General features: G+C 43.5%; 5 protein-coding genes and 1 long non-coding RNA gene across 10 annotated transcripts in view; all 6 read left to right on the top strand.

Annotated features, from left to right (window-relative positions):
• The first annotated feature begins 2,103 nt into the window (after positions 1-2,103).
• On the top strand, positions 2,104-26,193 carry ZNF124 (zinc finger protein 124). 4 transcript variants are annotated; one of them, XR_010140031.1, is made up of 5 exons: positions 2,136-2,315; positions 14,624-14,750; positions 15,372-15,432; positions 17,019-18,017; positions 26,114-26,193. XR_010140031.1 is itself a non-coding variant. In XM_002809215.5 (4 exons), the coding sequence occupies exons 1-4, from the start codon at positions 2,286-2,288 to the stop codon at positions 17,854-17,856; spliced, it is 1,056 nt and encodes a 351-aa protein (XP_002809261.2). In that variant the 5' UTR covers positions 2,104-2,285; the 3' UTR covers positions 17,857-23,604. The 4 variants fall into 4 exon arrangements, 3 of the variants coding, with proteins under 3 accessions (XP_002809261.2, XP_024105245.1, XP_054405830.1); XM_002809215.5 differs by lacking the exon at positions 26,114-26,193 and having other exon boundaries at positions 2,104-2,315; positions 17,019-23,604; XM_024249477.3 differs by lacking the exon at positions 26,114-26,193 and having other exon boundaries at positions 2,104-2,315; positions 17,205-23,604.
• A 10-nt stretch (positions 26,194-26,203) lies between these two features.
• Positions 26,204-44,972, top strand: LOC134761432 (uncharacterized). Its single transcript, XR_010140032.1, has 2 exons — positions 26,204-43,475; positions 43,780-44,972. It is a non-coding gene; the product is annotated as an uncharacterized LOC134761432 (long non-coding RNA).
• Positions 44,973-66,160: 21,188 nt separating this feature from the next.
• On the top strand, positions 66,161-73,730 carry LINC02897 (long intergenic non-protein coding RNA 2897). The gene is given in 6 exon segments (XM_054549871.2): positions 66,161-66,391; positions 66,393-66,663; positions 66,666-66,778; positions 66,781-66,930; positions 66,932-67,028; positions 67,031-73,730. Coding segments are annotated over 6 exon segments (720 nt in total). The 5' UTR covers positions 66,161-66,364; the 3' UTR covers positions 67,093-73,730.
• Positions 73,731-74,103: 373 nt separating this feature from the next.
• On the top strand, positions 74,104-81,136 carry ZNF669 (zinc finger protein 669). 2 transcript variants are annotated; one of them, XM_024249510.3, is made up of 4 exons: positions 74,104-74,482; positions 76,532-76,658; positions 76,854-76,914; positions 77,320-81,136. In XM_024249510.3, exons 1-4 carry the CDS (start codon positions 74,480-74,482, stop codon positions 78,263-78,265), a joined length of 1,137 nt encoding a protein of 378 aa, XP_024105278.2. In that variant the 5' UTR covers positions 74,104-74,479; the 3' UTR covers positions 78,266-81,136. The 2 variants fall into 2 exon arrangements, with proteins under 2 accessions (XP_024105278.2, XP_054405823.1); XM_054549848.2 differs by lacking the exon at positions 76,854-76,914 and having other exon boundaries at positions 74,284-74,482.
• A 15,832-nt stretch (positions 81,137-96,968) lies between these two features.
• Positions 96,969-144,179, top strand: part of ZNF670 (zinc finger protein 670) — a 73,077-nt gene continuing 25,866 nt past the window's right edge. The window contains exon 1 of the mRNA XM_024249520.3: positions 96,969-97,184. Within this exon, the coding sequence (XP_024105288.2) occupies positions 97,182-97,184 (3 nt within the window). The 5' untranslated portion in view covers positions 96,969-97,181. The remainder of the gene's footprint in view (positions 97,185-144,179) is intronic.
• LOC129058137 (V-type proton ATPase subunit G 1-like) lies at positions 116,158-117,753 on the top strand. The gene has a single exon (XM_054549880.2). It carries the CDS (start codon positions 116,358-116,360, stop codon positions 116,838-116,840), a length of 483 nt encoding a protein of 160 aa, XP_054405855.1. The 5' UTR covers positions 116,158-116,357; the 3' UTR covers positions 116,841-117,753.

Genomic DNA, 144,179 nt, shown 5'->3' on the forward strand with positions numbered 1-144,179 from the left:
TGGTTTCCTAAATTAGGAAATCAACCATTTCCTCAAGTTATTCCAAGTTCTTCCAAGATGCTTCAGAAGCATTCTCTGGAGGCAATTGTTCCAAATGGTGAAGAGTACTAGATGGATCAGAATCTCACAGGATTCTTGCTTCTATTGCAGAAGAGTTACTTTCCAGGACTTCAAAGGTTTAAAGAAGCTGCTTGATTCATGTGGCTTGCAGAGGTGCACGGGCTTTGGAGTCACGAAAAGTTAATCCTGAGTCCCAGCCCAGCCTCTTAGTAGCTGTGAGGCTTTGGACAACTTCCTTGTCTTGGAAAGTTATATAAACCTCATCTTCAAGAAAAGGCATGATACTGATTGCAAAAATGGCAGCAATTCTTCATCCCTTCCTGTATTTATGCCCTTTGTGATGTGCTTTTATAGCTGCTTTCATTGAGAGGCAGAATCTGTTTCCCAAACCTTGAATCTCACTGGCCTTATTTGCTCCGGCAGTAGAAAGCTGTGAATATGACCGTGTGCCAGTTTGGGGCCAAGGCACAAAAGCTCTTGAATGCTTCTGCTCTTTATTTCACAACCCTGTCATCTCCATAATAACAAGTCCATGTTAGCCTGCTAGAGGATGAGATACCATAGGGAGGAAAACCAAAGTGCCATAGTTGACAGGCAGCTCACCCTCAGAAGCAGCATTGCCTAGTCAACCAGCAGCTGACCACACATGCCTGAAAGGGCCCAGCTGAGACCAAAAGAATGGTTCACCTGAGCCCAGCCTAGAAGGTGGACCAGCTCAATCTAATACGTTTTGGGGAATTTTACTGTGAAGCAATAGGTAATACGTACACCTAGCGCAGACAGGATGCCAGGATTCAATGACATGTTGATTGCAAGTTACCGGGCAAACACAAGGCACCCTGTATGCACTGATTTCCTTTTCCCTTTATGTAAAGTTGGATCTCTGGTTAGACGGTGTTGAGCCATATAGAAGTGCCTGTAGACATGTATGCAGTGATTGGTGCTTAAACTCACACACTTAAATTCCACACCACAGAAGGAAACAGAAAACCACAGCCTGACCATTAGGGCCAAAGCCAAATTGCAAAATGAGAAGTTTGTCTTTAATGTATTCCCACTACATCTAAAGTCCTGAGGTTAAGGCTGTGGACAGATCTGAAGATATGGGTTTTCTTCTCCTGGGGCCCCTCATCTTTTTTTCACTGTCTTATCTATAGAAGAGGCTGGGCCCCTGGCAAGAGCAGGTGGGAAATAGTAGACTCCCTCTAGATACTTCTTTATTGCAGCCCACTTCTCTCTCTGGGCACTGTCTCTGCCACCCTTGGGCCCGAGGAGAGATGTTAGCAGAAAGAGGGCGTTCCGTCATCTCTAGCAGAAAAGAGGGGTTCAGGCCCTTCACTCCCGGAGGTCAGGGGAACCAGAGCCCTCAAAACTGCACTTCAGTGTGACAGTCATTGCCCACAGGGGTTTACTTAGCACCTAGAATGTGGCTGGTCTGAATTGGTAGATGCTGGAAGTTTAAAACGCAGAGTGACTTTGAAAGATTTAGTACCAAAAAACAAAGAACAAAAAAAAATCCTTCATTAATATTATATTTATCATATATTTAAATTATAATATTTTGTATATATTGAGTTAAATAAAGTATTGCAATCAATTTTACCTGTTTATTCCTCTTTTCTGTTGCTACTAGAAATTTTAAAATGACACCTGTGGTTCGCATGTGATTTCTATGGAAATTGCTGCCTTGGAGGATTGCTTCCCTTTTCAAAACTCGGGCTCCTCGGACGGCTTCCTTAGAAGACCAGAGGCCGAGAAGGTTAATAAGCCTGAAATTTTAAAAGAATTATTATTATATTGTTTCCTATTTTAAATATTATATATATTATTCACAAATGAATGTAACATTGTTTACAAGGTTAAATGTGTATAAATGAATGTCCCCTAGGCAAGGTTGGGACAGCCCTCCCGGAGAAGAGCTGTAGCCAGAACGCTGCCTCATTCAGACACGCGTGGGAGCTGTCACCTGTCACTAAGAGCCTGAGGGGGCGGGGCCTGAGGCCCTACCCAATCAGGGGCACCGGGGCGGGGACTGCCTAATCAGGCGCTCCGCTAGAAAACCCGAGGCGGCTTCCGGGTCTGCCCGGCCTTTGTCTCTCGTGTCCGCACGTGCGTGGCTCGGCCAGTAGCCGCTGCGCTTCTCCTTCGCTCTCGGCGGTTCAGGAGGCTCTGCTGCAGCCGGGGTCCTCCTGTGACCTGCATGTACTGGGGGATTCGCAGGGAGGATGTCGGGACACCCCGGAAGCTGGGAAATGGTGAGTTGCGCCGCCGGGGGTCTGGAGAAGGGAAGGGGCTGTGGCGGCCCCGGGCGCCGGGCTCCCAGCGGTCGGCTCCCGAGAGCGGACCCGAGTCCCTGCTGGCGCGGCGCGGCCGTCGGTCCTTTCTGGCGCCCGGCAGGGCTGGGCGGGCAGCGGCACCCCGGGCTCCCGTCCCGTCTCTGCACGGCGACTTCCGTCCTGCCCGAATCCGCTTCCCTCCCCGGCCCCGCGCCCGCGGCCCCGCGGCTCCCCGGGATCCTGCAGTGAGACCCCAGGCGCCTCAGGGGAGAGGCCCAGCGCGGTGTGCGGGCTCGCGCCTGCGAGGAGCTGTGGCCGCTGGCGTTTCTAATCCCTCCTCAATCCTGTTAAAAATTAAACTGAGGTTTCATTAAAGCGTTACAGAGTTTGAGCAAACAGCGATTCATGAGTAGGGGAGCACCCAGCCACGGTTTTTGGTTTGTGGGCCAACGGACGGTCTTGATGGAAAGGCTTTTATAAAATGTGTAAGGAAGTAAACCAAATTTATTTATTTATTTTTTCTTTTAATGATTGGGTTGGGGGGAGGTCTCCCTATGTTGCCCAGGCTGGTCTTGAACTCCTGGTCTCAGCCTCCCAAAGTGCTGGGATTACCGCGCCCAGCCCAAAGCAACCCCAATTTAATAATTGATTGGTTATAATTATGTAGTTCTGTTATTCGGATTATTTAGGTGGATGGTTCCTGGTTATGTAATCAGAGGTAAATTGCTGATTTGGGGTTGGTTAAGTTTTGTTTCCCTTCAAGTTAATTACTTTACAAGAAAGGCATGAAGTACCTTTAGGTTTTCTTGGTGAGGAATTCAGGGCACCATCATCACTTTAAGGGAGGAGGCCACCCCTCATATTGTCTTATGCCCAATTTCTGCCTCCAAAGAAAGAAGAAGCAAAAACTAAAAGGCAGAAATGAAATCCACAGGCAGACAGCCTGGCGCTGGGCCCTGGGCCTGGTTAAAGATCGACCCCTGACCTAAGCGGTTGTGTTATCTATAGATTCCAGACATTGTATGGAAAAGCACTGTGAAAATCCCTGTCCTGTTCTGTTCCATTTTGCAGCCCCCAGCACGTACCCCCTGCTTGCCCAATCAATCACGACCCTCTCACGTGGACCCCCTTAGAGCTGTAAGCCCTTAAAAGGGACAGGAATTGCTCACTTGGGGAGCTCGGTTTTTGGAGACGTGAGTCTTGCCAAAGCTCCCGGCCGAATAAAGGCCTTCCTTCTTTAACTCGGTGTCTGAGGGGTTTTGTCTGCAGCTTGTCCTGCTACAACTTCAGTCTAATTTCTTCCTATTTAATTATTTCCACAAGGGTACTGGTTTCCCCTGCATTTTCCAAATGTAAGGCAAGCAGGGTCTCAAATCCATGACCGTATTCCCCAGCCTAACTCTTCTAGAACTTGCAGTAAAATTCTAAATTTCCAGTTTCTTCCTCAGACTCCCAAACTCCAACTTCCCCTCTCCAATTTACAACTTTATTATTTGTTCTTTATTACACATTTGAACCAGATGCAGTATTTTAATTGTTTATCATGTTTTCACTGAGCAGTGAGGAGCTGTTTCTGAACGTTTCTCGTGAAAACAGAGAATAGTCACCTGATCTAGTCCACTATAAAAAATTCTTTGTATCTTCATTTTGTCTTCCCTAGGCACACTCACAAACGTCTTTGGATGGAGGTTTCCCTTTGGAACCTTCACGTGGTGATGTGTCCTCAGCCACCCTCCTGTCTTTTCTGGGTCCTGGGTTCAAAACTGTTTGAGGATGACCTAATGTGCCCACACTGGCCATGTCTCTTGGAGTGTCATAAATAGTGAATGTCAGCTGTTGGGTCCTCTTCTTCCTAAAGACAAGGTGAGGTTTAGGGGTGGAGCCTCTCAGAGGAGCAGCTGGATGGCATGAATCCCCTGGGAGCGAGAGGAGTCTCCTGGGATACTCTTCCTCTAAAAAGCTAATCCACTGGGACTTAGATTTTTTTTTTCTCTTACCCCTGTTATCACTCCTTAGAGACAAAATGCTGGTCAGGCAGTCGGATACTGGTATTGAGGGAAGAAAGAATTTCTGCCCTCTGGATTGTCTCATACTTGGGAAGGGAGAACAGCATTCCAAAGTACAAGGAAACCCCGCCCCACAGTGAGGCAAGAACCTGAAAAGCAAAATGCATTTGGGGCAGAGTGGGGACACAGTGCAGTTTTTGGGGGGACGGTGGGCATTGAGTACTTCCCTGAGCAGGATGGGGTGGGAGGGTACAGTGGGGACACGGCGCAGGTTTTTGGGGGGACGGTGGGCACTGAGTACTTCCCTCAGCAGGATGGGGTGGGAGGGTAGAGTGGGGACATGGTGCAGGTTTTTGGGGTACGGTGGGCATTGAGTACTTCCCTCAGCAGGATGGGGTGGGAGGGTACAGTGGGGACACGGTGCAGGTTTTGGGGGGACGGTGGGCATTGAGTACTTCCCTCAGCAGGATGGGGTGGGAGGGTACAGTGGGGACACTGGGAGAGACATTGGTGTCATCCAATCCAATGTTGGTATTTTGAGGGAAAGACAGAAATGATTCCTGCCCTCTGGATTCTTTCACACTTGTGAAGGGAGAAAAACAACCTTAAAGAACAAGAAAATTTCTTCCAGGAAGATGACACAAAAACCTGCCAAGCAAACTGCACCTTAGGCACACAACGGGCCACAGTGCAGTGCACTGGGAAGGTGGTCCTTGAGTACCTAGTCTCCAATGAGGACAGCGGGGACCAGGGAATCTCCTGTTTGAGAGATGGTCTTACTTGACATGTGAGTCAAACATACCTGTGTTCCAGTTAGCGCTGCTCTTCCCTGGGCTGCCCTCTTGCAAAGCTTTGTTCATTTATTGGTGCCTTAGGTAAACATAAAATGTATTTCATCAATAGAGCTTTAAAGATAAAATATTTACAAAGAGGCAAAGAAAGAAGTGGATATTTTAAATATATGTAGATATTTTAAATCCACTTCATATATATATATTTAGTGTTTTTAATTAAAAAATTTTTTTAATGTTATATCAATAAATTTGGGGTAGCAGGTGGTTTTTGGTTACAAGGATAAGGTCTCTAGTGGTGGTTTCTGAGATTTTGGTCCTGTCACCTGATCAGTGTACGCTGTACCCAATATGCAGTCTTTTGTCTCTCACCCCCTCCCACCCTTGCCCCCAAATCACCAAGGTCCATTATATCATTCTTATGCCTTTGTATCCTCATAGCTTAGCTCCCACTTATAAGTGAGAACATAGAATATTTGGTTTTCCATTCCTGAGTTAACTTCACTTAGAATAATGCCTCCAACTCCGTCCAAGTTGCTGCAAAGCCCATTATTTCATTCCTTTTTATGGCTGAGTAGTATTCCACCACATTTTCTTTATCCACTCATTGGTTGATGGGCATTTTAGGTTTGTTCCGTATTTTTGCAGTGGCAAATTGTGTTGCTGTAAACATGTGTGTGCAAGTGTTTTTTTGTTTGTTTGTTTGTTTTAATTGAGACAGAGTCTCACTCTGTTACCCAGGCTGTAGTGCAGTGGCACGATCTTGGCTCACTACAACCTTCCGTCGCCTGGGTTCAAGCGATTCTCATGCCTTAGCCTCCCAAGTAGCTGGGACTACAGGCATGCACCATCACGCCCAGCTATTTTTTTTTTTTTTTTGTATTTTTAGTAGAGACGGGGTTTTGCCATGTTGTCCAGGCTGGTATCGAACTCCTGACCTCAGGTTATCCACCTGCCTCAGCCTCTCAAAGTGCTGGGATTACAGGCATGAGCCACCACGCCCAGCCGTGTTTTTTTCATATAATGACTTCTTTTCCTTTGGGTACATACCCAGTAGTGGGATTGCTGGATTGAATGGTAGTTCTACTTTTAGTTCTTTAAGGAATCTTCATACTGTTTTCCATAGCGGTTGTACTAGTTTACACTCCCATAAGCAGTGTAGAAGATTTTCCTTTTCACCACATCCACACCAGCATCCCATCATCTATTGTTTTTTATTTTATGATTATGGCCATTCTTACAGGAGTAAGGTGGTATCTCATTATGGTTTTAATTTGCATTTCCCTGATAGTGATGTTGAGCATTTTTTCATATTTATTGGCTATTTGTATATCTTCTTTTGAGAACTATTCATGTCCTTTGCCTACTTTTTTGATGGAATTTTTTCTTGCTGATTTGAGTTTTTTGTGAATTCTGGATATTAGTCCTTTGTAGGATGCATAGTTTGTGAAGATTTTCTCCCACTCTGTGGGTTGTCTGTTTACTCTGCTGATTATTTCTTTTGCTGTGCAGAAGCTTTTTAATTTAATTAGGTGCCATTTGTTTATTTTTGTTTTTGTGCATTTGCTTTTGGGTTCTTGGTCATAAGTTCTTTGCCCAAGCCAATGTTTAGAAGAGTTTTTTTGATATATTTTATTTTCATTCCCCTGAGTGTATGTGGTAACTTTTTGAGGTCTCTTCTCTTTTGGGTAATTTCAAATGAAATTCTAGGGATTTTAATCAGGAATGCTACCAGGGAAGAGAAATAGGAAAAATCTCTCTTCCTTTATGGTTACAGAAAGTGAATACATTTCCACACACAAAAGTGTGGTACATAAATTGGTGAATTACAAAAATTAACCAAAACATCAGTTTGTTTCTTGCAGGATGAAGAATTTGTTAGAGTGGGTAAGTCTGTGCTGTTTTCTGTTGCCTGCATTTGGCACATTAATGCTAAATCTGTACAACAACCTTGCCCAATCACTGTGGCCAGGATTTCCAATACTGTGTTGAATGGGAGTGATAAAAGCAGAGGTTCTCTACCGCTCTTTACTGATCTTGGGAGAAAAGGGTTTTTTTGCTTGTTTGTTTTGGTATTTCAGCATTGATGGTGATGTTAGTGCTGGTTTTTCGTACTGTAGTTTCCTTTTAGTCCTAGTTTATTGTATGTTTTTATCATGAGTGGGTCTTAATAATTTGCCAAATACTTTTCCTGCATCAGTTGCAATAGCTACGATATTTCAGTCATTTTGCTAATGTCATACATTACACTGATTGATTTTTCATATATTGAACCATTTTATTTTAGGGATAAATCTCACTTGGTTTTGGTGTATAATCCTTTTACTGTGCTGCTAAATATGGCTTGTTAGTACTTAAGTGAGGATTTCTGGGTTAAGTACTTAAGTGAGGATTTCTGCGTTAGTATGCTGCTAAATATGGTTTGTTAGTATTTAAGTGAGGATTTCTGCATTAATAGTTATAAAGAACATTTGTAGCTTGTAGTGTCTGTCCAATTTAGGAGTTCTGATTACTGCATCAGTGTCATATAACTGTGAGTCTGTTTAGATTTTCTAATTCTTCATGATTCATTCCTGGTACACTGTGTGTTTCTAGACATTCATTCACCTCATCAATGTTATCCAACTTGCTGGTGTGCCCTTAGAGACTTTTTACATAAGATTTAAGACACAGATTTCTTTTATATGTGTTTTACTCTTATTGTATATGTATATGTATTCTGCTTGTTTTGTAAATATTTATTTTAGGTTCAGGGGTACATGTACACAATAGCAAATACACGGAATCAACCTAAATGCCCATCAACAGTAGACTGGACAAGGAAAATGTGGTATATACACATTTGTGAATAATGCTGCAGTGAACCTATGCGTGCATATTTCTTTATGGTAGAATGATTTCTATTTCTTTGGATATATACTCAATAAATGGGATTGCTAGGTTGAATGGGAGTTCTGTTTTAATTTCTTTGAGAAATCACCACACTGCTTTCCAAAATGAGTGAATTGAATTCCCACCAGCAGTGTATAAGCATTCCCTTTTCTCCACAACCTTACCAGCATCTGGTTTTGTTTTGTTTTGTTTTGACTTTATTACTTTTTTGAGGCAGTGTCTTGCTCTGTCACCCAGGCTGGAGTGCAGTGGCACGATTTTGGCTTACTGCAGCCTCTGCCTCCTGGGCTCAAGCAGTCATCCCACCTCAGCCTGACGAGTAGCTGGGACTATGGGCATGTGCTAACAGGCCCGGCTAAGTTTTTTATTCTTTCGTAGAGATAATGTCTCACTATATTGTCCAAGCTGGTCTCGAACTCCTGGACTGAAATAATCCTCCTGCCTCAGCCTCCTGAACTGCTGGGATTACAGGCATGAACCACCATGCCCAGGCTATTTTTTGAGTTTTTAGTAACAGCATTATGACTGGTATGAGATGGTATCTCATCGTGGTTTTAATTTGCATTTCTTTAGTGATTAGTGATAATGTTCATTTTTCTCATGTTTGTTGGCTGTTTGTATATCTTTTGAAAAGTGTTCATGTCCTTTGCCCACTTTTTAATGTTTCATTTTTATTTCCTTTTTGCTTGTTAATTAAGTTTCTTACAGATTCTGGATATTAGACCCTTGTTAGATGCATAGTTTGCAGATATTTTCTCTCACTTTGTAGGTTGTCTGTTTAATCCTGTTAGTTTGTTTTGCTGTGCAGAAGTTCTTTAGTTTAATTATGTCCCATTTGTCAATTTTTTCTTTTGTGGCAATCGCTTTGGGCATCTTCATCATGAAGTACTTGCCAGGTCCTATGTCCAGAATGGTATTTCCTAGGTTATCTTCCAGGGTTTTTATATCTTTAAATTTTTACATTTAAGTCTTTAATCCATCTAAAGTTTATATTTGTATATGGTGTAAGGAAGGGGTCCAGTTTCAATCTTCTACATGTGGCTAGCCAGTTATCCTAGCACCATTTATCGGATAGGAAGTCCTTTCCTCATTGTTTGTTTTTGTTGATTTTGTCAAAAATCAGATGGTTGGCCGGGCGCAGTGGCTCACGCCTGTAATCCCAGCACTTTGGGAGGCCGAGGCGGGCAGATCATGAGGTCAGGAGATCGAGACCATCCTGGCTAACACGGTGAAACCCCGTCTCTACTAAAAATACAAAAAATTAGCCAGGTGGGGTGGCGGGCGCCTGTAGTCATAGCTACTCGGGAGGCTGAGGCAGGAGAATGGCGTGAACCGAGGCGGCGGAGCTTGCAGTGAGCCGAGATTGCGCCACTGCACTCCAGCCTGGGTGACAGAGCAAGACTCCGTCTCAAGAAAAAAAAAAAAAAATCAGATGGTTGTACGTGTGCGGCATTATTTCCGGGCTTTCCATTCTGCTCCATCAGTCTGTGTCTGTTTTTATACCATTACCATAATGTTTTGGTTACAGTAGCTTTGTAGTATAGTTTGAAGTTGGTTAATATGATGCCTCCAAACTTTGTTCTTCTTGCTTGGCTAAGTGGGATCTTTATTGGTTCCACATGAATTTTAAAATAGTTTTATCTAATTTGGGTGAACAATGTCATTGGTAGTTTGATAGGAATAGCATTGAATCTAAATTGCTTTGGGTAGTTGGACCATTTTAGCAATATTAATTCTTCCTATCAATGAGCATGGAATGTTTTTCCGTTCATTTGTATCATCTCTGGTTTTTTTGTTTTTTTTTTCAGCAGCATCTTGTAACTCGTAGAGATCTTTCATCTCCTGGTTAGCTATATTCCTAGATATTTTATTCTTTTTGTGGCTATTGTGAATGGGATTGCCTTCCTGATTTGGCTCTCTGCATGGATATTATTGGTGTATAGAAATGCTACTAATTTTTGTGTATTTATTTTCTGTCCTGAAACTGTGCCAAAGTTGTTTATCTGGAGCTTTTCAACAGAGACTGTGGGGTTTTGGGGGGTATAGGATCATATCATTTGCAAACAGAGAAGTTTGATTTCCTGTCTTCCTATTTGGATGCCTTTTATTTCCTTCTCTTCCCTGATTGCTTTGGCTAAGACTTTCAGTAGTATGTTAATAGAAGTGGTAAAAGAGGGCATCCTTGTCTTGTTCCAGTTCTCAAGAGGAATGTTTCCAGCTGTTGCCTATTCACTATGATGTTGGCTGTGGGTTTTTCATAGATAGCTCTTATTATTTTGAAGTATGTTTCTCCAATGCCTAGTTTGTTGAGGGTTTTTAACATGAAGGGATGTTGAAATTTATTTAAAGCTTTTTTTGCATCTATTGAGATGATCATGTGTTTTTTTTGTTTTTAGTTTTGTTTATGTTGTGAATCACATTTATTGACTTGTGTATATTGAACTGTTACAGCCAAGGGATAATGCCTACTTAATCAAGGTGGTGGAACAGGTTTTTGGTGTGTGCTGGATTCGGTTTGCTAGTATTTTACATCTGTGGATTTTTGCATCTATGTTCATCAAGAATATTGGCCTGAAGTTTTCTTTTTCGTTGTTGTATGCCTGCCAGGATGACGCTGGCTGTCATAGAATGAGTTAAGGAGCTTCTCCTCTTTAGTTTCTTAGAATAGTTTCAGAAGGAATGGTACCAGCTCTTCTTAATACATCTGGTAGAATTTAGCTGTGAAACCATCTGGTCCTGGCTTTTCTGTTTGATAGGTTTAATATTACTGATTAAATTTCAGAGCTCATTTTTCTGTCCAGGGATTCCATTTCTTCCTGGTTCAATCTTGGGAGGTTTTTTGTTTCCAGGAATGTATTCATTTTTCTAGGTTTTCTAGCCTGTATGCATAGAGATGTTTGTAATAATAGTCTCTGAGGGATTTTTTTTTTTTTTTTTTAGTTTCTGTGAGTCTGGTGGTAATACCCTTTTTGTCACTTCTGATAGTGTTTATATGGATCTTCTCTCTTTTTCTTTCCTTTATTAGTCTAGCTAGCAATCTATCTTATTTCAGAAAATTGACTCCTGAAGTTGTTGATCTTTTGCTTTTTTTTTTTTTCTCTTCAATTCATCTCTGATTTTTTTTTTTTTTTGTCTTCTGCTAGCTTTGGGGTTGGTCTGCTCTTGTTTCTTTAGTTCCTCTAAGTGTAATGTTAGGTTGCTAATTTGAGATCTTTTCAAAGTTTTTGATGTGGGCATTTAGTGCTATAAAATTTCCTCTTAACACTGCCTTAGCAGTGTTCCAGAGATTCTTGTATGTTTGTTCTTATTAGTTTCAAATAATTTCTTGGTTTCTACCTTAATTTCATTTTTTTCTTTGGATTTGTTGAGGATTGTTTTATGGCTGAATGTGTGGTTGATTTTAGAGTATGTGCCATGTGCAGCTGAGAAGAATGTATATTCTGTTGTTTTTTAGTGAAGAGTTCTGTAGGTGTCTTAGGTCCATTTGGTGAAGTGTTGAGTTCAGATCTCAAATATCTTTGTTAGTTTTCTGCCTTTATGATCTAATACCATCAGTAGGGCATTGAAGCCTCCCACTGTTAACTGTGTGGTTAAGTCTCTTTGTAGGTGTGTAAGAATTTGCCGTATGAATCTGAGTGCTCTTCTGTTGGGTGCATACATATTTAGGATAGTTAGGTCTGCTTGTTGGATTGAACCTTTTACCATTATGTAATACCCTTGTCTTTTTTTTTATTGTGTTTGGTTTAAAGTCTGTTTTATCTGAAATTTGACTAGTAATCCCTGCTTTTTTTTTTTTTTTTTGCCAAGAGTTAATATATTTTATATGTAAGTAAAGATATACAGTCGTACATTGCTTAATGTGTTGTTAGGCAGTTTTATAGTGAGAACATAATAGTGTGTACTTATGCAAACCTAGATGGCATAATATACCACACACCTAGGCTATATGGTATGGCCTATTGCTCCTAGATTTACTTTTTTCTGTTTTCCATTTGTGTTGTAGATTTTTCTCTATCTCTTTACTTTGAATGTGTGGGCGTCATTGCATGTGAGATGGGTCTCTTGAAGACGGCATACGATTGGGTTTTGTTTCTCTATCCAGCTTGTCATTTTGCCTTTTAATTGGGGCATTTAGCCCATTTACATTCAAGGTTACTATTTATATGTGTAGATTTGATCTTGTTATTGTGTCATTAGCTAGTTATTATGCAGACTTGTTTGTATGGTTGCTTTATAGTGTCACTGGTCTATGTACTTAAGTGTGTTTTTGTGGTGGCTGTTAATGGTCTTTCCATATTTAGCACTCCCTTTAGGACGTCTTACAAGGCAGATCTAGTGGGAACAAATTCTCTTAGTAGTTGCTTGTCTGAAAATGATTACGAAGCTTCTTTTGGCTGGTTGGGAAATTCATGGTTGGAATTTCTTTTCCTTAATGCTGAATATAAACTCTGATAATGCACAATAAATTTTCTGGATATTGGAGAAAAATTACTGGGCTGTAGATTGTGGTAAAGTTCAAATTACTGGAAATAGCAATGGAGTATATCCACTGCCTTGGCCTTCATTTCTGCATATTTATTTGGTGTGGTAATCACCACTTGAGATTCTCTAATTTTTGTTCTTCTAAAGAATGTGAACTATTATTTACTATTATTATTATAATAATATGCCATATTATTTGGCTATTTTATTACCAAGAAAATGGATTTCTTTCCATAAATGGTCTTTTTTCTTGTTATGTATCTTTTGCTTTTTTTTTCCATTTTTAAATCATGTTTTCATTCATTTTTACTGTGCACACTAATTTCTTTTATATTGCATATATTGCAGATTTTTATTTTACTGTTTTTTGTCTTTTAATTCTCCTAATTTTAATATATTTGAATTTGTCAGTCTCTATTGTTTGCTCCTTTTCTCCTATTCATATGTCAAAAAAACCTTGTCTGTGACTTCTGCAAGTGGTCTATTTGTACTTTTTACGTTTGAATATATGACAAATTGATTATTGTCCAACTAATAGAGGTCAATGCAATTCATTTTTTTCCCAATTAAATACCAGTTAGCTTTGTCCATGTTTAAAGTGCTTGATACTTCCTTCACTATCCTACAGTGCCTCCTCTGTTATTAGTCAGCTTTCCATATCAGTTCCAGCTCATTAAAGACTATATGCCTTTCTCTTGGCCTAGTTCTTTATCTCTCTGCTTATACTACACTGCCCTGAATATTATATTTGGAAATCATTGATGTGTATTAGGCAAACCATCACACTGTTATTCAGAAGACTTTGACAGTTGTTAGGCAGTTGTTATTTCTGTAGGTTTTGAAAAGTAGTTTCTGCTGAACTGCTAGAAAGTCTGTTTCAGGCATCTATGAAATTTTACATGAATATCATTTGTAAGAGGTGACATCTAGTTGACATTGAGTTTTTTTCTTTGAACGCATGCCTTTTCACTTATTCTATTCTGCTTTGACATTTTTCAATAGAAATTGTAAAATAATTATTTTTGGATTATTGAATATTGATTATTAGTGTTAATTACCTCTTGATTAAATTTGGACTTGAGTGAACCACTTATAAGCTTCTACACGTTTTCTCTTTGTGTAACCATGTGGATTGGGCTCAATTTCCCAATTAAAAAGTTGTGGCATCATATATGAAATATTGTCTACCAGAGAAGCTCATCAGATACCCAGTGCTCAGAGTGTGTTTTTGTTTGTTTATTGAGGCTGATCCCCTAGGCACCACTGCTACAATAAAACAAAATAATAGACTTTTGGAAGGAAAACGGGTTCAGCAAATACCAGATTGTTTAGATAAACTATTTAGCAACAGTGAGCTACTTTTATCACTTAGGTTGTTGGGATGCCTCTGAAAATGTAAGTTCCCTCATACCAGCAAAGGTTGAACTTTGTAGCAGGTATTTCTAAGGGTAAGTAGTCTTGTGACTGCTCATATTAACTCTCTTATGCACACCAGATAGTAAGACTTTGTTATGATATGTACTGCAGGTATATGCTATAAAGAAAAATCATAACAGCAAATATTACTCCCTGGACTCACCAACAAGAAGGGTGTTCCTTCTCTGCTGCTGCCTTGCTGAACAGTTCAACTTTAGCATAAGAACTGCTGGCTGAGCGTGGTGGCTCACGCCTGTAATCCCAGCACTTTGGGAGGCCGAGACAGGCGGATCACGAGGTCAAGAGATCGAGGCCATCCTGGCCAACATGGTGAAACCCTGTCTCTACTAAAAATACAAAAATTAGCTAGGCATGGTGACATGTGCCTGTAGTCCCAGCTACTTGAGAGGCAGAGGCAGGAGAATCACTTGAGCCTGGGAGGTGAAGATTGCAGTGAGCTGAGATCATGCCACTGCACTCCAGCCTGGCAACAGAGTGAGACTCCGTCTCAAAAAAAAAAAAAAAAAAAAAAAGGAACTGCTATGTGGAAGAAAGTAAGTGTAGACAGAGTCATAGTTCTAGTGACCAAATAGTGGAATAAATGTTCACCACAGAATCAGGTGAACATCTTATAAACTGACTATAGATTTCCAGTGCTTTCAGTCTCATCCATCCTCTACAAAAATGTGGAATGTTTTAGAACTCGGTTGCCTTTGAGGATGTGGCTGTGAACTTCACCCAGGAGGAGTGGGCTTTGTTGGATCCTTCCCAGAAGAATCTCTATAGAGACGTGATGCAGGAAACCTTCAGGAATCTGGCTTCCATAGGTAAGAATCCCAATATTTCTTTACTTAGTCAATCAGAAAGTAAGTGTTTCATGGTTTTCAATGTCATTCCATGATCTGGAATGTACAAAGGGAACACTTTGATGAGTAAATGAGGCATGGACCCAGTGTGCAATGACTCTTGTTTCTTAGTCTGTTTTCTAATTGTGATAACAGAATACCTGATCCTGGGTAATTTACAAAAATAGTTTTATATTGGTTTATGATTCTAGGGCTAGAAAGTCCAAGGTTGAATCTGGTAAGGACCTGATGCTACTTCAGCTCAGGGCATGAAGCAGAAGCGAGTGGGCACGTGCAAAGGGATCACACAGCGAGAAAATAAGAGTAATTCTTGGGAGCTAAACTTGCTTTTGTAACAACCTGCCCTCTGGCAACTAATTCAGTCTTGCAAAAGTAAGAGAAAACATGCATTCCCAAGCAAGGACATTAATCTACTAATAAGGAATCTGTACCCATAACACAAACAATGTTGCCATATTGGTGACCAAATTACAGCATTCATTTTGGTGGGTACAAACCATATCCCCAACATAGCACCTAGAGTCTAGTAATTTTTCTGTAATTTCAAATAATTTGTAATATATTTCTGGGTCTACATTTTAGGAAACAAAGGGGAAGACCAGAGCATTGAAGATCAGTACAAAAATTCTTCAAGAAATCTAAGGTAATTTGCACTCACAAGAGGAAGCAGTCCCCCTTGGGGTCAATTGTAGTATGTAATCATATGTTTAAAGCAAACAAGGCCAGGCATGGTGGCTCACACCTGTAATCCCAGCACTTTGGGATGCTGAGGTGGGCGGATCACCTGAGGTCAGGAGTTTGAGACCAGCCTGACCAACATGGCAAAAACCCATCTCTACTAAAAATACAAAATTAGCCTGGTGTGATGGTGCACGCCTGTAATCCCTGCTGTTTGAGAGGCTGAGGCAGGAGAATTGCTTGAACCTGGGAGGCAGAGGTTGCAATGAGCCAAGGTTGTGCCATTGCACTCCAGCCAGGGAAACAAGAGCAAAACACCATCTCAGAGGGAAAAAAAACCAAGCAAACAAAATAAATTAAGACAACATCAATTTATTCTCAGAGTTTTTACCAAAAATATATACTTCAATGTAACATGGATGTTAAGTGTTTGCAAAATAGTTCACTTGAAAACAGTATTGTTTTAGTCTACTTGCATTGCTATAAAGGAATATCTAGGCTGAGTAATTTATAAGGAAGAGTTATTTGGCTAATGGTTCTGCAGGCTTTATCAGAAGCATAAAGCCAGCATCTGCTTCTGATGAGGACCTCAGAGATGGCAGAAGGGGAAGGGGAGCTGACGTGTCACACAGGGAGAGAAGGAACAAGAGAGAGAGAAAGGAGGTGCCAAAGTTTTTGGGTTTTTTTTGTTTTGTTTTGTTTTGTTTTGAGATGGAGTCTCTCTCTGGTATCCAGACTGGAGTGCAATGGTGCAATCTTGGCTCACTGCAACCTCCGCCTCCTGGGTTCAAGTGATTCTCTGGACTCAGTCTCCCAAGTAGCTGGTATTACAGGAACACGCCACCACACCCAGCTAATTTTTGTATTTTTAGTAGAGACAGCATTTCACCATGTTGGCCAGGCTGGTCTTGAACTCCTGACCTCAAGTGATCTGCCCACCTTAGCCTCCCAAAGTGCTGGGATTACAGGCGTGAGCCACCATGCCCGGCCATTTTTTTTTTTTTAAACAATCGGATCTTTCAGGAACTAATAGAGCGAGAAGTCACTTATTACCACAACAGTGCCACTTATGTGGAATCTGCTCCTATGACCCAAGCACCTCACACCAGGTCACACCTCCAACATGAGGATCAAATTTCAGCATGAAATTTGAAGGGAGTAAATACCCAAACTGTATTCAATACTAAGAAACTGCATATGAGAATATTACTGTATTGTTAATAGCTATAGGGGAGGGAGCCATGTTGTAGACTAATCAATCCATTTATGTTCAATTTGTTTATGTTAGAAAACCTGCAGTTTCTCTGATATTGGTAGCAGTGTAAGTTCAGACTTAGTAATAAAAGAAAATAACTAATAAACCATTAATGATGGGGTTGTCATTTTTTGTAGAAGTCATATGATAGACATACTGTGTAAAATTAAATAAGTCAGTGTAGAAAAACCTCCAGATGCCAAATTTTAATCTGAACAAAAAAATTCCTGCTAGAGTAAAACCACGTGAATGCATTGTGTGTGAAAAATTCTTCATACGTCATTCATCCCTTATAGGCACATCATATCTCACTCTGGAAACAACCCATATGGGTGTGAGGAATGCGGAAAGAAGCCATGTACATGTAAACAATGTCAGAAAACTTTCCTTTCTGTCACAAGGGTTCACAGAGACACAGTAATGCACACTGGAAATGGACATTATAGTTGTACAATATGTGAGAAAGTTTTTAATATTCCCAGTTCATTTCAGATACATCAGAGAAATCACACTGGAGAGAAACCCTATGAATGTATGGTATGTGGGAAAGCCTTAGGTTTTTCCCGTTCTCTTAATAGACATAAAAGGATTCACACTGGAGAAAAACGCTATGAATGTAAGCAGTGTGGGAAAGCCTTCAGTCGTTCCAGTCACCTTCGTGACCATGAAAGAACTCATACTGGAGAGAAACCCTATGAATGTAAGCACTGTGGGAAAGCCTTCCGTTACTCCAATTGCCTTCACTACCATGAAAGAACTCACACTGGAGAGAAACCTTATGTGTGCATGGAATGTGGCAAAGCATTCAGTTGTCTCAGTTCCTTGCAAGGACATATAAAGGCTCATACTGGTGAAGAACCCTATCCATGTAAGCAATGTGGGAAAGCCTTCAGATACGCCAGTTCCCTTCAGAAACACGAGAAAACTCATATTGCACAGAAACCCTATGTATGTAACAATTGTGGTAAAGGCTTCAGATGTTCCAGTTCCCTTCGTGACCATGAAAGGACTCATACTGGAGAGAAACCCTATGAATGTCAGAAATGTGGCAAAGCCTTTAGTCGTGCTAGTACCCTTTGGAAGCATAAAAAAACTCATACTGGAGAAAAGCCCTATAAATGTAAAAAAATGTAAAGGCTTTAATCACTACAGTTTTTGTCAAAAACATGAACAGTCACATACTTGAGAGAAACTGTGAATGTAAGGTGTAGGAAAGTACTTAATTTTCCCAGATTTCCTCAAATACATGAAAAGAATCAAACTGGAGATAAACCCTTACAACTATAATCAATAAGGTAAAGCATTCAATTTTTCCATTTCTTTTTGAAAACTTGAAAGGACTCACTGAAGAAAATCCATATGAATGTATAAAATGTAGTAAGGCCTGCAGTTGTTCCAGTGGTATTTGATGGTATAACATAACTCATTCTAGAGAAAAATTTTATGAATGTATCGAATGTGAGAATGCCTTCATTTATCCTATAACTCACTCAAGAGACATATGGTAACACATACTCCAGATTGACCTTATAAATAAAAGAATGCCCACCAGATTGAAACCCTAGAAATACAGAAAATTCTGAATTTTAACAATTACTTTAAAAGTCATGTGAAAACTCCCACTGGAAATAAATCCTGTAAATGTAAATATTATGGAAAACCTTATGGAAAATAATTATAGTACAATTCTCAAGAAAATTCACTATGTGAATGAGATGTTTTAGGAGCTATAAATAAATTGAATATATCAGTTGCTCATTTTTGAAGAGAGTCTCTAGAATATAGATTTTCACTTCTTTTAAAAAAAAAAAAAAAAACATTGCGGCGAGACTTTTTTTTTTTTTTTTTTTTTTTTTTTTTTTTGAGACGGAGTCTCACTCTGTCTCCCAGACTGGAGTGCAGTGGCACAATCTCGGCTCACTGCAAGCTCTGCCTCCCAGGTTCACACCATTCTCTTGCCTCAGCCTCCTGAGTAGCTGGGACTACAGGTGCCTGCCAAGACGCCCAGCTAATTTTTTGTATTTTTAGTAGAGATGGGGTTTCACTGTGTTAGCCAGGATGGTCTCAATCTCCTGACCTCGTGATCTGCCCGCTTCTGCCTCCCAAAGTGCTGGGATTACAGGCATGAGCCACCACACCCGGCCGAGGCGAGACTTCTGTAAGTATTCTTCGAGCAGTAGTACAAGAGTTAAATATGTATTCTTCCTTTTTAAGCTGGTAAATAAATTTCCTTTTTCTACCCATTTTAAACTGTGTTGGTTATATGGGTAAATTGAAATGTATTTCTTTTCCTTTTTTCTTGCATAGCCATTTTTTAAAATATTTTTTAAATATTTAAAATATAAAATATTTTTAAAATATTTTTTAAAAATTTTGTGGGTTACACAGTAGATGTGTGAAATGTATTTGTAACATATATGTAGGTTTAACTTCTGTGTAGTTGTTCAATTATTTTGTTATTAATTGGCCATTGATAAATGAGTCTATTTTCTTTGCTAATAGAGTTGCTGTCAATTTGTAAGTACGTAAAGTTTATTATAGAGTATATTCTCGTGTGAATTATTATTTTCATCTGTTGTTCTTTACATTGTCATTATTTTTGGCTATTTGCATAGGCCACATTGGTTTAAGGAGAGAGACCTGTGATCGAACAGTGTCTTGTGTCTAATCTGAGAAAGAAAGCATCCAGTCTTACCATCATGTATGATGTTAGCTGAGGGTTTTTAAAATAAATTCCTTAAAGCAGGTTGAGAAAGTTTCCTGCTGTTCATTATTATTGAATATCTCATTGTCAAGTGTTGTTGAAGTTTTTCTCATGGTTTTTGTGCATCTATTGGAATGATCTTGTGGTTTTTCAAATTTATTCTGTTAACATGGTATATCATATTAATTGACTTTCTAAAATAAGAAATTGGGTCTAACTTTGTTACCCAGGCTGGTCTCAAACTCCTGGGCTCAAGTGATTCTCCTGCCTTGCCCTGTCAAATTGTTGGGATTACAGATGTGAGCCACTGTGCCCAGCCAAATTGACTTTTAGATGCAAAAACAACATTGCTTTTTTGGGGGGTTAAATCTCTCTTGGTAATGAAGTATAAGTCTTTTTATATATTGGTAAATTCAGTTTTGTATCTTTTGAGACTTTTTGCATCTATACTGAAAGAAATTTGAGTACCCTTGCATAGTTTATAGTGCTATATACTATATAGTATTATTTCATATATATGTAGTTTATTAGTTCATTCTTGCACTGCTATGAAGAAATTCCTGAGACTGGGCAATTTACAAAGGGAAGAGATTTAATTGGCTCACAGTTCAGCATGGTAGGGAGGCCTCAGGAAACTTACAGTCCTGGCAGAAGGTGAAGGGGAAGCAAGGCATCTTCACAAATTCACAAGGTAGCAGGAAGGAGAAGTACAAGCAGGGAAAATGCCAGATTCTTATAAAACCATCAGATCTCATGAGACTCACTCATTATCATGAGAACAGCACGGGGGAAACCGTCCCCATGATTCAGTCACCTCCACCTGGTCTTGCCCTTGACACATGGGGATTATTACAAGTCAAGGTGAGATTTGGGTGGGGACACGGAGCCAACTTATATCTGTGTGTGTGTGTCACACATGTGCATGTACAAGGAGACATCCACTCTGGGGAGAATTAGGTATCTCAGACAGTTGCCTGACAAGTGATTGTTGTGTAGGAAAGCATAGTGACCTTGTGTTTTCTGTGCTGCTTTTTCTCTTGCTGCTGTTATGTGCACTCTTCTGATGAGGTGCATATCCATAGATCCTCATGATTTAGGTGCAGATGAGCAAAGAGAAGGGAAATAATCACTTTATATTATCCTCTCCCAGTACCCCTCCCAGTACTGAACTCCTAGCCAAAGGGGGCTTTCCTTAGCATGGCTGCTCACCAGCATTCTAAAGATATAATCCTGTGTCCACAAGGCTTGATGAACTTAGACAAAATGACCTTCTTATGGACGCGAACTTCAGCAAGATTTAGTAGCCCTCACTGGAGGCTTAGGTGGTTTTCTCCACTGTGGGTTGCTGGGCTTCTGAACTCTTTCCCTTAATCACACAGATGGTCTACACAGTTACCAGGTAGAGATAGTACCTGAAACCTGTAACTTTACACGAGTAGAAATCCAAAATGTTGTAAGGCAATTGTTACAGCAAGAAAGGAAAAGACTAGTTATGTGATGTGCTCACATCCAGAAATCTAATAGCAGATGACTCACCAATCATAATAGAGCATGTCAGTTAAAGGCACTCCGTGACTTCAGTCCAGACAGGATCAAGTCCCCACTCTACTCCTGTCCAGTGTCTGAATTTAGACAAATCACTTACCCTCTCGATGTTTAAGTTCTCATCCTGATAATGGCAGCACCTACCTCATAGATTTGTGAAGAATAGAAAGTTACTATATGGCTGCTTATCATAACAGTGATGAATACATTGCAGGGACACTTTAACTGGTGTACCTTTACATGTTGGAAACCTTTTAATAATTGAAAAAAATCAAGTAACATTTCTAAGGGTGAAACTAATGGTCAGTGCAGAGTATTGGATTTTATTTGACTTTTTTTTTTTTTTTGAGATGGAGTCTCGCTCTGTTGCCCAGGCTGGAGTGCAGTGGTGCAATCTCAGCTTACTGCAACCTCTGCCTCCCAGGTTCAAGCGATGCTCCTGCCTCAGCCTCCCGAGTAGCTGGAACTACAGGCGCCCGCCACCACACCCAGCTAATTTTTTGTATTTTTAGTAGAGCTGGAGTTTCACCGTGTTAGCCAGGATGGTCTTGATCTCCTGACTTCGTGATCCGCCCACCTTGGCCTTCCAAAGCTAGATAAGTAATTTTAAAATCCCTTAATCTTCTCAGAAGTACACGGGTTGTATATGTTTGTTCAGTGCTCATCTGTTTATTCACTCATCTCCATAGAACTGTAAACATAATTACAAAATAATAACATTACAAGAAACTGACAGTATGTACTCACATACATAAATATATTATCTAGACATAAAGATGTGATTGTTTTTCTGTGTGTGACACCCAGATTATGCTTATCTATCAAGGAGTAATCCTGAAATTTGCACATTAAGAATGTAAAAGCAATAGTAATTACAATGATTTACCATAAAGTCTATTATATTAATATATCACTGTACTAGGTAATTTGTGGTTAATTTATCTTTATCCAACTGCATACAATCAAGTAATATTTGTCTTTAATAGGAATAATTAGTCTATTTTGTTGAATATTATAATGGATATATTTGGGACTGGGTTTATTGCATTGCTGTGTTCACAATACCTGCTCTGTTTTCTTTTTATCTTCTTTTGTACTAAATTTTAATATAATTCTACTTTTTCCCTCATATATATATAATTATATAATTATTTATTATATTTATTTATATTTTGTTTTATTTTTGTTTTTAACCTAGAAATTGTAGCTTACTTTTAAACACTGTCACAGTGTCAAGCAACTTAATACCTGTGCCCTGTGGACAGCAATACTCTATTTAGCATCCTTCAACTTAAAACAAAATTCTTACATGTATTTAAAATATTTAAAGATACATGCACATGTCCTAAATGGATAGCACCATATAATTTTAAATATTGGGGACAATTTTGTCTGAGGCTTTTTAGATCTAAAAAAAAAAAAAAGTGGCGGGGGGTGGGGAACAACATTTTTAGCCCAAAGATACCACCAGATACCACCTTGTGATCCCAGTCACTTATTCTCAGGGATGGACACTATATTGATCTCTAACAGCACAGGTCACTTTCCTCTTTTATACTTTATATAAACATCATGCAGCAGGAGCCCTTTTGTACATGGCTTTTAAAATCCAGTAGGTTGTTTTGAGTTTTTCTGTAATTCTGCATGTTGTTTTGGATTTTTTTTTAGCATTGAATTCTGTTGTGTGAATATCAGACAATCACTCCGTGCTGATGCACATATGCATGTGTTTTAGTTGAGGGTATTAGGAACAGGGCTGCTATGTAAATTCCAGAAAATGTATTGGTATTGGTGAAACATGTACAAATTTCTGTTGGGAACATATGTAATAATCACATTGTTGTGTTGTATGTTTACATCTCTTCAGCTGTAGGTGATATTACCAGTTTTCCAAAATTGTACCACTTTTTACTTGTAACACTTTTCATGCCAACAAGTAACGTGTGAATTTCCTAGAGTACCCACATCCTTGCCAACACATGGTATTTTTTTTTTTTTTTTTTTTTTTTTGAGACGGGGTCTCTTTCTGTCCCCCAGGCTGGAGTGCAGTGGCGCGATCTCGGCTCACTGCAAGCTCCACCTCCCGGGTTCAGGCCATTCTTCTGCCTCAGCCTCCTGAGTAGCTGGGACTACAGGCGCCTGCCACCACGCCCGGCTAATTTTTTGTATTTTTAATAGAGATGGGGTTTCACCATGTTGGCCAGGATGGTCTCGATCTCCTGACCTCATGATCCGCCCGCCTCGACCTCCCAAAGTGCTGGGATTACAGGCATGAGCCACCGCGCCTGGCCCAACACGTGGTATTTTCCGTCATTTTCATTTAGTCTTCTGGTTGCTGTGTGATGGTCTCAGGCTTTATTTACATTTCTCCAATTACTAACAGACTTGAACATTTCAGCACACTTTTTAGTTATTGAATAACCTCTATTTTGAAGACTTACTTTGCTCATCTCCCACTATTTTAGGGGACTTTTTCTTCTTGATTTATGGTGGTTCTTTACATGAAGCTGGATAAGATTCCTTTCTTTGGTATCCCTCTCACTCAGTCTCTCTCTTTCTGTATTTTGATAAGCTCTTAATTTTAATAAAATTTTGTTATTTTTCCCAGTATATTAAATATTTTTTGTTTTATTTAAGAAATATTTCTCTTATTCTAAGGCCACAGAGATTTTGTTTTTTAAATGAGGATGTATATTTAAAATTTTATTTTGCAATTCATTCAGAATTGAGTGTTTTTGTGGCTAGGAATTCCATTTTTTCCAGTAAGCTAACAAAATATAATGAATTCTTTTTCATTTGCTGTCACCTGTCATTGTCTCACCCAAGTTAATATCATCTCACTCTCAGAGCTGACTTTTCTGTGAAGACTGTATAATTCTGTTCCTTTCTTCATCTTTCAGTTTTCAGCAGCCCCACAGCACCAAAGAGTCAATGGTAGTTTTGGTCAGAAATCTTCAGTGGGCCTTTTTTGCTCAATGGATAAGTTATTTTCATATTTTATTTATTTGTATGTTTAATTTTAAAATATTAGTTGACAGATAATATTGGATATATTCAATATATCTCCAAATACACATTGTGTGGTAATTGTTACAAAATCAATATCTGCCGTGACTTAAAAGTTTGTCCTCCACCTAAATTCATGTTGAAACTTTAAACTCTAAAACAATAGTATTAAGAGGTGGGGGCCTTTAGGAGGTGGTGAGGTCATAAAGGCTGTGCCCTCATCATTGAGATTAATGACTTCATAAAAGGACTTGAGGGAGTGAGTTCTGCCCTTTCTGCCCTTCTGCTGTCTGTGAACATAACATTCAGGATGTCATCTTGAAAGCAGAGACCAAGGTCTTCACCAGAGACAATCTGCCAATGGCTTGATTTTGCATTTCCCAGCCTATATAACTGTAAGCAATGAGTTTATGTCATGTATAAACTACCTAGTCAGGTATTTTGTTAAAGCAGCAGGAAGGGACTGAGACAACATCTACTGCCACCCGTGCTGTACATTAGATTGCCAGAACTTATTCATCTTATAACTGAAAGTTTGTACCTTTTGAGCAATGTCTCCCCATTTCCCCTACCTTCCGGCCCCTGGAAACCACTATGTAGTCTGTTTCTACGAGTTCAATGTTTTTAAGCTCCATCTATAAGTAAGATCATATAACATTTGTCTTTCTGTGTCTGACTTATTTTACTTAATATTCTCCAGCTTCATATTTTCACAAATGACAAGACTTTTTTATGGCTGAATAATATTTCATTGCATGTGTGTGTGTATCACAATTTCTTTATCCATTCATCTATTAATGGGCATTTAGGTTGTTTCCATGTCTGGCTATTGTGGAAGGTGCTGCAATAAATCTGGGATTGCAGAAGTCTCTCTGAGATACTGATTTTATTCCTTTGGATATAATCCCAGAAGTGGGCTTGCTGGATAATATGGTAGTTCTAGTTTAATACTGTGATGAGCCACCTTACAGTTTTTTATAATGGCTGTATCAATATTCTCATATATGTAAGGGAATATTGCTCCCTTTTGGAAGACAATTCTTCATGGATCTCTCACTTCATTTTCCCACATCTTGTATAAGCGTTTCTTCTGGGTGTCTTTTTCAGGATTTTTTTAAATGAAAGAAACAGACTTGAAGGATGTGTCTCTTCAGGTCAAAGGCCAAATAAATAACTGGACAATTTAATAAAGATTATGCCTTTCTCTGAGGCCGTGGTCGGACGGTTTTCTTTGAAACACATGTTAAAGCACTGGGATTTCTTAACCTTGAGATTCCTCAGCTGTGATCAAAATCTGCTGAGCAGAAAGCATCCAGTTGGGTCTCTTTGATCATCCCTGTCACTTGGAGTGGACGTGGGGAACAAATGCAGATATGGAGCTCTTGCTTTCGTTTGTGTGATGAATCGTCAAATATTTTTCATCAGGCCCAGGAATCTCATGCCTTCCTCTAATATCCATGAAGTTGACAGTCTTAATTTTTTGGCTTGCAAATAGAAAAAAATCCAAGAATGTTCACATTTTTGACAGCTTGGGTGATGATGGGATTGATTCTGAGAAATCTGTAACCTTATAACCTTGTATAAGAGGAAAGTAGAAAGATTCTTCACAGACCTGGCCGGGGCTTATGAGAAGGTTTCCTGGAACAAGTAGCAAATTCTCTCACCCAAATGAGAGTTGAGCAAGAGTAAGATCCCTCCACTCTCCAACCTGTTAGCCAGGCTGTCATGCGACAGGGAGAATTGAAAGGAGCAGTCTAAATGTGCCTCATATGTTCATTCTCCTAGCCAAAGTAGGAAAGAATGAGGAGTCCCCAAAGCTGATAGAGCACTTTGGATAAATAGAAAATATTGTAAGTTCTTGTGGTTTTGCTGAAAGCAGTCAACAGGCTGCTAGAAACTAAAAGGAAATGTGGGTGTTGGTGCCTTGCTTATAAGCAGAGAGTCTCTCTCTCTGTGTACTCGCTGATACCAAAACTCCACTGACAGGGCTTGGGCAGGGTTCACTATGAGGGCAGAAATGTCACAGAACAATGGAGGTGGGGCCTTTGGGGATAACTCAATGTTCTCTTGTGTTTCTACACCAAAATTTACAGCTAGAATTGTGTTACATGTGTTTGTGCTTCCCTGTCTCCTAAGTGCCAAAGGGGATTACTCCAGTCTGGGTGAGAGACAGAAGAGTGTGAGAGAGTCAGACTTCTCCATTTGCCACGGAGGGCAGGTCAGTCTTTATCATGAGAACCTTTACACTCTGATGTCCAAAATGTTCACCCTGCATGAGCTGTTAGCTGCAAAGACAGAGGTGTCTGTCTCAGTGCTCCTGTCTAGAATGGTAATATCTCTCTGCTAGTAGATGTAGCTGATAATTGAAACTGTGCTTCAAAAAGTTAAAGAAGCAGCCAGGTGCAGTGGCTCACGCCTGTAATCTCAGCACTTTGGGAGGCCAAGCCGTGTGGATCACGAGGTCAGGAGTTCGAGACCAGCCTGGCCAACATGGTGAAACCCCATCTCTAATAAAAATACAAAAATTAGCCAGGCATGGTGGCACATGCCTGTAATCCCAGCTACTCTGGAGGCTGAGGCAGGAGAATGGCTTGAACCCAGGAGGCAGAGGTTGCAGTGGGCCGAGATCGTGCCACTGGACTCCATCCAGCCTGGGCGACAGAGCAAGACTCTGACTCAAAAAAAAAAAAAAGGTTAAGCCAATGAGTAACAGAAATCCTTGAGTTTACAGGATGGCAAATTAAAAAAAAAAAAAAAAACTTGCTAAAACACTGAAATTCTCTCCACTTAAGAGATAAAGTAACTGGCTGAAATTGGTTTGAACAACTAGAACCATGGGACTCTGCACAGAATGAGCTTGCTGACATTATAGCCTGAATTTCCACCACGTTTCCTACTAACTCCCCCAAAATTTGCACATATGACCCATGAGGAAGCATGAAGAGATGACTAGGCATGCCCATGGACGTCCCAGACCTCCCATTATCGTCCGCTAGTCACCTCCTAACCTCAGAAGCTACCCCCTAACCTCCTAACCTCCTAACCTCAGAAGCTACCCCCTAACCTCCTAACCTCCTAACCTCAGAAGCTACCCCCGTACCTGTTCTAGTAGAAATTCTGCCTTGATGCCAGCAGAGGGAGACAGATTCGAGCTTGGGACTCCTGTCTCTTTGGGAGTGAACTTTCAATATAAAGCTTTTCTCAAAAACAAAAATCCAGTGACAACTCAGTGTATTGGCTCTTAGCATACTGGATAGTAAGCACTGTTTTCTCATTAACAAGAAGACCTGAAAAAAACCCAGAGTTCCGCTTGCCAAATAAGGTTTAGTGAAGCTAAGTGGACATACTTTCATTGCTCGATTCTTCCAGCAGTCAAGAAAAACTTGATCACTTTGCCATTTGGAGCCTTTGACAAAAAGAGCCTGCACGTAAAGATATTCTTTGGGGTGTTTGACTCATAGCCATCCTGACACCACTGCAGGTTACACTAATGTGAAAGTCAGTTATAAGCTTGCTACAGAACTCCAGTCAAACTGAATCCAAACTCAAGGAGGGCTGGGGGCTGCCTAGCTTTATATTCCAATTTTGAGGTGGGTCATTTTGAACTCTTATGAAAGACCTCAAAAGACTACTTGTTAAATATAAATAATATATTCTAGAAGGAAACTGGACTGGCACAGAGATAGTTCTAAAGGGAAAATCGGAATCTATCTTTGGTGGAAATTTTATGCCCTGCTGCACTATATGAAGCAAAGCTTCTGGCTCTATGGGGCCCCCACTTCACTAAGTATTCCCCAAATTTCTGTCCCTGTTTCACCAATAGGTCGGGGAAACTGATACCTCATGGTGTTCACTGAGCTACTGTCTACAGTGGCTTCTGAACTTCAGTGTCAGCCATGCGGAACCTGAGTGGGGTGGTCACACCACTCAATGGTCAGAACTCAGGGTCATTGCTCACATTCTAGCTGTTCGGTCTTTTGCATTAAAAACTATAGACTGTCTGAAAAAAGGAAACCTTTCAGGCTGCAAACTGGAAATAACCTCAGCAGCTGATTTACTGCTGTATACAGTCACTCATTTACAAGTCTGGCCCGGCGCAGTGGCTCACGCCTGTAATCCCAGCACTTTCGGAGGCTGAGGCTGGTGGATCACCTGAGGTCAGGAGTTTGAGTTGGCCAACATGGTGAAACCCTGTCTCTTCTAAAAATACAAAAATTAGCCAAGCATGGTGACAGGCGCCTATAATCCCAGCCACTCGGGAGGCTGAAGCAGGAGAATCGCTTGAACCCAGGAGGCAGAGGTTGCACTGTGCTGAGAATGCACCACTGCATCCAGCCTGGGCGACAAGAGTGAAACTCCGTCAAAAAAATTTTTTTGTTTTTAATAAGAGCCTGTTCTCTGAAGAGACTGACTATAACCAGGCTGTGGATTGAGTCTGAATCCATGTCTAACGCTGAGGGCAGCACTGCAGCCAGACTTGTGGTTCTTGGTGAAAGGTGATCTTTTTGTCTCACAATGTGGGAGGCCCCCGACCGTTCTCAACAGAATGACTTCACCGACCTTTTGACTCGCTTTGGAAGGTATTGTTAATACCTCGTCACTGCTCACACCATCAGCATAAAAACTGACTCCAGACACACCATGTGTCCCTTGAAACTAATCTCTGTCACCTTTTCAAATTTCAAAACCATTTGCACTCTGACAACGTTGTGTCTTTTATCATCAAATCTACTAAAAATTGGCTGATTTTACCATCTTTTCCTTCTCCTGATCCATATGTTGCAATTTGTTGATTGAATGTAATTCTTTCTAGAAAGGAATAATCTCTTTTTGACTGCCTCCAGGATAAGAATGAAATGGTTGAGAGCTGTAGAGATCTATTTCCCAAATCTGAGATTCCACACTGACTACCTGAAAAGATACATCTTACTGGCCAGGCGCTGTGGCCCACGCCTGTAATCGCAGTACTTTGGGAGGCCGAGGCGGGTGGATCACAAGGTCAGGAGTTCGAGACCAGCCTGGCCAATATGGTGAAACCCCAGTTCTACTAAAAATACAAAAATTAGCCAGGCATGGTGGCGAACGCCTGTAGTCCCAGCTACTCAGGAGGCTGAGGCAGGAGAATTACTTGAACCTGGGAGGCGGAGGTTGCATTGAGCCGAGATCGGGCCCTTGCACTCCAGCCTGGGAGACAGAGCAAGACTCTGTCTCAAAAAAAAAAAAAAAAAAGAAAGAAAAGATAATCTTCCTTTCCGCTAAATGCAACCCTAGTTTAGTTTGTACTAGACTAGGGTTTAGAGCTAGTCTTTTGCGGCCTTTCATAGAGTTCAAATTGACCCACCTCAAAAGTGGAATATAAAGCCACACAGCCCTCAGTCCTCCTTGGGTTAGGATTCAGCTTGACAGGGGCTCTGTAGCAAGCTTTTAGCTGACTTTCACATCAGCTCTAAACCCTAGCTTTCCCCTAACTGCCCCAAGCCTAGTTTGTAGTAGGCTGAGTGGCAACCTAGCCCAAAGTGGGATTATGATACTCCAACTTAGTTGTGGTTGAGTTTTATGTAAACATTTTTGTCCCTATTTTATCTGGCTTTTCTAGATAAAATGTCTAGGAGAAAGTAGGGAGTGACCAGAATAAAGGTGAAATTCTTGGTGCTGAATGACATACACTAATTTTGTGGATGTAATTGGGGAGGGATAGCTACCCGAAACCTGCAGAGTAAACAACTGAGACCTCAGGAGATACAGAGAATGGAGGGGCATTAATAACTTTTTGTCTTTCTGAATCACCCTTAGTGAGGGCCAAAGAAAAATCTGGAAATCATGTTGGGAAAGGACAGGGTTAGTACTGGAGCAGATGGTAGGGCAGGTGCTGTGGGTTCATATCCTTTTGGTCTCTCCACATCACCCTTCATGGTCCTTTGGGATTGTTCTATCTCTCTGTGATGTGGATGTGGAGTTTTATTGAGCATGCATGCTTACTGCCTAGTTGTCTGAGGCTACAGGTGTAAATGATGGAGAACTGTTACTTTTTTTTCTGAGAGACTTAGTATCTCATGGCTGAGCTTAAGCTGGATCTATGGAGCATTGATCTCATTGTCTACTTCTGTGAGCTAGAGCTCCTCCATCTAGTTCCTACCATCTAGAGACGAATCTTGTCAATACTTGGGTAAACCAAAGACATAAGTCAGGTAAGGGAACCCTAGACATAGCCCGACTCTTGCCTTGTTCCTCTTCTCACTTTAAATCTTGTTGGCTCAGAGAGATACCCTCAGATGGAGTCTCTCAGGAGTGATTAGAACATTGTACTTCTAGAGAAGCTGGTGGAACAGGGCAGGGTTCCCAGTTCAAAGCTTCTGTCAAAGCTCCAGTCTGTGTGTAGTAAATAAATCTAGAAACGATCCTAGAGCTCTGGATGGATCATTAAGAGAGAGCAGGATTTCTGTAGATCAGAATACCAGGACACATGTTCATCCGTCACCTTCCGGGGTCAAATTCTCGGTTAAGCCTGTGTGATAGGGCTGTAGAGCAGTGTATGCCTGGGAAAGCCTCTGATCACACATTTCCTCAGGGATTTTTTAGGCCTGATGTCCCTTTGAATTTACTTTAACAATCCTTTTGTAATTTTATTTTTTACATCAATTGTAACTTACAAATTAGTATTATTATACATATATAGGCATTTGGGTGTGTTTTGAAGGCATGTCCTGGTTTCAAACTGATTTGTGGTATATTATTGAATTAGGCCCATTTACTGGAATTATAAACTGCTATCCAACTACACAAAGAGCTGAGGATTCTGGGGAGGTCAGGATGGAGATGAAATAGAAGTGAGGAGAAAATAGCTCTCTATCTCACATGCAGATTCTTTATGGATAAAATGCATAATTACCTAAAATTTAAAATACTCAAAAAATTATCTAATCAGTATGTAATGGAAATTATAGAGCAAAGAACAAAACAAACACCAAAATAATTTTCTTTTTTCTACATAAAAATTAAATAATTTACATAATGAAATACTGCATGATCCCAGTGTAAAATGCCAATAGAATATATGTAAAAAAAAAAAAAAAAAAAAGACATTTAAAATCTTCTACAATACATAAGATGAACTGAAATTTTTAGAGTAGAAGAAAGTTTAAAATTAGGCAAATGATATGAGCCAGGTGAAGAATAGGATCAATAAGCATTTAATAGACCTTGTCTTAGATTCTATGTAAGAAAATGAAAAGTAAATAACAATGGCATGGTGATTTCATCAAACTGAAAAAATAGAAGCATTTCTCCAGAGAGAATGCTATTAAAGGTTGGTGAATATCAGTCTTCTGAGGACTCGGCCTGGGAGAGTGAAGAGCTACAGCCTTTTCTGAGTTCAAGTGGGGAGGATATAAATATATATTCATTTTGCTACTCTTTTTAATATACAAACATATATGAATGGTTACACTCTAATAATATTTTCTGATTTACAGAAATGCATGACTGTCATAAGACAGCCAAAAGACATCAGATGTCTTATATGAAATACAAAATTTGTCAGTCATCAGCCTTAAAGAAAACTGGGTTTACTATTTTCAGTATATTGTTCAAATTCCTTTTCTACAACCACCACAGGTTCTGTTATTAACATTGTGTGTCTAAAGTTGTCACTGCTGGTCATCCGGAAGAATCTGAGAAGGAGCAAGTCTTTGTTTTCACTCCCAGACCTGTTTTCTTTGCTGAATAGGGTCAGGAGACCCCCAGGTCAAGCTTCATCTCATCTATAGATAGGCTGAGTTACCTTTGGTCCAAAAAAGGGCTGGGCCTATCTTTCTCCCAGAAGGAGCTCTGGACTTCTCCAGCCAGGGCTGGACCCTGGGACAAGTCAGGGTGGCTGAGATTCCCAGCCCTCAGCAGGGAACATAGGCCACCTGGGAGTCCATAGTGTAGAAGTTCCGCACTGCAGCACAGAGGCCCCCAGAGCTGGCAGACTAAGAGAGCTGCTCCCAGGTCAGCAGAGAATGGACCTACTGTGCTTGTGTCTGAACTAGGTCTTGATAAATGGCCTCAGACTTAGCATAGAGGTCACCAGGCTTTTCAGAACTGGCAGCAGGTGGTCTCCTGGGGACTGAGATATGGGCTGCTTGCTGCACCCAATGCGGACCCTTGGGGATCCCCTATGGCAGGCATCACAGGTCTTCTCAGTTTTGCTGCTGTAGGCCCCCCAGCTCATGAACACAGAACAGTCACCTCTCCCATGGCTGAGCATACCCACCAGTAGTGGCCCAGAGTTTCCCCATGGAGAGGCTCCCAGAGGCATATGACAGCCCCTCTGCCATTGCCACAGTAATAGTTCTATCCCTGCTGCCTTTGGTCTCGGGAAGAAACAAAGAACCTGAGAGCTACACCCAAGCTTACAGCACACCACCACAGCCACCATACCGAGAGGAGACTAGTCTTTTCTCCCTGTGAGCCTTCATCCCATTGCTCCCCAACAAGCGGAACCCCAAGCTTATGCCAGCAGTGCAGGTGCCCCACCCACCAGCTGAACACCCCCAGTAACTGTGGTTCTGCATTTCTTGGAGGTGGAGCCCCCAGGAGCAAACAAAAGCCTTTCTACCACTGTCTGCAGTGGAACTGCCCTTGCTATCCTCAGACAAATGAACGAACAAATACCATAAGTGCCTTATCCACACCTACAACAAACTGCAGTTGACCCAAGGAGAGAAGACCAGTTCATCTCCCACAGGTTCCACTCACTCCCCCTGCTTGTCACCAGATAGGAAACCCTGGGCTTGGTCCCACAGCACAGACCCTCCGTCCTGGGCTGATTGCACTTAGCAATTGCTAACCGGCACCTCTTGGGTGGAGCCCCCCAGGAGACAAGCAAAAGACCTTTGGCCACAACCACTATTAAGGTCCCTTCCTCTGCTGCCTCCAAGCCAGGGGAGGAACATAAGCCCTGAGAGTGCCCCAGAGCTGTGGTGGGCAGCCCAAGAGTGCCAAGCCACAATTTATAGCCAGCATTCAAGTGGGAGAGAAGCCCACACTTTCAGAACATTGAGAGGGAGCATGACTGCAACTGTCAGAAAATATAGGGTAGCCACATGACCAAGCAAGAGCCTACCAACTAACCAGTATGCCTAAGCACCACCTACTGGATCACATCCCAAAGTTCCAGCACCAAAAACACCTTGCTAGCATTCCCCTCTGTGAGACCAAAGACAAGTCAGCTACAAATGAAGACCCTGCACAAAGCCTCGGCTCTGTGAAAACATCCAGAAAAAAAGTGTACTGAGTGTACTCAATCTACACTGCAGTTACAGGAACACCCACGTGCAGACATGAGAAAGAACCAATGAAAGAACTCCAGTAACTCAAATGGCCAGAGTGTTGTATGTCCTCCAGATGACCACACCAGTTTTTCAACAAGGGTTCTTACTCAGGCTGAGCTGGCTGGAATGACAGAAATGAAATTTAGAATATGGATAGGAATTAAGATCATCAAGATTCAGGAGAATGCGAAACCCAATCCAAAAAAGCTAAGAATCACTGGAGCAGAAAGACAAGATAACTGATATAAAAAAGAGCCTGATGGTTCTGACAGAGCAGAAAAATACACTACAAGAATTTCATAATGCAGTCACAAGTATTAACAGCAGAATAGACCAAGTGGAGCAAAGACTCTCAGAACATGAAGACTGGCTCTCTGAAATAAGACAGTCAGACAAAAATTTAAAAGAATAAAAAATAACAAAACTTCTGAGCAATATGGTATTTTGTAAAGTGGCCAAATCGATGAATTATTGGCATCCCTGAAAGGGATGGGAAGAAAGCAAACAAGTTGGAAAACATTTTAGGATATGATCCACGAAAACTTCCCCAACCTTGGTAGAGAGGCCAACAGTCACATTCAGGGAAACCAGAGAACCCCTGTAAGATTCTACACAATAAAATCATCTCCAAGACACATAATAATCAGATTTTCCATGGTCAAAATGAAAGAAAGACTGTTAAAGGCAGCTATACAGGGCAGGTCATCTACAAAGGTCACCCCATCAGGCTAACAGCAGACCTCTCAGTTGAAACCCTATAAGCCAGAAAAGACTGAGGGCCTATATTCAACATTCTTAAAGAAAAAAATCTTCAACCAAGAATTTCATTCCCAGCCAAACTAAGCTTCCTAAGTGAAAGGGAAATAAGATCCTTTTCAGACAAGCAAATGCTGAGGGAGTTCATTACCACCAGACCTGCCTTATGAGAGATCTTGAAAGGAGCACTAAATATAGAAAGAAAAGTCTGCTACCAGCCAATACAAAAACACACTTAAATACACAGATCAGTGACACTATAAAGCAACCACACAAACAAGCCAGCATAATAACCAGCTAACAACACAACAGGATCAAATCCACACATATCAATACTAATCTTGAATGTAAACAGGCTAAATGCCCCACTTAAAAGGCACACAATGGCAAGCTGCATAAGAAAGCAAGACCTGATGGTATGTTGTCTTCAAGAGACCCATGCAGTGACCTAGGATCAAAATAAAGAGATGGAGAAAAATCTGCCAAGCAAATGGAAAACAGAAAAGCAGGGGTTACAATCCTAGTTTCTGACAAAACAGATTTAAACCAATAAAGATTTAAAACGTCAAGGGTATTACATAGTGGTGTGAACCGTGAAAATTTGAGATGGGTCTCAGTAATTTAGAAAGTTTATTTTGCTAAGGTTGAGGACACACATCCATGACACAGCCCCAGGAGGTCCTGACAACATGTGCCCAAGGTGGTCGGAGCACAGCTTGGTTTTATACATTTTAGGGAGACATGAGACATCAATTAACATATGTAAGATGAACATTGGTTCAGTCCAGAAAGGCAGGACAACTCAAAGCAAAAGCAGGACAACTTGAAGTGCGGAGGGAGCTTTCAGGTCATCGGTAGATAAGAGACAAGTGGTTGCATTCTTTTGAGTTTCTGACAAGCCTCTCCAAAATGAGGCAGTCAGATATGCATTGATCTCAGTGAGCAGAGGGGTAACTTTGAGTAGAACAGAAGGCAGGTTTGCCCTAAGCAGTTCCCAGCTTGACACTTCCAGTTATTTGTTACCGTCAATCATGTTCACACTCAGCTTTAAACAATTTGCCAATTACACTTTCAATTTTCCTGCAGATGTACTGGTTCATGAAGATGTTGTGCTTATGGGTTTCTACTCTAGTAAGTTTTGGGTCTATGTGTGTACCTTTCTTTCTCTGCACTCTTGGGGCAAGGATTTGCCATGTGATTGATCGGAGAATTGTTCATTTTAAATTAGTCCGGAATTTTTATGTTTTCTTTTATTTCTTCTAAAACAAACAAAAATGGGATACATGTGTAGAACATATGAGTTTGTTACATGGGTATACATGTGCCATGGTGGTTTGCTGCACCTATTGACCTGTCCTCTAAGTTCCCTCCCCTCACCCCCCAACCCCCAACAGCCCCTGGTGTCTGTTGTTCCCCCTGTTTCCATGTGTTCTCAATGTTCAGCTCTCACTTATGAGTGAGAACATGCGGTGTTTAGTTTTCTGTTCCTGTGTTTGCTGAGGATGATGACTTCCAGCTTCATCCATGTCCCTGTGAAGCACATGATCTCATTCCTTTTTATGTCTACATAGTGTTCTATGGTATATATTGGTATATATATATATATCTATCTCACATTTTCTTTATCCAGTCTATCATTGATGGGCATTTGGGTTGGTTCCATGTCTTTGCTGCTGTAAATAATGTTGCAATAAACATACGTGTGCATGTGTCTTTATAGTAGAATGATTTATATTCCTTTGGGTATATACCCAGTAATGGGATTGCTGGGTCAAATGGTATTTCTGGTTCTAGATCCTTGAAGAATCTCCACACTGTCTTCCACAATGGTTGAACTAATTTACATTCCCACCAACAGTGTAAAAGCGTTCCTATTTCCCCACAGCCTCACCAACATCTATTGTTTCCTGACTTTTTAATAATCGCCATTCTGACTGGCATGAGATGGTATCTCATTGTTTTGATTTGCATTTCTCTGATGATTAGTGATGTTGAGCTTTTGTTCATGTGTTTGTTAGATGCATAAATGTCTTCTTTTGAGAAGTGTCTATTCATATCCCTTGCCCACTTTTTAATGAGTTGTTTTTTCTTGTAAATATATTTAAGTTCCTTGTAAATTCTGGATATTAGACCTTTGTCAGATGGATAGATTCCAGAAATTTTCTCCCATTCTGTAGGTTGCCTGTTCACTCTGAGGAGAGTTTCTTTTGCTGTGCATAAGCTCTTTAGTTTAATTAGATCCCATTTGTCAGCTTTTGCTTTTGTTGCAATTGCTGTCGGCATTTTTGCCATGAAGTTGCCCACGCCTGTGTCCTGAGTGATATTCCCTAGGTTTTCTTTCTTTTTTTTTTTTTGTATTTTTAGTAGAGACAGGGTTTCACTGTGTTGGCCAGGCTGATCTCGAATGCCTAACCTCGTGATCCACCCACCTTGGCCTCCCAAACTGCTGGGATTACAGGCACGAGCCACTGCACCCGGCCTCCCTAGGTTTTCTCCTAGGGATTTTATGGTTTTGGATTTTACATTTAAATCTTCAACCCATCTTGAGTTAATTTTGGTATAAGGTATAAGGAAGGGGTCCAGTTTCCATTTTCTGCATATGGCTGGCTAGTTTTCCTAGCACCACTTACTGAATCAGAGATCCTTTCTTCATTGCTTGTTTTTGTCAGGTTTGTCAAGGATCAGATGGTTTTAGATGTGTGGTGGTATTTCTGAGGTCTCTGTTCTGCTCCGTTGGTCTATATATCTGTTTTGGTACCAGTAGCATGCTATTTTGGCTGCTGTAGCCTTGTAGTATAGTTTGAAGTCAGGTGGCATGATGCCTCCAGCTTTGTTCTTTTTGCTTAGGATTGTCTTGGGTATATGGGGTCTTCTTTGATTCCATATAACTTTTTTTTTTTTTTTAAAGATGGGTCTGACTCTGTTGCCCAGGCTAGAGTGCGGTGGCATGATCTCGGCTCACTGCAACTTCCACCTCCTGGGATCAAGTGATTCTCTTGCCTCAGCCTCCCCATTAGCAAGGATTACAGGTGCACGCCACCATGCCTGGCTAATTTTTTGTATTTTTATTAGAGATGGGATTTCACCATGTTGGCCAGGCTGGTCTCAAGCTCCTGACCTCAAGTGATATACCTGCCTTGGCCTCCTAAAGTGCTGGGATTACAAGCATGAGCCACTGTGCCCGGCCAATTTCACATGAAATTTTAAATAGTTTTTGCTAATTCTGTGAAGAATGTCAATGGTAGTTTGATGGGAATAGCACTGAATCTGTAAATTACTTTGGGCAGTGTGGCCATTTTCGTGATACTGATTATTCCTATCCATGAAGATGGAATTTTTTCCATTTGTTTGTGTCCTCTCTTACTTCCTTGAGCAGTGGTTTGTAGTTCTCCTTGAAGAGGTCCTTTACATCCCTTGTTAACTGTATTCCTAGGTATTTTATTCTCTTTGTAGTGATTGTGAATGGGAGTTCATTCATGATTTGACTCTCTGCTTGCCTACTGTTGGTGTAACAGAATGCTTGTGATTTTTGCACAGGGATTTTGTATCCTGAGACTTTGCTGAAGTTGCTTATCAGTTCAAAACGTTTTTGGGCTCACATAATGGGGTTTTTCAAATATAAAATTATGTCATCTACAAACAGACTTACTCTCTTCCTATTTTAATACTCTTTATTTATTTCTCTTGCCTGATTGTCCTGGCCAGAACTTAGGAGTGGTGAGAGAGGTCATCCTTGTCTTATACCAGTTTCCAAAGGGAATACTTCCAGCTTTTGACTATTCAGTATGATATTGGCTGTGGGGTTGTCATAAATAGCTCTTATTATTTTGAGATACGTTCCATCAATACCTCGTTGATTGAGAGTTTTTAACATGAGGGGATGCTGAATTTTATCGAAGGCCTTTACTTCATCTATTGAGAGAATCATGTGGTGTTTGTCTTTGGTTCTCTTTGTCTGATGGATTATGTTTATTGATTTGCATGTTAAACCAGCCATGCATCCCAGTAATGAAGCTAACTTGATCGTGATGAATAAGTTTTTTGATGTACTGCTCGATTCAGTTTGCCAGTATTTTCTTGAGGATTTTTGCATTGATGTTCATCAGGGTTATTGGCCTGAAGTTTTCTTTTTTTGTTGTGTCTCTGCCAGGTTTTGGTATCAGGATGATGCTAGCCTTATAAAATGAGTTAGGGAGGAGTCCTTCCTTTTCAATTGTTTGGAATAGTTTCAGAAGGAATGGTATCCGCTCCTCTTTGTATTTCTGGTAAAATTCTGCTGTGAATCCATCTGGTCCTGGGCTTTTTTTGATTGGTAGGCTATTAATTACTGCCTCAATTTCAGAGCTTGTTATTGGTCTACTTAGGGATTTGACGTCTTCCTGGGTTAGTCTTGGTAGGAGTCCAAGAATTTATCCATTTCTTCTAGATTTTCGACTTTATTTGCATTGAGTGTTTATAGTATTCTCTGATGGTAGTTTTTATTTCTGTGGGGTCAGTGGTGATAACTCCCTTTATCATTTTTTATTGTATCTTTTGGTTATTCTCTGTCTTATTAGTCTAGCTAGTGGTCTATTTTGTTAATTATTTCAAATAACCAGCTCCTGGGTTTGTTGATTTTTTTTTTTTTTTTTTTGGAGGGTTTTTTGTGTCTCTGTCTTCTTCAGTTCTTATCTTAGTTCTTTCTTGTCTTCTGCTAGCTTTTGGAATAGTTTGCTCTTGCTTCTAGCTTTCTGATGTAGGCATTTAGTACTATAATTTTTCCTCTTAACATTGTTTTAGCTGTGTCCCAGAGATTCCGGTACATTGTCTCTTTGTTCTCATTGGTTTCAAAGAACTTCTTGATTTCTGCTTTAATTTTATTATTTACCTAGCAGTCATTCAGGAGCAGGTTTTTTGATTTCCATGAAATTGTGTGGTTTGGAGTGAGTTTCTTAATCCTGAGTTCTAACTTGATTGCACTGTGGTCCGAGAGACTATTATGATTTCAGTTCATTTGCATTTGCTAAGAAGTGTCTTACTTCCAATTATGTGGTTGATTTGAGAATAAGTGCCATGTGGCACTGAGAAGAATGTATATTCTGTTGACTTGTGGTAGAGAGTTCTTTAGACATCTACTAGGTCACTTGATCCAGAGCTGAGTTCAAGTCCTGGATAGCCTTGCTAATTTTCTGTCTCATTGATCTAATACTGACAGTGGGGTGTTAAAATCTCATACTATTATTACACAGGAGTGTAATTCCTTTTGTAGGTCTGTAAGAACTTGTTTTATGAATCTGGGTGCTCCTGTATTGGGTGCATATATATTTAGAATAGTTAGCTCTTCCTGTTGAATAGTTCCCTTTAACATTATGCAGTGCCCTTTTTTGTCTTTTTTGATCTTTGTTGGTTTCAAGTCTGTTTTGTCAGAGACTAGGATTGCAATCCCTGCCTTTTTCTTTTTTTTTCTTTACATTTGCTTGGTAAATATTCCTTCATCCCTTTATATTGAACCTATGTGTGTCTTTGCACATAAGATAGGTCTCCTGAATACAGCACACTGATGGGTCTTGACTCATTATCCAATTTGCCAGTCCAAGTCTTTTAATTGGGGCTTTTAGCCCATTTACATTTAAGGTTATTATTATTATGTGTGAATTTGATCCTGTTGTCATGATGCTATTTTGTTATTTTGCCCGTTAGTTGATGCAGTTTCTTCATGGTGTCATTGGTCTTTATATTTTGGTGTGTTTTTGCAGTGGCTGGTACCAGTTTTTTCTTTCCGTATTTAGTGCTTCTTTCAGGAGCTCTTGCAGCACAGGCCTGGTAGTAACGAAATCCTTCAGCATTTGTCTGGAAAAGATTTTATTTCTCCTTCACTTATGAAACTTAGTTTGGCTGAATATGAAATGCTGAGTTGAAAATTCTTTCCTTTAAGAATGTTGAGGCTGGGCGCGGTGGCTCATGCCTATAATCCCAGCACTTTAGGAGGCCAAGGTGGGTGGGTCACCTGAGGTCAGGAGTTTGAGAACAGCCTGACTAACATGACGAAACCCCGTCTCTACTAAATACAAAAAATTTGCTGGGTGTGGTGGTGCATGCCTGTAATCCCTGCTACTCGGGAGGCTGAGGCAGGAGAATCGCTTGAACCTGGGAGGTGGAGGTTGCAGTGAGCTGAGATCGCACCACTGCACTCCAGCCTGGGTAACAGAGTGAGACTCCATCTGAAAAAAAAAAAAAAAAAAATATTGAATATTGGCTCCCTGTCTCTTCTGGCTTGTAGTTTCTGCTGAGATGTCTACCATTAGTCTGATGGGCTTCCCTTTATAGGTGACCTGGCCATTCTATCTGGCTGCCCTTAACAGTATTTCCTTCATTTTGACCTTGGAGAATTTGATGATTATGTGTCTTGGGGTTGTTCTTCTTGAGGAGTATCTTAATGGTCTTCTCTGTATTTCCTGAATTTGCATGTTGGCCTGTCTTGCTGGGTTGGGGAAGTTCTCCTGGCTAATATCCTGAAGTGTGTTTTCCAGCTTGTTTCCATTCTCCCTATCTCCTCCTGGTACTCCAGTCAATCATAAGTTCAGTCTTTTTATGAAGTCCCATATTCCTTGGAGGCTTTGTTAATTCTTTTTCATTCTTTTTTCTCTCTTCTTGTCTGCATGTCTTATTTCAGTAAGGCGGTCTTCATCTTGTCTGAATGTCTTATTTCAGTAAGGTGGTCTTCACACTCTGATATCCTTTCTTCCACTTGGTCAGTTCAGCTGTTGATACTTGTGTGTGCTTCATGAAGTTCTCATGCTGTGTTTTTCAGCTCCACCAGGTCATTTGTGTTCTTCTCTAAGCTGGTTATTCTAATTAGCAATTCCTTTTGTAGCAGGAGGAGCCACAGACAAAACTCCTCAGACACCGGGTTAAAGAGGGAAGGAGCTTTATTCAGCTGGGAACTTCAGCAGACTTGCGTCTCAAAAGCCAAGCTCCCTGAGTGAGCAATTCCTGTCCCTTTTAAGGGCTCACAACTTTAAGGGGGTCCGCGTGAGAAGGTCGTGATCGATTGAGCAAGCAGGGGGTATGTGACTGGGGGCTGCATGCACTGGTAATCAGAACGGAACAGAACAGGACAGGGATTTTCACAGTGCTTTTCCATACAATGTCTGGAATCTATAGATAACAACCGATTAGGTCAGGGGTCGATCTTTAACTACCAGGCCCACGGTGTGGCACCGGGCTGTCTGCCTGTGGATTTCATTTCTGCCTTTTAGTTTTTACTCTTTCTTTGGAGGCAGAAATTGGGCATAAGACAATATGAGGGGTGGTCTCCTCCCTTAATTTAACCTTTTATCAAGGTTCTTAGCTTCTTTGCGTTGGGTTAGAACATGTTCCTTTAGCTCATTGTAGTTTTTTATTACCCATCTTCTGAAGCCTACTTCTGTCAGTTCGTCCAACTGATCCTCCATCCAGTTCTGTGGCCTTGATGGAGAGATGTTGTGATAATTTGGAGAAGAGGTACTCTGGCCTTTTGGGTTTTCAGCATTTTTTCATTGATTCTTTCTCATCTTTGTGAGTTTGTCTAGCTTCGGTTTTGAGGCTGCTGACTCTTACGTGGGTTTTTTGTGAGGGCCTTTGTTGTTGTTGTTGTTGTTGTTGACACTGTTGTCAGTTTCTGCTTGCTTGTTTTTCTTTAAGTAGTCATGTCCCTCTTCTGTAGGGCTGCCTCAGTTTGCTGGGGGTTCACTTCAGGCGTATTCATCTGATTCATTCCCATGCCTGGAGATGTCACTCAAGGAGGCTAGAGAAGAGCAAAGATGGGTGCCTGCTCCTCCTTCTGGGACTTCTTACCTCAAGGGACACCAACAGGATGCCAGTAGGATCGCTCCTGAATAGGGTGTGTGACAACCCCTGTTGGAGGGTCTCACCCAGTTGGGTGGCACAGGGAAAAGGACCCATTTAACGAAACACTTTGTCCCTTGGTGGAGAGGGTGTGCTTCACTGGGGGGAAACCCACTCACCTGGGCTGCCAAGATTCCTCAGAACTACCAGGAGGAGAGGCTAAGTCTGCCGGTCCGCAGAGACTGCGGCCACCCCTCCCCCTAGGGGCTCAGGCCTAGGGAGATCCAAATTCTGTCCCTGAGCGTCTGGCTGGAGTTACTGGAGACCCTCCAGGGAAGCCCCACCCAATGAGGAAGGATGGGTCAGGGTTAGGCCTGAAGAGGCACTCTGGCTGCAAGTGTATTGGGCTGTAGGGACAGGTCTTGGGACCAAGCTGTACAGCCTCCCTGGCTAAAGCAGGGAAAAAGTGCAGCCTGGAGCTATAGATATGGGTGCCAACCTTCTCTTGTCCAGGGAGCTTAGCACGTTAGGCAGTTGGAGTCCCAGTACTGGCTGCTGCCCCTCCCCGAGGAGCTCGAATGGCTTAGACAGGAGGCAGCCACGGCCAGTGCTGGTTGCCCCTCCCCCTGGGAGTTGGGTAGGCTTAAGTAGATTCCAGCTGAAAGGCTGTAACAATCCAGGCGTTCCAGGGTTGGGACGCCAGGCCTCGGTGGCGTGGGTTTGCGAGTGGGATCTTCCGATCCCATGGGTTGCACAGCTCCATGGAAATAGCACAGTTTCCCCGGCTGGGTAGCGCACTCACTCACCGCCTCCCTGAGCTGGGGGAGGAGGATCCCCTTCCCCACCTGGCTTTCAGGTGGGACACAGCACCACACTGCTCTTCCTTCTCTCCGTGGGTCACACCATCCTTCTAGTCCAATTTTGATGAGAGAACCTGGTTGCTGGTGAAGGATTCACATGCTTATTATGAGTTTTTTAGTTTGCTTGTTTTGTTTTGATTGTCACCCAGGTTGGGGTGCAATGGCATAATCTCAGCTCACTGCAACCTCCACCTTCTGGGTTCAAGCGATTCTCCTGCCTCAGCCTCCCGAGTAGCTGGGATTACAGGCATACGCCACCACGCCCAGCTAATTTTTCGTATCTTTAGTAGAGATAGGTTTCACCATGTTGGTCAGGCTGGTCTTGAACTCCTGACCTCATGATCCGCCCACCTCGGCCTCCCAAAGTGCTGGGATTACAGGCTTGAGCCACCGCGCCTGGCCCCCACTTTGTTTTAAATGAAAAAATACTCAGTGTTTGAAGAGTCCAGCAAAATCACTCAAACTCAGCTTTTATGTATGTTGGAGGGAATAAAATTGTAAGGCACTTACATTTCATACCTCAACAGGAAAAGCAGAAGTATTCCTTTCATACAATAAACAAGTCATGTAATTATTTCCATGATAACAAATTATTTCATAAAGAAATTATTTCGATGTTAACACATCTAAAAATGCCAAGTCCCCACCCACAGATTTACCATTAAACTTGGACATCCAGGTAACAGGAAACAGAGTCATCCACTGTCACAGAATCTCCACTCGGCACAAAGGTGGAACTGATGCTTTAGTGAGCTTCTGTTAGTGAGTATACTTCCTTGTGAAAACGTATTTTTCTGCAGCCATAATGGAAGACAGTGTCCCTATTTTTCCCTGGTAGCATTCCCAAAGCTAAGCCCTGGAATTCGGGTTGAAACCACCCCCAGAAAAGAACAAACCTGTGAAACTTACTACACTCCCTCTGGGGAAGAAAAAAGCCATTTAAGAATTTTTAACAAATGAAATATATGACTAGATATCTAATATTTTTCTGATATACACCTCTTTATTGGCCTTTTGAAAATATTTTCTTATCTTTTAAGCTGTACTGATAAAATGTATTTTTCAGTCAGTGAAAAACTGAAGTTAAAATAAGTGAACAAGTATTTTCAAGGTGACAAACGAGTAGCAGTACTGATGAGCACGGACATGGCTGACTCAAGGGTCAAGTCAGACCATCTTATCTCCTGAATTCTCCCACCCCATCCTGCTCAGGGAAGTACTCAATGCCCACCCTCCCCCCAAAACCTGCGCTGTGTCCCCACTCTGCCCCAAATTCATTTTGCTTTTCAGGTTCTTGCCTCACTGCGGGGAGGGGTTTCCTTGTACTTTGGAATAGCTGTTCTCCCTTCACAAGTATGAGACAATCCAGAGGGCAAAAATTCTTTCTTCCCTCAATACCAGTATCTGACTGCCTAACCAGCATTTTGTCTCTAAGGAGTGATAACAGGGGTGAGAGAAAAATAAAATCTAAGTCCCAATGGATTAGCTTTTTAGAGGAAGAATTTAGAAGAGTATCCCAGGAGACTCCTCTCGGTCCCAGGGGATTCATGCCATCCAGCTGCTCCTCTGAGAGGCTCCACCCCTAAACCTCACCTTGTCTTCTGGAAGAAGTGGACCCAACAGCTGACATTCACTATTTATGACACTCCAAGAGACATGGCCAGTGTGAGCACATTAGGTCATCCTCAAACAGTTTTGAACCCAGGACCCAGAAAAGACAGGAGGGTGGCTGAGGACACATCACCACGTGAAGGTTCCAAAGGGAAACCTCCATCCAAAGACGTTTGTGAGTGTGCCTAGGGAAGACAAAATGAAGATACAAAGAATTTTTTATAGTGGACTAGATCAGGTGATTATTCTCTGTTTTCACGAGAAACGTTCAGAAACAGCTCCTCACTGCTCAGTGAAAACATGATAAACAATTAAAACACTGCATCTGGTTCAAATGCACAATAAAGAACAAATAATAAAGTTGTAAATTGGAGAGGGGAAGTTGGAGTTTGGGAGTCTGAGGAAGAAACTGGAAATTTAGAATTTTACTGCAAGTTCTAGAAGAGTTAGGCTGGGGAATACGGTCATGGATTTGAGACCCTGCTTGCCTTACATTTGGAAAATGCAGGGGAAACCAGTATCCTTGTGGAAATAATTAAATAGGAAGAAATTAGACTGAAGTTGTAGCAGGACAAGCTGCAGACAAAACCCCTCAGACACCGAGTTAAAGAAGGAAGGCCTTTATTCGGCCGGGAGCTTTGGCAAGACTCACGTCTCCAAAAACCGAGCTCCCCAAGTGAGCAATTCCTGTCCCTTTTAAGGGCTTACAGCTCTAAGGGGGTCCACGTGAGAGGGTCGTGATTGATTGGGCAAGCAGGGGGTACGTGACTGGGGGCCGCAAAATGGAACAGAACAGGACAGGGATTTTCACAGTGCTTTTCCATACAATGTCTGGAATCTATAGATAACACAACCGCTTAGGTCAGGGGTCGATCTTTAACCAGGCCCAGGGCCCAGCGCCAGGCTGTCTGCCTGTGGATTTCATTTCTGCCTTTTAGTTTTTGCTTCTTCTTTCTTTGGAGGCAGAAATTGGGCATAAGACAATATGAGGGGTGGCCTCCTCCCTTAAAGTGATGATGGTGCCCTGAGTTCCTCACCAAGAAAACCTAAAGGTACTTCATGCCTTTCTTGTAAAGTAATTAACTTGAAGGGAAACAAAACTTAACCAACCCCAAATCAGCAATTTACCTCTGATTACATAACCAGGAACCATCCACCTAAATAATCCGAATAACAGAACTACATAATTATAACCAATCAATTATTAAATTGGGGTTGCTTTGGGCTGGGCGCGGTAATCCCAGCACTTTGGGAGGCTGAGACCAGGAGTTCAAGACCAGCCTGGGCAACATAGGGAGACCTCCCCCCAACCCAATCATTAAAAGAAAAAATAAATAAATAAATTTGGTTTACTTCCTTACACATTTTATAAAAGCCTTTCCATCAAGACCGTCCGTTGGCCCACAAACCAAAAACCGTGGCTGGGTGCTCCCCTACTCATGAATCGCTGTTTGCTCAAACTCTGTAACGCTTTAATGAAACCTCAGTTTAATTTTTAACAGGATTGAGGAGGGATTAGAAACGCCAGCGGCCACAGCTCCTCGCAGGCGCGAGCCCGCACACCGCGCTGGGCCTCTCCCCTGAGGCGCCTGGGGTCTCACTGCAGGATCCCGGGGAGCCGCGGGGCCGCGGGCGCGGGGCCGGGGAGGGAAGCGGATTCGGGCAGGACGGAAGTCGCCGTGCAGAGACGGGACGGGAGCCCGGGGTGCCGCTGCCCGCCCAGCCCTGCCGGGCGCCAGAAAGGACCGACGGCCGCGCCGCGCCAGCAGGGACTCGGGTCCGCTCTCGGGAGCCGACCGCTGGGAGCCCGGCGCCCGGGGCCGCCACAGCCCCTTCCTTTCTCCAGACCCCCGGCGGCGCAACTCACCATTTCCCAGCTTCCGGGGTGTCCCGACATCCTCCCTGCGAGTCCCCCAGTACATGCAGGTCACAGGAGGACCCCGGCTGCAGCAGAGCCTCCTGAACCGCCGAGAGCGAAGGAGAAGCGCAGCGGCTACTGGCCGAGCCACGCACGTGCGGACACGAGAGACAAAGGCCGGGCAGACCCGGAAGCCGCCTCGGGTTTTCTAGCGGAGCGCCTGATTAGGCAGTCCCCGCCCCGGTGCCCCTGATTGGGTAGGGCCTCAGGCCCCGCCCCCTCAGGCTCTTAGTGACAGGTGACAGCTCCCACGCGTGTCTGAATGAGGCAGCGTTCTGGCTACAGCTCTTCTCCGGGAGGGTTTCCTCTCTGGGTTGGGACCCAGCCTTGCCTAGGGGACATTCATTTATATACACTTAACCTTGTATACAATGTTACATTCATTTGTAAATAATATATATGATATTTAAAATAGGGTACAATATAATAATAATTCTTGTATCTTTAGTAGAGATGGGTTTCACCATGTTGGTCAGGCTGGTCTCGAACTCCTGAGCTCATGATCCGCCCACCTCAGCCTCCCAAAGTGCTGGAATTATAGGCGTGAACCACTGTGCCTGGACTATTTTGCATTTTCTAGAATTTTATATGAATACAGTTGTACAATATTTACTTTTTTTTCCCCAGCTAAAATAGCTTTTATTCAAATGTCCTTACTCTTATCTGGATTATTTTACTTGGACTAATTAATTTGAGATCCAGCCACATTGCTGCATGTAGTTTAAATGGGTGAATTGTATGCTGTTTGAATCCTCTCTCAATAAAGCTGTTACCAAAAACTACAATGAGATACCACTGCATTCCCAGTAGGATGACTAAAATGAAATAAATAAACAGATGGCTGGGTACGGTGGCGCCTTTAATCCCAGCACTTTGGGAGGCCGAGGCGGGCAGATCACGAGGTCAGGAGTTCGAGACCAACCTGGCCAATGTGATGAAACCCCGTCTCTACTAAAAATGCAAAATTTAGCCGGGTGTGATGGCAGACGCCTGTAATCCCAGCTACTCAGGAGGCTGAGGCAGGAGAATCACTTGAAACGGGAAGGCAGAGGTTGCAGTCAGTGGAGTTCGCACCATTGCACTCCAGCCTGGGCGAAAGAGCGAAACTCCGCCTCAAAAAAAAAAAAAGACAAAAACAGGTGTCGGTGAAGATACGGAGAAATTGGAACCCTCACACCCTGCTGGTGGGATTGCATAATGGTGCAGCCACTCTGGAAAACAGTCTGGCAGCCCCTCTAAAATTCACACATAGAGGTACCATTTGACCCAAAAACTCCACCCCCAGGTACAGATACACAAGAGAAATGAAAACATCCACAAAAAAGCTAGTACACAAATGTTCACAGCGGCAGTATTCATAACAGCAAATGTGTGAAAAAGGCTCCAGTGTCCGTCAGAGGATAAAATGTGGTCTATCCTTGCAATGAAATCTTATTCACCTGTAAGAAGGAATGAAGGCTGGGCCCTGTGGCTCATGCCTGTAATCTCAGCACTTTGGGAGGTGTAGGCAGGTGGATCACTTGAGCCCAGGAATTGCCAGCCTGGGAAACATGATGAGAGCTCGTCTGTACTAAAAATGCGAAAAAATAAAAATAAAAAAAATAGCCGGGCATGGTGGTGTGTGCCTGTAGTCCCAGCTATTGGGAGGCTGAGGTGGGAGGATCACCTGAGCCTGGGGAGGTCGAGGATGCAGTCAGCCATGATCACACCACTGCACTGCAGCCTGGGTGACAGAGCGAGACCCTGTCTCTAAAACAAAACAAAAGGAATGAAATGCTGATACATACTACAACATGAATGAACCTTGAAAGTATTTGGCTAAGTGAAAGAAGCCACATATACACACACACGAACCCCACATATTGCATGATTTTATTTTTATATGAAATGTTCAGAATTGGCAAATAGAGACAGAAAGTAGATTAGTAGATTAGACAGAAAGTTGCATAGGCTGGGGGAAAAGGAGTTGGCTGCTACAGGATGCAGAATTTCTTTGTGGGGTGATCATCTCAAATTGACTGTGATGATGGTTGGACAACTCTGTGGATGTACTAAAAGCCACAGAATCAGAGCCGGGCGCGGTGGCTCACGCCTGTAATCCCAGCACTCTGGGAGGCCGAGGCGGGTAGATCATAAGGTCAGGACATCGAGACCATCCTGGCCAACATGGTGAAACGCCATCTCTACTAAAAATACAAAATTAGCCACATGTGGTGGCCTGCACCTGTAATCCCAGCTACGCAGGAGACTTAGGCAGGAGAATCACTTGAACCTGGGAGGTGGAGGTTGCAGTGAGCCAAGATCGCACCTTTGCACTCCAGCCTGGGCGACAGAGTGAGACTCTGTCTCAAAAAAAAAAAAAAAAAAGCCACAAAATCATTCATTTTAAATGGCTAAATTTTACGTGTGTGATCCCAATAAAGCTATTAACAAAAAAATGGCTCACATAGGCCGGGCGCAGTGGCTCACGCCTGTAATCCCAGCACTTTGGGAGGCCGAGGCGGGCGGATCACGAGGTCAGGAGATCGAGACCATCCTGGTGAACACGGTGAAACCCCCGTCTCTACTAAAAACACAAAAAATTAGCCGGGCGTGGTGGCGGGTGCCTGTAGTCCCAGCTAAAAGCACATCACAAAAGGCATAAATACAGGAAGGGATGAAGAATTCCTGCCATTTTTACAATCAGTATCATGCCTTTTCTTGCAGATGAGGTTTATATAACTTTCCAAGACAAGGAAGTTGTCCAAAGCCTCACAGCTACTAAGTGGCTGGGCTGGGACTCAGGATTAACTTTTCGTGACTCCAAAGCCCGTGCACCTCTGCAAGCCACACGAATCAAGCAGCTTCTCTAAACCTTTGAAGTCCTGGAAAGTAACTCTTCTGCAATAGAAGCAAGAATCCTGTGAGGTTCTGATCCATCTAGTACTCTTCACCATTTGGAACAATTGCCTCCAGAGAATGCTTCTGAAGCATCTTGGAAGAACTTGGAATAATTTGAGGAAATGGTTGATTCGCTAATTTAGGAAACCAATGTTCGATATTATATATTATATATTTTTTATTTCTTTTCATAGGATAAATTTAAAAGCACAGATGATGCACTCCACATGAACGCAAATCCTATTCATCCCTTTTTGTTGTTTGTAGGCTATTTATGGTTTTCAACAAAGACTAAATCAAACCACTGTGTCTGAAATAACCTCTTACTCTGAAAGCAAGTGTCATGAAAATAGACCTGCTGAGAAAAATTTCTTCCTGCTGCAATGTAACGAAACAGCTGAATACAATTTGAAGCTATCCTTTGATTTTTTTTTTTTTTTTTTTTTTTGAGACAGAGTCTCTGTCGCCTAGGCTGGAGTGCAGTGGCGCGATCTCGGCTCACTGCAAGCTCCGCCTCCCGGGTTCACGCCGTTCTCCTGCCTCAGCCTCCCGAGTAGCTGGGACTACAGGCGCCCGCCACCACGCCCGGCTAATTTTTTTGTATTTTTAGTAGAGATGGGGTTTCACCCTGTTAGCCAGGATGGTTTCGATCTCCTGTGATGTTAGGAGTTACATCCTTCTAGTATGTGAGGAATAATACCACAAAGGTGTTCACACATGGTTAACAGCGTATGGAATATTAGGATTAACATCCCTCGAGAATATTACAAATAACATCACAGGGGCTGTGCACACATGGTGCACATGCCCTGTGACATTAGGAGTACATTTCCCTGACACATTACAAGTAGCATCACAGAGTGTACACCTTCTGTGACATTTGGAGTAACGTCCCCTAGGATAGTACGAATAATATCACGGGTGTACATCCCCTGTGACCTGAGGAGTAACATCTTTCTAGGATATTGTGGATAATATCACAAAACGCACAGCCCCTGTGACAGGAGTAACATCCACCTAGGATATTATGAATAATATCACAGGGAGTACACCCTGTGTGACAGTAGGAGTAACCTCCCCCGAGGATATAATGAACAAATACAGAGGATGTACACGTGTCGTGACATTAGCAGTAACATCCATTTAGGATATTATGAATATTATCACAGTGTGAACACCCCCTGTGATATTAGGAGTAATATCCACCTACAATATGGGGAACCATATCATACGGTGTACATCCCCTGTGACATTAGAAGTAACATTTCGTTAGGATATTATGAATAATATTACAAGGTGTACAGCCCCTGCGATATTAGGAGTAACATTTCCATAAAATATTACGAATAATATCACTGTACACCACGGGTGACATTAGGAGTAACAGCCCCCAAAACTATTATGAATAACTTCACAGGGTGTACACCCTCTGTGGCATTAGGAGTACATCTTTCTAAAATATTACGAATAATATCGAAAAATGTACAACCCCTGTGACATTAGAAGTAACATCGCCCGAGGATATAAGAAATAATATCAGCTTGTGTAGCTGCATTGTGACGCCAGTAGTAACATCCATTTAGGGTATTACAAATATTATCAGAGTGTGAAGACCTTCTGTGACATTAGGAGTAACATCACCCTACAGTATTGGGAATAATACCACATGGTGTACACCGCCTGTGACATTAGTGGTAACATTTCTTTAGGATATTACGAATAGTATGACACACAGCCCCTGTGTGTACAGCCGCTGACATATTAGGAGTAATATATCCAAAAAAACTTTACAAATAATATCACGGTTTGTACACCACGTGTGACATTAGGAGTAACATCCCCTGAAACTATTATGAATAACTTCGCAGATTGTACACTTTCCGTGATATTAGGAGTAAACATCTTCCTAGAACGTGAAGAATAACAACATCACAGGATATACAACCCCATGATATGAGGCGTAACATCACTCTAGGATATTACAAATAATATAACAAACTGCACACAATTTGTATGGTAGGAGTAACATCCCTCTGGGATACTACGAATCATAGCCGAGAAAACACCCCCTGTGACGATAGGAGTAACATCCATTACGAATAATATCACAAGGTGTACACACATTGTGACATTAGTAACAATATCCAGCTAGTAGATTGTGAATAATATCACAGCGTGTACACATTTGCGACATTAGGAGTAACATCCCCCTAGAATATTACCAATAATATCACAGGGTGTACACACCCTGCGAATTTAGGGTAATCATCCGCCTGGATTACTACAAATAATCTCACAGGATGTTAAACCCCTGTGACAATAGGAATAATATACTTCTATGATATGACGAATAATACCACAGTGTGTACACGCACTGTGATATTAAAAGTTATGCCTCCCTCAGATATTGTGAATAATATCACAGGGTGTACACCATGTGTGCACACCCACTGTGATTTTTAAAGTAATATTTCCTTAGGATATTACGAATAATATCAAGGGGTGTACACACCCTATGACATTAAGATAACATCCCTTTAGGATATTCGAAATAATATCCCAGGGTGTACACCCCATGTGACATTACGAGTAATATCTTCCTAGGATATTACGAATAAGATCCCAGGGTTGACACCCCTGTGATTTTAAAAGTAAAATCCCCATAGAATATTACTAATAATAACACAGGGTGTACACCCCTGTGACGTTAGGAGTAACATCCTCCCAGGATATTACGAATAATATCAGAAGGTGTACACACATGGTGACATTACTAGTAATATCCCGCTAGTATATTGTGAATACTGTCACAGGGTATACACACCTGTGACTTTAGGAGTAACATCCCCCTGGAATATTCCGAATAATATCACAGGGCATATACCTCCTGTGACTGTAGGAGTATCATCTCGCTAAAGTACTACGAATAATGTCACAGGGGGTTAGCCTGTGTAATATCACGGGTGTACATCCCATGTGACATTAGGAGTAACATCTTTCTAGAACATCATGAGTGATATTACAATGTGTACACCCTTTGTGACCTTAAAAGTAAAATCCCCCTAAGATATTCCGAATAATATCACAGGGATTACACCCCGTGTGACAGGAGGAATAACCCATGAGGATATAACGAATAATATCAGAGGGTGTACATGAATTGTGACATTAGTAGTAACATCCCACTAGGATAATACGAATAATATCACAAGGTGTACACGTCGGGTGACATTCATTTATGTCACATTCCCCTAGAATATGACCCATAACATTACAGGCTGTAGAACACCTGTGATTTATGAGTAACATTTCTATAGAACATGACAAGTCGTATCATTCGTTGTGCACCCCGTATGAGATTAGGAGTAACATCCCACGAAACTGTGATGAATAATTTCAAAAAGTGTACACCCTCTGTGACATTAAAAGTAACATCTCACTAGGATATTACGAATAATATCACAGGGTATACAGCCCCTGTGACATGAGGAGTAATGTCTTTTTGGGATATCACGAATAATATAACAAGATGTACACACCCTGTGACATTAGGTGTAACATCCGTCTAGGAGACTACGAATACTATCGCAGCAAACACAACCCCTGTGACAATAGGAGTAACATCCCCGTAGGATATTATGAATAATATGACAAGGTGTACACACATTGTGACTTCAGTGCTAATATCCCTCTCATATACTGTGAATAATATCACAGGGTGTACACCCCTGTGATATTACATTAGGAGTAACATCTCCCTAGAGTATTATGAATAATATCAGGGGGTACACACGCCTTTGGTTTAGGAGTAATATTCCCGTAGGATATTACTAATAATATCACAATGTGTACACTCACTGTGATATTAGCAGTCCCATTTACCTAGGATATTATGAATAATATCACAGGAGGTGTTCACACATAGTGTGTACACCATGTGTGTACACCCAAAGTGATACTTGAAGTAATATATCCCTAGAATCTTATGAATAATATCAAAGGGTGTACACCCCATGTGACATTAAAAGTAATATCCCTTTTGAATATTCTGAATGCTATCACAGGGTGTGATATTAGGAGTAACCTCTTCCTAGGATAACCCATGTGATATTAGGAGTAACCTCTTCCTAGGATATTATGTATAACATCACAGGGTGTACACCCCTGTGACTTTAAAAGTAATACCCCCCTAGAATATTACGAATAATATAACAGGGTGTACACCCTCTGTGACATTAGGAGTAACATCTCCCTAGGATATTATGAATAATGTCACTGGGAGCACACCCTCTGTGATATTAGCAGCAACATCTTTCTAGAATATTAAGAATGATATCACAGGGTGCAAACTCACTGTGATATTAGAAGGAATATCTCCCTAGGATATAAGCTATCATATCACAGAGTGTACACACATGGTGTACACCCACTGTGTTATTAGCAGAAATATCTCCCTATGATATTATGAAAAATATCACAGGGTGTAACCTCTGTGGGTTACTAGAAGTAATGTTTACCATGGATATTACAAATAATATCAGAGGGTGTACACACATAGGGTACACCTACTGTAATAGTAGGAGTTATATCTCTCGAAGATATTACAAATAATATCCCAGTGGGTGTACCCATGTATGTACACCCACCGTAATATTTAAAGTAATATATCTCTATAAGATTACAAATAATATCGAAGGGTGTACACCCCCTGTGACATTAGGAGTAACATCCCCCTACAATATTGGGAATAATATCACATGGTGTACACCCCTGTAATGTTAGGAGTAACATCCCCCCTGAATATTACTAATAATATCACAAGGTGTACATGCATTGTGACATAGTAGTAATATCCTGCTAGCATATTTTCAGTAATATCACAGAAGAAACACACCTGTGACATTAAGAGTAGCATCCCCCTAGAATAGTAAGAATAATATCACAGGGTGTACACCCCCTGTGACATTAGGAGTATCATCTCGCTAGAATATTACGAATAATGTCACAGGGTGTTATCTTCTGTGACAATAGGAGTATAGACTCCTGGGAAATTATGAATACTATCACAGGGTGTACACCCCTGTGACATTAGGAGTAACATCTTTCTAGAATATCACAAATAATATCACAATGTGTACACCCCCTGTGTCATTAAAAGTAAAATTGCCCTAGGATATTAGAAAAAAAGAACACAGGGAGTACAACCCGTGTGACATTAGAAGTAACATCCCCCGCGGATATAACGAGTATCAGAGAATGTACCTGCACTGGGACGTCAGTAGTAACATCTCTTCAGGATAATACGAATAATATCAAAGGGTGTACACACATTGTGAAATTAGTAGTGAACTCCCGCTAGGATATTACGAATTTTATGACAGGGTCCACACGCCCTGTGACATTAGTAGTAACGTTTTCCTAGAATACTATGAAGAATATTAAAAGGTGTACAGGACCTGTGATTTACGAGTAACATTTTTATAGAATATTGCACGTAATATCACTGTGTGTACACCCTGTGTGACATTAGGGGTAACATCCCACAAAACTATAACGAATAATTTCACAAGGTGTACACCCTCTGCGACATTAAAAGTAACATTTCTGTAGAATATGACGATAATATCACAGAGTGTACACCCTCTGTGATATGAGGAGTGACATCTTATAAGGATATAATGCGAGTAATTTGACAAGGTGTACAAACCCTGTGACATAAGGAGTGACATCCCTCTAGGATATTATGAATAATATCAAAGGGAACATACCCCGTTTGACAATAAAAGTGACCTCCACTTAGGAGATTAAGAACACCACCACAAGTTGTACACACATTGTGACATTATTATTAATGTCCCGCTAGGATATTAGGAATAATATCACAGTGTGTAGAGTCCTGTGACATCAGGATTAACATTCCCCTACAACATGACAAAGAATATCGCAGGGTGTATACCCCCTGTGACTTTAGTAGTGGCATCTTGCTAGAATATGGAAAATAATGTCCCAGGGTGTTAACCAAGTGTGGCAGGAGAGAAAAGATCCTAGGAGTAACTGAGTAATATCACCCCCCCTCCCCCCTTGGATACTACGATCCACATCGCAGCGGGGCGGGCTGAGGCAGGAGAATGGCATGAACCTGGGAGGCGATCGCACCACTGCACTCCGGCCTGGGGGACTGAGCGAGACTCCGTCTCAAAAAAAAAAAAAAAAAAAAAAAAAGGCACACGTACTGAGTTCATTGCATTGTGTGAATACACAGCAGTTTGTCCACCCATTCACTTGTTGATTGGCCATTGGATTGGTTCAGGCTCTTGCCCATTAAAAATAAAGCTGTAGGCTGGGCAAGGTGCTCACGCCTATAATCCCAGCACTTTGGGAAGCCAAGATGGGAGAATCGCTTGAGGCCAGGAATTTGAAGCCATCCTTGCAACATAGCAAGACCCCTGTCTCTACAAAAAAAATACAAAAATTAGCCAGGCCTGGAGGCTTGTGCTTGTGGTCCCAGCTACACAGGAGACTGAGGCGGCGGGATCACTTGAGCCCAGGAGTTTGAAGCTGCAGTAAACTATGATCATGCCACTGTACTCCATCCTGGACAACAGAGTGACACCCTGCCTCTAAATAAATAAATAGGGTGCAAGCCAGGTGGGGTAGCATGTGCCTGTAGTCCCAGCTACTTGGGAGGCTGAGGCAGGAGGATTGCTTGAGCATAGGAGTTCAAGTCCAGCCTGGGAAACATGGCAAGACCCTATCTCAAAAAAAAAAAAAAAAAAAAAAAAGCTGGTGTAATTTATATTTGTCAACTATACCTCAGTAAAGCTGAAGAAGAAGAAAAAAAAAAACAAGCTTGTATGAATATCCGTGCATGAGCCCCAGTATGGACATATGCCTTCCCCCTCTCCCAGGTAAATACACAGGGGTGGAAAGTCTAGATCACATGATAGGTATGTTTAACATTTTTTAAGGAACTGATAAACCATTTTCCAAAGCAGTCTCATCAGTCCGCTCCCCCACCAACACTGTATGAGGGCTCCAAATCCTCCACACTTTTGTCAACACTTGACATGATCAGTCTTTTAAGTTAGAAATCTGATAGGCCGGGCATGGTGGCTCACGCCTGTAATCCCAGCACTTTGGGAGGCAGAGGCGGGCGGATCACGAGGTCAGGATCGAGATCATCCTGGCTAACACGGTGAAACCCTGTCTCTACTAAAAATATAAAAAATTAGCCGGGCGTGGTGGCGGCGCCTGTAATCCCAGCTACTCAGGAGGCTGAGGCAGGAGAATGGCGTGAACCCAGGAGGCGGAGCTTGCAGTGAGCTGAGATCGCACCACTGCACTCCAGCCTGGGCGACAGAGCGAGACTCCATCTCAAAAAAAAAAAGAAAGCTGATAGATATGCAGTAGTACCTCATTGTGATTTTAAGCTTGTATTTCCTTACTGGATAATGATGTTGAACATCTTTTCATGTGCTTATTTGCCATCTGTATAAGCTTTTAGGTTCAGGGCAACATGTGCAGGTTTGTTACATACATAAACGTGTGTCTTGGGGCTTTGTTGTGCAGATTATTTCATCACCCAGGCTTAAGCCTAGTACCCATTAGTTACTTTTCCTGATTCCCTCCATCCTCTGACCCTCCATCCTCTGAGAGGCCCCAGTGTGTGTTGCTCGCCTCTATGTTTCTATGTGTTCTCATCATTTAGCTCCCACGTATAGGTGAGAACATGTGGTATTTGGTTTTCTGTTCCTGTGTTAGTTTGCTAACAATAATGGCCTCTCCCTCTATGCATGTCCCTGCAAAGGACGTGATCTCGTTCTTTTTTGTGGCTGTTTATTATTCCACGGTGTATATAAACCAGTCTACCATTGATGGGCATTTTTGTGGACTCCATGTCTTCACTATGGTGAATAGTGCTGCAATGCACATATGCATGCATGTGTCTTTATAACAGAACGATTTATATTCCTTTGGATGTATACCAAGTAATGGAGTTGCTGGAACAAATGTTATTTCTGGTTTGAGGTCTTTGAGGAATCACCACACTACTTTCCACAATGGTTGAACCAATTTACACTCCCACCAACAGTGTATAAGCATTCTCTTTTCTCTGTAACCTTGCCAGCATCTGTTATTTTTTTGACTTTTTAATAAGAGCCATTCTGACTGGTGTGACATGGTATCTCATGGTGGTTTGGATTAGCATTTCTTTAATGATCAGTGATGTTGAGCTGTGGTTACAAGACCCCAGTGTCCCAGCGGCTGAGCACAAAGTGTAACCCCAACGTGGATTTGATTCACTGTATGTGGGTGACCTTCCAGGGAAGCTGACTCACAGGTGGCAGGGACCTACCTCCTTCACTTCCACTCAGCCCATTTGCTCAGTGTAGTCCTGGCTCTGTGAGAGGCACAGGGAAATGTAGGGGAGAAGTTGGCCAGTCAGATGCAGTGAGCATTTCAACCTCACATACTTCACCTGGTAGCTCCTAGAGTGAAAGTTTCCATGTTTTTTCACAGCCCATGTTCTTTCCCCAGCCTGTCTATAATGGAAAGTTAATTGTCAATTGTGGAAGTAGATACAACGAATTTGGGTATCAGGTTATGTTCACACATGACTGGTGCAACTGAAATATAATAATGGATCTCATTCTGTAGCTAATAGTTTGTGTTCAATTACACCAAAAAAGACTGCTGTATATATAAGAACATAATATGGGCCAGGCGCAGTGGCTCACGCCTGTAATCCCAACACTTTGGGAGGCTGAGGCGGGCAGATCACAAGGTCAGGAGATCGAGACCATCCTGGCTAACACGGTGAAACCCTGTCTCTACTAAAAATACAAAAAATAGCCAGGTGTGGTGGCGGGCGCCTGTAATCCCGGCTACTCAGGATGCTGAGGCAGGAGAATGGCGTGAACCTGGGAGGCGGAGCTTGCAGTGAGCCGAGATCACGCCACTGTACTCCAGCCTGGGTGACAGAGCGAGACTCCGTCTCAAAAAAAAAAAAAAAAAAGAACATAATATGTGTATCGTGTCTCATGTACACTGTTGAAGAGGTAGCAGCCCAAGATTGATGAAATAGTCCAGTGATCTTATGAGACACAAGTTTGTTTTCATGTTCTCTCTCTGACATTGTCTATACTTAGATTGTGTTCGTGCTTATTCCTTCACAGTCCGAGTTGGCTGTCCCACCTCCAGGCATCAAACCACATTCCAGACAGCAACCAGGAGGAAATATTACGCTGATAGGTCATGGGGAATTAGGTTGGAAGCCATTGCTTTTTAATTTACTGAAGTCCATCCTCCCCAGGCACTTCTTTCTAAGTCTCATTGATCAGAACTCAACCATGTGGCCACCATCAGCAGAAACATCTCTCTGTAGCACCGTGAAACACATGAGAACATAACTGGGGATGACCGTTGTTACTTGAACTATTTTGAAAGATCTGACATAAAGGTCATTGCCTTGTGCACTTCAACAGGGTGTTATTACAAAACTCCCAGGGCTAGGCATGGCGACATACACCTGAAATCTCAGCTATCTGGGAGGCTGAGGTGGGAGGATTGCTTGAGCCCACGAGTTTGAGGCTGAAGTGTGCCTGTGAATAGCTACTGCACTCCAGTGCCTAGGACACATAGGGAGACCTCACTTTTTTATGGCTGCATAGTATTCCATGGTAAAGAAATGTACCATATTTTCTTTATCCACTTCACTGTTGATGGGCATTTATCCACTTCACTGTTGATGGGAGTTTAGGTTGAATCCATGTCTTTTCTATTGAAGTCACACTTTTTAATCAAGTTATTTAACTTTCCTGTGTTCATTTATGTGTTATATACCAGAACATTTTTATTTCTATGGTTTTAATGCCACCTAATATGATTATCAATGTGTCATTCTCCATAAATCATTGTGTTATACATGTTAAACGATTAGGTATTAAGTGTATAGATATAAATCACTTAGAATAATGACTAACACATTGTATGAACTAAATAAGTACTGATTCATCTGATTCATCAAATTTCCATTATTCATACCATTCATTATTTGTTAAGTGGTGTAGTATTTGTTCTTATCAACATTTGCTTTTCTGTCCTATCTAAATATTAATGAAACAGTGGAGGTGGGCTCAGTGTGCTGTCTTGAAATAATCCAAAGTCAAATGGCATGCTTCACTGGTTTCCTTTAGATTCAATAACTCATTTGACTCACATAATAAAAATGAGCATTAAGTATATCAGCTATCCTTATATTTGTCATGCTACAACAGAGAAAACTCTGGGTCACCGGGCACGGTGGCTCACGCCTGTAATCCCAGCACTTTGGGAGGCCAAGGCAGGTGGATTGCCTGAGCACAGGAGTTCGAGACTAGCCTGGGCAACATGGTGAAACCCCGTCTCTACTAAAGTACAAAAAATTAGCCGGGTATGGCAGCGTGCACCTGTAGTCCCAGCTACTCGGGAGGCTGAGGCAGGAGAATTGCTAGAACCCGGGAGGCGGAGGTTATAGTGAGCCAAAATCATGCCACTGCACTCCAGACTGGATGTCAGAGCAAGATTTTGTCTCTTGAAAAGAAAAGAAAACTCTTGGTCATTCACTGATGACACCAAAGCCCTACCCTCATAAATCTTCCATGTCGACTGCCCAGAAAACCTAAAAACATGGAAACTATGGAATACTACAAATTCAGAATAAATATCTCATGAGGCACAAATTATCAAGGTAAACCCAAGATGAAATAGGATAAATACACATATCATTGTAAAAAGATTTAATTAACTTAAAAATATACAAAGTTGCAGAGAGAAAAGCAAATGTTTTTGAACCAATTATGAGAGACAGTCACAGGAGTGATTCCCACTTTTATGAATCGACACATTCTTTAGGAGAAACCACATCTAATTTCGGACTTTGGTTCATAGCAGGTTCTAGATGAACCAAAAAGTTCATATCCTGGAGAACTACTCAGTGCACAGAATTTTGTTTCCTGCTGGTACCTTTTTTTTCTGAGACAGGTCTCACTCTGGCTCCCAGGCTGGAGTGCAATGGCACCATCTGGGCTCACTGAAGCCTCGACTTCCTGGGTTCAAGCAGGAAAATTCCTCCCACCTCAGCCTCCTGAGTAGCTGGGACTACAGGTACATGCCGCCACCACACCCAGCTCTTTTTTTTTTTTTTTTGAGACGGAGTCTCGCTCTGTCGCCCAGGCCGGAGTGCAGTAGCATGATCTTGGCTCACTGCAAGCTCCGCCTCCCGGGTTCACACCATTCTCCTGCCTCAGCCTCCCAAGTAGCTGGGACTACAGGCGCCAGCCACCACGCCAGGCTAATTTTTTTTTATTTTTTCTTATTTTTAGTAGAGACGGGGTTTCACCGTGTTAGCCAGGATGATCTCGATCTCCTGACCTCGTGATCAGCCTGCCTTGGCCTCCCAAAGTGCTGGGATTGTTGTATTTTTTGTAGAGACGGGGTTTCACTACGTTTCCCAGACTGGTCTCAAACTCCTGGACTCAAGTGATCCTCCCGCTTCAGCCTTCCAACATAATTTTGTCTTTCATAGGTTACTCCAAAAATTCTATAATGCTAGTAGATTTCAATGAAATCTACCCGTGAAGTGAAGACTTTAGTGAAGCGAGGCCTCCAGCCTGCCCATTCCCCTGTACCCAGCCAATGGTGGTGCCCACCTTGGGAACAGTGAGGTAGGGCACGCTGTCCACCCTGTACCCATCCAATGGTGGTGCCCACCTTGGGAACAGGGAGGTAGGACATGCTGTCCACCCTGTACCCAGCCAGGGGTGGTGCCCACCTTGAGAACAGTGAGGTAGGACATGCTGTCCACCCTGTACCCAGCCAGGGGTAGTGCCCACCTTGAGAACAGTGAGGTAGGGTGTGCTGTCCACCCTGTACCCAGCCAATGGTGGTGCCCATCTTGAGAACAGTGAGGTAGGGTGTGCTGTCCACCCTGTACCCAGCCAATGGTGGTGCCCATCTTGAGAACAGTGAGGTAGGGTGTGCTGTCCACCCTGTACCCAGCCAATGGTGGTGCCCACCTTGAGAACAGTGAAGTAGGGCGTGCTGTCCACACTGTACCCAGCCAATGGTGGTGCCCATCTTGAGAACAGTGAAGTAGGGCGTGCTGTTCACACTGTACCCAGCCAATGGTGGTGCCCATCTTGAGAACAGTGAAGTAGGGCGTGCTGTCCACACTGTACCCAGCCAATGGTGGTGCCCACCTTGAGAACAGTGAGGCCCGCCTTGCTGCCATTCACCTCCATGTGCTAAGGCGCTGTACACCTGCCATGGAGCTGCACCTCGCTGCCTAGCAGAAGGGGCTGGTGAGGAAAGCATGTTGAGGGGGCCCACCTGGGCTTAGGGCTACCTCACTTCATGCTCCCTGCCAGAAGACCACAGCCCACACACAGCCTGTCCAGCATGTAAGTTTGCTGGATGCTGCCGAGCTTGTTCTTCATGACACGGGTGGAAAACAGCAGTCTGAAGGCACCGCACTCTTCATAACCAGACTCTACTGCTGGTGCCTCGGCTCCAAGTGGAAGGGTGAGAGAGGATGGCAGCCCTGCCCCCACCACCCTCCAGGCCCACCTCGATGGTCGCGTGTGTTGCTTTCCACAGAACTTCTTCTGGCTCTTCAGCCGGATGGAGGGAGTAGAGTTGCCCATGCTCAGGCATCAGAAGCAAATGGTGTTGGTGTCTGGCACCACAAGCTGGTTCCTGTCCACCCACTGGAGCTGAGTCCAGTGGGGTCCCTGCTGGCAGAGTGCATGGGGAGGCCGTAGCCAAGGTGGGGAGCAGAGGCCCATCTGACCCAACGCCCTTCCAACCTTGCCCTCGCCTGCAATCTCGGTTTTTCCTCCTGTGTAGGGAGTGTTGGCCTTTCAAAGACCCCTGCCTAAGTAGATGAGGCTCCCAGGAGCCCCGACATCATGTTCCCCTATCTCAGGCTTTCTCAGAGCTGGGCCATGTGTCCCCTCCCTGTCTGCTTCCTCCAACTGGCAGCTCCTGCTGAGAGGTCCAGGGTGCTCCACCTTGGCCTTGAGGCCTTCAGGTCATAAGGTCATCTTCCAGCGGAGTACCCACCTGCCCAAGGAAGCACACTGACGCAGGCCCACCAGGAGAAGGCCCAGGACCCAGCTGGGTGCATGAACCGGGACAGGCCTTGGGAACAGTTTACCAGAAGGGGAAATCCGGCTGCCTGGAGAACTGGGAGCCTCAGAGACGGCTGGGCAGCGATGGCCCACTAGAATCTGTGCCCCTAGGCCTCCCTCTGTAGAGCTCCAAGGCTTGGTGGGTACCGGGTGAGGATGGCATCCAGGAGGGCCCACCTCTGCCCCCTTCTGGTGTCCAGGGCTGCTGCAGCCTCTACCCTCAGCCCAACGGTTTTCTCCTTCCTAAGGACTGGTTTGGGGGCGGCCTTCCTGCCAAGACTCTTGGAAATGCTGAACTGTCATCCCCCAGGAGGGGGCACCAGGGGCCCAGGAGGAAGATAACCCTTCCCCATGATGACCTTGCTGTCACCCACCCACAGAGATATGCCCCCTCCCCATGATGACCTTGCTGTCACCCACCCACAGGGACATATGCCCACCTCTCGGGATGACGCCAAGGCACTAGTGAGCACAGTGTGGACAGATGCTGGGAAGAGGCACCTCCCAGAGCTCTGAGCTGCCCTCCCAGGCTTCCCGGGGTGAGAGGCAGAGACCCCAGGAGACAGTCAGAGCCTAGGAAACTGCACCAGGGGCTCTTTCTCAGGACCGGGCAACCGCGGTGACTCAACAATGCTATCCACGGCCAGACAGTGCCTTCTGAAATGCTGCTGTCCCGGGACCCTCACAGCCCAAGCCCACATGGGATGAAAATGCCTAACTCCTATCTGGGATGGTCAGGTAGGCGGGGGAAGCAAGGACTCAGGGTGAGAGTACCGGAGTATGTGGTCAGGAGTAGGAGCAATAGGGATAGCACAGCCAAAAGAATTCTCATCCTATCCCAGGATCCACTGCTGTCCTGGCCTCTGGCCCCCTGGGGTGCCTGCAACACAGTTGACCGTCTCACTGACAGAGATCCCAGTGAGAGAGATCCCTGGGCTTCCCCTGACTTCCTTCTCCCGGGCTGGCTCCTCCTCACCTCCTTGCCTGCTCCACTCCAGCGGGCATGGGAGCTCAGCCCGTGCACCACTGGTCCCCAGGTTGTGTGACGTCCCCCCACCGTGTCCATCCCAGGATGACACTCACTCGCACGTGCACATCTCTTGGCTTCTCCAAAGCCAAGTCCCAGTTCCCCACCCAGGCCATCTACAGCTGAGCAAAGTGCACCAGCCTCTGTTCCAAGCCAGAACACCTGGGCATTGTCCACCTGATTGTTGTCTCACACCCACAGCCAACTGCTGGGAAACCCAAACCCTGCTGGCACTAATCTACAGCCCCGCATAGACACCCTCCCCGCACTGGGCTGTGGCAGTCATCTGTTGGTGCCCTTACCACCTGGATCCATTCACCCCATTGCAGCCACCTGAGCTCTGCTGTACTCACATCTGCAGGGGTCCACCTCACCCAGGGTCAACACCAAAGTGCCCGCAGGCCAGCCCTGGCCTCCTCCTTGCTCCTGGAGCCCTCAGAGCCCTGCGCCTCAGTCTCCCCATCTGCAGCATGGGTGTCCCCTCCCACCCCCAGCCTGCTACCCAGAGCCCAGGGCCAGGCATACAGACCCATCTAGGTGGCCCAGCTCCTCCACCCTGAGGTGACTTAGGGAGGTCATGCCCCAGGCCTCAGTCCCTCACCTGCCTGTTGAGGCCTGGGCTTGCTGGGTAGCAGCAGGCCTCACCCCCGGCCAGCCTGTGTCTTAGCCTCATCCTCCCATCTTCCTCACCTCCTGAGGATAGGGCAGCTGCAGTGCAGGAGAGGGTGCTAGTGGGCGGGGGCCCTGAGGCAGCCCACGCCCCAGTGCCTGCTGCTTCTCAGCTCAGAAAAGGGACTTTCATCCCAAGGGCTCAGTCTCTGATTCGCCCCAGGAGGACCCTAGGGGCCCCTCACAGATGGAAATGGAGTCCCTTAGGCAGCACCTCCTGTGAGTCCTCTCCTCTCCACCAATGACAAGCAAGACCTTCAGGGTAGGGTTGTGGCAGCCACACCTCCAGAGACCCCTTGGCTGCTCCTGGACCACACAGCTGGTCAGGGAACTTTAACCTCTGGCCCCCTCCAAGCAGCCTGGCATGACTCCCGCAGGCACTCACCTGTCACTCGCACACAGAAAGGCACAGTACACACAACCTGGGTGAGCTGCTGCCAGCAGCTATTGGCCTCAGCGTTCTCTCCAAGGCATTGAGCACCAGCAGCCACCGCTGCTGAACATCAGGATGCAGTTCAGGACACCAGCCCTGCCCCAACCTTGACCCAGACAGGGGGTGTCATGGGACCACTGCTGGGTGAGTGGCAGCTCAGCTTCAAGGTGTCCCCATTGGTTAAGAGTAAATATTCCTACTGGCCAGAATCAGACACTAGGATCTCTGCCAGTGAGATGGTCAACTGTGATGCAGGGACCCCAAAACCTGGCACTGCAGGACTCAACACCCCCACAGGGAGGCCCCATGGCACCCCCACTTTACAGGCACACCAGCAGAGGCCACTGGAGCCCTGAGTGAGGAAGGAGCCAGCCCAGAGCCTGGGTCTCAGCAGACAGTGCTCAAAACCAGGCATGGGCTGGAAACTCCCTAAAGAGCCAAGGGTCAATATTTTCAACTTTGTTAATGCACCCGTCCCAAGGACGGGGCCCTGCAGTTGCAGCATGGCCACAGCCTTCCACAGATAACATATAAATGAACAGGCAAGGCTACACTCCCAGAAAACTTTACTATGGACATGGAAACTTCTCATTGGAAAGTGTCATAAAGTGTTATTCTTCTTTTGATTTTTTTCCCATCACACACATCAGAGAACAAAACTGCTGTGCCAGCATAGGGTGAAAATGTTCCCCTCCTGCTGTGGGTCCCACAGCACCTGCTCCTACCAGCACCCCCACCCCACAAGGTGCTGACCCAACCAGGGTGCCACATGCCAAGAACAGCCCAAAGGCTGTGGCACCCTGGAAGGGCTGTTCAGCACCTGGGCATGTTTCCCAGTCACAGTCTCCCTGACTTTGCTGCTCACTGGCCCTGTGCCTCAGTTTTTCCTACCGTGGCATGAGGTGATTTCACCCCAAAGGCTAGAAGGTCTGAAATAGAGGGCGGAGATATTTCCTGTCCTGGGTCTCCTGCCCAGAGATCACTGTTCATCAGGCCGTGGCTAGGCCAGTCTGCTGGGGGAACTGTGTTCCCCGTCCCCTGCCTTAGGAGTCTAGTGGCCAGATCCAGGTCACTAGAGTTAAGAGCCCCCAGTGTACTGGGGGAAGCCTCGGGGGGAAGGGGGTGGGGATGGAGGTGGAATGATGCTCCATCAAAAGGGCCCTGGGTGGGTCCCAGAGGACAAGCATCAAATTGAGGCCCTTTTCTGAAGCTGGCTGCCCAAGGAATTTGGGTTTTGGAGTATGATGAGAACATGGGGTCAGGGAAGAAAGCATTTTGGTTTTGGAAATGCACAAAGTTCTCTGAGGCTCTCTGAGGTCCAGATGTTTCGCTAAGTATGTGCTTTTAAAGGGCCTAGGAGGAGTGGGGGCGCCCAGAAGGGACAATTCAGCCAGGGGCCAAGGTCTGGCCTGCCTGCCTCCCCACCTGCAGGCATTCCGGAGTTTCATAACAAAGTCAGAAAAGTAAAGATGTGCAGCCAAGGAGGGCTAATGAGAGTTTATTAGGATTGTCCAGTTTAATCGTCAAAACACCCCTGACATACGGGTCCTTCCTGGCAGGTGAGGAAACTGAGGTTCGAGTAGGGCATCCAGAGCTGGGGTGGGCAGTTGGCAGCCTGCAGCCCCTGAGGTCCTGGCAGATCTTCCCTGGCCCCCAGCCAGGCACGCTGCACTCCAGCTCACTCACCTGCCAATCACCTGTCCAGGACTCAGGCCGGCGGGGCCTCCCGTCTTCCCGCCAGCCCCCTTGCTCATCGCTGGGGCCTCCCTGCGAGGCTGTCAGCGGCCGAGGTGGGGCCCTTGCCGGGGTGAGGAGCCGATTGTCCCCCGGATCAGGCCCCCTGCAGCAGCCCGCCTGGAACCCGAGCATGGCCGGGCGGGGAAGGGGTGGCGGCACGGGAATTGCTCCGCCCAGCTAAGGCGGGGGCCGTGGCTCCTGTGCAAGATGGGCCTGTGCGCCCTCCAGCCCCTGGGCCCAGGGCCCTCCTGGAAAATCCTTCACATCCTGCGGGACCTGGACCGCCAGCGGCCTCCCAAGCCTGGGCCGTGTGCCCCCTCGCCTCCGCCTGGCATTCGACTTCTTAGAACCCCGGGCACGAGGGCAGCGTGGGGGCAGTGGCGGCCGTCAGTCCACGCCGGCCGCTGAGAAGACGCGCCCACCCCACCCTCCAAACGCCGTCCTCCTGCTTCAGCCGAAGCCGTCCCTGAGCTGGGCCCGGGGACGCGGCTGCGGAGGCCACTTCCGTCACTGCCCGCTGCGGCCCCGCGCTCCGGGAGCCACACACCCCGCTGCGCCAGCTCCGACCGCAGTCTTCGGGAGCAGAAGCAGCGCCGCGCGGGCCCTGACCCCACGCCCTCCCCCCGGCGCCTCCGCCCGCAGGACCCCGGCCCTCCCCGGGCTCGCTGGGTCCTTCCTCCCCGGCCGCTGCCCGCACCACGCGCGGGGCCTACGGGCTCCAAGGCGGCGCCAGCCCAGACGGCCCCGGCCGAGCAGCGGTGGGTGCGGCCCCCACCACGGACCACGGGCCCCGGCGCCGGCGGGGAGGGCGCGCTCCTAGGCTGCGGGAGCGGACGGACCCCTCCGGCTCCGGCCACCTGGCGGCGCCGCCTCCTCCCGCCGAAGGCCCTCCCGGGGCAGCCGCCGCAAACTTTCCGGAGCGGGAGCGACTGTGAGCCCGAGTCTTCCCGGCGCCCCGGGCCCGTCGCGCGCCCGCGCGTCCCCGAAACCCGGCCCTGCGCCCGCCCGGGGACCCACTAGTGCGGCCGAGCGACCTGGCGTGACCGCGGGACCCACGGGGCGCCCCTGCCCCGCAGTTCTCTCCACCCCCGCGCGCTGGGGCTGCGGCGCCGTGTCCGGCGCGAGGCTGGGGGACGAGGGTGTGTCGTCGGGGGAAAAGGTCGGTCCTAAGCGGCCCCTTGGCCCGGCGCGGGGGCTCACGCCTGTCGTCCCAACCATTTGGGAGACTGAAGCGGGAGGAGCGCTTCAGTCCAGGAGCGTTCGGGACCTGTTGGGGAAACCAGCCCCACGCCACCCGGCGGGTACCCCGAGTCCAGCGGAGACAAAGGATTTAGAAAGAGACAGAACAGCAGTTAACCGGGCGGGTCCAGGGGACAGGAGCGTTGGAGGCTTGCTCGCGGCCCGGAGCTCTCGGCCTGCACCCAATTTATTGGTTTACAAGCTCTTTGTTCTTAGGGCAAATGGGAGGGGTAAGAAGGGATGAGGAAGAGGATTAATCAATGAAGGAGGACTCGTGAGTCATTCAATAAGATGTATAGCAGTGGCGGTTTCTGTGAATTTCCTCTAGCAAAGGCGTGTGTCTAAACTACTTAAGATCTTTAACTTATCCGGACTGAAATGGGTGGGAGTGGGTTTCAGGAGGAGCCACTGCTTCAAGGGAGTGTTATCTCCGCCAGCACCTGCGGCATGCAGAAAGCCGTGAAGGCAAAAAGGAGACTTTACTCCTCAGAGGCCGCCCATGGCTCGCCATGGATGTCTCACGCAGGGGAGACCAACTCATCTGGCATTCCAGAAACTCTCTTTCCCACATGTCTCCCTTTTTTTTGTCTCTATTTTTTTTTTTTTTTTTTTTTTGAGACGGAGTCTCGCTCTGTCGCCCAGGCTGGAGTGCAGTGGTGGGATCTTGGCTCACTGCAAGCTCCGCCTCCCGGGTTCACGCCATTCTCCTGCCTCAGCCTCCCGAGTAGCTGGGACTACAGGCGCCCGCCACCGCGCCCGGCTAATTTTTTATATTTTTAGTAGAGACGGGGTTTCACCGTGTTATCCAGGATGGTCTCGATCTCCTGACCTCGTGATCCGGCCACCTCGGCCTCCCAAAGTGCTGGGATTACAGGTGTGAGCCACCGCGCCCGGCTCTATTAATTTTTTTTAAATTAATAACTGCCATTGCTATTTCGTTCACTGTGTCTGGCTTCTCTCCCAAGGCGCCGTCTGCATCTGTAGACTAAAAACAAACAGCATAAACAGACACAAACCAAAATAAAATTTGCAATTGTTGATCCACCTATGGTTTTAATCCACTTTAAAGGATTAGTGTTAGAAAGGCCATCAGCGGCTCCAGTAAGAATATCGGCTCCAGGCAACAGGCTGAGATGAGCCTGAGATGCCTCAAAAAGTTGTTTTTTCAGTTTAGCAATATCTAATGTTAAATTATCTTCTTTTCCTTGTAGGTGACGTCTAATCTTCTCCCAATGGTGTTCAGTGGCATAAGAGCTAGGAGTAATACAAAAGTCAGAAGTATTCCAATCACATTGCATTTGAATTCTATGCCCCAATCATAATCCAATCTCCCATCCAAATTACTGTTTGATGGAGATCATTAATTTGATTTGCCAATTTTTGATCTATTTGGCTTTGGGAATTCCAAAGCTTAGAAGAATTTTTCTGCCAACTATCCACAAAGTCCACAGTTTGAATAGAAGAGTGCAAAGCAGCACCAGCAGCAGCAGCAGTAGCTGTGACAGCTCTAAGGCCCAGGATCACAGCTATTAAAGTAAATAGGAATCTCTTTGGTCTATTAAGTATTCCTTTTAGTACTTCAGTAATAATATGTATGGAGGGACAGGCCTCCCAAGGTCTATTGAGGGAAACAGGTATCCAAACTCCTTCTTGGGCCCTAACCAGTAAAATGCTATTATCTTTATTAAAGGTAGAATTAATGCAGGTAAAAAGACGACAGTTGAGGCATGATATGGTTTGAGAGTCAGGTAGGATATTAATTTTTCCCACTGCCAACATAAAAGGAGGTTTAACACAACTCTGCAATGGGACCGTCCGATTAGAGGTCATGGCTACAACAAATGAAGTGTTTTACTATGGGTCTCTGTTTTACATCCTGCTTTCCAAATCCGAATTGGGGTTTGAGCCATCATTAATTTCCACAATTCTGGATGTTCTAGGCTTATAATTGGATCAATCATTTTTGGGCTTGGAGGAGCCATACCGTTCTCCTCCCACTTAATAGGGTAATTTGTTTCAATTCTTCTACGTAATTTTGGTGCATTATCTGGGTAGTCGTTTGCAAAAGTAGTCTCTCTACAATCTTCGCTCTGTCCAGTACAATTTGTTGCAAAGTGTCCCCTGCGGGCCCAATCAATGATGATTCCATAGGAATTATTTTGTAGTACAGCAGCACTGTTTGCAATACAATCTTCCCAGGTTAGCACCTGTAGCTTTTCAGACCATTTAATGACAGGAGGTTCTTATTAGGTTTAAATTAACTAATCTAGTGATGTGTCATAACATAGCCATGCTCAAGGTATTTAATAGTGTCCAAAGATTGACATGTTCTTCCACTGATTACATGAATAAGGGCTTTTGATCCATTATGTGCAGGAACATAAACCATCCAACTTTGTGTATCATAATTTAAAAATCCTGCTGCTGGCCCCAGGCAGTTGGCGGGACAGCGATAACCAATAGAAACTTTCATTAACATTCTTTCCTCCTCTGGATGAGTAGGACCTCGGTTATCTGTTGGTCCAGGCATCCAGACACTGTCATTAACATAAACCTCCACTGGGGCGTCTAACTATGTAACAGGCCTCATCAGTGGTGGGAATGGAATGTAGGCCGAATAAGTGTAATTTTGATCTTCCTCTGCTACGGGAAGACTCACCACCAAGGAGATTTCCACCATCATAGCTACCATTAGGTTACTGGTGGTCAGCGGCTTGTTCTGAGACCTCAGGTTCTCTTCTGCAATGTGAGCTAGTCTCTTCATCTGCCCCCAGGTTGGTGGAGTCGCTTGGGGAGTTTTACTGGTTTCCATCTGCTCAACAGAGATGTTCATCTGAGCCGTCTGACGAACTGGGGGTGCAGAGACATTCCGAGGTCTTTTCCTCTTCGTTGGACTCTGGCTCATGGCACAGCTTAAGATGTCTTGTGGGTACCCAGACAGGAGGCTGATTCTCTCCTGGTGAGATACAAGCAAATCCTCGACCTCAACAAGACCCACTGGGGCCTTTTGTTTGGGCCAGTTTTTTGGCCATTGATAAAGAGCTATGATAGACATATCTGCTCCTGTGTTGACCAGACCCTCAAATTGTTTTCCTTGAATAGTGACCATACAAATAGGTCTATTGTCAGAGACTTGATTTACCCAATAGGCAGCTTTGCCTGCTGAATTTGTGCTTCCAGATCCTCCTGTTCTTTTTTCTGAGCTTTCTCCTAACTTAACATACGGCAAAAGCAACAGTTGAGCTATTCTGTCACCTGGATTAGCACTCCAGGGAACAGTGGAGGAGACAACAATTTGAATTTCTCCCCGGCAATCAGAGTCCACTACTCCGGTATGTGCTTGAATTCCCTTTAAGTTGAAGTTGGACCTTCCCAGTATAAGTCCCACCGTGACGTTTGGCAATGGGCCATAAACTCCCGTTGGGACCTTCCTGGACTGCGGCTGGCTTCCCGAAGTGGGGAAGAGGGCTGGTTGAAACCTGCCTCAGTCCATTTGGGAACACTCCATTTGGAGTCAGGGATGTCCCGTCCTGAATGGGGAATGCCCCATTTTGAATTGGGGCCCGGTCCTGAGTTTTGCCTTTTTTGGCTCTTTGTACACTCTCTTTTTGTATGTCCTATCTGTCCACAATTACAGCAAGACTCGGGGAACACTCATGTGTTTTTTGTTACTCTTAGTCCAGCCATTGCCTGAGCAGGAAGGCTGGCCTTATACAAGTGCCCCCCAATACCATCACAGGCTTTAATGTATTCACTTAAAGTTTTTCATCATTTAGATCTGCCTTTCCCGTAATAGGTCTAATTGCTGCCTGACATTCTGTATTAGCATTTTCATAAGCAAGCAGCTGAACAATCACTTTCCTGGCATGAAAATCCGAAATAGCCTTTTGAGCCGCGTCTTGCAAACGGGCGATAAAATCTGGATAAGGCTCCCTTGGACCCTGTTGAACTGAGTTAAAAGAAGGATATGTAGTACCAGGGTCGTGAATTTTTTCCCAGGCTCTTAGGCATATAGTTCTGACCTGATCAACAGCCTCATCACCCATTACCATTCTGTTGATTTAGAGTACCCCATGCGATTCCAAGCAATTGATCAGATGTGATATTAACAGGACGTTGGGCTTGAGCATTTCTGCGTGCCTGATTTGTTGCTTCATCTGTCCACCAGGTTTTAAATTGGAGAAATTCAGAGGGGGACAGAGTGGATTGGGCTAGTGCCTCCCAATCCATAGGTATTAAATGCCTGTTATAAGCCACAGATTGTAACAAGGAATGAACATAAGGAGAATTTGGCCCATATTGTCCAATTGCTTGCTTTAAGTATTTTAATATTTTAAAAGGAAATGGCTGCCAGCTTGTTTGAGCATGTTCTCAGGGCTCCTCAGCAAAGCATCCAAATCCCCCATTTCTCATGCCTGGCGAATGGATGACGGGATTGTCCCTGTGCCATAATTTGTATTTGGACTGGCTCGCAGCATTCCTCTACCACAATTAACAGGTGGGCAAGCCTGGATCATTCCCTGATCGTAATTGGCTGTTGGGCGAGCCTGAAGCTTCCCTTCGCCATAGTTATTGGCGGGGCCTGCAACAATGGGAGCGGCAAGCCCGTCTCAGGCTCCAGTTCCAAAAATTCGTAAGGCTGAGCCGGAGGTGGCCATTCCAGACCTTCCCCTAAAGGCGAAGTAGGTGGCACTGTTTATTTTATAAGTTTTTGGAGATTAGCATGTATATCTTCCCGTTTCTCGCCCTTTTTTAAACTAGACTGTGATGGTTGACTTTGCTGATAATTAGACTCCTGGTTATTAAACTTTTCTATGTCATCCTGAAACTCCTCCTCTTCCTCCTCAGTGTGGAAGGGCTCCAGTGCTGTTTTAATTGCGGACCGCACAGACCAAGCAAGAAGGGAATATCGTGACCCTCTTGTTGTGCTCGTTTTAAGTCTGATCCGACCTTGTCCCAGTCTTTTACATTCATGGTTCCATATTCCGGGAACCAAAGAGAATACTTTTTTACCAGATAGAACAAAGGTGGGAGATTTTGGGTACTCACAATTACCCCTCCGCGGCGCAGTAACTGCCGCATAAGGCTTACTTAGCAAACTTACTCTCAGCCTCACCCTGGAATTTTCCGAGCGCCCTGCTTCCCGTAGAGCTTGAAGTGAAAACGTACTCGGGCGTCCTTGGTCAGTCATCCTCCACTTTCCACGCTCTGGTGTTCCTTCACTGGATTATTTGTAGAGATAACGGGGAGCCCCGCGTTGGGCACCAGAAACCAGCCTGGGCAACCGAGGGAGACCCCCATTTCTACCAAAAAAAAAAATTAGCCAGGCGTGGTGTCGCGTGCCTGTAATCCCAGCTACTCCATGAGAGATCAGACAAAACCTGGGACCAGAGACTGATTTTCTTCTAAAATGCTTTCTCCAAAATATTTTTAAAAGAAAAGGGGGAAATTGGAAAGGAAAATGTTTTGGGCCCCCCAGATCACTAAGCTAAAGGGGAAAGTCAATGTAGAAACTGCTTAGGGCAAACCTGCCTTCCATTCTATTCAGAGTCATCCCCTGCTCACTGAGATGAATGCATATCTTATTGCCTCCTTTGGAAAGGCTAATCAGAAACTCAAAAGAATGCAACCGTTTGTCTCTCACCTACCTGTGACCTGGAAGCCCCCTCCTGGCTTCGAGTTGACCCGCTTTTGCTTCAGGTTGTCCCGGATCAAACCAGTGTTCATCTTACATATGTTCATTGATGTCTCCCGTCTCCCTAAAATGTATAAAGCTGTCAGATACAGTCAGTTTCTCTTCCAAGGTTTGGCATGTTAACGTTCTTGTTTTTTGTTTTCGAACTCAACTTTCTTGTTCTCCATGCCTCCTTGCCTTTAGTTACTGTAAACAAACTTCCCGTCAGTTCTAATCAATAACTCACATTTGTTCCCTTGGTTACCTGCCCTGCACCCATTTCTCCCTTGGAAACCGCACGTCCCACCATTGTAACTCACATCCCGCTTCCCCCTTCCTTATTTGGGAAAATATTCACAAATAGCCAACCGGGTCAGTTTAGATCGTGCGGTCTGACCCGGCCAGAGCCCATGCCAGAGGTAGGGACTGCGTTAGGAATAAAAACCCCTGCTTTCCTTTGTTCAGTGTGCTCTTGCGATCGCGACTGATGCGAGCAGCACGTTTCTGCAGAAGTAAATTGCGTTTCTGAGAAAACTTCCGCTTGAGTGCTGGTTTCACTTTGCCGCACGAGCATTTCTCTCCAACAAAACCAAGCTGTGCTCTGACCACCTTGGGCACATGTCATCAGGACATCCTGAGGCTGCGTCATGCACATGCATCCCCAACGTTGGCAAAATAAACTTTCTAAATACTCATCCCCAAATGCTCAGGGAGACTGATTTGAATAATCATAAAACTCTGAGCCTGCACTCCAGCCTGGGCGACAGAGCAAGATTCTGTTTCAAAAAAATAAAATAAAAAAACTCCGGTCTCCCGCACAGCCGACACTGCGTGAATTACTCTTTCTCTATTGCTATTCCCCTGTCTTGAGAAATCGGCTGTCTAGGTAGCCGGCAAGGTGAACCCCCTGGGCAGTTACAGAACTGTCATTATATTTTTCCAATTTTATATATATATATATATATAATGCACAAATAGCTATGACCTTGTATACAGGTTAAATGTGAATGTCCTTCTTGCATGGTCAGATCCCAGCGCAGGAAGGACGCACCACCTACAAACCGCTAGGCCAAAAGCGGTCGTTCTGGCCTCATCCAGCCTCACGTGAGATCGCAATCTCCTGTCACTCAGGGCCTGAGGGGGCGGGGCATGAAGCCCCATCCAATCAGGGGCGCTGGAGTGGGGACCGTTCAATCAGGCGCGCCGCCGGAAAGGAGAGGGCGGCTTCCGGAATCTGGCTGGCGGGTGCTTTGTCTCTCCTTCGCCAGAGCCGGATCTTCCTGTTAGTGTCAGCTGCTACTTCTTGGCTATGGGAGGCCCAGGTGGCTCTGCAGCAGCCTCTGCCACCCTGTGACCTGCGAGTATTGGGACATCCCTAGCTGACGCCAGGACACCCGAGAGGCCGAGGAATGGTGAGTGGACTGCGCCTGGCTTCCGGAAGTGGAGAAGAGGGCTGGTTGAAACCTGCTGTGGCGCGACTCGGGCCTCCACGCCATCGGCTCCGGAACCTGCGGACCGAGTCGCCGCGGCGTAGCCGAGGCTCCGTCCCCTTCTGTTCAGGGCCAGGCCTGGCCGGGCGGGGCGGGCAGCGGAACCCCTCCATCCTGTCTGTACCTGCGGGCGCCACTTCCGCCGGCCGGAGCCCTGTCGGGAACCCGGCGCCTCCCCCACCCAGGTAGAGGGTGATGCGGGAGAGCCCCGACTCGCTGTCTAGGTGTGCGGGGTTCCAGCATGGGAGGAGCTGTGGTTCATGGGGCTTCCAGTCCCACCTTTCTCCCCCTAAAATTAAGCTGAGGCTTTGTTAAAACGTTAAACGGTGTGTTGGAGCAAACGGCGATTCATAAACCAGGCACCGCAGTCATGGTTTGTGGTTTGGGGTCCACAGGAGGGGCGTAAATGAGAGGCTTTGATAAAGTTAATGAGGAAGCAAACCATATTCTTTTTTTTTTTTTGAGACGGAATCTCGCCCTGTCGCCAGGCTGGAGTGCAATGGTGCAGTCTCACTCACTTCAACCTCTGGCTCCCGGGTTCAAGCGATTCTCCTGCCTCAGCCTCCCGAGCAACTGGGATTACAGGCGCCCGCCACCAAGCCCAGCTAATTTTTGTATTTTTAGTAGAGACAGGGTTTCGCCATGTTGGCTAGGTTGGTCTCGAACTCCTGACCTTAGTGATCCGCCCGCCTCGGCCTCCTAAAGCGCTGGGATTACAGGTGTGAGCCACTGCGCTCGGCCAAAATATTTTTCTGTTTCCAAACATTTTACATGAGAGGACAGCGGAGAATAAACCATCTGACACTCTACTGTAAAAAAATCTTTGTGCCTCTCTTCATCTTTCCTAAGTGTGCATATTACCAAAATGTCTTTAGGTTGGGGTCCCCCTGTGAAAACTTTACAGGGTGTTGTGTCCTCAGCCCTTGGTCTGCTTGCTCATCTCTCTGCTAATACTGTGCTGTCCTGAATATTTTTGTTTGAAAATCTTAAAAGTATGTTAGGCAAGCCATCACTCTTTTTTTGGATGACTAAAAATCATTAGACATTTGTCATTTTTACTAGGTATGAAAAAGTAGTTTTTCTTGCCTAAAAAAGCCTGATTTGGGAATTTATATGATTTCACAGGAATAGCATCTGGAAGTGGTGACATTAATGTCATTTTAAAAAACGTGCCATATATTCCATTCTGCCTTGACATTGTGCAATAGAAATTTTAAAAATTGTTGTATTAGTATTGTTAAATACCAATTATTGGTTTTATTTACTACTCAATTAAATTTAATAAGCCTATTCTCTCTTGGTGTAATCACATAGAATGGGCTCAACTCCCCAATTAACAAGTGACAGCACATGTAAAATATTGTCTGTCAGGGAAACTCATTAAACACTTAGTGTTCAGACTGTGTTTTGGTGTCTGGTTCCCTAAGCACCACTGCAGTGACACAAAATAATAGACCTTTAGCAGAAAAAGTTTTGGCAAATATATTGCATAAGCCATTTAGATGCAGTGAGTCATTCTTATTACTTAGGTTGGTGGAATCCCTTTCAAAATGTAAGTTACTAATACAAACAAAGATTGAACTTTGTGAGCAGACATTTTTAAGAATAAGTGATCTCAGGACTGATATTATTAACTCACTTATGCACATCAGGTAGGACTTTATTATGGCAGATACTAGAAATGTACAAATTGAAATTAAGAGGTAACCTAGCAGCACATCTTACTCCCTGGATTCTCTAATAAGATGGGTATTTCTACTTTGCTGTTGCCTTTTTGAATAGTTCAATTCTAGCATTAGTACTGCTGTGTGGGAGGGAGTATGTGTGAACAGAGTAAGAGTTGTGACAATCAAGTCATAGAATAAATGCTTGGAAATTATAGAATCATGTAAACAGCTTATGAATTGAGTATAGATTCCCAGTGCTGTCAGTCTCACCCATCCTTCTATCCACATGTGTGGAATGTTCTAGGACTCGGTGGCTTTTGAGGATGTGGCTGTGAACTTTACCCAGGAGGAATGGGCTTTGCTAGATTCTTCTCAGAAGAATCTCTACAGAGAAGTGATGCAGGAAACCTGCAGGAACCTGGCTTCTGTAGGTAAGAATGACAACACATTTCACTTAATTACAGAAGTATTTCCCTATCATCAGTGCTATTTGTGATTTGGAATGTGGCAAGGGAATGATTTGGTGAATAAATCAGGCATGGGCACTGTGTACAATGAAAATTCAATCTAGTAATGTTTCTATAGTTTGTAATAATTCATGATAATTTTATGGGTCTGCATTTTAGGAAGCAAATGGAAAGACCAGAATATTGACGATCACTTCGAAAAACCTGGGAAAGATATAAGGTAATTTGCACTGAGCAGAGGAAATAAAGTCCTCTGAAGGAATCTTAGCATGTCATAAACTTAAAAACAAGCAATCAAAACAAATAAGAGTCACTTGAAATTTATTTATTTTTAGAAAAATTTCACCCAAAGTGTAACATACTTCGATGTAGCAGTCAGTGTTTGCAAAACAGTTTACTTGAAAATAGTACCACAAAACTGTGTATATGAATAGTACTATTTTGGTCATAGCCGTGCAGGTGGTAGCTGTGTTTTCAGTAGTAACCCATTTACTTTCAAATAATTCAGTCATGGCAAAAAAGTATTTTCCCTGATATTGGTAGCAGTGTAAGTCCAAGACCTATTAATAAGTAGAAAGTTATTAATAAACCAACCAATAATAATGTGCTTGTCATTTTTTTACAGAAATCATATGGTACAGAGACTGTGTGAAAGCAAAGAAGGTGGTCAGTATGGAGAAGTTGTCAGCCAAATTCCAAATCTTGATCTGAACGAGAACATTTCTACTGGACTAAAACAATGTGAATGCAGTATTTGTGGAAAAGTCTTTGTACGTCATTCCCTCCTTAATAGGCACATCCTAGCTCACTCAGGATACAAACCATATGGAGAGAAGCAATATAAATGTGAACAGTGTGGGAAATTCTTCGTTTCTGTTCCAGGTGTTAGAAGACACATGATAATGCACAGTGGAAATCCAGCTTATAAATGTACGATATGTGGGAAAGCTTTTTATTTTCTCAATTCAGTTGAAAGACATCAGAGAACTCACACAGGAGAAAAACCCTATAAATGTAAACAGTGTGGTAAAGCGTTCACTGTTCCCGGTTCTTGTCTAATACATGAACGAACTCACACTGGAGAGAAACCCTACGAATGTAAGGAATGTGGGAAAACATTCAGATTTTCTTGTTCTTTTAAGACGCATGAAAGGACTCACACTGGAGAAAGACCCTATAAATGTACCAAATGTGATAAAGCCTTCAGCTGTTCCACTTCCCTTCGTTACCATGGAAGCATTCATACTGGAGAGAGACCCTATGAGTGTAAACAATGTGGCAAAGCCTTTAGTCGTTTGAGTTCCCTTTGTAACCATAGAAGTACTCATACCGGAGAGAAACCCTATGAATGTAAACAGTGTGATCAAGCCTTCAGTCGCCTCAGTTCCCTTCACCTCCACGAAAGAATTCATACTGGAGAAAAACCCTATGAATGTAAGAAATGCGGTAAAGCCTACACTCGTTCCAGTCACCTTACTCGCCATGAAAGAAGTCATGATATAGAGGCTGGGTCTAGTGACTCAGCCTATAATCCCAGCACTTTGGGAGGCCAAGGTGTGTGGATTGCTTGAGCCCAGGAGTTCATAACCAGCCTGGATTAAAACAATGTGAAACAACCTGGGCAACATGGTGAAACCCTGTCTTTACAAAAAATAAAATAATGCCGGGCACGGTGGCTCACGCCTGTAATCCCAGCACTTTGGGAGGCCGAGGCGGACGGATCACGAGGTCAGGAGATTGAGACCATCCTGGCCAACACGGTGAAACCCCGTCTCTACTAAAAATACAAAAAATTATCTGGGCATGCCGGCAGGCGCCTGTGGTCCCAGCTACTCGGGAGGCTGAGGCAGGAGAATGGCATGAACCCGGGAGGCGGAACTTGCAGTGAGCCGAGATCGCACCACTGCACTTCAGCCTGGGTGATAGAGTGAGACTCCATCTCAAAAAATAAGATAAAATTTAAAAAAATAATTAGCTGGGCATGGTGGCACATTTCAGTTGTCTTAGTTGTTTTTCAAGGACGTAAAAAGCTGTGCGCAGCAGTCAGGGAAGCCCTGTGCATGCGGATCATCAGGTCGGGAGATTGAGACCATCCTGGCCAATGTGGTGAAACCTCGTCTCTACCAAAAACACAAAAATTAGCTGGGTGTGGCAGCATATGCTTGTAATCCCAGCTACTCAGGAGGCTGAGGCAGGAGAATCGTTTGAACCAGGGAGTTGGAGGTTGCAGTTAGCTGAGATGGTGCCACTGCACTCCAGCCTGGTGACAGAGTGAGACTCTATCTCAAAAAAGCCCTATGCGGCTGGGCGTGGTGGCTCACGCCTGTAATCCCAGCACTTTGGGAGGCCGAGGTGGGTGGATCACAAGGTCGAGAGATCGAGACCATCCTGGCCAACATGGTGAAACCCTGTCTCTACTAAAAATACAAAAATTAGCTGGGCATGGTGGCGGGTGTCTGTAGTCCCAGCTACTCAGGAGGCTGAGGCAGGAGAATCACTTGAACCCAGGAGGCAGAGGTTGCAGTGAGCTGAAATTGTGCTACTGCACTCCAGCCTGGCAACAGAGTGAGACTCCGTCTCAAAAAAAAAGGCCTTACGCATGTAAGAAATGTGATGAAGCATTTACTCTTTCCCATTCCCTCATAAACATGAAAGAGCTCATACTTCAGAAAACCTTAAGAATGTAGGAAATGTGGTCAAGCTTTCAGATTTTCCTATTTCGAAGATTTGGGAGGACTCAGAGTGGAGAAGAGCCTTTTGAATTTAAATTTGTGTTAAGGCCTTCAGTTGTTTTAGTTCCATTTGAAGACATCAACTCATTCCTGAGGAAAAACCCTATGAATGTCCAGAATGTGGGAATGTTTCATTTCTCTCATATCCACTCAGGGACATATGAAAATGCACACTGCAGCTGGACCTTGTAAATACAAGAATGTACACGGGATTAAAACTAATATTTAGAAACTGCAAGAATATTTTCAGTTTTAACATTTATTTGAAAAGTCATGTGAAAACTCCCACTGGAAAGAAGTTCTATAAATGAAGTTTTTCTAATTTGGAAAGCCTGATGCAAATTATCGTGCGGTGCTTGAAAAAAATGTACGTGTATGAAATGTTACACAAATTACAAGTATATTGTTTTTATCAGTGGCTCATTCTTAAAGAGTCTTGAGTATGCATTTCACCTTATTTTGCAGGAAAACCTTGAGGTGAGAGTTCCGTAAATGCTTTTTAAGCAGTACTTGAATTTCATAGTAATGATATTTTCTTCAGTTTGTTGGTAGAATTTTTGTCTATTCATTTGATAATGTGCTGGATTCATGGTTGAATTTTGATGTTTTTCTAATATGTAGGTAAGTTTAATTTTTTTATTTTATTATTTTTTTTTTGAGACGGAGTCTCACTCTGTTGCCCAGGCTGGAGTGCCGTGGTGCGGTCTTGGCTCACTGCAACCTCCGCCTCCTGGGTTTAAGCAATTCTCCTGCCTCAGCCTCCCGAGTAGCTGGGATTACAGGTGCCCACCACTACATCCAGCTAATTTTTTGTATTTTTAGTAGAGAGAGGGTTTCACCATGTTGGCTAGGCTAGTCTTGAACTCCTGACCTCATGATTTGCCCCCCTCAGCCTCCCAAAGTGCTGGGATTACAGGCATGAGCCACTGTGCCCAGTGGGGTAAGTTTAATTTGTATGTATTGTTCCGTGATTAATGGACCAGTGAATAATGATTGCTAATTGTTGCAATTTTCTTACTAGCCTCATTTGGCAAATTTTGGTTATCCCTTGTCCATTATACACATTCCACCTTTTTTTATTAAAGGAAAAACTACTCTTGGTGTAAAGATGTTTATTTTTTGCTAATAATGAGTTGGTATTAATTCCTAAGTACATAAAGTTTATCATAGAGTATCATCTCGTGAGTTCTTTGCATTTGTTGCCCTTTATTCTTTATTATTTCTGTCTGTTATTTGGATAGTTCACTTTGAATGAAGAAGAGAGAACTGTGATAGGACAATATGTTGTAACCAATCTGAGGGAGGAAGCATTCAGTCTCACAGTCACATATGATAGCATTAAAATGATGTATAACATAACCACATTTACTTAAGAGGGTATTCCGGTATCAAACAGCAAATTCCAAGATGCAAAAACTGCAATTGCTTTTGTACTCACCTTATAGTAATTTGTGTGATTTCTTTTTTCTTTTTGTTAGGCTTGCTTGATAGTTATCAATTTTGTTGATCTTTATGAAGAAACAGCTATTGTTCTATTGAGTTCTGTTGATTTTCTATTTTCAGTGCCATTGACTTGTCATCTTGTTGTTTTTATTTCTTTTGACTGAATTTGTTCTTTTTCTTTAGTGACCTAAAGTAGAAGATTACATCATTGGGTGTATAATTTTGTTTGTAATGTATGCATTCAACGTTGTAAATTTCTAAGCAAGACTTTCACTGCATTCCAGAAGTTTTGATATAATGTATTTTTATTTTCAGACTGGACACATGGTTCATGCTTATAATCCCACCACTTTGGGAGTCCTAGGCAGAAGGATTGCTTGGTGCTTGGAGCCAAGTGTTACAGCCTAGCCCGGGCAAAATAGAGAGACACTGTCTCTACAAAAAATTTTAAAAATTAGCCAGACATAGTGGTACGCACTTATACTCCTAGCTACTCATGAGGCTGAGGCAGGAGGATTGCTTGAGCCTAGGAATTTAAGGCTACAGTGAGATATGATCATGCCACTGCACTTCAGCCTGGGTGATAGAACGAAACCCTGTCTTTTAGATGTGTATGTGTGCGTGTGTGCTTTGTGTGTGTGTGTATGTGTATATTTTTTCATTTTTGATATATTTAAAGCACCATAAAAGTGGAAAGGAACAATTGTTCTGTGAATTGACAGTGTGAGTTTTAATTCACAGTTGTGATAGCAAAAGATTAGAAATAATTCAAGTACCTATTTAGAAAATATTGGATAAATGGCCTCATCATACACACTTAAAAATGAGGGGCAGCATTTATTGATATGAAAAGATTTGCAGGATTTGTCAATTGAAAATAACGTATATTGCAATGTTTACACCATTTTACCTTCCTACAGCTGTTATGGTCATCTGCAGAGGCAGGTGGCCCTCAGCCACAAGTCCATAATTGAGGTCTTTGGGGAGAGCAGGGCAGGACTCTCAAACAGGCGAAAAGTGGCCTGAGAGCGTAAGAAAAGGAGAATGGCTTAGGTTTTTGTTATGGTTTGGGGCCAGGGTGAGAGTTTGTATATGCATGTACTTGTGTAGTAGTTTGCTTTTTCTGCTTTTTCTGCTGGCACCAAAAGAGGAGGCACCCAGGCTTGCTTATCACCTTGAGTAGAAGTGGGGCATAGTGGCCAGACGCGGTGGCTCACGCCTGTAATTCCAACACTTTGGGAGGCCGAGGCGGGCAGATCACAAGTTCAGGAGTTCGAGACCAGCCTGGCCAACATAGTGAAACCCCGTCTCTACTAAAAATACAAAAATTAGCCAGGTGTGGTGGCAGGAGCCTGTAGTCCCAGCTACTCGGGAGGCTGAGGCAGGAGAATTGCTTGAACCTGGGAGGCAGAGGTTGCAGTGAGCCCAGACCACACCATTGCACTCCAGCCTGGGTGACATAGTGAGTCTCTGTCTAAAAAAAAAATGCAAATATTAGCTGGGCATGGTGGCTTGTGCCTGTAATCCCAGCTACTCAGGAGGCTGAGGCAGGAGAATTGCTTGAACCAGGACCCAGGAGGCAGAGGTTGCAGTGAGCCGAGATCACGGCACTGCACTCCAGCCTGGGCTACAGAGCGAGACTCTGTCTCAAAAAAAAAAAAAAAAAAAAAAAAATATATATATATATATATATATATATATATACACACACACACACACACACACATACATATACACTTGATGTGTTATCCAATCAGAGCAGAGATTAAATGAGGACCTCATTTAAATCTGAATAGGGGTCCATGTCACACCTGCCATTTTTTCATCTTTGCAGCTGGGCTTCTCTCTTCCCTGCTGGACTCTGCTATTTCCCACAAGGTGTTCAGGGAGTCTGCCCTGAATCCTACCACAAGGAGATGAGAAGCACAGAGTGACAGCAGCAGGAGAACATAAAGACGCGGTGACAGTTGTCCTCCTGCAGAGTCCAGAGCAGTGCGCACCTACTGCTGGTGCCCTAGCTAAGCCTGGGGGCAGCATGCCCGAGGATAGTCTGGGAGTGCTGCAGTCAGGGTCCCCACAATGGGAACCCAGCCTGTGCCCTTGCCCTCTGCATGACTGTGGCCACTGTCACCTCAGAGCCCCTGGGTACAGAGCAATGCATCCTACCAGAGCTGCGTGTAGGAAGGACCACGTGAGTCTCGGGGAAGGGCTGAGGCCGCGCAGGAGGAGGTGGCCAGGACCGAGACCTGATGCCTGTGTGGAGAAATCTGTGGATGTCAGTGGCACTGTGGCGTCAGTGCCCGGGTTCTGCTGCTCCCCCTTCGCAAAGATCAGGGTCCGAGCAGGGGCTCGGGTGTGTGTGGCACCTGGAGCTGCAGGGCCACCACCCATGTGTGAGGCCATCATGGGGACCCAAACACGGTGTCTGCAAACCCCACCCATCCATCGGCCCCAATTCCTGGCCAGCTTCTGCCAAAGTGAGAGGCTGGAATTTGGAAGGTGGCTGTAAGCTGAAGCCTGTCCCCTGTCCCCCAGTGGCTGACATACAGTGGTGACACTGATGCCAGCCTTGCCCTCACCTAGCTCACTTGTACCTGGGATTCTAAGGGGTCTGCCCCAGTTTGCGTGCCCACTGCCAATCAGAGGTGAGCACGTCGATGCTTCCTGGATGTGGGGTACTGGTGGTCAAGGCCTGGCAGTACGTGGAGGGTCTTCTCGGAGGGGCCATGGGGCCAGGGAATGGGATGGGGCACTAACTCCACCCTGCACAGAAGCTGCAGCCAACAGCCAAGCCGGCCCAAGGATTCCAGGTGCTGTCCACCCCACATGCGCACTGCCAGGCTCCAGGTGGCCTGGCGGAGAGGGATGGCCTGGTGGGCAGCTGAGAAGCCAGAATGAAGGGAGCGTGCACTGCCATCTGCAGTCTGGCAGCCACGAGTAGGGAGGCTGTTGCCTGTTGAGGCAGGGAGATTGGGGAAGGGCAGGCGGCCCAGTCGGCCTGATTTACCAGTGAATGAGCTGGGGGTGGAGCCGCTCCTGGCTGAGGGCTGGGGTTGGGGCAGTCTGTTTGGACCTCCTGGGCTCCAGGCTGCCAGCTGCCTGCCCAGGGTCTGAATGTCCTACTGTGACCTGTTTTGTCACCTCGCCCAGAGGACAGATAGGGAAGGCTTGCTTTGAGGATTAGGCAGGGTAATCCCAGTAAGCTCTCGTTAGCTTGCCTGTCCTCCAGGTCTTTGATTTCTTTTTTCTCTTCTTTGTTATGAAACTGTGGAGACTTGTCCTCCAGCACGTCTTCAGCTGGGGAGATGGAAAGGCTGGACCTTGCCCTTGGCTTCAGGGCCCCTTCTGGGTGCCCCGTCCTCTTAGGCTTTTTAAAAGCATATGCTTAGCAGCATACCGTGTACCTGAGAGAGCGGCAGAGAACCTCCTGCGTGTCCAAACCAGAACACTTTGTTGCCTGACCCCAGGCCCTCATCACACTCCAAAGCCCAAATACTTTCAGGCGGCCGGCTTCAGACAAGAGTCTCAACTTGATGCTTGTTTTCTGGGGTCTACACAGGCTCTTATGATGGAGCTACATCCGTTCCACCTCTGTGCCTCCCCCAATCCATTAGGGGCCTCAACTCTAGTGATCCCTAACTGGGAGCAAGGTTCCCCAGGCAGGGAACGCAACCCTCCCCAGGATGCTGGCCTGGCCGTGTCCTGATGGACATCAGTCCTGGAGCAAGAGGGTCTAAGGCAGGGAGTTTCACCCCCTATTTCACCGGGTGTGGTGACCTTTCTGGGTTCCTAGCCTTCAAGATGGGATTTTTACACGTGCCACAGTGGGGGAAACTGAGGTACAGGGCCAGTGAGTGGTAAAGAAAATCTCTGTGACTAGGAAGCATGTCCCTTGCCCAGCGCAGCCGCTCCAGGATAGCACCCTTTGGGATGCACCGCTGAGCTGTTCTTGGCAAGTGGTATGGCACTGTGGTGGAGGTCAGCAGCTTGTGGAGTTGGGGTTGGGTGCTGGCACGTGGCATGGCACTGTGGTGGAGGTCAGCAGCTTGTGGAGTTGGGGTTGGGTGCTGGCACGTGGCATGGCACTGTGGTGGACGTCAGCAGCTTGTGGAGTTGGTGGGGGGTGTTGGCACGTGGCATGGCACTGTGGTGGAGGTCAGCAGCTTGTGGACTTGGGGTTGGGTGCTGGCACGTGGCATGGCACTGTGGTGGAGGTCAGCAGCTTGTGGACTTGGGGTTGGGTGCTGGCACGTGGCATGGCACTGTGGTGGAGGTCAGCAGCTTGTGGAGTTGGGGTTGGGTGCTGGCACGTGGCATGGCACTGTGGTGGAGGTCAGCAGCTTGTGGAGTTGGGGTTGGGTGCTGGCACGTGGCATGGCACTGTGGTGGAGGTCAGCAGCTTGTGGAGTTGGGGTTGGGTGCTGGCACGTGGCATGGCACTGTGGTGGAGGTCAGCAGCTTGTGGAGTTGGGGGTGACGGTGCTGGCAGGAGCAGGTAATTTGGGACCCACCATGGGGAGGAAGGGGACATTGCCCCTTTCCCTACACCTTGGGCACAGCAGGAATTTTCTTCTCTGACGTGTGTGGGCACCAGTGCCTATGTGGATGTGGGTGTGTCCTCCCTTTTTGTTGACGAAGAACCTTCCTGCAGCCGTTGGGGTGGGTATGGGCACCACATGTGCCTGGCAGCAGGCTGGGGCCTGTGGAGGCTTGGCTAGTCTGCGTCCCACTGCCACCTCCCCAGGGGAGGCAGACCTTATGCCCTTAGTGCCCTCATACCCCGTCCCTCACATTCTTCACTTGGCATCCCCCTGCCTGATTCTCCCAACTCAGCCCCTGCCAGGTTTCTCCAGGCCCTGTGGGCCCTGGGATGGGATCAAAGGAGGCAGCAGCTGTGCTGCCTGCCTCTGCCTGAAGTCAGGGATCCCTGGCCGCTACCGGCATCTGGTGGGCAGGGTAGGTGGGGAGGTCAGGGGTCAGCTTCTCCATTCCCCAGCCTGCATTGGCTAAGCCACCACGTGTAACTGGCATGGAGGCTGATCTGTGTCCTCCACAGTCCCTTGATGCATTATATTGAAGGCAATCCTTGTGTGAATGACATGACCTGCTGTTACTGCCCAGATCAAACCAGAACCAAAGGACTGTTGCACTTGGGCCCAGAGCCTTGGGCTGAGGCTGCCATGACCACTCTGTTCTCTTCCCTCTGGGGTCCCCAGGAAGCTCCCAGGACTGAATGATCCCCACAAAACACAGTGGCCAGGATGGGAAGGCTGGAGGTCAACTCCCCGGCCCCGCCCCTGCCACCACAACCAAGAGGCCCCCATGGAGGTTGGCCCTGAGCTGTGGGTTCCTGTGGGATGCAGGCTCCCACGGATACTTCAGGGGATGAGCCTGGGTCCTCCTGGCTGACAGGAGCCTGGTGGGCCCTGGGTATGTGGGGCCCGTGTAGGTGGGTTGGACAGCACTGGGCCTGGCCAGGGAGCCAAGGACTGGTGTGGCCAAAGTGGGCAGCAATATGTTGCCAGAACCAAAACTACAGTGCAGCCAGCCCAGCTGGTAGGGAGAAGGAGGCCTGCCTAGCAGGACCATCCACCCCTGTCCTGGCCCCAAGTCCAGACTGCCTGCCTGTCCTGGACATTGCCTTGTCCGGGAGGCCTGAGCATGATGGTCAGGTGGTGTGTCCCTGGGTTCCAGGCCTTGGTGGTCCCTTGGGAGCTGAGCCTCCTCTGGGCAGGAGGAGGGCCCAGGGTCCACTGTTTGCATCTGCCCCGGGGCTGTGCCCCCACCCCAGCTTCTCAGCCCTCATGGGGATGTGGCCAGGTCTCCTCACCTGCTCTGTGGCTCCAGCTCTGATCAGCTCACTTGGTGACTCTGACAGCTTCCTCCCCAAAGCTTGGGTCCTCATCTGTGAGAATGGGGTGTCCCAGGCCCCCTGCAGGCAGGAACCCACCCCCGGCTCCTCTGGTGGGCCCTCCTGGGCTTTCTTACCTACTGGCTTGTGAGACCCAGTTGGCCAAACTTGGTGTCCTATTTTTATTTTGGCCTTTTTCTTAGTGTATGTTTTCTGTAACTACTGCTGTGTGGAACTTCTGTATGAGTTTTAGGTAGAGAATCTTGTCCACCCAGAGATCCCCCACCCCAGAGAGCCTCCAGTTTGGTCCCCCCTGGGCTGGTCCTGCCTGTGCTCCACTTGGTGTGAATGTTGAGTGTGATGGATCCACACTGCTGCTTGACCCTGCATCTCCTTCCTTCTTGTTGCTGAGGCCAGTTCTGTTCTTTCTCCACCTGAACTGCGCTTGAAGCCAAGATGAAGGATGAGAAGCGGTTGCTAAGAAGGACCCCTCCTGCAGCTAACCTGCTGTGAGAAGCCTGCACTGTCCCAGCCTGTCGCCTGTCGTTTCCTTCTTTTTTTGCGGGGGGGAAGGGGACAGAGTTTTGCTCTCGTTGCCCAGGCTAGAGTGCAGTGGTGCAATCTCGGCTCACTGCAACCTCGGCCTTCCAATTTCAAGAGATTCTCCTGCCTCAGCCTCCCGAGTAGCTGGGATTACAGGCGCCCGCCACCACACCCAGCTAATTTTTTTTGTATTTTTAGTAGAGACGGGGTTTCACCATGTTGGTCAGTCTGGTCTCGAACTGCTGACCTCGTGATCCACCCGCCTCAGCCTCCCAAAGTGCTGGGATCACAGGCGTGAGCCACCGCACCCGGCATGTCATTTCCTTCTCTAAGCTCGTTCCAGAGGTCGGCAAGGGGCAGCCTGTCCCTGCCTGCTCTTGTGGCCCATGAATCAAGAATGGATTTTACATTTCCAAATGGTTGAACAAATAAAAAAATAATACTTCATGGCACTGAGAAGTTTCCATGTCCATAAGTAGAGTGTTATGGGGGTGCAGTAATGTCCCCCTCTTCACAGGCTGTCTTAGAAGGCTGCCGTCGTGCAGCCATGGCAGAGTTGCATCCTCGAGGCAAGGATCAGTTGGCAAAGCTGAAAATACTGACTCCTGGCTCTTTAGGGAAACAGTTTCCAGTCCCTGGTTTAAGGGCTGTGTGGCAGGACCCCAGGATCTTGGTCAGATTGTTCCTCACTCAGGGCCTGCTGTGGCCTTCGCTGCTATGTCTGCAAAGTCTGGGTGCTATAGTGCCTCTCACGGGGGCGTTGAGTTCTGTCATGCTAGATTTCAGGGTGTCTGCCTCATGGTCATCTGTCTCACCAACAGAGACCCTGTGACCAAATTCGAACTAGCAGGAACAGTTGGTCTTTGGCAGCAGGGATACCTTAGAGCTGAGCTGCCACCCACCCAGAGGTGGTCCCATGACACCCACTGTCTAGGTTAAGGTTGGGGCAGGGCTGGTGTCCTGAACTGCGTTCTGATGGGGCCCCAGTGGCTGCTGGTGCTCAATGCCTTGCAAGAGAACGCTGAGGCCAACAGCTGCTGGCAGCGGCGCACCTAGGTTATGTGTACTGTGCTCTTCTGTGTGCGAGTGACAGGTGAGTGCCTGCAGGGGTCATGCCGGACTGTGTGGAGGGGGCCAGAAGTTAAAGTTCCCTGAGCAGCCTGAAGGTCTTGCTTGTCATTGGTAGAGAGGAGAGGACCCCCAGGAGGTGCTGCCTGAGGGGCTCCATTCTCGCTTGTGAAGGGCACCTAGGGTCCTCCTGGGGCGAGTCAGAGCCTGAGCCCTTGGGGTGAAAGTCCCTTCCCCCAGCTGAGAAGCAGCAGGCACCAGGGCGTGGGCTGCCTCAGGGCCCCAGCCCACTCGCACCCTCTCCTACATTACAGGTGCTCCATCCACAGGAGGTGAGGGAGATGGGAGGATGAGGCTAAGACACAGGCGAGGCCAGATTCCAGGCACATAGGGTAGCCGTGGGTGAGGCCTGCTTCCCACCCAAGCCCTGCCCTCAACAGGCAGGTGAGGGACTGAGGCCTGGGGCATGACCTCCCTGGGGTCAAATCCAGGGTTGGGTCACCTCAGGATGAAAGAGGGGCTGGGCCATCAAGATGGTTCTGGGTCCCTGGCCCTGGGGTATGTGTGCCAGGCTGGAGGTGGGAGGGAGACACTCATGCTGCAGATGAGGAGAGTGAGGCACAGGGCTCTTTGGATTCCACGAGCTGTGACGAGGCCAGGGCTTTGGTATTGAATGTGGGTGAGGGGGGCAATCGCAGGTGTGAGTACAACAGGGCAGGAGGGCTCAGGTGGTTGCCCGTCAATGATAGACTGGATAAAGAAAAATATGGTACATATATACCATGGAATACTATGCAGCCATCAAAGGAATGAGATCATGTCCTTTGCAGGGACGTGGATAAAGCTGGAAGCCATTATCCTCAGCAAACTAACGCAGGAACAGAAAACCAAACACTGCATGATCTCACTTATAAATTGGGGCTGAATGATGAAAACACATGGATATAGGGAGGGGAACAGCACACACTGGGGGCTGTCAGGAGGTGGGATTCAGGGAAGGAGAGCATTAGGGAAAAGAGCTAATGCATGCTGGGCTTAATACCTAGGTGATGAGTTGACAGGTGCAGCACATCACCAAGGCACACATTTACCCATGTAACAAACCTACACATCCTGCACATGTATCCTGGAACTTAAAAATTTTGAAAGTGTCTGTTCATGTCCTTTGCCAACTTTTTAATGGGGTTGTTTGTTTTTTTTCTTGTAAATTTGCTTAAATTCCTTATTTAAATTCGTTAAAATTCTTTATTCCTTAGATCTTTGTCAGATGTATAGTTTGCAAACATCTTCTCCCATTCCGTAGGTTGTCTGTCAATAGTTTCTTTCATTGTGCAGAAGCTCTTTAGTTTAATTAGATACCACGTGTCAATATTTGCTTCTGTGGCAATTGCTTTTGGCATCTTTATCGTAAAATCGTAGCCCATGCCTATGTCCTGAATGGTATTGCCTAGGTTGTCTTCCAGGATTTTTATAGTTTTGATTTTTACATTTAAGTCTTTAATCTACCTTGAGTTAATTTTTGTGTATGGTGTAAGGAAGGGGTCCAGTTTCAATTTTCTGCGTATGGCTAGACAGTTATTCCAGGTGTTTGTTTGTTTGTTTTGAGATGAAGTCTCGCTCTATTGCCCAGGCTGGAGTGCAGTGGCACAATGTCGGCTCACCGCAGCCTCTGCCTCCCAGGTTCAAGCAATTCTCCTGCCTTAGCCTCCCAAGTACCTGGGATTACATGTCCCTGCCACCATGCCTGGCTAAGTTTTGTATTTTTAGTAGAGATGGGGGTTTCCCCATGTTGGCCAGGCTGGTCTTGAGCTGCTTACCTCAAGTGATCTGCCCACCTCGGCCTCCCAAAGTGTGGGATTACAGGCATGAGCCACTGCACCCAGCCCATTGCTGATTTTTGTCAGGTTTGTGGAAGGTCAGATAGTTGTAGGCATGCGATCTTATTTCTGGGCCTTCTATTTGTTCCATTTGTCTATGTGTCTGTTCTTGTACTAGTACCATACTGTTTTGGTTACTGTAGCCCTGTAGTATTGTTTGAAGTCAGGTTCCATGAGGCCTCTAGCTTTGTTCTTTGTGCTTAGGATTGTCTTGGCTATTTGGGCTCTTTTTATGGTTCCATGTAAATTTTAATACCAAGTCCTGGCAGAGATACAACAAAAAAAGAAAATGTGAGGCCAATATTCTATGCAAAAATCTTCAACAAAATACTGGCAAGCTGAATCTAGCAGCACATCAAAAATCTTATTCACCACGATCAAGTAGGCTTCATCCCTAGCATGCAAAGTTGTTTCAACCTACACAAGTCAATAAATGTGATTCATTGCATAAACAGAACTAAAGGAAAAACCCACGATCATCTTAATAGATGCAGAAAAGGCTTTTGATAAAATTCAACATCCCTTCATGTTAAGAACTCTCAATAAATTAGGTATTGAAGGAATATATCTCAAAATAATAAGACCCATATATGACAAACCCACAGAAAACATCATACTGAATGAACAAAAGTTGGAAGCATTCACCTTTAAAATGGGAACAAGACAAGGATGTTCTCTTGTGCCACTCCTATTTAACATAGTTATTGGAAGTTCTGGTTAGGACAATCAGGCAAATGAGATAAATAAAGGACATTCAAATAGGAAGAGAAGAAGTCATACTATCCCTGTTTGCAGATAACATGATCCTGTGTCTAGAAAACCCCATGGTCTCAGCCCAAAAGCTTCTTAAGCTGATAAGCAACTTCAGCAAAGTCTCAGGATACAAAATCAATGGCAAAAATGTCTAGCATTTCTATACACCAACAACAGTCAAACCGAGAGCAAAATCATAAATGAACTCCCATTCACAATTGCCACAAAAAGAATAAAACACCTAGGAATACAGCTTACTAGGGAGGTGAAAGATCTGTACAAGGAGAACTACAAACCACTGCTAAAGAAACCAGAGATGACATAAACAAATGGAAAAACATTCCATGCTCATGGATAAGAAGAATCAATATCATTAAAATGGCCACACTGCCTAAAGCAATTTTTGGTTTCAATGCTATTCCCATTAAACTAACACTGACCTTCACAGAACTGTCTCTGTCCTGATTTTTTATTTTTCTTTTTTCTTACCATAGGTTTACTTTGCCTGAAATCATACAAAAGATATTATATCCAGCCGTCTCACTCAGCACATTCATGAGGCTCATCTAGGGCGTGCTCTTCAGTTGTTTTTGTTCCTTTGTATCACTTAGTAGTATTCTGTTGTAATGTTAGACTTGGAACCAACCCAAATGCCCATCAATGATAGACTGGATAAAGAAAATGTGGTACGTATACACCATGGAATACTATGCAGCCATAAAAAAGGATGAGTTCATGTCTTTTGCAGGGACATGGATGAAGCTGGAAACCATCATTCTCAGCAAACTAACACAAGAACAGAAAACCAAAGACTGCATGTTCTCACTCATAAGTGGGAGTTGGACAATGAGAACACATGGACACAGGGAGGGGAACATTACACACCGGCGCCTGTTGGGGGATGAGGGGCTAAAGGAAGGATAGCATTAGAAGAAATAAATGCCTAATGTAGATGACGGGTTGATGGGTGCAGCAAACCACCATGGCACGTGTATACCTGTGTAACAAAACTGCATGTTCTGCACATGTACCCCAGAACTTAAAGTATAATTTAAAAATGCAAAAAAAAAAAAAAAGCAAGTGTTTCTTTTACATATTGGTGATCACACATATACCACATCCATGTGGATTGCCCATTGCCATAAAGCAAATGGAAAAACACATAACCCGACTGCAGACATTTCAAAAGTGATTGTGCCCATAAGGGAGATCCAAATTACAACTTATGTTACAGCTATAGAACTTACATTTAAAATGTTTTTCAATACAATGAGGGAAATAGAAAAAATATAATAATGTGCAAAGAACAAGAAACTCTAAGCTTGACAAGCCATATTTGGAAAAGAGCTAAATATGAAGTAAATAATTGAAAATGTAATTAATATGCTTAATATACAACATATGGGTTAAATGTTAAGTTATTCTGAGCTGATGAGAACATTACTTAACTGGTATATTGAGCAAAATAATATAGAAGGAGAAAAAATATAAAATACAAATATAATTAAACATAGAAGTGAAATGAGAGAGAATAAAATCTAATTGTTTTTCTAGACTATATTAAAATAATTCAGGTAAGTACTCAAAGAGTTGGTGATTTATAAGTTTTTAAAATTGAACATCAGACATAAATCCTTGAATTCAGAAATGCAATGTGTCCAAAAAAGAAAAATAAAAAATTACTTAAAAGAAATAATAGTCAAGGTGCATAACACCAAAGAAAAGGAAAACACTACAAATCGGAGGAAAAAAAAAGAGAGAATTTATGAAGATGAGAGCAAAATTTCCACAGCTTGAGTAGAGCCAAAAATAATAAATATTAATGGACCTGACAGAAATTGTCATGTAAGCAAGAAGTGAATACTTACCTACCTAACATGCCTTTAACAAAAAAAGGTGAATTAATATAGTTTCAAATGAGAAAACACTGAATAATTTGGTTGCCAACAGGAACTTCTTAAGAGTACTTCAAGAAGAAAGAATTGTGTGTGTGTGTGTGTGTGTGTGTGTTTGTAAGCTGAAAAATGAAAGAGTAAGAGACATGATTTGAGAGTATCAAATCCTGGTGGGCACTGAACTCAAGAAACTATGTAGGCCAGGTGCAGTGGCTAACACCTCTAATCCCAGCACTTTGGGAGGCCAAGGCAGGCAGATGGCTTGAGTCCAGGAGTTTGAGACCAGCCTGGACAAAATGGCGAAACCTTGTCTCTACAAAAAATACAAAAATTAGCCAGGCATGGTGACATGTGCCTGTTGTGGCTACTTGGAAGGCTGAGATAGGAGGATCAGCTGATCAGGTGGAGGTCGAAGCTACAGTGAGCTGTGATCATACCACTGCCCTCCAGCCTGGGTGACAAAGTGAGACCCTGTCTCAAAAATAAAAATAAATAAAAGATAAAGAAGGTGACATGAAGAAACTAAGAAGAATGAAGAAAACTGCACCAGTGGATTAGATGTAGAAGATTGAATATGCTATCATAAATTTATATTAAAATCATTAAAGGATAATTAGTACAACTCAATGCACATTGATTTGGAAAGCAAAATTATATGGAAATTTTCTGGAGAAAAACATACAGTTCTTCCCAATATAGACCCCTGTTTAGAAGTCTAAACAGAATAACGTCCACAGGAGTAGAGAAGTTTATAAAAGAAGTGCTCACAAATAAAGTTCTGGGATCAAGTAGTTTAACAGGGAGATTCTACAGTCTTTTCAAATAACACATAAATCAATGCTTCTAACTCAATTTAAGAATATTACAATGGAAGTACTACCTCCAAATAGGTTATGAAGATCAAATGGAACATTGGTACCAAAAATTTCCAAATGTTGTGCAAAATAGAATATTACAGAAAAATCTCATTTCTGCCTTCACATAGAAATATGTAAGATAAAATACTAGCAAATTCTAATTTATTACTAAAAACAACATATAATGACAAAATGCAATTTATACCTGGAATTCTAGAGTGATTAAATATTTGGAAGTCAACTGATAAAGTTCATCATTTTTATAGAGATAAATAGAACAGTCCCTTGATCATGTCTGCAAAAATGTCTGGCAGAATTTAACATGTGTTACTGTTAATTTAAAACCATCTAAAATAGTAATTGATAGATTTTTTTTCAAAGATAGCAAAGTCTTTTTCATACTCATGGAAAACGTACTAAAGGCTATTTATTTTTAAGCTAACTTCAACATTGTATTGGATTCTATCATTTTTTAAAGCTAGGAACAATTTTGCAAAGTGTATATGAAAGAGCAAACATATAACAATAAGCCAAAACCCCCCAAAAGAAACACATTGAAGGTTTCTGGTTCTGCAAAACATTAAAACACATTATGATCTTGATTATAGAGTGTGATGTTGATGCAAAAGTAGGTGAACAGACCAGGACAGTAGAAAAATCAGAAATACACCAAAATGCGTAAGAGACGTTATGCAATAAAAACCACAGAGCCTTTATTAATACTTTGTGTTTGGGAATTGAACATGCCCATAAAAAAGATGAAAATGAATTCATTCTTCACAAGCTATAGTAAGATAAAGGATAAATGAAGGAGAAATCTAAATGGTAAAAAATAATGGGCCGGGCGTGGTGGCTCATGCCTGTAATCCCAGCACTTTGGGAGGCAGAGGCAGGTGTATCACGAGGTCAGGAGATCGAGACCATCCTGGCTAACACGGTGAAACCCCGTCTCTACTAAAACTACAAAAAAATTAGCCGGGCGTGGTGGCGGCGCCTGTAGTCCCATCTACTCGGGAGGCTGAGGCAGGAGAATGGCAGGACCCCGGGAGGCGGAGCTTGCAGTGAGCCGATATTGCACCACTGCACTCCAGCCTGGGCGACAGAGCGAGACTGTCTCAAAAAAAAAAAAAAAAAAAAGACATTAAAATAGAAGAAAACATTGATAAATACTTCTACAAGCTGTGAGGATAAATCGGGCTTATGACTAAAACCAAGAAATGTTAAATTAAAAAATTGATAAAGATACAATATAAAACCAGAATATTGTGCGTGTTAGGAAACGCCATAAGCCAAGTAAAAAGGAAAATGCCAAATGGGCATCTTTTTGCAACTTATATAATAGAAAAAGAGAAGCACATAATTTCTGTCTGCTCCAGAAAATAAGAAAGCTCTCAAAACATATGGTAGAAAGACAAGGAGGCAATGTATAGAGCCCCTCACTTAAGATGGGACAATTTGGCCAGGCGTGGTGGCTCACGCCTGTAATCCCAGCACTTTGGGAGGCCGAGGTGGGTGGATCACCTGAGGTCAGGAGTTCAAGACCAGCCCAGCCAACACGGTGAAACCCTGTCTCTACCAAAAATACAAAAATTAGCCAGGCGTCGTGGTGGGTGCCTGTAATCCCAGCTACTCAGGAGGCTGAGGCACGAAAATCGCTTGAATCCAGGGGGCCGAGGTTGCAGTGAGCCGAGATCATGCCACTGCACTCCAGCCTGGGCAACAGAGTAAGACTCGGTCTCAAAAAAAAAAAAAAAAGATAATTTGAGCTCAAAAAATAGATACAGACTGCAGTGTATGGAATCTCATTAAATACACAAAAAATAAGATTAGAAAAAAAACACTCACTTTTTTTGTTTGCTGAGGCCACGCCGTCATTATTATGACAATTGATAAAAGGGAGAATCAAGCTTTTATTCTTCCTTTCCTAATAGGCTAGTTTTTAATGTAATGGAGAGAGTTCATGAGAAAACGCAATTTTTAATAGAATAATGAGAACTAATACCTGTAGAGAAAATAATTAGAAAACCACTATTTGGCAACTCTCACTGAGATAAGTGAAATTAAGAAATAGTAATCAATAAATAATCAACAGTTACATGAAAGGAACAGGCAGACATTCCAGGACCCATCGAACAACCTTAAAATAAAGTGGTAAAACCAGACACGTGTATCCAAATGTGCAGTCTGAATTGAAACATGCTGGAAGCTTAATATATAGAGCGATTTTGAAGGATTTAGCACCCACCCAAATACTTCATTAATAATATTGTATTGATTGTAAGGTCCTCTGAGCAGGCTGCGCCATGGTCAACCCATTGTGACCCTGTGACCCAAACGGATACATCCAGAAGGTCTCCTGGAGCCAGAAAGTCTGGGACAACAGGAAAACCACAAAGGAAGAAAAACGGCTAGTTTCTGTCTTAACTGATTAGCCAACCTTGCAGCATTTTACCATTGTGACGTGCACTACCCTAACTGATCCATCAGCCTAGTGACACTGTGACCTCTCCCTCTTGTGACAACGTACCTTATGACATTCTTCCCCTGCCCGTAATAAACGGCTCCTAACTGTAACTTTCCACGGCTTACCCCTCACCTATAAAACTAAGTCCAATCCCACGACCCTCCGCTGACCCTCTTTTCGGACTCAGCCCGCTCGCACCCGAGTGAATAAACTAGCCTTGTTGCTCACGCTTAACCTGTTTGGGTAGTCTCTTCAATTAGGCGCGAGCTTAACATCGATCATATATTGAAACAATATTTTTGGATATATTTGGTTAGATAAATCATTGTAATCAATTTCACGTGTTGTTTTCTTGTCTATTGCTACTAGAACACACGTGGCTCACATTTTATTTCTATTGGGCATTGCTACCTGAGAGGACATTCTCTTTTCAAAATTCAAGCTGCCTCTAATCCCACTAGAAGCAAGAAAAAGAAAAAATTCAGGCTGCCTCCTCAAAAGACCAGAGGCCAGGAAGGTTGTGAAATCTGAAATTTTAGAATAATTGTCATCATAGTGTTTCCAATTGTAAATATCACAAATATTACTCATAAATGGACATAATCTTGTGTATAAGGTTGAATGGGAAAGTCCCCCAGGGGGCGCCAGGTCTCAGCGCAGGGCAGAATGCAAAGGACTGCGGGGAAAGAACCTGGCCTCACAGCGCCGTGTCTGATTGCATCTCCCGTCACTCAGGACTGAAGGGGCGGGGCCTAAAGCCCTGTCCAATCGGGCGCTGGGAAGAGGCCTGTACTCTCAAGCGCGCCGCCAAAGGAGCGGGCAGCTTCCGGGACCTGGCGGGGCTTTTGTGTTGGGCAGCGCGAATCTGGCGAGCTCGGTGCGTCTCCGCTGCTCCTTCCCCTTATCCCTGGGAGGTCCAAGTGGTCCCGCGGCAGCTTCTGTTGCTCTGGGACCTGCAGGTCCCGGAAGGTCCTTAGGGAGGACCCCAGACCGGAGACTGGGAAATGGTGAGTGTGCCGGCCAAGTGTCTCGTGAAGGGGAAGCGGGAACCGGCGGGAAGCGGGAACCGGCAGGAAGCGGTTGTGGCGAACCCGGACCTCCCCGCGGTGCCGACCCGAGTTTCCGCCGGCGCCTCGCGGTCTTAGTGGCACAGGATCGGGGGCTGGACCCGCAGCCAGACCCCGGGCGCCTGGCTTGTCCCTGCCCCGCCGCTTCGGCCAGGCCCGGAACCCTTTCTGGGCAGCTCTGCCCCTGCAGACCCCCATCTCCCTCGGATTGTCCGGTGCCGACGGGAGGGTCCTCAGGGGAGAGTCCCGACTTGGGGTTCGGGGTTCCTGCCTGGGAGGAGCTGTGCTCTGTGAAGTCTCCAAAACCTCCTTTCTCCTGTTAGGAAGAAAACTGAGGCGCTGTTAAAATATTAAGGAGTTTATTTGAGCAGAGAGTCGTGAGTTAGGAAGCCACCAGCGTGGTTTGTGGTTTGGGGAAGGAAAGGCTTTTGTAAGGAACCCGAGGAAGCAAACCCAATTAAATAATTGGTTGTGTACAGTTATGTAGTCACCCCATATAGACTATGCAGCCAGATATCCCCTGGTTATGTAACCAGAGGTTAATTGGTGGGTTCGTGGTTGTTTACGGCTGTTTTGTTTCCCTTTAAGTTATTAATTTACAAGACAAGCGTGAGTTACGTTTTGGTTGGTTGTTTATTCATTCATGTGTGTATGTACATGTGTATGATGGAGTCTTGGACTCGGGCTCAAGCGATCCTCCCACCTCGGTCTCCCTAGTACCTGTGTTTAATTATTTTCACATAACACTCCACATTTCTAAGTGTATGGCGACAGGATCTCACATCAGCGACCCTGTTCCCACCGCCTAACTCTTCTGGGGCTTGCAGTAAAATCCTAAATTTCCAATTCTTTTCCTACATTCAAATGCAACATTATCAAGTATTTGTCTTTTATTGTACATTTCATACAGATGCAGTGTGTTAATTTTTTTCAGAGTAGTGAGTCGTTCTGAAAACATATGTTTTCACTCTTAAAATATTTCTGAACGTTACACATGAGTGGAAAGCAGAAAATAATCACCTGACAGTTAATTGTAAAAAAAAAAAGAAAAAAAAAAGTCTTTGTGCATCTCCTAATTTTATCTTTTTTGAGTGTGCACATTTTACCAGAGTATCTTTGGAAACTTTAGAGGGCGATATGTCCTCAGCCACCCTCATATCTTTTCTTGGTCCTCTGTTTAGCAGCCAGATCTCTTGGAGTGTCTAATGAATACCTTCTCGTGGGCCATCTCCTCCCAGAGGACAGTTTAAAATATGGGAGTAGAGCCTCTCCAGGCAGCATCTGAGTGCCCTGGAGTTGAGAGACGTCTCCTAGTATACTCTTCGTTTAAAAAACAAATCCCTGGTGCATTAGAATTTTCTTCCTCCAACCCCAGTTTTCATCATTCCTTGGAGACACGTTGGTGGCAGCCAATCAGATGCTGGTATTAAGGGACAAAGCTAGAAATGATTCCTGCGCTCTGGATTTTCTCGGACTTGGGAAAGGAGAACTATCTCAAAGGACAAGGAATAACCACCCCAGTGAGATGGTGCAGGAACCAGAAAAGCACCATCATCAGAATTATGTAAGAAGAGAGTTAGCTGGGCGTGGTGGCCCACGCCTGTAATCCCAGCATTTTGGGAGGCCAAGGGGGGCAGATCACTTGAGGTCAGGAGTTTGAGACCAGCCTTGCCAGTATGGCAAAACACTGTCTCTACTAAAAATACAAAAATTAGCCCAGTCGGGTGGTGCATGCCTGTAATCCCAGCTGCTCCGGAGGCTGAGGCAGGAGAATCGCTTGATGCCAGGAGGTGGAGGTTGCAGTGAGCTGAGATGGTGCCGCTGCACTCCAGCCTGGGTGACAGCGAGACTCAGTCTCGAAAAGAAAAAAAAAAAGAGAGAGTTTATTCTAAAGTATTGCAATGGGGGAAAACACCAGGTATAAGAGCTGCAAGCATGTTAAAGTTTAGGCAGAAAAGGACTTAGAAATTCAGGCACACAGGCCAGGCGCGGTGGCTCACGACTGTAATCCCAGCACTTTGGGAGGCCGAGGCGGGCAGATCACGAGGTCAGGAGATCGAGATCATCCTGGCTAACGAGGTGAAACCCCGTCTCTACTAAAAATACAAAAAATTAACTGGGCGTGGTGGTGGCGCCTGTAGTCCCAGCTACTCGGGAGGCAGAGGCAGGAGAATGGCGTGAACCCAGGAGGCAGAGATTGCAGTGAGCCGAGATCACGCCACTGCACTCCAGCCTGGGTGACAGAGCAAGACTCCATCTCAAAAAAAAAAAAAATTCAAGCACACAGTGGGGCACAGTACAGTGTCTCCTGGGAGGGTGGTCGTTGAGTATTTCTGTGAGGATAATGGGCCTGTGAGGATCTCTGAAGTGATGCAGTGACCTGACTTGACACTTGACCCAGAGATGTCTGTGTTCTGTCAGCATGACCCCTCCCTGAGTTTATTGCCTTGAAAAGATTTATTCACTTAGTTCAGTTTCAGTTTTTCATTAACTTTATGTTTTATTCATAGAGCTTGAAAGATTAAAAAAAATATTTCCAGAGATAAGAAAGAGGTGGATTTCGGGGGGGGAAATCTATTCATATTCCATTTGTTAAAAATTCTTGGCCGGGCGCGGTGGCTCACACCTGTAACCCCAGCACTTTGGGAGGCCGAGGCAGGTGGATCACAAGGTCAGGAGATCGAGACCATCCTGGCTAACATGGTGAAACCCCATCTCTACTAGAAATACAAAAAAAAAAAAAAAAATTAGCCTGGCATGGTGGAGGGCACCTATAGTCCCAGCTACTTGGGATGCTGAGGCAGGAGAATGGCGTGAACCCGGGAGGCGGAGCTTGCAGTGAGCTGAGATCACGCCACTGCACCCCAGCCTGGGTGACAGAGCGAGACTCTGTCTCAAAAAAAAAAAAAAAAAAATCTTGTTAAACTTTTTCTTCCGAGAGTGAGTGTAGTAAGTTTCTCAAGTCTGTTCTTTTTTGAGGGAGATTTCAAATGGAATTCTAGGGCTTTGCTTTGGGAATGTGTATTAGTTTGTTTTCATGCTGCTGATAAAGACATACCTGAGACTGGGCAATTTATAGGAGAAAGAGATTTAAAGGACTTATATTTCCACATGGCTGGGGAAGCCTGACAATCATGCGGAAGGCAACGAGGAGCAAGTCACATCTTACGTGGATGGCAGCAGGCAGAGAGAGAGAGAGCGAGCTTGTGCAGGGAAACTCCAGTTTTTAAAACCATCAGATCTCATGAAACTTATTCGCTATCACCAGAACAGCATGGGAAAGACCTGCCCCCATGATTCAGTTACCTCCCACCAGGTTCCTCCCACATGTGGGAATTGTGGGAGTTACAATTCAAGATGAGATTTGAGTGGGGACACAGCAAAACTATATCAAAATATTACCAGGGAAAAATATGAAAAATCTCTTTTCCATTATAGCTGCAGAAAAATGAATACATTTCCACAAGCAAGTGTTGTAGATAAATTGGTGAATTACAAATATTTATCAAAACATCAGTACCTCCTTTTTGCAGGGTGAAGAATTTATAACAGTGGATAACCCTGTTCTGTATCCTGTTATCTGGACATTGGAGTTTAATGCTAAGTTTTATGGGATAGGACTTGGCAACTCCTGGAGATGATTTGTTATCATGGAAATAATAAATAAATGACATATGTACTATATGATAGGGATAGATACTTTGGCTTTTCCAGTTGAGGTATTAAATGTAAGTGCCTCACTCAGTTCTTCTTTGGGAGCCTCCCTTTACAGATGTCCCAGCCTGCTCACCTCAGCCACGAAAGGGGCTCTTTATATTGAGAGAAGCTACAGAGTTCTGGAAATCTGGTGTTAACAGATGGATGTGGTTGGGCCTGGATTGAAAGGATGGGATCCCCTTTTTAAGGGTGTAATTTTCATTGTCCTGGCATTCTTTCTAGACATTATTCAATAAAGCAGGGGTCCCCAACCCCTGGGCCATGGACCAGTACCTGTCGGTGGCCTGTTAGGATCCAGGCCATGCAGCAGGAGGTGAGCAGCAGGTGAGTGAACATTACCACCTGAGCTCCTTCTCCTGTCAGATCAGTGGTGGCATTAGAATCTCAGAGGAGCACAAACCCTATTGTGAACTGTGCATGGGAGGGATCTAGGTTGTGTGCTCCTTACGAGAATCTAATGCCTGATCTGAGGTAGAACAGTGTGGTCCCGAAACTATCCCCACCATCCATGGAAAATCTGTCTTCTATGAAACAGATCCCTGATGCCAAAAAGGTGGGGAACTGCTGCAATAAAGTAAATTCAGAATTATGTAAGAAGGGAGTTTATTCTGAAGTATTGCAATGAGGAAAAACACCTGGTATAACAGCAGCAAGCATGTTAAAGTTTAGGCAGAAAAGGGCTTTCTTTCATAGGAAGGAGCAAACTAGATTAGAAAAAAGAGGAGAGGAAGAGGGCCGGATGGATTCTAGATCAGAGAACATTTCACCCTGAGATCAGCAGGTTCACAGGAGAGGCATCAAGAGGGGTTGTATGTTGGCTCAGGCTGAGAGTATATCAGAGTTCAGGGGCCTGAGGGAAGGAGGGAAACTTAAGTAAAATTTGGTTAACAAGTATTTTGTTCTGACCACTGAAGACAAATTTGGTCAGCTAATTAGTTAAGAGGCGAAACAAAAAATTACACTGTCTGTTTCTGGCTTTATTATACGTAAAGGAAGCATCATCTAAGTCATAATGAGAAGGTGTTTGTTTTCATCAAGCTGTTCCTGGAGAACACAAAGAATGTTTTTGTTGTTTGTTTTTTAAGTTGCAGATATTTAACAGGATTACCTACTCACCCCATCTTCCCCTCCTATGTTCCCGTGTCCTCTACAACTCTTCCATTGAGTTGTTCCTGAGTCCTATCTTGTATAATAAACTGGTAAACATCAGTAAATTATTTTTGCTGAGTTCTGGGCATAGTTGTTTTTCACGTTATCAAACTTGAGGAAGGGGTGATGGGCACCTCTGACTTATAAGCAATTGGTCAGAAGGATAGATGGGCTCCTGGGGCTTGCAACTGGCATGTGCAATGTGGGCAGTGTTGTGGAACTGATCTGTGAGCTTATGGGGTATGCGTTGACTCTGAGTGGTGTCAGAATTTAATTGTTGGACAATTAGTAGGTGTTGGAGAATTGGTTGGTGTTCAGCAAAGTCCACACATTTGGTCTCAGAAAAAGGACTCACAGATCAGAGCCTTCACCTGACTCTGGGAGAGTGTTTGGTCACTGGTGAGAATTGAGACCCTGGAGAAGAAAGCATTTCCTCACTGTGAGCAGGGGATAAATAGGGTGTGTGGAGCTCCGAGAATTAAATTTCCGATTACTCAGGCTTCCTTCACTCATTCCCTAGGAATGAACCACCTTGGGCTGTATCTCCACCTTGAGGTCCCCAAGCTTGGGAACCTATTTAACCTACTGAGCATAGGGTTCGTCTTTATAAAATCTTGCTGGGATATCATTCCAGTTTGGGTAAGTATTTAAGAATTTTATTCCGTGATTTGAATGTGAGATTTTGATTTTCTTGGTTGAAAACGAGTGAATTGGGTGATATGACCTGAAAAAATCGTAGATAATTCTTGGAATAAATTGTTTTATGCTAAGTTTAAATGATAAGACTTTAAAGTCATGGGCTCACTGTCCAGATGAATAAACAGACCTTGTGCAGTTCTGGTGTTCTGATCTTTTCTAACTTCTGCTCAGAGATGTGACCGCAGTTTTGATTATTTTTTTCTTATTCTTTGTAGATTAACTATCATGAAGCAGAATTTTGCTCTTTTTTTATGGGCGCATAGTTTTACCTCTTGAGTTTTTAGTAGCTTAATGTTACTATTAATATACCATTAATATTGTGCCAAAAAGATGTTTTTGTGTGGTTTGCGTATACATATATATATATATATCTATCTATCTTCAGGTGTATGTATATATATATATGTCTTCATATGTATATATATATATATCTTCAGGTATATATATATATATCTTCAGGTATATATATATATCTTCAGGTATATATATATCTTCAGGTATATATATATCTTCAGGTATATATATATATCTTCAGGTATATCTATATCTTCAGGTGTATATATCTATATCTTCAGGTGTATATATCTATATCTTCAGGTGTATATATCTGTATCTTCAGGTGTATATATCTGTATCTTCAGGTGTATATAGTATATCTATATCTTCAGGTATATATATCTTCAGGTATATATATATCTTCAGGTATATATATATCTTCAGGTATATATATATCTTCAGGTATATATATATCTTCAGGTGTATATATATCTTCAGGTGTATATATATCTCTTCAGGTGTATATATATCTCTTCAGGTATATATATATCTCTTCAGGTGTATATATATATCCTCAGGTGTATATATATATATCCTCAGGTGTATATATATATATCTTCAGGTATATATATATATCTTCAGGTATATCTATATCTTCAGGTATATCTATATCTTCAGGTGTATATATCTATATCTTCAGGTGTATATATCTATATCTTCAGGTGTATATATTATATCTATATCTTCAGGTATATATATATCTTCAGGTATATATATATCTTCAGGTATATATATATCTTCAGGTGTATATATATCTTCAGGTGTATATATATCTCTTCAGGTGTATATATATCTCTTCAGGTGTATATATATCTCTTCAGGTGTATATATCTCTTCAGGTGTATATATATATATCCTCAGGTGTATATATATATCCTCAGGTGTATATATATATATCCTCAGGTGTATATATATATATCCTCAGGTGTATATATATATATCTTCAGGTGTATATATATATCTTCAGGTATATATATATATATCTTCAGGTATATATATCTATCTTCAGGTATATATATATCTATCTTCAGGTATATATATATATATCTTCAGGTATATATATATATCTTCAGGTGTATATATATATATCTTCAGGTATATATATATATATATATCTTCAGGTATATATATATATATATATCTTCAGGTATATACTTTTTTTTTTTTTTTTTGAGACAGAGTTTCATTCTTGTCGCCCAGGCTGGAGTGTAATGGCACAATCTCGGCTCACCACAACCTCCAACTCCCAGGTTCAAGCAATTCTCCTGCCTCAGCCTCCTGACTAGCTGGGATTATAGGCATGCGCCACCACGCCCAGCTAATTTTTTTGTATTTTTAGTAGAGACGGGGTTTTGCCATGTTGGCCAGGTTGGTCTCGAATTCCTGACCTCAGGTGATCCTCCCGCCTCGGCCTCCGAAAGTGCTGGGATTACAGGTGTGAGCCACCGAGCCCAGCCTGTGGTTTCTTTTTTTAAGTATATATTAATTTTTGTTTGAAATAATAAGGCTAGGCACAGTGGCTCACCACTGTAATCTCAGCACTTTGGGAGGCTGATGTGGGCGGATCACTTGAGTTCAGAAGTTTGAGACCAGCCTGGGCAACATGACGAGACCCTGCCTGAACTTTAAAAAAAAAAAAAAAGCCAGGTGTGGCAGTGCGGAGCTGTGGTCTCGGCTACTTGGGAGGCTCAGGTGGGAGGATCACTTGAGCCTCAGAGTTCCAGGCTGCAGTGAACTGTAATTGCACCATTGCACTTTAGCCTGGGCAACATAGTGAGACCCTGTTTAAAAAAAAAAAAAGTGGCTGGGTGCAGTGGCTCACACCTGTGATCCCAGCACTTTGGGAGGCCAAGGCGGGTGGATCACGAGGTCAGATCAAGATCATCCTGGCTAACACGGTGAAACCCCGTCTCTACTAAAAATACAAAAAATTAGCCAGGCGTGGTGGCGGGCACCTGTAGTCCCAGCTACTTGGGAGGCTGAGGCAGGAGAATGGCGTGAACCCGGGAGGCGGAGTTTGCAGTGAGCCGAGATTGCACCACTGCACTCCAGCCTGGGCGACAGAGCGAGACTCCGTCTAAAAAAAAAAGAAAAAGAAAAAGAAGAAAAAAGAAAGAATAAAACTGTGAAAGGAAATACAAATATTTAGGAATAGGTATTTTACTCAATTTATAAATGAGTTCTTACATTTTAATGAAAATTCAAAATAGATAACTCATTTAAAAAATAACAGTATAAATAACATAGGGTATAAAAGATTTCATATTACTTTAAGGCGTGTAATTTATTATCTTCATATTCAGACCTTCATCATTCACCAGTTTCTTTTTTTTCTTATTCAACTTTTATTTTAGGTTTAGAAGCTACATGTGCAGGATGGTTACATGGGTCAAACATCACTGGTGGGGTTGGGTGTGCAAATGATTTTATCACCCAGGTGGTGAACATAGTAACCAATAGGTAGTTTTTAGACCCTCACTCTATTTTCACCATTCATCTTCAAGTATGACCAGTGTTTATTTAACTCTTTGTGTCTATGTGTACTCATCGTTTAGCTCCCACTTATAAGTGAGAACATGCAGTATTTGCTTTTCTGCCACTGTGTTAATTTGATTAGGATAATGGCCTCCAACTACATCCATGTTGCTGCAAAGGATGTGATTTTGCTTTTTTCTATAGCTATGTAATATTCCCTGTATGTATATGTACCACATATTCTTTATTCATTTTACTGTTGCTGGGCATATAGGTTAATTCTATGACTTTGCTATTGTGAATAGTGCTGCAGTGAATATACACATGCATGTGTCTTTTTGGTAGAATGATTCAGATTCCCTTGGATATATACCCAGTAATAGGATTGCTGGGTTGAATGGTAGTTCTGTTTTAAGGTCTTTGAGAAATCTCCAAAATGCTTTCCACAGTGGCTGAACTAATTTACATCCCCTCCAGCAGTGTGTAAGCATTCCCTTTTCTCTGCAACCTCGCAAACATCTGTTATTTTCTGACTTTTTTATAATAGTTATTCTGACTGGATGGTTTTGATTTACATTTCTCTAATGATTAGAGATGTTGAGCATCATTTTTCACACACTTCTTGAACATGTGTATGTCTTCTTTGGAGAAGTGTCTGTTCATATTCTTGCCCATTTTTTTATGGAGTTGTTTGCCATTTTTCCTTGTTGTTTTGTTCAAGTTTCTTGTAGATTCTGGGTATTAAACCTTTGTCAGATACATAGATAGCAAATATTTTCTCGTATTCTGTAGGTTGTCTTTTTACTCTGTTGACAGTTTATCTTGCTGTGTAGAGGTTCTTTAGTTTGATTAGGTCCCACTTATTTATTTTTGTTTTTGTCGCAATTGCTTTTGGAGACTTAGTCATGAAATATTTACCAAGGATTATGTCCATAATGGTATGTCCTAGGTTTTCCTCTAGGGTTTTTATAGTTACAGGTTTTACATTTAAGTCTTTTTGTTTGTTTATTTGTTTGTTTGTTTTGAGACGGAGTCTCACTCTGTCGCCCAGGCTGTAGTGCAGTGGTTCGATCTCGGCTCGCTGCAAGCTCCGCCTCCCGGGTTCATGCCATTCTCCTGCCTCAGCCTCCCAAGTAGCTGGGACTACAGGTGCCTGCCACCACACCTGGCTAGTTTTTTGTATTTTTAGTAGAGATGAGGTTTCACCGTGTTAGCCAGGATAGTCTTATCTCCTGACCTCGTGATCTGCCCGCCTCGGCCTCCCAAAGTGCTGGGATTACAGGTGTGAGCTACCGTGCCTGGCCACATTTAAGTCTTTAATCAATGTTTTTTTTCTTAATTTTTTTATTTTTAATTTTTGTGGGTACATACTAGGTATGTATATTTATGGGGTACAGGAGATATTTTGATACAGGGATGCAGTTTGTAATAATTACATCATGGAGAATGGGGTGTCCATCCCCTCAAGCATTTACCCTTTGTATTACAAATAATCCAATTATACTTAGTTATTTTAAAGTGTACAATTATTACTGACTATAATCATCCTGTTGTGCTGTCACATGCTAGGACTTACTTATTCTTTCTGTTTTTTAAATATGCATTAACCATCCCCACCTCTTCCCCAATCCCCCCGACTACACTTCTCAACCTCTGGTAACCATCCTTTGACTCATGTCCATGAGTTCAGTTGTTTTGATTTTTAGATCCCATAAGTAAGTAAGAACATGTGCTGTTTGTCTTTCTGCGCCTGGCTTATTTCACTTAGCTTAATGACTTGTAGTTCCACCCATGTTATTGCAGATGACAGGCTCTCATGCTTTTTTATGGCTGAATAGTACTCCACTGTGTATATGTACATTTTCTTTATGCATTCATCTGTTGATGGACACTTAGGTTGTTTCCAAATTTTGGCTATTGTAAACAGTGCTACAACAAACGTGAGAGTGGGGATATCTCTTTGACATACTGGTTTCCTTTCTTTCGGCTATATACCTAGTAGGGGAATTGCTAGATCATATGGCAGGTCTCTTTTTAGTTTTTTTTGAAAGACCTTCAAACTGTTCTCCATAGTAGTTGTACTAGTTCATATTCCCACCAGCTGTGTACAAGGATTCTCTTTTTTTCCATATCCTTGCCAGCATTTGTTATTACCTTTTTTTGTCTTCTTTAACTTTCTTGGGCAGATGCAAGGTGTATATATCTATGGATTACTTGAGATGTTTTGATACAGGCATGCAATGTGAAATAAGCACCTCATGGAGGATGGGGTATCAGGCATTTATCCTTTGAGTTACAATCAAGTTACACTCTTTAAGTTATCTTAAAACATACAGTTAAGTCATCGTTGACTATAGACACCTTCTTGTGCTATCAAATAGTATGTCTTATTTATTCTTTCTAAGTATTTTTTTTGTTAGCCATTAACTATCTCCACCTCTCCTCCAGCTCTCCACTACTTTTCCTCACCTCTGGTAACCATCCTTCGACTCTATGCCCATGAGTTCAGTTGTTTTGATTTTTATATCCCACAAATAAGTGAGAACATGCGATATTTGTTTTTCTGTGCCTGGCTTATTTTACTTAACATCATGATCTCCAGTTCCATCCGTGTTGTTGCTGCAAACGACTGGATCTCATCCTTTTTTTTTTTTTTTTTTTTTGGCAAAATAGTACCCCACTGTGTATATATTACCACATTTTCTTTATGCATTCATTTGTTGATGGACACTTAGGTTACTTCCACATCTTAGTTATTGTAAGCAGCACTGCAACAAACATGGGAATACAGATATCTCTTTGATATACTGGTTTCCTTTCTTTTGGGTATATACCCAGCAGTGAGATTGCAGGATCATATGGCGGCTCAATTTTTAGTTCTTTGAGCAATCTCCAAAGTTTTCTCCATAGTGGTTGCACTAATTTACATTCCCACCAACAGCATACAAGGGTTCCTTTTTCTGCATATTCTTGCCAGAATTTGCTATTGCCTGTCTTTTGGATTTAAGCCATTTTAACTGGGGTGAGATGATATCCTATTGTAGTTTTGATTTGCATTTCTCTGATGATCCATGATGTTAAGCATCTTTTCATGTGCCTGTTTTCCATTTGTTTGTCTTCTTTTGAGAACTGTCTATTCATATCTTTTGCCCTTTTTTTTTTTTTTTTTTTTTTTTTTTTGGAGACGGAATCTTACTCTGTCACCTAGGCTGGAGTTCAGTGGTGTGATCTTGGCTCACTGCAACCTCTGCCTCTTGGGTTCAAGCGATTCTCCTACGTCAGCCACCTGAGTAGCTGGGATTACAGATGTACACCACCACACCTGGCCAATTTTTGTATCTTTAGTAGAGATGGGGTTTCACCATGTTGGCCAGGCTGGTCTCAAACTCCTGAGCTCAAGTGATCTACTGCCTCAGCCTCTCAAAGTGCTGGGATTACAGGCGTGAGCCACCGTGCCCAGCCTTGCCCATCTTTTGATCAGATTATTAGATTTTTTTCCTATAGAGTTGTTTGAGCTTCTTATATATTGTGGTTATTAATCCCAGTTCAGATGCGTAGTTTGCAAATATTTTCTCCCATTTAAGTGGGTTGTCTCTTCACTTTGTTGATTGTATCCTTTGCTGTGCTGGAGCTTTTTAACTTGATGTGATCCTATTTGTCCCTTTCTGCTTTGGTTGCCTGTGCTTGTGGGGAACTACTTGTGAACTCAATGTATCTGAGACAAGTCTTTTTTTTTTTTTTTTTTTTTTTTGAGACGGGGTCTTGCTCTCACACCCAGGCTGGAGTGCAATGGCGCGATCTTGGGTTACGGCAACCTCTGCCTCCCAGGTTCAAGCGATTCTCCTGTGTCAGCCTCTTGAGTAAGTGGGATTACAGGCACCCGCCACCATGCCTGGCTGATTTTTGTATTTTTAGTAGAGATGGGGTTTCACCATGTTGGCCAGGCTGGTCTTGAACTCCTGACCTCAGGTGACCCACACACCTCGGCCTCCCAATGTGCTAGGATTACAGGCATGAGCCACCGCGCCTGGCCGAGACAAGTCTTAATCAATTGAGGAAGTTTATTTTGCCAAGGTTACAGGATGTAACCATGACATAGCCTCAGGAAGTCCTTGATGACATGTACCTGTGGTAGTTGGGGGTACAGCCTGCTTTTATACATTTTAGGGAGACATAATAATGTCTGTCAATACATGTAAGATTTACATTGGTTTGATCTGGAATGGTGGGACAACTCAGAGTGGGGGCTTCCAGGTCATAGGTAGATTTAAAAATTTTCTTATTGGCAATTGGTTGAAAGAGTTATCAACAGAAAGGAATGTCTGGGTAACAAGAAGAGGTTGTGGAAACTAAGGTTTTATCATGCAGATGAAATCCCCAGATAGTAGGCTTCAGAGAGAATAGATTGTAAATGTTTATTATCAGAACTTAAGGTCTGTGTTCATGTTAATGCTGGTTGGCTTTTCCCGAATTCCAAAAGTGAGGAGGATATAAAGAAGGTTGTCTGACTCCCTCTTCCCATCATGGCCTGAAGTAGTTTTCCAGGTTAACTTTGGAATACCCTTATCTGAAATGAGGGGTCCATTCAAATGGCTGAGGGGCCTTAGAATGTTATTTGTGGTTTATATTCTCAAGAAACTTTTGCCTTGGAGGACTATGGCAAGCTTTGGGGGATGGGCGTCCACGACCATGCTCCACTGCAGCCAATACTGCACCAAACCTCTGGGCTCTGTGCAGCTTAGAATTCTGTCTTTGTCAACTTTCTGAGCAGTTCTCTTTTCCAGCTCAGGTGTCCATGGGGGCTGTAGGGTCTCCTGCAGCTAGGATCCTGGAGGACCATGGCAAGAGTGGGCCTCTCCATGCCTATCTTACTCACCCTTTCCCTGGGAACCACTCAGGGCCAGAAATGAGTCCTGGTCCTCAGCAATCCTGGGTAGGGTTCCCACCTTTCTCCCCTTTCAGCCTGCGTCCTTTCTCGGTCCACTGTCAGTGCCTGCTTTCCAAAGATCTGTTTATAGTGTGCTGTTCTACTTGATGGTCTGCTCTGTGGGCAAAAGATCTTCCTGGCTGTGTCTGGTTGACCATCTTGACTCTCCTCTTTTTTTGTGATTTCTTGCCTCAGTCTGTTGCACACAGAGTACTGTCTAAGGCTGTGGGTGCCCCTATTCCCCCATTACACTGCTATGGGACTTGAGCTGTTACACGTTTATTTTTTGATGTTGACAGTGTCCTTGCTTTTGTCCCAAGTGGCAATGCTTCATACATTTATTACACATTGAGAAAAAAAGTGCTGGGTTTTTAAGTTAAAGATAAATTCACATTTGCTAGAAAATGCCAGTGGAATGTATGGATAAACCAACCCTTCATAAATATATGTTTATTCCTTACAAATACTTAGCCTTATTTGTTTCTTTATTTCCATGTGACTGTATATACTTTTTACTGATTATCGTTGGTTTTGAGCATTTTTCCTGTGTGGTAATTTTCTGTGAAATAGGTTTCAATTATTTTCTATGAAATAGTTTTCAAATAGTTCTCATTTATTTGTATGTTTATTGCTTTTACCCCTCCCCCCTTTAAACATACTCTGCACACTATTCCACTTTATTTGTAAAGACTGCAAATATTAATATTTTTTCCCAAGGTAATTTTTTCTTTTCACTCTAGTCTACCATTTGATGGACTCTTCTTAATTTTAGCAGAATTGAACTTGTCAGTCTTTTTTGGGGGGCTTTATTTTTTCACATAAGAAAACTTGGAAGACAGAAGGGCATGTTGTGCTCACAGAGTTAACTCCTTAGGTTTTCTTTCCTCATCACCAGGGACTCATCACTTCTGGGGCTGCATTTCAGCAGAGTCTGGCTCTCAAACTGGAATATGTTTAACCTTCTCAAGGAGGGTTTTCATTTTGAACTATAGGTGAAACAGGCTCCTTATCTGAGCATAGCACATGTTTGCTTTTCTTCCCTTGTAGCTCCTTTATGCAACATTGCTGCTATATAACTTCAGTGTTTTTGTGCATTTAGTAATTTTAGTTTTGTTGGCATCTTTTTATTTTCTTGGTTGAACATGCATAGACCAGACAGGCATGGTGGCTTATGCCCGTAATCTCAGCACTTTGGGAGGCTGAGGCAGGTGGATCACTTGAGCTCAGGAGTTCAAGACGAGCTGGGCAACATGGTAAAACCCCGTCTCTACAAAAAATACAAAAATTAGCCAGGCATGGTGATGCACACCTGTGGTCCCAGCTACTTGAGAGGCTGAGGGAGGCAGGATTGTTTGATTCCAGGAGATGGAGATTGCAGTGAGCCAAGATTGTGCTACTGCACTCCAGCATGGGTGAGAGTGGGACCCCGTCAAAAAAAAAAAAAAAAAAAAAAAAGAAGGAAGGAACAAGAAAAGAAAAGAAAGAAAGAAAATGCATAGACTGAGAGAGTGTGAGGCAGGCAGCTTTCATCCTGGGGCCAACAGCCTCATCCCAAATTACAGAGGTCCGGCTCCCTCTTGTTCCACTATTGCCTAACCTGGGCCCCATTTTTCCTTGAGGCTGAGGATGGCTCCATTAGACAATGAGTCTGTAATTTTCTGTCCATGCTGTGCCTCTGTGTCCAGGAGGAAAAAGCAGGAAGGCCCTATGGAGTGCAGGAAGACAACAGTGGAACTCTTGAAAGGCAGTACGGAGTTCTGCTTAAATGCAAATGACTACTGGGTGAGGTCAGGTCCCAACACAGGACGGAAGCCAAGAACCCGTCATTCTGGCCTCATTGGGCCCCACATCTGATCACATTTCTTGTCACTTAGAGAAGGAGCAGAGGCATGTGAAGCCCTTTCCAGTCAGAAGCTCAGTAGTAAGCCAGAGAGGAGCAGGTAGCATTCTGCAATTCAGTAGAGTCTTTGTCTTAAGAGCCACTGGTAGCAGAGCTCAGGGTCTTGTCTTCACTGCTTCATGTCCTCTGATCAAGGAGGCTCCAGATGACTCTGCTGCATCTTCTGTTGCTCTATGACCTGCCTGCGGGTATTGTGACATTCTAGAAAAGATGCAGGGACACCCGTGACATTCTGGAAAAGATGCAGGGACACTCTAGAAGTTGGGAAATGGTGAGTGTGCAGGATGGGCATCCTAACACGGTGAGGGGCTGATTGGAACTAGGCAGAATTGGCTGAGGCCAGACCCAGCCCTCCCTGTGGTCAGCTACAGAGTCTGTGACCCGAGTGTCCGTGGTGCAGCTCAGCCCTCAGTGCCCTCCAGTGCAGGGTGAGGCTGTGCCAGCCGCTGGGATCCCAGGCATCCTGTCACTGCTCCAGCAAATTGGCCCTGGCCCAAGGCCCTCTGGGAAGCTCTGTGCCCACAGCCCCATGTCTCCCTCAGATTGTGTGGCTGCGACGGGAGAGTCATCAGTGGAGAGTTTTCACTTGGTGTGCAGGGTTTGTGTGGAGGGACAGTTGTGGTCCGTGGGGTCACCACTTCTCTTTTCTCCCCGGGTGTCACCTGTTTTCCTCTGAATCTTCAAAATGTATGAAAAACAGAGTCTCAAACCTACCATCTTGTCCTCCCCAGCCTATCTCCTCCTAAGGCTGGCAATGAATTCCCCAAATTCCAGTTTCCTCTTTTTTTGGAGTCTCGCTCTGTCACCCAGTCTGGAGTGCAGTGGTGTGATCTCGGCTCACTGCAAGCTCCGCCTCCTGGGTTCACGCCATTCTCCTGCCTCAGCCTCCTGAGTAGCTGGGACTACAGGCGCCCGCCACCACGCCCGGCTAATTTTTTGTATTTTTAGTAGAAACGGGGTTTCACCGTGTTAGCCAGTATGGTCTCGGCTAGTCTTGATCTCCTGACCTCGTGATCCGCCCGCCTCAGCCTCCCAAAGTGCTGGGATTACAGGTGTGAGCCACTGCGCCCGGCCTCCAGTTTCCTTTTCACACTCCAAAATGCCACTTTCCCTCTCTAGTTCACAACAATATTATCAACTATTTGTTTCCTATGATACATTTTGAATGAATACTATTTTGTCATTTGTTTCAATGAGTAATGGATGGCAACTTTTAAAACATTAGATTTGTTTCTGAACACTTTACAAGCAAGGAAAGCAAAGAATAATCACCTGGCCACTGTATAAAATCTTCGTGCCTCTCCTCCTTTTATTTTACCTAAGCGCAGACATTTCATCAGAATGTCTTTGGGTTGAGATTCCCCTATGGAAATAAAGAGTGATGTATCCTCAGCCACCCTCCTGCTTTTTCCTGGTCCTGGGTTTCAGAACTGTCTGGCATAAGCCAAGATGCCCACAGTGGCCTTATCTTGAGTGTCTGATGAATATCTGACCTGGGTCATCTTCTTCCAGAGGACAGACTGAGGTATGGGAGTGTAGCTTCTCAGTGGAGCAGCTGGTTCTGTGCTGAGGGGAGTCTTCCGATACACCCTTCATCTAAAATGCTAACCTTCTGTGATATTAACAGAGAAGGGAAACCCACCCCAGTGACGTGGTGGAAGAACCTGCAAGGTAAAATAAGCACTTTGGACACACAGGGGGCACAGTACACTTGGGGGAGCAGTCACTGAGTATTTTAGTGAGCAGGGTGAGGGTTGGAGGACATTCCACATGTCAGGATGGCCTGACGACGTTTCAGCATAACTGTGTTCCTGTCAGTACCACCCCTCCCTGTGTTGTCACCTTGAAAAGATTTGTTTGAGCCTCAGTCCTTTATTAAATGTAGAGTGTATTTCATCAGTAGAGATAAAAAGGTAAAATATTTTCGAGGAGGCCAGAAGGAAGTGGATTTCAAAAATTTAAATATTTAGTTTTATATTTTATTTGTTAAAAATTCCTGTTTACCTTTTTATTTCCCCTAAACATGTAGAATAAGTTTCTGCTCTTTTGAGTAATTTCAGATGGAATTCTAGGACCTTTACTCAATCCTACCAGGGAAAATAAATAAGGGAAATGTGTCTTCCATTATGGCTGCAGAAAATGAATACATTTCCACCAAGGAAAAAAAAAAGTGTCGTAAATTGGTGAATTACAAAGATTCACCAAAACATCACTTTCTCATTTTCCCATGTTGGAGAATTTGTGACAGTGTATAAGCCTGTTCTGTTTCTGTTATCTGTACTTGGCTGATTGATGCTACATCCTACGGGACAACCATCGGCAACCCCTAGAATACTCAAATATGATCACAGTTTATTATTGTGGGAATAATAGTTAAATGATAGCTCTGTAGTCTGAAAGGGATAGAAAAATGCTTCTTTTCCTGAAGGTACTAATCCCCATTCTTAGATCACCCTTATCATTTTGTTTAATCCTAATTATCTCCCAGAAATGCCACCTCCTAATATTGGCACATTGTGGTTAGGATTTTCACATAGGAATTCTGGGGGGATAAACATTCAGTGTATAATACTCCATGACAGTGTTCTCTACAATATCTTTGCAATTATCAGAAATTTGTCTGTTCTTTCACTTTTTAGAAGTAGTTTTTCTTAAGTTCACTAACAAAGCAAACCTGGTTGTGGATTTCATGGAAGTTAAAACGCTGTAACTATGTAGAAGAGCCTACATTATGGGGACACTCAGTCTCCTTTCTAAAGACATATGCCATCTTGCCATTTATTTTATTATACTTTGATGTATAATGTATATATATCATTGTATACTTTTTTCTATTATAATTATTTTATATAATTTATTAGGCTTATTTCATGACAACAAAAATTAGTTTTAATAGCATGTGTTATTTTTTAAAAGTTCACCTGTAATCCCAGCACTTTGGGAGGCCGAGGAGGTCAGAAGTTCAAGACCAGCCTGGCCAAGATGGTGAAACCCTGTCTCTACTAAAAATACAAAAAGATTAGCCAGGCGTGGTGGCGGGCACCTGTAATCCCAGTTACGTGGGAGGCTGAGGCAGAGAATTGCTTGAACCCGGGAGGCGGAGGTTGCAGTGAGCCAAGATCACACCTCTGCACTCCAGCCTGGGCAACAGAGTGAGACTCCGTCTCAAAAAAAAAAAAAAAAAAGAAAAAAGAAATTTACTTTTAACAGCTTGACAGGGTTTCAGTTGACTGTGCAATTGTTTTATGTATTTTCTGCATACGTAACATTTGAAGGAAGTTTCCAAAATGCAAATTCAATGCACAAATCTCAGTGCTTTTTGAATTGTGTCGCACTGAGATTTGTGCATTGTTTGCATTTTGGAAACTTCCTACAAATGTTACATAGCAGAAAATACATAAAACAAATGCATGATCAACGGAAATACTGTAAAGGAAATGTCCACATAATGACAACCAGATGAATACTTGGAAGAAACCTTCACACTGCATGCCTTACTTAAAATGATTTCTCAAGGCCAAATTATCCCATTTCTCTCCAGAATTATGAATTATAAGATAATTTCTTTTCCTTTCTTCATAGCTTTATAACCTGTGTTATACTTTATTTTTACATGTTTTTATGAAAATTTTATTCTGTGTGTAATTTTTTTGCATGGCTATAAATCTGTGGAATGGTTGTTTATTTACTTTTTATTTAATGGACTTTATTTTTCAGTGCACACTTAGGTTTGCAGAAAAATTGGGCAGATAGTACAGAGTTCCCATATTTACCTGTTTTCTCATTCATGGATTATCATTTCCATCTTGCAGCTGAATCCTCATTGCCAAACCAAAGATTACCCTCAGCTTCTCCTGTGTCATCTTCCAGAAGTTCTAAATTTTCTGTTTCACATTTCAGTTTATAATCTATGTTGAGTTTATTCTGTGATTGTTGCAAGGTGTCTGTCTTATTTATTTCCTTGCATATGGATGTCCAGGTGTTCAACATTTGCTTTAGAGACCAGACCTTTTTGGGTCTCAGAATCGCTGCCGCCATGGCTAGTCAGTCGCAGGGGATTCAGCAGCTGCTGCAGGCCAAGAAGCGGGCAGCCGAGAAGGTGTCCGAGGTCTGCAAAAGAAAGAACCGGAGGCTGAAGCACGCCAAAGAAGCAGCTCATGCTGAAATTGAACAGTACCACCTGCAGAGGGAGAAAGAATTCAAGGCCAAGGAAGCTGCGGCACTGGGATCCCGTGGCAGTTGCAGCACTGAAGTGGAGAAGGAGACCCAGGAGAAGATGACCATCCTCCAGACGTACTTCCGGCAGAACAGAGATGAAGTCTTGGATAACCTCTTGGCTTTTGTCTGTGACATTCGGTCAGAAATCCATGAAAACTACCGCATAAATGGATAGAAGAGAGAAGCACCTGTTCTGTGAAGTGGTATTTTAGATGCCCTCACGAATATGAAGCTTAGCACAGCTCTAGTTACATTCTTATGAAATGGCATTAAATTATTTCCATATATTATATAATAGGTCCTTCCACTTTTTGGAGAGTAGCAAATCTAGCTTTTTTGTACAGACTTAGAAATTATCTAAAGATTTCATCTTTTTACGTCATATTTCTTAGGAATTTAATGGTTATATGTTGTCTTTTTTTCCTATGCCTTTTGGCTCAAGCAACATGTATATCAGTGTTGACTTTTTCTTTCTTAGATCTAGTTTAAAAAAAAAAAACACCACTTAACAATTCTTTGAAGAAAGGAAGGGATTAAATAATTTTTTTCCCTAACACTTTCTTGAAGGTCAGGGGCTTTATCTATGAAAAAGTAGTAAATAGTTCTTTGTAACCTGTGTGAAGCAGCAGCCAGCCTTAAAGTAGTCCATTCTTGCTAATGGTTAGAACAGTGAATACTAGTGGAATTGTTTGGGCTGCTTTTAGTTTCTCTTAATCAAAATTACTAGATGATAGAATTCAAGAACTTGTTACATGTATTACTTGGTGTATCGATAATCATTTAAAAGTAAAGACTCTGTCATGCAAAAAAAAAGAGACCAGAGCTTTTCTATTGAATTTCCTTTGGCCTTTTGTGAAAGTTCAGCTGATTATATTTGTCAGGGTTTATTTCTGGGTTTTCTGCCCTGTTTTGTTTATCTTCTTTGTTCTTTCCCAAATATTGCACTGTCTTGATTACTGTAGCTTTACATTAAGTCTCAGTGTCAGGTGGTATCAATTCTGTGGATTGATTCTTCAATATTGTATTACCATCTGGGTCTTTTGGCTTTTCATATAAGTATTAGAATAAATTTTCTTTTTTTAAAATAACATGACTTGTTAGGATTTTTATTGTGATTGTACTGAATTTGTTATTCAAATCGGGGAGAACTGACATCTTAGCAATATTGAGGGTGCCTATCCATGGACATGGAATATCTCTCCATTTATTCAGATCTTGTTTTCTTTCATTAGAAATGTATAGTTTTGTCATATAGGTCTTTCTTTTTACTGGGTGCTGTATAAGTGCTGTTGTGTTTTTAAATTTAAATCCAGTTGCTCATTGCTAATATACAGAAAAATAATTGGCTTTTGTATATTAACCTCACATTGTACCACTTTGCTATAATCTCATTAGTTCAGGGAGATTTTTGTTGGTTCTTTTGGATTTTGTACATAGACAGTCATGTTATTGACAAATAACAATTAATCTGCAAAAAGGCAGTTTTATTTATTTTTTCTCAATTTCAGTGGCTTCCTCAGCTCTGCCCTATTTCTTAACCTTATGGTTTTTCAGCAACTATTGATATGATTATATACTTTTTATTGTTTATCTTGTTGATGTGATAAAGTAAATTGATTTTTGCTTTTTGAATCAGTCATGATTATCTGTCATAATTCCTAGTTGGGTGGGGTGTATAATTTTTATTTTTATTTATTTATTTTATTATTATTATTTTTTGAGACGGAGTCTCACTCTGTTGCCCAGGCTGGAGTGCAGTGGCGCGATCTCAGCACACTGCAAACTCAGCCTCCCAGGTTCACGCCATTCTCCTGCCCCAGCCTCCCGAGTAGCTGGGACTACAGGTGCCCACCACCAACCCTGGCTAATTTTTTTTTTTGGTATTTTTAGTAGAGACAGGGTTTCACCGTGTTAGCCAGGATAGCTCGATCTCCTGACCTTGTGATCCACCCACCTTGGCCTCCCAAAGTGCTGGGATTACAGGCGTGAGCCACTGCGCCTGGCCTGGGGTGTATATTTTTTAATACATTTTTAGATTGAAAATTTTTGCATCTCTGATTATGAGATTTTTTTTTTCTGTAGTTTTCTTTTGTAACGTACTCCTATAGTTTTGGTAGTTAGGGCAGTGTTGTCCGCATAGCATGATTTAGGAAGTGTGTACTCTGCTTCTGTTTTCTGGAAGAGCGTATAGAGAATCTGTGTCAGTTCTTCAAATGTGTGGTGGAATTCACTAGTGTGATCATCTGGGTCTTCAGCCTTGTCCTTCCTTTTTTGGACAGTTATTACTTTATTGATCCAATTTTAAAAATACGTATAGACCTATTCATGTTTGCTCATCTCTCCTTGTGTGAGTTTTTGGAGGTTTTTTCAAAGGATTGGTTCATTTTATCTATAACTTACCAATCTAGTGGTCATGCAGTTGTTCATAATGTTCATTATGGTTTTTTTTTTTTTTAACTGTCTATAGGATTAGTAGTAATGATGGAACCTCTTTTATTTCTGATGAACATTTTGGTCTTTTGTCTTTCCCTTTTTTGGTCTGGCTACAGGTTTATCAATTATATTGATGTTTATGAAGAACCAGATTTTGTTTTTGTTGATTTTCTGTATTGATTTCTTGTTTGCAGCTTTCCGGATGTTTTCTATCATTGTTGTTGTCTGTGCTTGACTTAGGTTTACCTTCCTGGCTTTTTTCTAGTTTCTTAAAGTGGAAGGTTGAATTACTGGTTTTAGATTTTCTTTTCTAACACATGCCCTCCATGCTTTAAATTTCTTCCAAGCACCACTTGTACTGCATTTCACAAAGTATCTGAAGATGTATTTTATTTAATTTCCTTTGAAGTATGTAAATTTTCCTTGAGACTTGTCTTTGACCTATTTGTTATTTAAAACTTTGCAGTTTAATCCTCAATTATTTGGATGTTTTTCAAGTATATTTCTGTTATTGATTTCTACTTTAATTCCAATTATGTTCTTAGGGCATATTTTGTATGTTCAATAGTTTTATTTTGCTTTAATTTTTAATTTTTGTGGGTACATACTAGGTGCATATATTTATGAGTTACATGAGATATTTTGATACGGGCATGCAATGCATAATAATTGTACCAGGGTAAATGGGGTATCCGTAACTTCAGACGTTTATCTTTTGTGTTACAAACTGTTTATAACCTTGTACTTATTTTAAAATGTACAATTAAGTTATATTTGACTGTAATCATCCTGTTGTGCTAGCAAATACAAGGTCTTGTTTATTTTTTCTAACTATTTTTTTTGTACCCATTAAACATTCCCACATCCCCTCCACCTCCTCCACTATTGTTCCCACCCTTTGGTAACCATCCTTCTACTTTCTATCTCCATAAGTTCAGTCATTTTAATTGTTAGCTCTCACAAGTAAGTGAGAACATGTGAAGTTTGTCTCTCTTCCTGGCTTATTTCATTTAACACAATGACTTCCAGTTTCATCCATGTTGTTGCAAATGAATGGATCTCACTCTTTTCTTATGGCTAAATAGTATATCATTTTGTATATGTGCTACATTTTCTTCATCCATTCTTCTGTTGATGGACACTTTGGTTGCTTCCAAATCTTGGCTATTGTGTGCTGCAGTAAACATGGGAGTTCAGGTGTGTTTTCAATATACTGATTTCCTGTTCTTTGGATATATACCTAGGAGTGGGATCGCGGATCATGTGGTAGCTCAATTTTTACTTTTTGAGGAACCTTGAAACTGTTCTCCAGAGTGGTTGTACTGATTTACATTTCCACCACCACTATACCAGGGTTCCCTTTTCTCTACATCCTCTCCAGCGCTTGTTGCCTGGATAAAAGCCATTTTAATGGGAATGAGATATCTCATTGTGATTTTGATTTGCATTTCTCTGATGATCAGTGATACTGAGCATCTTTTCATATACCTGTTTACCATTTGTATGTCTTCTTTTGAGACATTTTTGGATTGGATTATTTGCCCATTTTTAGATCAGATTATTAGAATTTTTTCCTGTATTTGTTTGAAATCCTTATGTATTCTGTTTATTAATCTGTTGTCAGATGAGTAGTTTGCAAATATTTTCTTGCATTCTGTGGGTTGTCTCTTCACTTCGTTGTTTGTTTCCTTTGCTGCGCAGAAGCTTTTTAACTTGATATGGATCCCATTTGTCCATGTTTGGTTTGGTCTCCTGTGCTCATGGGGTATTACTCAAGAAATCTTTGCCCAGTTCAATGTCCTGAAGAGTTTCCCCAGTGCTTTCTTATAGTAGTTTCATAGTTTGAGGACTTATATTTAAGTTTTTAATCCATTTTGATTTTGTTTTTATATGGTGAGAGATAGTAGTCTAGTTTTATTCTTCTACATGTGGATATCCAGTTTTTCCAGCAGCATTTATTGAAGAGATTGTTCTTTCCCCAGTGTGTGTTCTTGGTACCTTTGTCAAAACTGAGTTCACTGGTCTTGAACTCCTCACCTGATGATCCGCCCACCTCAGTCTCCCAAAGTGCTGGGATTACAGGCGTGAGCCACTGCACCCAACCTCTTTTCTAGTTTTTTAAGATGCATTATTAGGTGGTTTGTTTGAAATTACTCTTTTTTGATGTAGGTATTTACAGCTATAAACGTCCCTCTTAGTATTGCTTTCATTTTATCCCACAGGTTTTGGTATCTTGTATTCCCATTATCATTTGTTTTTAGAAGTTTTTCAGTTTCCTTTTAAATTTCTTCATTGACTCATTCAGGAGCATATTAATTTCCGGGGCTCTGTAGAGTGTACAAAAGTTGTCTTGTTATTGATTCCTAGTTATAATCCTTTGTGGTCAGGGAAGATGCTTGAAACTATTTCTATTTTTTCTGGTGAATGTTTTAAGACTTTTTTGTGACCTACCATATGGTCTATCCTTGAGAATGATTCATGTTCTGATGAAAAGAATGTGTATTCTGAAGCTGTTGGACAAAATGTTCTGTAAGTATCTATTAGGGCCATTTGGTCTACAGTGCAGGGTAATTCCAGTGTCTTCATTATTGATTTTTTTTTTTTTTTTTTTGGTCTGGAAGATTGTCTAATGCTAAAAGTAGGGTGTTGAAGTCTATAGCAGTTATTGTTTTGGGGTCTCTCTCTCTCTTTAGCTCCATTAATATTTGCTTTATATATCTGAGTGCTTCAGTATTGGGTGCATATATATTTAAAATGGTTATATCCTCTTGCTGAATTGACCCTTATCATTATGTAGTGACTTCTTTGTCTCTTTTTATAGTTTTTGTTTGAAATTTATTTCATCTGACATAAGTATAGCTGTTCGTTTTTTGGTTTCTATTGATATGGAATATCTTTTTTTATCCCTTTGTTTTCAGTCTGTATGTGTCTTGATAGGTGAAGTATGTTAGGCAACCAGTCAGTGGGTCTTGTTTTTTTATATTCATTGTAGCATTCAGCATCTTTTGATGGGAGAATTTAGTTCCGTTAAATTCAGTGTTGTTCAGTGAAGGTGATTTTTTCTCGTGGTATTGTTACAGTCTCACCAATGCACCACAATGTAGCAGTCTCTAGTTGTGCAGTATCACTGGAAGTTGTTTGTCTCATGACCAAGAATATTAAGGAGCGTGTATAGAAAGGGTGAGGTTGGAGTGAAAGTTTAATGAGTGAAAGAAGAAAGCTCTCCACAGCAGAGAAAGGGGTCTGAATGGGTTGCCAAATATGAGGCTGGCTCCAGGATTTTTGTGGACCAGGAAGGGAAGGAATGTGCTGACTGGTCTTGAAGAAAGTGCTACTCTGCTTGGCCTGGGACCAATCAGGAGCTGAAGTGAGAGCTTGTCCTGGGACCTTGGCCTGGGGCCAATCAAGAGCTGAAGTGAGAGCTTGTCCTGGGACCAATCAAGAGCTGAAGTGAGAGCTTGTCCTGGGACCTTGGCCTGGGGCCAATCAGAGGCTGAAGTGATGATTCATAGAGGCTTGGCTCACACAAAGCATGTCCAAAAAAGGAAAGGAAAGTGCTCACCAGAGCCCACCATGTACGTGCCCACAAAGGAAGAGACTATTTCCTGGAAGCCCGCAGGTTATACAAAGGGCAAAGGTGTTTCTATGTTGGGTCTTGTTCCCTTATCAGTGTAGCTAGAGGTATGTCTTAGGCACAAAGGACAAAGGTGTTGTTATGTTGGGCCTTGCTCCTTTTATCTGATTGGGCTGGAGGTTTGTGCAAGTTTCCTTATCTGTGCCTGCAGCCTTATTTTGTTCAGGCAGTTTCTTTAAAGGAGTTTTACCAAAGACCAGTTTTTAGCTGTCTGCCCAACTGATTTTCCTTTTTTCCTCCCTCAGTATGATTTACTTTCTTTCTTGCTATATTTTATGTATCCATTGTATGTTTTTAAATTTGAGGTTACCAGAAGGCTTGCAAATACTGTCTTATAACTCACAATTATTATTATTTGAGACAAGTATAGCTCAAAGTTTCCTTTACTTTTTACTCTGCTTTTCTCAAACAGGAGTCTGTCACTGTTGTCACCACAACTGGGAATGTGCCACGTCTCACCTGAAGCCAGCACATCTCAGAATGTCACCGAAGGCCCGTGGCTTACTGCCTGTATATCAATTGTGGTTATTCAGGGCCCAGTGTATCTTAAATTAGCTAGTAATGGGTCCTCCCAGGACTAATTTCTTTCTTTCAAGGCATTTGGTTCCCTTCTGGCCCAGCATATGCCTAGAAATGTCCTCCAGGAACTAGGGCCTAAAATGTGGGCCTCACAACCCTGCCCAGTGCCCTATCCTTCTGGAGCTGAGCTCTTAACAAAGTTGCAAGACAAAGTCCTCTTTACTCTTCCCTCGCCTCCCCTCAGGTGGAAGGGGGTTCCCTTTTGGAGCCATGAGCTGTGCTGTTTGAGGTTGAAGGAGGGATGGTATAAGCCCTTAGCCATGCCAGCTGGCATCTCAGTAGATTGTGTGCCTTTTAAGTCCTCTGCCTCTGAGCCCAGCTCAACACCAGGAGTTGCCGTTCTTGTGGCTTAGTTGCGTTCTTGTGGCTTAGATTGCCTTTCAAGTGTATTTAGGGCTGCAGAGCACTTTACCCCTGCTAGAACTCAAATTCCAACCACTGGGATAGGCAAGTCCCCTCTGGTTTGGACTGGTCTAAATGTTTCCTCTGCTGAAGTTAGCTGAATTCCGCCTGCTGTTGGCAGCACTACATTCCAATGCAAAGTGGCACAATTGCTGTACTCTGCCTTTCCCAGTCACACAGATTCTCTATGCTATGTGGCTGCTGCCAGGTAATGGAGGAAGGGTGGTGTTGGCAATTCAGGACTCTTGCCTAATCTTTTCAGTGCCTTTTTCAGTGATAAGAAGTTAAAAGCAGGTGTGCTTACCTGAGTTTTTGTTCTTATGAATGTTCTTTTTTGGTGTAGATAGTTGTTAAATTTGTTGTGCCTGTGGGCATGAATGACAGATGGAGCCTTCTATTTGGCCATCTTCCTCTACTCTCCTGTTACTAGGTTTTTTGATTGTTTGTTTGTTTTGTTTTTAAATTTTTCAATGTCCGTTTTATTTCTCAGAATGTGACCCAACTTGGTAAACAGACCATGTGATCCTGCCGTTTTTTTTTTGTTTGTTTGTTTGTTTTTTTTTTTTTTGAGACGGAGTCTCGCTCTGTCACTCAGGCCGGAGTGCAGTGGCACAATCTCGGCTCACTGCAAGCTCCACCTCCCGGGTTCACACCATTCTCCTGCCTCAGCCTCCCAAGTAGCTGGGACTACAGGCGCCTGCCACCACGCCCAGCTAATTTTTTTGTATTTTTAGTAGAGATGGGGTTTCACCGTGTTAGCCAGGATGGTCTCGATCTCCTGACCTCATGATCTGCCCACCTCGGCCTCCCAAAGTGCTGGGATTACAGGCGTGAGCCACTGTGCCCAGCCTGATCCTGCCAAATTTTGGTGTAATCTGCTGTTGTTGCATTTTACAAATAAAAAATACACGTGATTGATGTGCTCTTGGTTTAAACTGTAGTACTACTAATTTTCTGCCTTCTTGATCTGTCAGTTACATATAGAGGTGTTTGCATAGAAATCAACTATGATTGTTGATTTCTCTATTTTTCTTTGCTGTTTTAAATGTTTTTGCATTATATGTTTAACCTTCTGTCTTAGGTGCATGCATATTATAGACATAAGAGTTGATTTTAAAAGTATTTGTCTAGTAAGTCTCATGTCTAAAGTTCTCCGAGATGATTTAACTTGTCATTTTTTTCCCATTGACATACCATATTTTTCTGTTTCTCTGTATTCTTTGTAAGTTTTTGTTGATGGTGAAAAGTTGAAATTTGAATATTATAATGAGGTAACCCTGGAAATCAGTTTCTTCCCCTTGTCCAGTGTTTGCCATTTTTGTTAAAGGCTGTAGTTATTTGCTTAGGGACTCTTCCAAAGTATTTTTGAAGAGACTGCACTACTTTTTGTATGTAGTCACTGAAGTCCCTCTTTTTTTATCTTGTGCATAGCCCGTGTTTTAACAGAGATTTCTTGAATGCTGGGAGCTGTAAAAGAAGGAGAAGAAACAAAAATCAGTCTCCCATTTTTTGTATATGTCTATTTTCTGGGGTATTTCATTAATTTGTAGCTAGCCATTTTAAAACTCTGTTTCAGCCTTTAACTCTTGCTGAAGTAAGCTTAAAGATTATCCAGTGCTGAGGAATAACTAGGGAAAATGGCAGCTAGGAGGCAGGATTAAGTTGCAGCTCCCACTCAGATGGATGGAACAGCATGTGAAGGCTCACAGTGTGAACTTTTGGTCCAAGAACTACCACAGGCCCATACCAGGAAAACCAAAAGAATTCACAGACCTTTTGAAGGAAGTGGCTTGCCACTGCAAGCTCCATGAGACAGCTGAAAAACTGTGAGTGCACATAGTGTGAGAGGGGGAAGGCCTATCTCTGATCACACATCTTCACAGAGGAACCTGAAAATCCAGATCACAGGAGAAGGATTTAATCTTACCTAGAGCTGAAACAAATTTAGAGAGCCAAGTGAACTATAAAGGTAGAAGAACCAGTGAGAAGAGCCCTATGGGCACTCCCGGTCCTCAGGGAAGCTCTTTCTGACTTTGTCTCGCAGGAGTCCTTGGGCTGGACTTCCAGGGGAATTGGGGAAAGACCACAGGGAGAAGGAAACTTCCAGCTAGACTTTATTATGATTTATTTTTCTTTCTTTTTTTTTTTTTTTTTTTTTTTGAGACAGAGTCTTGCTCTGTCGCCCAGGCTGGAGTGCAGTGGTGCTATCTCAGCTCACTGCAAGCTCCGCCTCCTGGGTTCACGCCATTCTCCTGCCTCAACCTCCCGAGTAGCTGGGACTACAGGTGCCCGCCACCATGCCCGGCTAATTTTTTGTATTTTTTTTAGTAGAGGCTGGGTTTCACCATGTTAGCCAGGATGGTCTCTATCTCCTGACTTCGTGATCTGCCTGCCTCGGCCTCCCAAAGTACTGGGATTACAGGCATGAGCCACCGTTCCGGCCTGAACTTTATAAAAATTTCAACTGAGCATGAACTTTCCTGGGCAAAATCTGGGGGTCGATGAAAGGGAAGTGCAGATACAGGGACAGAAGTCACAGCAGATGGGATGGAGTGAGGCCTGAAACCCCTACTTGCATTCTCAGTGGGGAGGCTTGTAGCCTGGGGCAAGATCTCAGCCCTTCTTACTGGCTTCCTGGATATAAGGTCGGGTGCTGGTGGTAAGGCATGGTGAGAGTGAGACTGGCTTTTCTGGCTGCATGGGAACTGGGTGAGGCCTGTCACTGCTGGCTTTCTCCCACTTCCCTGGCAGCCTGTGTGATGCAGCAGAGGCAGCCATAGTGCCCCTGGAAATAACTCCATTGGCCTGAATACCACACCACCATCTCCCACAGTGGCCTCAGCAAGCTTCTCCCAAGGAGAGTCTGAGCTCAGACCCACCTAACCTTGCCCCAGCCTGATGGTTCTTCTCAGCCCACCTTGGTAGCCAAAGACAAAAGACATACTTTTTTGGGAACTCTATGACCCCACCCATCACCTGAGAAACCTGAAGACTTATTCAGGTGACCTTAGGGCAAGCTGGTATCCCCCTATATTACCGCAGCTGATGCTCTCTTGAAAGTGCCACCTCCTGGCTGGTGGCCAGCCAACGCAAGCCATTATAGCAACTCATAACAGAATGACCCTGCTCCAAGAAAGAAGCAAACAACTGCTAATTCCACCACCTGTAACATCCTGGCTAACTAGAGGTTCTGAGTCTGTCCACATGACAAGTTCATTGCTAGCATAATCAGCATTCAAGAAAAACAATGCACCAAAAAAAAAAAAAAAAAAAACTGCAACCAAGGACCCTCACAGAGTCCACCTGACACCCCTGCTACATCCAGTGAAGGAGATATTGGTTTCCAGGCCAAGAGACCTGAAGAGATCACATCACAGGACTCTTTGCAGACACTCCCCAGTACCAGCCCAGAGTCCAGCACCTCCAATGGGTGGCTTGACCTGGAAGAGCAATAACAATCACTGCCTTCTGGGTCTCAGGAAGCCCATCCCTTGGGAAATGGGGAGGGCACCACAAGGCATCACCCTGTGAGACAGAAGAATCTGAACCACAGCCCTTGAGCCTCAGATCTTTCCTCTGACATAGTCTACCCAAATGAGAAGGAAACAGAAAAACAATTCTGGTAATGTAACAAAATAAAGTTCTTTAACACCCTCAAAAATCACACAAGCTCCCCAGCAGTGGATGCAAACCAAGAATAAATCTCTGAATTGCCAGGAAAAGAATATAGAAGGTCGATTATTAAGCTACTCGTGGAAGCACCAGAGAAAGGTGGAAACCAATTTAAGGGAATTAAAAAAAAATACAGCATGTGGACGAAAAAATCTCCAAAAACATATCATCAATAAAAAACAATCGCAACTTCTGGAAATGAATGACACACTTAGAGAACTGTAAAGTACACTGGAAAGTTTCAACAATAGAAGTGAACAAGTGTAAGAAAAAACTTCAGAGCTTGAAGACAAGGCTTTCAAATTAACCCGATGCAACGAAACAAAACAAAAAATGAAAAAAGAACAAAGCCTCCAAACCTAGCAATAATTGGTCTTCCTCAGGAAGAAGAGTAGTAAACTAAAATTTTGGAATTCTTATTTGAGGAAATAATTGAGGAAAACTTCCCTGGCCTTGCTAGAAATCTAGACATCCAAATACAAGAAGCTCAAAGAACACCTGGAAAATGTATCACAAAAAGATAATCACGTAGATGCAAACTCATCAGGTTATCTAAAATCAAGAAGAAGGAAAGAATCTGAAGAGCTGTGAGGCAAAAGCATCAGGTAACCTAGGAAGGAAAACCTATCAGATTAACAGCAGATTTTTCAGCAGAAACCCAACAAGCTAAAAGAGATTGGGGTTCTATCTTTAGCCTCCTTCAACAAAATAATTGTCAGCCAAGAATTTTGTATCCAGTGAAACTAAACTTCATAAATGAAGGAAAGATAAAATTATTTTCAGATGAGCAAATACTGAGAATTCACCGCTACCAAACCAGCACTACAACAACTGCTAAAAGGACTTCTTTTTTTTTTTTTTGAGATGGAGTCTTGCTCTGTCGCCCAGGCTGGAGTCTCCTGCCTCAGCCTCCCAAGTAGCTGGGACTACAGGCGCCCACCACCACGCCCAACTAATTTTTTGTATTTTTAGTAGAGACGGGGTTTCACTGTGTTAGCCAGGATGGTCTCGATCTCCTGACCTCGTGATCTGCCCACCTCGGCCTCCCAAAGTGCTGGGATTACAGGTGTGAGCCACTGTGCCTGGCCTAAAGGAGTTCTAAATCATGAAACAAAACCTCAAAAAATACACCAAAATAGAACCTCCTTAAAGCATAAACCTCACAGGACCTATAAAACAATAACACAATGAAAAAAAAAAATCAAGGTATTCAGGCAGCAACTAGTAGCATGATTAATAGAAGAGTACCTTACTCTCAATGCTAACGTTGAATGTAAATGACCTAAATGCCTCCACTTAAAAGATACAGAATAGCAGAATGGATAAGAATTCACCACTGGGCACGGTGGCGCATGCCTGTAATCCCAACACTTTGGGAGGCCGAAGTGGGCAGATCATGAGGTCAGGAGTTCAACACCAGCCTGGCCAATATGGTGAAACCTCATCTCTGCTCAAAGTACAAAAATTAGTTGGGCATGGTGGTGTGAGCCTGTAGTCCCAGCTATTAGGGCGGCTGAGGCAGGAGGATCGCTTGAACCCGGGAGATGGAGTTTGCAGTGAGCTGAGATGGCACCACTGCACTCCAGCCTGGGTGACAGAGTGAGACTCTGTCTCAAAAAAAAAGAGAATTCACCAACCAAGTATCAGCTGTCTTCAAGAGATTCGCCTGACATATAAGGACTCACATAAACCTAAGGTAAAGAGGTGGAAAAAGATACTTCATGCAAATGGACACCAAAAGGGAGCAGGAGTAGCTATTATTATATCAGACAAAACAAACTTTAAAGCAACAGCAATTAAAAAAGAGAAAGAGGAGCATTATGTAATGATAAAAAGACTAGTCCAACAAGAAAATATCACAGGCTTAAGTCTATATGCACCTAACACTGGAGCTCCCAAATTTATAGAACAATTACTACTAGACCTAAAAATGAGGTAGATGGCAACACAATAACAGTGGTGGACTTCGATACTCCACTGACAGCACTAGACAGGTCAAGACAGAAAGCCAACAAAAAAAACAATGGTCTTGACTATATCATAGAACAAATGGACTTAACAGATATTTACAGAATATTCTACTCAACAATTGCAGTGTATACATTCTGTTCATCAGCACATGGAACATTCTTGAAGATATACCATATGATAGGCCACAAAACAAGTCTTAATAAATTTAAGAAAATCAAAATCATATCAAGTACTCTCTTAGACCACAGTGGAGTATAATTAGAAATCAACTCCAAAAGGAACACTCAAAACCATGCAAATACATGGAAATTAAATAATCTGCTCCTGAATGACTGACTGTTGGGTCAACAATGAAATCAAGATAAAAATTTAAACACCTTTTGAACAGAATGATAGTAGTGACACAACCTATGAAAACCTCTGAGACACAGCAAAGGTGGTGCTAAGACAAAAGTTTGTATCATTAAATGCCTACATTAAAAAGTTTGAACGAGTACAAATAGACGGTCTAAGGTCACACCTGAAAGAACCAGAGAAACAGTAACAAACCAAACCCAAACCCAGCAGAATAAAAGAAGTAACAAAGATCAGAGCAAAAGATAAATGAAACAGAAAGCTGGTTCTTTGAAAAGATAAACAAAATTTATAGGCCATTAGTGAGATTCACCAAGAAAAGAAGAGAGAAAATCTAAATAAGCTCAATTAGAAATGAAACAGGAGAGCCAGGCATGGTGGCTCATGCCTGTAATCCCAGCACTTTGGGAAGCCGAGGTGGGCAGGTCGTGAGGTCAGGAGTTCGAGACCAGCCTGACCAACATGGTGAAATCCTATTTCTACTAAAAATACAAAAATTAGCTGGGCATGGTGATGCATTCATGTAATTCCAGTTACTCAAGAGGCTGAGGCGGGGGAATCACTTAACCCGGGAGGTGGAGGTTGCAGTGAGCTAAGATCGCTCCACTGCACTCCAGCCTGGGTGACAGAGTGAGACTCCATCTCAAAAAAAAAATAAGGGAAATGAAACAGGAGATATTACAAACAATACAGCAGAAATACAAAAGATTACTAAGGCTACTTTCAACACCTTTGTGTGCACAAACTAGAAAACCTAGAGGAGATTTATGAATTCCTGGAATTATGAAACTCTCCTAGATTAAATAAGAAATAAATAGAAACTCTAAACAGACCAATAACAAGGAGCGGCATTGAGATGGTGATATGATTTGACTGTGTCCCCACCCAATATCTCACCTTGAATTGAGAGACCAGGTGGAAGTAATTGTTCTCACGAAATCTGATGGTTTGATGAGTGTTTGGCAAGTTTCTCCTTCAGTCATTCTTCTTCCTACCACCATGTGAAGAAGGTGCCTTGCTTCCCCTTCGCCTTCTGCCATGATTGTATTTCCTAAGGCCTCGCCAGCCATGTGGAACTGTCAGTCTATTAAACCTCTTTCCCTTACAAATTACTCAGTCTCAGGTATTTTCTTATAGCAATGTGAGAATGGATTAATACAGTAAATTGGTACTGTAGAGAGTGGAGTGGTGCTATAAAGATACCTGAATATGTGGAAGTTACTTTGGAACTGGGTAACAGGCAGAGGTTGGAACAGTCTGGAGGGCTCAGAAGGAGACAGGAAGATGTGGGCAAATTTGGAACTTTCTAGAGACTTGTTAAATGGCTTTGACCAAAATGCTGATAGTGATATGGACAGTTAAGTCCAGGCTGAGGTGGTTTCAGATGGAAATGAGGATCTTCTTGGGAACTGAAGCAAAGGTGACTCTTGCTATACTTTAGCAAAGAGATTGGCCGCATTTTGCCCCTGCCCTAGAGATCTGTAGAACTTTGAAATTGAGAGAGATGGTTTAGGGTATCTGGGAGAGGAAATTTCTAAGGAGCAAAGCATTCAAGATGTGACTTGGGTGCTCTTAGAAGCATTCAGTTTTATGCATTCAAGAAAAGGTGGTTTGGAATTGAAACTTATATTTAAAAGGGAAGCAGAGCATAAAAGTTTGGAAAATTTTCAGCCTGACGATGTGATAGAAAAGAAAATCCATTTTCTGAGGAAAAATTTAAGCCAGCTGCAGAAATTTATATAAGTAATGAAGAGCCAAATGTTAATTGCCAAGACAATGGGGAAAATGTCTTTAGGACATGTCAGAGGTCTTCACGGCAGTCCCTCCCATCACAGGCTTGGAGGCATAGGAGGAAAAAATGGTTTCATGATCCGGGCCCCAGGGCCTTGCTGCTTTTTGTAGTCTTGGGACATGGTGCTGTGTCCTAGCTGTGGCTAAAAGGGACCAATATACAGCTCAGGCCATTGCTTCAGAGGGTTCAAGCCCCAAGTCTTGGCAGCTTTCACTTGGTGTTGGGCCTGTGGGTACAGAGAAATTAAGAATTAAGATTTGGGAACCTTTGCCACGATTTCAGAGGATGTGTGGAAATGCCCGGACGTCTAGGCAGAAGTTTGCTGCAGTGACCTAGCCCACATGGAGAACCTATGCTAAGGCAGTATGGAAGGGAAATGTGGGATTGGAATCCCCACACAAAGCCAAGTTAAGAATTGAGGTTTGGGAACCTCTGCCACAATTTCAGAGGATGTATGGAAATACACGGATACCTAGGCAGAAGTTTGCTGCAGTGGTGTAGCCCACACAGAGAATCTATGCTAAGGCAGTGTGGAAGGGAAATGTGGGGTTGGAATTCCCACACAAAGCTCCCATTGCAGCACTGCCTAGTGGAGCTGTGAGAAGAGAGCCACCATCCTGCAGACCCAGAATGGTAGATCCACTGACAGCTTAGAGTGTGTACCTGGAAAAGTCACAGACAATGCCACCTTGTGAAAGCAGGCAGGAATGGGGCTGTACCCTGCAAAGCCATAGGGGTGGAGCTGCCCAAGGCCATGGGAGCCCACTTCTTGCATCAGCATGACCTGGATGTGAGACATGGAATCAAAGGAGATCATTTTGGAGCATTAAGATTTTATTGCCCCACTGGATTTTGGACTTGCATGGGGACTGTAGCCCCTTTGTTTTGGCCCATTTCTCCCGTTTGGAACAGGTATATTTACCCAATGCCTCTACCCCCATTTTATCTAGGAAGTAACTAAGTTCCTTTTGATTTGACAGGCTCATAGATGGAAGGAACTTGCCTTGTGTTAGATGAGATTTTGGACTAGGACTTAAGGGATAATGCTGGAATGAGTTAAGATTGGGGGATTGTTAGAAAGGCATGATGGAAGTAAAACTATCACTGTTTGTTGATAATATGATCATATACCTTGAAAATCCTAGAGACTCACCCAGAAAGCTCCTATATCTGATAAATTCATTGAAGTTTCAGGATACAAAATCAATGTACACAAATTGTAGCACTGCTGTACACCAACAGTGACCATGCTGAGAATCAAATCAAGAATTCAGCCTTTTTTGGCTGGGTGTGGTGGCTCATGACTGTAATCCCAGCACTTTGGGAGGTCGAGGTGGGTGGATCACAAGGTCAGGAGATGGAGAACATCCTAGCTAACATGGCGAAACCCCGTCTCTACTAAAAATACAAAAAACAAAATTAGTTGGGCATGGTGGCAGGTGCCTGTAGTCCCAGCTACTCGGGAGGCTGAGGCAGGAGAATGGTGTGAACCTGGGAGGCGGAGCTTGCAGTGAGCCAAGATCATGCCACTGCACTCCAGCCTGGGCAACAGAGCAAGACTCCGTCTCAAAAAAAAAAAAAAAAAAGAACTCAGGCTTTTTTGACAGCTGAAAGAACAAAACAAAACAAAAGAAAACAAAAAACCTTGGGGATAATACCTAACCAAGGAGGTGAAAGACCTCTACAAGGAAAACTACAAAACACGGCTGAAAGAAATCACAGGAGACACAAACAGATGGAAACACATCCCATGATCATGGATGGGTAGAATCGGTATTGTGAAAATGTCCATACTGCCAAAAGCAGTCTACACATTCAATGCAATTTCCATCAAAATAGCATTATCATTCTTCACAGAAGTAGAAAAAACAATTCTAAAATTCATATGGAACCAAAAAAAGAGGTCACATAGCCAAAGCAAGATGAAGTAAAAAGAACAAATCTGGAGGCATCACGTTACCCAACTTCAAACTGTACTACAAGGCTATAGTCACAACAGCATGGTACTTTTATAAAAGTAGGCACATAGACTGATAGAACAGAATAGAAAACCCAGAAATGAAGCCAAATACTTAGAGCCAACTGATTTTCTGCAAACCAAACAAAAACATAAAGTGGGGAAAGGACACCCTATTCAACAAATGGTAGGCCGGGCGCAGTAGCTCATGCCTGTAATCCCAGCACTTTGGGAGGCCAAGGTAGGCAGATCACCTGAGGTCGGGAGTTCGAGACCAGCCTGACCAACATGGAGAAACCCCGTCTCTACTAAAAATACAAAATTAGCTCAGCATGGTGGCGCATGCCTGTAATCCCAGCTACTTGGGAAGCTGAAGCAGGAGAATTGCTTGAACCAGGAGGTGGAGGTTGCGGTGAGACAAGATTGTCCCATTGCACTCCAGCCTGGGCAACAAGAGCGAAATTCCGCCTCAAAAAAAAAAAGAAAAATGGTACTGGGATAATTGGCAAGCCACATGTAGAAGAATGGGACTGGATCTTCTTTCACCTTAAAAATCAACTCAAGATGGATTAAACACTTAAATTTATGATATAGAACTATCAAAATTCTAGAAGATAACATCAGAAAAACTTTTCTAGACCTTGGCTTAGGCAAAGTTCATTACCAAGAATCCCAAAACAAATGCAACAAAACAAAGATATATGGGACTTAATTAAACTAAAAAGCTTCTGCACAGCAGAAGAAATAATCAGCAGAGTAAACAGACAACCCACAGAGTGGGAGAAAATTTTCACAATCTGTGCGTCCGGTAAGGTACTGATATCCAGAATCTACAAGAAACTCAAATCAGCAAGAAAAAACAAATAATCTTACCAAAGTGGGCAAAGGATATGAATGGACAGTTCTCCAAAGAAGTTATACATATGGCTGACAAGCGTATTAAAAGATACTCAACATCACTAATTATCAAGGAAATGCAGATCAAAACCACAATGTGATACCATTTACTCCGGCAAGAATTTGCCAAAATTAAGAAATAAAAAAATAATAGACATTGGTTTGGACGTGGTAAAAAGGGAACACTTTTACACTGCTGGTGGGAATGTAAACTAGTACAGCCACTATGGAAAACTGGCGATTCCTTACAGAACTAAAAGTAGATCTATCATTTGATCCAGCAATCCCACTACAGGGTATCTACCCAGAGGAAAAGAAATTATATGAAAAAGACACTTCTACACACACGTTTATAGCAGCACAATTCTAAATTGCAAAAATATGGAGCCAGCCCAGATGCCCATCAGTCACTGAGTGGAGGTAAACACACACACACACCACTCCATGGAATACTAAGCATAGAAGGAACAAAATAATGGCATTTGCAGCAACCTGGGTAGAACTGGAGACCATTATTCTATGTGAAGTAACTCAGGAATGGAAAACCAAACATTGTATGTTCTCATTTGTAAGTGAGAGCTAAGCTACGAGGATGCAAAGGCATAAGAATGATGTAATGGGCCAGGTGCGGTGGCTCACACCTGTAATCCCAGCACTTCGAGAGGCCAAGGCGTGCAGATCACGAGGTCAGGAGATCGAGACCATCCTGGCTAACACTGTGAAACACCGTCTCTACTAAAAATACAAAAAAATGAGCTGGGTGTGGTGGCGGGTGCCTGTAGTCCCAGCTACTCGGGAGGCTGAGGCAGGAGAATGGCATGAACCTGGGAGGTGGAGCTTGCAGTGAGCCGAGAGCGAGACTCTGTCTCAAAAAAAAAAAAAAAAAAAAAAAATGATGTAATGGACTTTGGGATCTCAGGGGAAAGAATGGGTGGGGGTTAGGGATAAAAGACTGCACATTGGGTACAGTGGTACAGTGTACACTGCTTGGATGATGAGCACACCAAAATGTCAGAAATTACCACAAAAGAACTTATCCATGAAATCAAACACCACCTGCTCCCCAAAAACCTACTGAAGTTAGCACCAAAGAAAGATCATCTAGCCCTAAAAATAAGGGTTTTCTCAGGTCTTTTCTAAAAATTATGTGTTTTTCTGGGCAGGCACACAGTTTTCTGAATTCCCTAGTATACTTGTGCTTTTTAGTACTCTGATATCTGAAAGAAATTTTTACTGCAGCTTGTTCCTGGGTTGTAGGCTGGTCTATTATATGTGTCAGGCACAATCTGTTGTTTCAGGTGGTGGCAGACTTTTTGTTTACTTAACGTTTTCAAGTAATTCTTTCCAATTTTTCACACAGATTGCTTTCTGCCTTACTTGGAATGGGGAAGAGAGTCTTGTTTTAGAGATTTGGCAGCCTCCAACCAAATTGTATCATAACCATGCAGTAATATGTATATTTGATCTCTATTCCCTGTAAAACCAATGACCAAGGTTCCACACTGCAAACTTGTGATTTTGTCTTAAAGACTGGCACCAAGTTGGGGAGGGATTAGAGCAAGGAAAAGTAAAATCTTGATCAGGCTTTCCTGCTTTTGGCATTGTGGTTTTTTGTTTTTTGCTTTTGTTTTTTATTCTGTATTTGCATGTTTGCTACAAAGCCTTTGATGGCTTTTAAGAGTTTTGAGAAAGATTTTGTTAACAGTTCTGCCTGTTTAAATATTTTGGGGAGGGACAGGTGTTTGGCAAGGCTTACTCTGTCGTTTTGCTGCCTTCTTTCTTACTAGACTCTCTGTTGTATTTCATTGATTTACATGATTTTCTTTGTGCCTTTATAACAGTCTATCTAGTTTAGTGTTACTTTGAAGCAGTTTTGAAATTGTAAAGTGTGAGTTGTCAAATTTGCTTTTTTGCAAGATTGTTGTGGTATTCTGAGTCCTTTGCAATTCTATATGAACTTGAGCATCAAGTTGTCGATTTTTACAAAGTAGTTGCCTGGAGCTCTGACAGGGATTGTATTAAATACATAGAGTGTTCTGGGGAGTATAACCATCTTAATAATATTGAGCTATGAACATGGGATAAGTTTCCGTTCATTTAGATCGTCAACTTTTTTCAACAAGGTTTGTCGTTTTTAGAGTAGATGTTTTGTACTACTTCTCTTAAGTTTATTTCTGTGTATTTATTCTTTATGTGCTATTGTAAATGAATTGTTTCCTTTACTCGAATTTTCATATATTTCAAGTATATAGAAGTGGAATTTAGTTTGTGTATGTTTTACCTTTGACTTTGGTGAACACATCATCTTGGTTGTTGCCAACTTTTGAAAATTACAAATAAAGGTGCCATAAACATTGTTGTGCAGGTTTTTGTGTGGAGATATATATATATATAATATAAATATAAATTTTTTTTTTTGAGACAGAGTCTTGCCCTGGTGCCCAGGCTGGAGTGCAATGGCGTGATCTCGGCTCACTGCAACCTCCGCCTCCCAGGTTCAAGTGCTTCTACTGCCTCAGCCTCCCGAATAGCTGGGATTACAGGCACGCACCACCACGCCCGGCTAATTTTTTATATCTTTTTTAGTAGAGACAGGGTTTCACCATGTATGGACCTATATTTTTAACTCATTTGAGTAAACCTTTTGGAATTGGTTTGGCTTCTAGGAGATATCTTCTCTATGACATGAATGGGGTTGAGAACAATTCACTTTGTGAAACTTAAGTGAGAGTGAGCTGATTATAAGGTCTTTGTAAAAGCAGTATGTATGTGTATTTGTATGTTTGAGAGCCATGATTTATCAAGTATTAATATCTTGCTGTGTAACAGACCTTTCAGTAAGTGTGACAGTGAATCAAACGGAACAAACATCCCTGTCCACTTGAGGCTGACATTCTAGGAAACAGGAGAGGAAAGATACAAGTAACATACAAAATAATTCAGATGGTGGTCTTGCTAAGAAGAGAGGGAAAGGTGGTGAAGAGATCAGAGGCCTGAGCTGGTTGTGTCTCTCTTAGAATCCATTGGTGTCTTTGGGCCATTATCTCTGAGGGTTAGTGAGCTTGTGTGTCTGTGTGTGGGTGTCCCTACCTGTATGTGCAGTTGCGGTGCGTGTCTGGGTGCTATCTATATCTGCTTTGTAAACTCGAATATTTTTTTCTAACCGATTTCCTGGTAGCACCTTCTTTACCATGTTAAATAGAAGTGGTAAGAGGAGGATGGAATTGGGTATTTCTCTTACCATAGCATGTTTAGCTCTGGTAAAATTTCATTTGGTTAGGCCTTTGAGAAATTGTTTATTTTGCATGCAGAAATATTAAGAAGATAATTCTTTGGGCCTGAATAAAAATGTCTACTTTCTTTCTCTTCCTTCTGGAAGCTGAAACTGATTTTTCTGTGATCTTCACTGGTGTATTAGTCTGTTTTGCATTACTATAAAGGAATACCTGAGACTGGGTAATTTATAAAGAAAAGAGGTTTATTTGGCTCACAGTTCTGCAGACTGTACATGCATGGCACCAGCATCTGCTTGGTTTGTAGTGAGGCCTCAGGAAGCTTTTACGTATGGCCAAAAGCAGAGAGGAGCATGTATGTCACATGAGAAGGAGATTCCAGGCTATTTTAAACAACCAGCTCCCCTGTGAACTAAAAGAGATAATTCACTCAGTACCATGAAAACAACATCCAGCCATTCATGAAGGTTCAATCCCCATGACCCAAACACCTACCCCAGGCCCTCCTCCAACACTGAAGGTTACATTTCAAGCGAGACTTCATGGACACATGCATCTAAACCTAATTTCACCCCTGGCACCCCAAATCTTATGTCTTCTCACATTGCAAAACTCATCCCTTATTAACAGTTCCCCAAAGTCTTTTTTTTTTTTTTTTTTTTTTTTTGAGACGGAGTTTTGCTCTTGTCGCCCAGGTAGGAGTGCAGTGGTGCGATCTTGGCTCACTGCAACCTCCGCCTCCTGGGTTCAAGTAATTATCCTGCCTCAGCCTCCCGAGTAGCTGGGATTATAGGCATGCACCACCACACCTGGCTAATTTTTTGCGTTTTTAGTAGAGACGGAGTTTCACCATGTTGGCCAGGCTGGTCTCGAACTCCTGACCTCAGGTGATCCGCCCACCTCAGCCTCCCAAAGTGCTGGGATTACAGGCATAAGCCACTGCACCCAGCCTGTTCCCCAAAGTCTTAACTTTTGCCAGCATCAACTCAAAAGTTCAAATTCTCATCTGAGACTCAAGGAAAGTTTCTTTCACCAATGAGCCTGTAAGAGTAAAAAGAAAAAAAGTTATTTACTTCCAAGATACAGTGGTGGCACAGGTATTGGCTGAATATTCCCATTCCAAAAGGGAGAGATTTGCCAAAAGACAGGGGTAACAGGCTCTGAAACCCAGCAGGGCAGACATTAACCCTTAAAGCTCCAAAAAAAATCTTCCTTGACTCCATGTTGCACATCCTGGGCACATAGATGCAAGGATTGGGCTCCCAAAGCCTTGGGCAACCTCACTCCTGTGGCTTTGCTGGGTGCAGCCCATGTGACTTCTGACATATTAGAGTCAAATGTTGGCAATGTTTCCAGGCTCAGGGTGCTTGCTGCTTGTGGCTGTACCATTCTGGGGTCTGGAAGGCAGCAGCCCTGTTTCCACAGCTCCGCTAGGCAGTGTCACTGTGGGGACTCTGTGTGGGGGCTTCATCCTCACATTTCTCTTGGCACTGCTCTAGTAGAGGCTGCCTGTGGGGTTCCACCCCTGTGTCAGGCTTCTGCCTGGGCACCTGCGTTCCTGATACCTCTGAAATTTAGATGGAAGCTACCAAGCCTCCCTAACTCTTGCATTCTGTGCAGCTGCAGGCTTAACACTAAGTGGAAGCCACCAAGGCTTATGGCTTGTGCCCTCCGGAGCTGTGGCCAAAGTGGTATATGGGGCCTTTTTAGCCAAAGCTGGAACCAGAGCTACCGGAATGCAAGCAGCAGTGTCCTAAGGTTGCACAGGGCAGTGATGCCTTCGACCTGGTATCCCAAACTTTTTCCTTTTAAGCCCCTGGGCCTGTGGTGAGAGGGGCTGCCACAGTTTTCTGAAATGCATTACAGGTCTTTTCCTTAGCCTTGTGGCTGTTGGCACCTGGCTCCCCTTTAGTTGTGCAGCTCTCTCTTACAAGTCATTGCTCCACAGGCTGCTTGGATTCCTTCTTTACCACAGGGCCAGGTTGCACATTTTCCAAACTTTTATGCTCTGCTTCTCTTTTAATCACGTTTCAACTTTAAATCACTTCTGATTGTGGGGGCAAAGAAGCAACCATACCACCTCTTGAATCCTTTGCTGCTTAGAAATGTCTGCCTCTGGAGACTCTTAAGTTATTACTCCTAAATTAAACCTCCTACAAATCCTTAGGGCATGGACACAATGCAGCCAAGTCTTTATTAGGGTGTAACATGGGTGACCTTTGCTCAAGCTCCCCAAAACTTTGTCATTTGCATCTAAGACCTCTTTGGCCTGGCTTTCACTGTCCATATTTCTGTCAACATTTTGGTTTCAATCATTTAACCACTCTCTAAAAAGTTCTAACTTTCCTCATCTCCCTGTCTTTTTCTGAGCCCTTGAAAGTCTTCCAGCTTCTGCCTGTTACCCAGTTCCAAAGCTGCTTTCACATTTTCAGGTATCTTTATAGCAACACCCCACTCCTCAGTGCCAATTTTCTGTATTCCATTTTTCCATTGGTATAAAGTCATACCTAAGACTGGGTAGTTTATAAAGAAAGTAGGTTTATTTGACTCACAGTTCTGCAGGCTGTACAAGCATGGCACCGGCAGCCGCTTGGCTTCTGGTGATGCCTCAGATGGAAGGCGGAGGGGGAACAGGCAAGCCACATGGTGAGAGAGGGAGTTAGAGACAGGAGGAGGAAGGTCCAGCCTCTTTAAATACCCGGCTCTCCTGTGAGCCAACAGAGAACTCATTACTTCAAGGACAGCACTGAGTCATCTATGAAATGCCTGCCTCCATGACCCAGATGCCTTCCTTCCCCTAGGCCCACCTCCAACATTGGAGGTCACATTTAAACATGAGATTTGGAGGAAACACACAGCCAAACCGTATCAACTGGTAATGTTTCTGGATGTAAAACTCGTAAATTACTGGGGATCCCTAAGCCTGGGCACCCAGGAGATGTTCTCAGACTTGAGCAGCTCACCAATTTCAGTTTGGTTTTTCCTATACACGTACTGCTACTGCTGAGGATTCTTATGGTTTTCTCATCAAGTAAGTTGTCTCTCTAATTTGGTTTGGTAGTTTTTACTGGGAGCTCAGTTCTTTAATGGTTAATCTTAGAATTGTTTAATTAAATTTATTTGCCTTTTATTGTGAATGTGAATGTTGCTTTTTTTTTAACTTTTGTGTTCTGGGGTTGCATATGCAGATTTGTTACATGAGTAAATTTCATCTTTCTGTGTTGTGCTGCACAAATGATTTTGTCACATAGATAGTGAGCATAGTGCCCGATAGGTAGTTTGTCACATAGATGGTGAGCATAGTGCCCGATAGGTAGTTTGTCACATAGATGGTGAGCATAGTGCCTGATAGGTAGTTTGTCACATAGATGGTGAGCATAGTGTCCGATAGGTAGTTTGTCACATAGATGGTGAGCATAGTGCCTGATAGGTAGTTTGTCACATAGATGGTGAGCATAGTGCCTGATAGGTAGTTTGTCACATAGATGGTGAGCATAGTGCCCGACAGGTAGTTTGTCACATAGATGGTGAGCATAGTGCCCGATAGGTAGTTTGTCACATAGATGGTGAGCATAGTGCCCGACAGGCAGTTTGTCACATAGATGGTGAGCATAGTGCCCGACAGGTAGTTTGTCACATAGATGGTGAGCATAGTGCCCGACAGGTAGTTTGTCACATAGATGGTGAGCATAGTGCCCGATAGGTAGTTTGTCACATAGATGGTGAGCATAGTGCCCGATAGGTAGTTTGTCACATAGATGGTGAGCATAGTGCCCGACAGGTAGTTTGTCACATAGATGGTGAGCATAGTGCCCGATAGGTAGTTTGTCACATAGATGGTGAGCATAGTGCCCGATAGGTAGTTTGTCACATAGATGGTGAGCATAGTGCCCGACAGGTAGTTTGTCACATAGATGGTGAGCATACTGCCGGACAGGTAGTTTGTCACATAGATGGTGAGCATAGTGCCCGACAGGTAGTTTGTCACATAGATGGTGAGCATAGTGCCTGACAGGTAGTTTGTCACATAGATGGTGAGCATAGTGCCCGACAGGTAGTTTGTCACATAGATGGTGAGCATAGTGCCCGACAGGTAGTTTGTCACATAGATGGTGAGCATAGTGCCCGACAGGTAGTTTGTCACATAGATGGTGAGCATAGTGCCCGATAGGTAGTTTGTCACATAGATGGTGAGCATAGTGCCCGACAGGTAGTTTGTCACACAGATGGTGAGCATAGTGCCCGATAGGTAGTTTGTCACATAGATGGTGAGCATAGTGCCCGACAGGTAGTTTGTCACATAGATGGTGAGCATAGTGCCCGACAGGTAGTTTGTCACATAGATGGTGAGCATAGTGCCCGACAGGTAGTTTGTCACATAGATGGTGAGCATAGTGCCCGACAGGTAGTTTGTCACATAGATGGTGAGCATAGTGCCCGACAGGTAGTTTGTCACATAGATGGTGAGCATAGTGCCCGACAGGTAGTTTGTCACATAGATGGTGAGCATAGTGCCCGACAGGTAGTTTGTCACATAGATGGTGAGCATAGCGCCCGACAGGTAGTTTGTCACATAGATGGTGAGCATAGCGCCCGACAGGTAGTTTGTCACATAGATGGTGAGCATAGCGCCCGACAGGTAGTTTGTCACATAGATGGTGAGCATAGCGCCCGACAGGTAGTTTGTCACATAGATGGTGAGCATAGCGCCCGACAGGTAGTTTGTCACATAGATGGTGAGCATAGCGCCCGACAGGTAGTTTGTCACATAGATGGTGAGCATAGCGCCCGATAGGTAGTTTGTCACATAGATGGTGAGCATAGCGCCCGATAGGTAGTTTGTCACATAGATGGTGAGCATAGTGCCCGATAGGTAGTTTGTCACATAGATGGTGAGCATAGTGCCCGACAGGTAGTTTGTCACATAGATGGTGAGCATAGTGCCCGACAGGTAGTTTGTCACATAGATGGTGAGCATAGTGCCCGACAGGTAGTTTGTCACATAGATGGTGAGCATAGTGCCCGATAGGTAGTTTGTCACATAGATGGTGAGCATAGTGCCCGATAGGTAGTTTGTCACATAGATGGTGAGCATAGTGCCCGACAGGTAGTTTGTCACATAGATGGTGAGCATAGTGCCCGATAGGTAGTTTGTCACATAGATGGTGAGCATAGTGCCCGATAGGTAGTTTGTCACATAGATGGTGAGCATAGTGCCCGATAGGTAGTTTGTCACATAGATGGTGAGCATAGTGCCCGACAGGTAGTTTGTCACATAGATGGTGAGCATAGTGCCCGACAGGTAGTTTGTCACATAGATGGTGAGCATAGTGCCCGACAGGTAGTTTGTCACATAGATGGTGAGCATAGTGCCCGACAGGTAGTTTGTCACATAGATGGTGAGCATAGTGCCCGACAGGTAGTTTGTCACATAGATGGTGAGCATAGTGCCCGACAGGTAGTTTGTCACATAGATGGTGAGCATAGTGCCCGACAGGTAGTTTGTCACATAGATGGTGAGCATAGTGCCCGACAGGTAGTTTGTCACATAGATGGTGAGCATAGTGCCCGACAGGTAGTTTGTCACATAGATGGTGAGCATAGTGCCCGACAGGTAGTTTGTCACATAGATGGTGAGCATAGTGCCCGACAGGTAGTTTGTCACATAGATGGTGAGCATAGTGCCCGACAGGTAGTTTGTCACATAGATGGTGAGCATAGTGCCCGACAGGTAGTTTGTCACATAGATGGTGAGCATAGTGCCCGACAGGTAGTTTGTCACATAGATGGTGAGCATAGTGCCCGACAGGTAGTTTGTCACATAGATGGTGAGCATAGTGCCCGACAGGTAGTTTGTCACATAGATGGTGAGCATAGTGCCCGACAGGTAGTTTGTCACATAGATGGTGAGCATAGTGCCCGACAGGTAGTTTGTCACATAGATGGTGAGCATAGTGCCCGACAGGTAGTTTGTCACATAGATGGTGAGCATAGTGCCCGACAGGTAGTTTGTCACATAGATGGTGAGCATAGTGCCCGACAGGTAGTTTGTCACATAGATGGTGAGCATAGTGCCCGACAGGTAGTTTGTCACATAGATGGTGAGCATAGTGCCCGATAGGTAGTTTGTCACATAGATGGTGAGCATAGTGCCCGATAGGTAGTTTGTCACATAGATGGTGAGCATAGTGCCCGATAGGTAGTTTGTCACATAGATGGTGAGCATAGTGCCCGACAGGTAGTTTGTCACATAGATGGTGAGCATAGTGCCCGACAGGTAGTTTGTCACATAGGTGGTGAGCACAGTGCCCGATAGGTAGTTTGTCACATAGGTGGTGAGCACAGTGCCCGACAGGTAGTTTGTCACATAGGTGGTGAGCACAGTGCCCGACAGGTAGTTTGTCACATAGACGGTGAGCACAGTGCCCGACAGGTAGTTTGTCACATAGACGGTGAGCACAGTGCCCGACAGGTAGTTTGTCACATAGACGGTGAGCACAGTGCCCGACAGGTAGTTTGTCACATAGACGGTGGGCATAGTGCCCGACAGGTAGTTTGTCACATAGACGGTGGGCATAGTGCCCGACAGG

Source organism: Pongo abelii, chromosome 1 (assembly GCF_028885655.2).
Source record: "Pongo abelii isolate AG06213 chromosome 1, NHGRI_mPonAbe1-v2.0_pri, whole genome shotgun sequence".
Lineage (NCBI taxonomy): Eukaryota > Metazoa > Chordata > Mammalia > Primates > Hominidae > Pongo > Pongo abelii.

Coding starts and splice junctions, on each gene's coding strand:
- ZNF124 (XM_002809215.5), top strand. CDS start 2,286: ATGTCGGGACACCCCGGAAGCTGGGAAATG. Junction 2,316..14,623: donor ACCCCGGAAGCTGGGAAATG/GTGAGTTGCGCC, acceptor GGAATGTTTTAG/AACTCGGTTGCCTTTGAGGA. Junction 14,751..15,371: donor CAGGAATCTGGCTTCCATAG/GTAAGAATCCCA, acceptor TCTACATTTTAG/GAAACAAAGGGGAAGACCAG.
- ZNF669 (XM_024249510.3), top strand. Junction 76,659..76,853: donor CAGGAACCTGGCTTCTGTAG/GTAAGAATGACA, acceptor TCTGCATTTTAG/GAAGCAAATGGAAAGACCAG. Junction 76,915..77,319: donor AAACCTGGGAAAGATATAAG/GTAATTTGCACT, acceptor ATTTTTTTACAG/AAATCATATGGTACAGAGAC.
- LOC129058137 (XM_054549880.2), top strand. CDS start 116,358: ATGTTGAGTTTATTCTGTGATTGTTGCAAGGTGTCTGTCTTATTTATT.